The 144,179-nt window shown below is 40.0% G+C and overlaps 3 protein-coding genes across 8 annotated transcripts in view; 1 reads left to right on the forward strand and 2 right to left on the reverse strand.

Moving 5' to 3' along the window:
- Positions 1-33,478: 33,478 nt before the first annotated feature.
- On the reverse strand, positions 33,479-100,877 carry LOC122713788 (serine-rich adhesin for platelets). 5 transcript variants are annotated; one of them, XM_043934560.1, is made up of 14 exons: positions 100,491-100,877; positions 77,824-77,870; positions 47,960-48,170; positions 44,755-45,264; positions 43,631-44,585; positions 42,323-43,366; positions 41,497-41,793; positions 37,638-37,798; positions 36,626-36,874; positions 35,686-35,847; positions 35,108-35,393; positions 34,618-34,855; positions 34,387-34,537; positions 33,479-34,126 (listed from the first exon to the last, which is right to left on the reverse strand). In XM_043934560.1, exons 3-14 carry the CDS (start codon positions 48,122-48,124, stop codon positions 33,863-33,865), a joined length of 4,482 nt encoding a protein of 1,493 aa, XP_043790495.1. In that variant the 5' UTR covers positions 48,125-48,170; positions 77,824-77,870; positions 100,491-100,877; the 3' UTR covers positions 33,479-33,862. The 5 variants fall into 5 exon arrangements, with proteins under 5 accessions (XP_043790495.1, XP_043790494.1, XP_043790491.1 ...); XM_043934559.1 differs by having other exon boundaries at positions 37,638-37,813; XM_043934556.1 differs by having other exon boundaries at positions 37,638-37,816.
- Positions 100,878-102,863: 1,986 nt separating this feature from the next.
- Positions 102,864-105,227, reverse strand: LOC122713846. Its single transcript, XM_043934641.1, has 6 exons — positions 105,077-105,227; positions 104,704-104,998; positions 103,970-104,619; positions 103,449-103,669; positions 103,235-103,389; positions 102,864-103,163 (listed from the first exon to the last, which is right to left on the reverse strand). The coding sequence occupies exons 1-6, from the start codon at positions 105,151-105,153 to the stop codon at positions 102,981-102,983; spliced, it is 1,581 nt and encodes a 526-aa protein (XP_043790576.1). The 5' UTR covers positions 105,154-105,227; the 3' UTR covers positions 102,864-102,980.
- Positions 105,228-111,693: 6,466 nt separating this feature from the next.
- The window catches only part of LOC122713984 (serine proteinase stubble-like), a 71,046-nt gene continuing 38,560 nt past the window's right edge, over positions 111,694-144,179 (forward strand). Inside the window, exon 1 of one of the 2 annotated variants that reach the window (XM_043934900.1) lies at positions 111,694-111,763. The gene's annotated coding sequence lies outside the window, so the exon portion shown is untranslated. Of the gene's footprint in view, positions 111,764-128,726; positions 129,470-144,179 lie in introns of those variants that run through there. The other variant, XM_043934899.1, reaches the window with a different exon arrangement.

The raw sequence follows: 144,179 nt of genomic DNA on the forward strand, positions 1-144,179 counted from the left end.
AACGTAGTTCCACCTGGCCAAACTGTCCATTCATCAACTTTCTCTTTGCGATTCCACGTATGAACGCATGGTGAACCAAATATTATTTTTAAACGATAAAATGATGGAAAATTATCACAGTATCAAAAGTTCTGGTTAATTTCTCTTTTTTTCTTTTTTTTTTTTCAAATTTCCAAAGGATTTAGCGAGGAACAAGATTCATGGAATATTCTATTATTAGCGATTCTTCTTCCAAAAGATTTCTTCTTTTAAATAATTTCTTCTTATCGTGCGTATATAGAACACCGTCCATAGAGAGTTTCCAAATTTTAGAGGTCTCGTTAAATTTTAAATTTAATTTCGCGTACGGTATCACGGATTGGAAACAACTTTAGTTTTATTATTCTAGATAGAAAATTTGATTCTAACTCGATCTCGAAACGTAAAATCTTTCAGAGATTCTTCTCGATATTCTTAAAACCGGTAAGATATTCCAATTTTAAATCTCTTTCCGAGAGACGAAAATTCGTTTAATGAAATATTCCACCTTTAAATCGATTATCGCGGCCACCAAGTTGATCGCGTTAAATTGAAGGAAAATGCACGCGCTTCACCCCCTCCCTCCGTATTTTCGTAACGTTCTCCAGCACGTCGTTAAGGGTGGAGCGATGCATCAATATGCCTGGCTTGTCGCTCCTACAAATGAACTGAAATATGCTTGTACCTTAGAAGCAGCACAATGATAAACGTTATTACTCGAGTACTTGAAAACATAATTTATATGCGAGGACGGAGGTGCACGCAGTTAAGTTAAATGCATGCATTTCCTGAACGGGCCAAACAAAGCAGGTATATATCTTGCCAAGCTTGCCACAATTTTCCCCTCCAACTTTGTTCCCACGCATGTAGATTCCCTAGTAAGAAGAGATGATGGCAGAGCGGCAGAGATCCGTTTCCACCAACCTTTTCAATTATTCCCGCCCTCCCCTCCGCTCTTCCCCCATTCTTCTTTCGAAATTTCACTCTTTCTCTCCGATTATTACGATTTTATTAGGAGAAAGTCTGTTAATGTACGCGACAATGAAGTAATGGATCGAAATGTTTGAGTAAAATATTTTTCTGTTTTATAATTATAAAAAGAAAGGAGCAAGTTCTACTTCAGATTTCTTATTTAGAAAGATATATACTTTATGCAAATGCTTTGTACATTCAAATATTTGTATTGCGAAAGTATTCGCAATCTATTTATTAGATCGTATATGAGAATAACAAACGAAATAGAGAATTTCTAATATATATCTTCTGTAGAAAGCACTCCAATTATCGCTTTTTTCTTTCCAAAATACTTTTTGGAATCTTTAACATTCCAATCGCTACACAGTTCTACAAATTCCTCCCCCTGAAAGAATCTTTTTAAACTTAGTTCGACCAAGTGTTTCGTCGTGTCCAATTAGGATAAAGAAAAAGAGATTGAAACAAGAGGAAGGCGAGCGAGGCCGATCAATAATCGAGATAATCCCTGGAACCGAGTCCAGAGTGTAGATGGAAAAGTGTTTTTATCGAGTTTTCACGAGGGAGGCAATGGCCGAACGAACGAACGAACGAACGAACACATCCTGATATCTCCTTCTAAATCCAATTGGAAATCGCTTGCGCATAATGGCACCCTCTGGCGAAGCCAATGTCGCGGTCTATCGATTAGCATCGGTTTACAGTCCACCATTAGATTCGATTACGCAGTTCTAGGGACGAGTCACCAGCCGTTGGCAACACCACCACCCGTTGCTCCCTAAAACGTTGCCGTCTCCGTCCATGCCCTCCTTCTAATTAGCCGACCACCGCAACCATTCGATATATGCTAATGTCTCCACCGTAGACCCTTCCGCCGAATTCCACCTTCGCCAAATGCGAATTTCCACGATATCCGATTCGCGCCTGGCCTAACCAGTGACTCCATTACAAGGGGATGGAATGTTTGAAGCGAGGGTTATTTTTAATTCGATAAGAAAAGTTGTGGAAGATTGGATGAAATTTTTTTTTTTTTTTTTTATATATTATTACTAGACTTCGCTTCGTTTTATTTTGATTACATAAACGCTGTGTTTTAAGTCGAGAATCTTGGAAAAACGGAGGTTTTGTTTCGAATCCTTGTGAATACGAAAAATCCTTCTCGATCCGAATGAATCAGTCGCGAACGAAGGTAGAATCGTTTCGAGGGAACTGTCGAACCTCTAAAATCTAACACGTCGTTTCGAGGCGTGAAAAATATTTAATTTCCATTACTCTTCTAATTACGTTTATCTGATGATTGTCTGTGAGAATGGAGGGAACGGATCTTCGCGAAACAGAAACGAGAATAATCAAAGGGAAGATTTTTCAGAAACGTGTTCGAGTTTCGGTCGCGTAAATGGAGGCCGCGAAAAGAAGGGTATATATTTAGGGGAGAGGGAATATGAACAAATTCGCAAACAACGAGGATGTGTGTTGCATCAAATAGAAAGCGGAAGAGGCATACGCCGCGTTTATTTGCAGAACGTGAGAGACGAGCTTTTGATTTATTCCGTCGCCGGTTAAAAATGACGCACGCCGCGTGACCCATTTTTTATTCACTCCCTATATCGACTTCCGTCGATTTCGTCGTATCATCGCGAAATGCCCCTTCTAGAGGCGCTCGCACTTAGATTCTTCTTCTTTCCTCAACCCTCCCGCAATTAAAATTATTCATTCGAAAATTGTGAAACGTTCCCTTATACAGGGTGTATTTCAGATCGAAATATCAAAATTCTTCATCGAATAAATCTTTTTTTTTTTCGAAATTATTTTTTCAATTGTTCGAACTTTTGTGATCTATTTATACTTTGAGAGGGTGAATCTTGAAATTTTTGAGATCGATTTACGATATCAAAGGTCGGAAGACTTTGGATTTTTCTCTCCATTTTAATCGTTTCTCTTCGATTATTATCGGAAAGAATAATTGGGGCGCTTTCGTTGTTCCAATTAATCTAAGATCGAGATCGAAATGTAGCGAGATATAATATTTTACGAAGGTGCTTTAAATGTTGATTAAACACAACTGGTATTTGGATTAAACTCAAGAGTGATAAAGTTGATTCGATGTACCGGAAAGCAGAATATACTCGCATTAATATTCAAAGATCGTATTGTGCCGAAGAGAGATTATATCGTTCCATGTGTACGTGTGTGTGTCTATAATAGTGTCGTCGAATTGATCGCTGCGGTTAGTAGAAATGCAAATTTTATTTAATCGATGCACATAGTCTTCTGCAGAATAAGGGATAAAAATATCGAAACAAGCATACCCCTCGTACTCGCTTATAAATACACCTAGAAAGGAAAAATTATAAATTAAATACAAAATTTCCCTATTATTTCCCGTCCTGCTTCGTAAAAAGATTTAAATATGGAATTTCCGTTTCCATTCCAGAAGACACGAGTTAATTTAACGAACGAGTGTAAGCGGCAATAATCTTTGTTTCTTCATCATTCTCGTCCGTGCATCTAGATCTTTTTATATTTAATAATAACGGTCGTAAAGGATGATTTATTTTAACAACTTCGTTAAAATTTTCCCTAATTATCTTGAGACTGATCGAGAATGAAGGAAGAAGTGGAAGTGAAAGGAGAAAGATCGCAAGATCCCCTTGCTCTAAATTTACATCGGCGTACAATTAAGGGTCACTGCATATATTAGGAGAGGACGAAGGGGTTATAATGGACGAAGTCGCGGGAGGAGTTGATGGCGGAGTGGCGGCCGTAAATCTGGCAGCAAACAAGCGATGTGTAAAGTATGCAAATCTTTAATAGGAAGTGGTCGTGGCAGGGTTAAATAACATTCCTACGGGGAGGGGGATGGAAAAACATTCTACTTTGTGCCGACAATTTGAATACACGGGATATATCATTTTATTTCGAATCCCTTAGAATTCTGTTTTTACTTTCGAACTTGGGAACCAATAATGCGGAGAACAGAAGAGTTCTCTGATTCCGAGAAGTTTCGTGAAATCATTCGCTTAATTTCTTTTAACTCGTTCCTTCTTTATTTGTCTTTAATAGAGCGAAAAAGCGGTGTTTTAGAGATTCGAATTTTAGAAATTCGAAAGTTGGAGCTGTTTTTTTTTTTTTTTCGAATTATAATAGCGTTTTTCGAAAAGGGAAGATTGTTTCTTCGTTTCATTTTTAAATATTCAAAGTGGAAATTAATCAAAAAAATAATTATACACGACACTGTTTCTGTTTTTAATCCCGAGAGAACTTTTTAGAAGATGGTTTAAGATAAAATATAAAAGTTGGAATTACTTTTCTGATTAGCATCATTCGAAGGATTAAAAACAGAAGGAGAAAAATTTGTTCGCGAGGATAAGAAGAAAATTAAATTAATCGAAAACGCGAAAGGAAAGAAATTACAGTATTATCTTATTACATAACTGCAAAACTTGGACACGGTGTAACTGCAAATGATCGACTTTACGAAAGTTGAACAACTTTAACGATTTCTTCTTTTTTTTTTTTATAAATAAAATAAACATTCCCGCTCAACTTCTTCATTTCCAAGAGGATAAAATTCCTCTCTATTTATTTATATAAGAAATATAACGGAATAGAAGTTTCGCGTAATTTCACGATATCCGTTCCCTCCTCTCAACGGGACAATGATCCATAAATTTGGAAAAACTTCACGAATAAATTTTATGCTCTCTTATTATAAATTCGGAAATGTATATATATATATATATATTTCGAAGGATTCGTCTCTTTGTCGTCTCTATTAAAATCGATCTCGTCCAGAGGAGGGGATAAACAAGTATCGATATCGAACCAGGCAGACTCGCTGCGGGCAAGAAGATAACCCTTCCCGTTCGCCCATTCGCCGATGAAAGGTAAATGTTTAAATGTCCGCGAGAGCGGGCATCGCCGATTGAAGTCGATCATTAATTAATGCAGGTGCACCGTGTTTATCGTGACTCGAATTATTTCCGCGCGAATTGAACGTCCATAATTGAGAGAGCGATAAATGCCGCGAAATACCGATTTCCAACCATCGGAAACACGGCCAATGCGGGAAAACTCGGGAGCACTTGTTAAATTTTTCGAGTATTATCGTTTCCTTTCCCTCGTTCGAGCGAGATCGAATCGAACGAAACATCGCTAATTAATTTCCATTTATCGTATTTGTATATGAATGTATATACACGTATAGTAACTCGTGTGATCGAAATTTCTACATTTTTCTTTTTTTTTTTTTTTTTTTTTTTATTTCTCTTCTTTTGGTATAGCGATTTCACGAAGATCGTTATCGATACGCGATTTTCTATCACGATGCACGGCGAGAAGGGGAAGGAAACCGAATCATTAATTTGTCGGGGCTCGATTAGCCCCCGCAGATTAACGAGACGTCGTTGCCAATGGTGGGAGCCCTAACTTGGGCGGCTCTCTCCTCCATCACTGGATTCCTCCCCCTAATTTGTAACGTTAAAACTTATGGCTCCGGGACAATCGTTGCTCCCCGAATAATTCGAGGAATTTAAGGATCATTAGATTTGGCCAGATTCATTGGATTCTTGATTTCAATTTTTTTCCCTTTTTTTTTTTTTATCGAAATAAAATAAAATAAAAAATAAAGTGAAAGTGGTAATTGGATTCGTTCTCAGAACGGCGAGACAATAGGAACGATAGCTTTGGATTTCATTAAAATTCTTCGAGAGAATGCGCTTTCATATCTCCTTTTTATTCTTGCTAGATAGATTCCTAGTCCTCTATAAATAAATATAAATTCAAGGGGAAAAGGAAACTGGCTTTTATGAGGATGTATAGGGTGAACAGGAGATATTCTTTTTATTTTTTTTAGGGGAAGGGGAGAGAAGAAAAATTTGACTTTCGGGTTAAATTATATATCAGAGGGATCAAGTGAACGGGTGTATGTATATGTATAGGTTGGAGCAAAGCGCAGAAGTAGGTAGAAGTTCACGTGATAACGTACACCACGTACAAAAGGCCGGTACAAAAGGTCCGCCCGAAAAAATGTTTCCGTCGCGTGACTTCCGGTTGCATACCCTCTACGGGACATTTATATTCACCGTCGAAAAATTCCAAGCCAGCCTCGAAAAATACTCGGCACATTCCATAACTTGTCCATTTTTTCAACTCCCTGCCACACTTTTCTCCGGTAAATTATTATGAGAAACGCATATGGCCGGCTCGTAGTGTTGGGACAAAGTACGTCGTAAATTGGCCCTAACAATAACAAACAGATTGATGAAAGATTTTTAAAAGTAGAAAGAGAGAGAGAGAGAGAAAAATTGGTTGCAAATAGAATCGAAACTTGATGAATTTCTCTTATGAGAAATTCTTCGTGTTGTTTTCAAAATTAATTTTGTTTTTGACCACTTTTAAAAGTGGCCATTGTTATTCTTACGTAAATTTTGAAAATAGTATTTCTTTGGAAATTGTAAATATTGACAATTCTCTTTATTATATAATTTTTCTAAATTTTATCTTTCGATTACTGTCACGTTTGGATTACCATTCATAAATAAAATTCAAACTCAATTTCAACTTTGATATAAATTTTTAGATTCGCAAATACTCATACCTCGTTATATTTTAACACTTCATCGTCCAAATTCTAGAAAACAAATCTTTCTCGTCTGACTCGACTGAAATCCATAACTATAGATCGAATTTGATCCCATCGCTATCTTCTCTTTCGCGGCTCGTAATAATTCACGGGGCTAAGAAGTACAAGTTGAAACATTTTATGGAGGGATGCGCTCGTTATTTTTCGTGGTTTCAATTACACTAGTGCTTTTTTTTTTACACTCGAAGGATCTCGTTGTTGTCACGTTAAAAAATAGAAAAAAAAAAAAAAAAAAAAAAAAGAAGAAGAAGGAAAAATGTAAAAAATTTTACCGCGAAAATGATATGTTCAAGTTCATGATGCATTTTACGAGCGTGATGTATCCCCCCCCCCCCCTCTTATTTTTCCCTCCTCCATTATTGTCATCGTTGTCAATGCAGTTGCATTTTTCTATCCCCCTTTTTTTTCTTCATTTCTTTTTTTTTTTTTTTTCCCCCCCATCAATTGAAAAAAGGTTGGTTTAACCTTCGACGAATTGCCATTCTTCGTGCGGTCAGTCGATAGATGTCACGGTTAATCGGTTTGATTATTAATTCCAATTCGATCGATCGCATTAATCCCTCCTTGTCAAAGGAATTGTCGCCCGAACGTTAATATATGTGCCGTGCATCCGGCTTTTTAATCAGTCGGCGGCCATTTTTGCGCCGATATTTTCGACACGGTCAAGGAAATACAATATTAATCCGATATTCACGGTTAGGAAAAATATTCCTGCGTTGTATTGTGGCGCGGCATTGTAGCATAAAAGCGGCCCATATACGGGATTAACGTTTTGGAAATTAACTGCCCGTTTACAGGCATTGTGCATTAGTCAACGATGTATTGAAACTTTGCTTACATTTCGGTTTCTCTCGACTCCGCGCGGATTTCGCATTTGTTATTGCGCGATATATATATATATATATATATATATGTATACCTCGGTTTAACTCATTATTACTTTAAAAGCGCGCGCAACGAAATAAAAGCGGAAGCTTTTGCAAGTTGGAAAACCGTAGGATTCGCGGGGAGGAAGAAAAATATTTTTTAATCGTATTTTTTCCTTTTTCCTCTTTTTTCCTTGATCCCATGCTCGAGCCACGCATTTGGGAATATTTAACCGTTTTAAGAGGAAACTCGTTTTGTTGCAATAAATAATAACCATTTCGTTTTCATGTAATATTATACGGTGTTTTAATTGTTAAAAATGATCGTTAAAAAGGGAGAAAGAAAAAAAAAAGGAAATTAATCGGAGAATAATTACGAGAAGATGGAATATTAATAATCTCGATTATGCAACTCGGTTGAAAAATATTTCATTATTATTCATTTCGGAATGAGATTAAAAAGAACATTGGAAAATTTCCCGATCCATTTTGTATCTCTAAAAAGTTGAACGATCGGATTCTCTTTTTCCATTCAAGAATTGGAGAAAATATTTAGCCAAGTTTTTATTACAATTTTACCTTGCAAAACTCCTGCACGGGACACACGAGAAAAGAGAGTAGAAAAATATATATAACCGCGTTTCTTCTTCCTCTTTCTTTCTTTCTTTCTTTCTTTCTTTTTAAACCGCATATATTCAAGGCTAAAGTAAAATAATTATCCCCCCTTCTAACAAAGTTGGACAAAGTTCAATTCGAACGGAGTAACAGTTTGCGAACGGTAAGAGCATTAATTAATTGCTCGATCGCGACGCAAAAACTGGGTTCTGGGGTTCCAAAAGGAGGGTACGAAAGATCCGCAAATAACTCTTCGCATCTCTCTCTCTCTCTCTTCCACAAAGCCTTCGACGGACAAGCGACGAGAAAAGAGAATGCAGGCTGGGAAGGGGAAAAAGGGGAGGAAAAAGGGGAAGGAAACAAGTGGAATAAGGGAGGAAACGGGCTGGATGGAATCGCGCGAAAAAGCGGATGGAGGAGGCGTTCTGCGCTCGTTAAGGGACTACGGGCCGAAATGGATCCGGTAAAGCAACAAGCGAGGCACGTATCCCGGTCTCATCGTCGTGCACGGAAGAAATACCGATAAAATAATGAGAGAATGGGTAAATTCAATTCCACGAAAAACTCACTCGTTTCCAATCTACTTCGCAACCCTGATAACATTTGCAACGACCATCTTTATTGTATGTATATATATATACATTTTTCTCTCGATGGAAACGTGGAGTGCATACTACACCTTCTCCATACATCTCGAAGAATTTCTTCGATTCGAGAATAAAGGAGGAGGAGGAGGTGGAGGGAGAAGGAAGAAGGGTTCTTTCTTATTTCTTGGGACGAACGTTTTGGAGAGAAATGAAATGCGGTTATTCCTTTATTTTCTTTTTTTTTTCCCTCCCCTGACTGGAAAGATATACGCGGGTCCTTCCTTGGAATAATGAAACGGGGAGAGAAAGAATGACGCCCGTGACGTTAATAAACTATGAAACTAACCTCGTGTACCACGCCATCCTGTAACCCGGTTCTGAATTCTCTTCTCTCTCTCTCTTTCTCTCTTGGAGATTATTTAGCCATGAATAAGATGCGGGGGTGGAATTGCATAGAGTTAGGCCGGTCTAAGCGGAAGAGAAAGCGTGGCGAGGTGGAAACGAGCAGACGGTGCATAAATAAAAATCCTTTTCGCCCGTATAACAAGGGTGGAAGTGCAACAGGGGTGAATAAGAAAGGGCCAAGGGCGGAGGCGCGGAATTAGTCGAGTGAAAGATGGCATGGATGCCCTTTTGATTATGCCACGATCAATGATGGTTTCGGTATTTCCTTGTGCTTGCTATTTCTCGATCATTCGATCGAGGCGTTTAATTATATTTAGTGAACGTGAACTTTCTCTAGAGAGAAATGTGAAAGAGGAAAAAAAGAACTTTTAGGTTTTGAACAGTTATTTTAAACTTTATTTCTTTTTTTTCTCTCTCTCTCTCTCTCTTGAGATAATTAATTCAGATTCGTTGGATAATTCGAGATTATACGTCTCTTTAAAAAATAATTATTCTCATAATCGTGGAGCGTTTATATTTGAAGTTTCGAGGAATTTAATTTTTCCTCTTTTCGAAGAAAAAGAAGAAGAAAGAAAAAAATAAAATAAAATCGCGAGAGAACAAGGGTTGGAAATTTCAAATAAGTTTAAAATAATTTCACGTTCAATATTCATTGTTGTTCAATTCTGACTTATCTCTCGATCAATTTTATCATGTCACTCGCTGTCTCTCCAACAACCCGTTTACTACAACAAACGATTTTATTTTATTTTACGCGAAAATGTTTCTCATACCGTTATAATTAATCGTGACATCGATACGAAATCGATGCATATATCGGATGCGAGGTGCTTTTCGGCGATTAGTCAATTATAAATTCCTCGAATCAATTATAAATGGAGCGGCATAAATTTTCTAACATCATACGCATCCTCGTAATTAGTACACCGATCGAATTTCGCGATATCCCCGCACACGAGCCAGAATCACGTTGCACCATCGATAGATATTCCATTTTGTGTCGCTCGAATATTGGCGGAAATTCAAAGATTCGCAAATTTTTTCTTATATCGATAATAAAAATTGTAATAATTTTTCAAGCTTTGTCACGAAATTAATAAGCGGATAAAAAGATATTTCATACGAATGAAAATAATATAACAAACTGAATTAAATTTCTTCAACAAATTAATATATACCCGAAATTATCCAAAGGCGAAAAACCCATCGTCTCTACCCTTTTTCACATTTCTTTAACCTTTAAATAGCATAACAACAACAAGATAAAACAACAATATCCTATTGTTTCGCTCGTTTCGTTTTACCCCAACGTAACGCGTTGCTCGCTACGTAGAAACCGAATGGGGCGAGCTTAATTTCGCCGATTAACCAGAGATTCAATTTGTTCTAACGGCGCATTCGATTCTGTATCGCCTGTATCTATCGCCCGTATTCACAGCGGGGCAAAATTTCGAAGCTTCGCTGCAAACCCTTCGTCGACTCCCGCAGTTGATAACCCGGTGTCCCGTTAAAGCGGGGATGAACGAGGAGTCTCCGCTCCGGATTACCGTTGGGGGCGGGGGAGGTGTGTGTCTCGATTCGTCGGATGGCGCGGGTTATGAATCCCTAATCCTGCGTACGTTCGGTTTACCGTTCGCAAGCAACTGCATGCAATTGCACGGGGCAACGGAGCACAGGGGGGCAACGGGGGACAGGTGGGCCTGTCGAGCCGCGCTGCGAAATTATTGTCTGGCCTGGATCTGGGCGATACAGCCGCGGCCGGAATCGACGTCGGGCTAACGGCGTCAGACCAGGATGACTGTATTCGTCACGGTCTGATTGCCGGATTACGAGGCTTTCGCTTCCAAGGATTCCCCGTTCTTTCGTTTCCTTCGCGGGGTGGTGAACCAGTTTGAGAAGCGTTTACTTATTCACCGATTACTTTTGAGAAGAACAATTGGAGAATATTTTTGAAGAAGAGGATTGGAAGAAGAATGGACTGATATTCGATTTGACCACGTTTTAATCGAATACTCTCGTGCGATCATCGTCCAAAGTACGAAGAGAGAGAATACACAAAGTATATACGAACGTGGTCCGGCTTAATTTCTCGTTTCACCCTGCAATGGATACAGAAGAAATCACGAATTATATTTCCCAGTGGAAATTACTCGTCCGCTTTCTCGCTTCTCAATTCGTGTGAAAAAAGAGAGATACACGAATTATCGCGGAATTAAACGGATTTTCCGATTCTTGGCATTGTTCAACGTATTCCTCCCGAACGTTTTTCGTCTACGTTTCATATTAACACTCTAATCATTCGATCTAATCCGAGAGAAAAGAAAAACAAAAGCGGAGGAGAATGGAAGAAACGAGAGAGTGTGAAAGGCAAAGGAAGAAAAGGAATTGGAGGAATCGAAAAGGGATTCGTTCGACGACCAGTCGAAGAAAAATCGGCGAGGAACGGTAATTTTACGCGATTCCGTAAGCGTTACTCCCCTCTCTTTTTTACTCTCCACGTTCCATTTTTCTTTCAGGGGGGGGGGAGGAGGGGGTGTTACTCTTTCCACCGACGGAAATTGCATCGGCTAACAGTTGAATCGAGCGTCCCCGCCGCACGTCGCCCTTGCCGCGATAAAGCTCACCCTCGAGAAACAGGACGGGGTAAAAAAGAGAGAGAGGAAAGCTGAGGAATCACGCTGACCTCTTCCCCCTCTTCTTCTCCTTCTTCCTCCTCCTCCTCCTCCTTTTCTTCTTCAATTTTATTCCCTCGTCGCTTCATTTTCGCTCGTCGTTGTCTCGATTTATTTTCACGGAAACACGATTCATCTGTGTTCTCGTGGAGAAACAGTTCCAAGCTAGATCTTTATCGATGTATTCTATAGAGATATGGGATACAGGACGTATCGTCGGGTTAGGCAAAGTTAACGCGATCGAAAGAGGTTTTAACGATTCCTGTCAGAGTGTTGTGAAATGATGGATTATACCTGGAGGGAGGGAAATTTTCTATACGGTGGAATTACTTCCGTCGATTAATATCGATATCCAATATTTTTTCTGTTTGCCACTATCAATACACCGCTATCGATCAATTATTAATCATCAACGATATTGGGATAAGATTGGTAAAAATCCACCACGTCGTATCATAAAATTTGCAAATTGTTGGATCCTTCGTTGAAGAGTACCGATATTTACGATTACCTTCAAAGGTATCGTCCAAAGATATCCATCTTTGGAAATGGTTGCACAAAAATACCTTTCGAAATTGCTATAATCCTATTGTCAAGAATGAAGAAATTTGTTACACAACTCCTCGCTTAACTTAACCTTATATTATTCTTCCTCGACAACGATTTATCCTTCTTCCAAGTAAAACACGAGCGACACACACACAAATTCATCCTTCTGAACGCGAGGAATCTAAACTTACACATTTTTTCCCTTCGAAATTCGTCCATTCTGAAATCAAGAATCATTGACGTTCCTCTTTCGTTCGGTTTCGAATCGAGTTCATCCTTCCTTCTGGCGTCATTTTCCATTCCACGTTGAACACGTTTCTCTCTCTCTCTCTCTCTCTCTGTGATCTCTCTCTTCGACGCAAGCTCGCGTGAAGCGCGTTGATTCGAGCAGCAACCTCGTGAAAATTAATTGGCCGAGGACTTTGAACTCGCCTCGAGCTTTCCAGGATCCGATCTCGCGAAAAGTACGCGGCGTATCGTTTCGATCGAAAATAACGGCGAGCAGTCACGTATTCTCGTCACGTGTTAAACTTTCACCTAGCGCGCGTGTGCGCGCGTCATAGACGATTCGAAAATTAATTCGCCGGTAAACTGCACCGATTTAACCTTTAAGAGAATTGGCAAAGTTTGGAGAAAGTTGTTGGAGAACGATAATTTGATTACCGCGCGCTGTCGACTCTCGCGGTGATAGTTCCTTCCCCCCCTCTGTTTATTATTATTTCAAATTAAATTAGAAATTGTGCCAACGATTTTGACTGACAATTTGCCGTGTTTTATATATATATATATGAATCCTCTCCTATATATACGAATTCTTAACTGTCTCGAGGAATTTTCTTTGATCTTTATTGAAAATTTTTGGAAGAGGAAATCGAGACGAACGACTTTCCTCTCTTAATAATAAAAATAGAGTAATTCGAGAAATGGAGAATTTCAGATCCAGACAACATGTATATACATATACATACATTCTCGAATATTTTCTCTGGAACACTGGTATTCTATTCTATTAACGCGAGCCAGAGAGAGAGAACAAGGTTGGAGAATAACGTTCGATTAGCTCCAGAATCGCGATCGAGCTCACCGATTCAACTCTGACGCGAAACAGAGGGAGAAAGATGGATGGATGCATGGATGGATTGGCAGACGAGAGAGAGAGAGAGAGAGAGAGAGAGAGAAAAGGCCATTTTCCTGGCTTACACGGGGGAGGAGAATTTTCATCGGTTTATCGCGGGGTGCAGAGCAGGGTTGGAACATTATATACGATCATTCATACGAGATGAACTGCAATTGCCGGTACTATTTACAAGGAACGAGATAGAATTTTATCCTCCCTCCTCCCCCGAGGGAGAATATTTCACTATGATTAATGATCTCTGTCGACAACACGCGCCTTTTTTTTCTCTCATCCCCCTCCCCTCTTCGTCCATTTTTCTTCATTACGTACGCGAAACTTGAGAACAAGGAAATGGATACACGGAGACAACCAGAGTTTTCCCTTTTTTCTTTTCTCTTTCGCCAATTCCTCCCACCAACCATCATGCTAATGAAACCGAATCCACGACCGCCTCCCCGTATACATTGTTCCTCGGTTAATCGATCCCTGGGCAACAACATCGTCCCTCGTTTAATCGATCCCGGCTGAGATCCGAGATGACGCGTGTTTTAAATATGCATTATGACGCGCTTGTCCGGAAAATTTAATCTCCCTTGTTTCCCTTTCTTTGGAGGGAGGGGAGGAGCTCTTTGATCGGTGGAAAATTTCTCGAGGAGGACGGTAAAGAAAGTAAATTTTCCTTTCGAGACGCTTGCAAGGAAAAAAATAAAAAAATTGCACTCGAATCTTTTTCTCGATTCTAATTTCTCGTTCTTAGAATTGAAAGAGGTAGATTACAAAATTCAAGAAATTCTTTGGAAATTATTTACTCCCGTAGAAAGAAAAAAAGAAAAAGAATTGGATGAATTGGATAGTTGAACACGTAGCGGTGCATAATAGTAGGAAAGTAGGATAGAATGTTATCCTAAAAATAGATGGTAGATCGGCGAGGCTTGATAATAAACACGGAATCGTTGATCAAGGATCCCGAACTCCGTGCAATCGCGCCACGTAATATGAGTATTTCACCGTGGTATCGCGGAAGGGTGTGCGGCGAGTCGCTTGATAAAAGGAAGGAAGGATGGAGGAAGGTGGAGATTAAAAGGTAGAGATAAACCGCGGTAAAACGAGAGATGGATGGATGAGGTAAGGAAAAGGAGTCGGCAAAGGAAACAAAAAAGAAAAAGAGAAAGGAAAAAGAAAGAAAAAGAAAAGAAAAATAGAGAGAACGGGGGGGGATTAAAGAGGAAAGGAGGAGGATTGTGGCGGCCGACCGAGAGGGTGGATCGGGGAAAGAGGGGAAAAGAGGTACAGAGAAGAGAGGAAGGAGAAGAAATGGAGGGGAAAAAAGTAGGCAAAAGAGTTGAGGATTGAGCTGGTTGGCAATGGCGAGCTTTTATCGGCAATCGCTGCCAGCAATTTCCGCCTTTATCGCCTATCAAACCGAAGGTATCCGACTGTGTGCACCACGCCTCGAGGGCAAAACACCCTCGAATTGCGACGGCCTAATGGAGCGGCCAGCTTTACACGTATATACGTGTAACCAAAAAAAAAAAAGAAAAAAAAGAAATTTTTCCTTAACGAACTAATTTCAACTAATTTCAGACTCGCTCGCTTATCGTGTGATAATATTAATTCTCGTTCGACGCTTGATTACCTGATTAGCGAGATAAATGAATATCAGGAGAGTAAAGTCAGACTTGGTAGAAAGCAAGAAGAGCAGTGAGAAAGGATCGTTCGCGTATCGATTCCTCGCCGTATTATATATTGTTTAGGGCGGAGGGTATAAATTAGTTTAAGCTTGATCGATCGCGGTGTAATTGTCCTATCGATTACGCAGCGTCGACGAATAATAAATTCTCGCACAGTGTTAACCGAGCGACATAACTTTCCATCCCGTTCTTCTTTTCCGTTCGAGCCTTGGCGCGGCACGTTTTCCAATAATTCAATTTTTCCGGAAAAGCTACGCGTACGTCGTGCGTACGTTGCATGTCGAAGAAGAAACGGGGCAAAGACTATAAATAATTCCTTCATTTACCGATACAAATACCGAAATTTTTGAATTAAATTCTTTGTTATTAAAATAGTTACAACATAACCTCACTTTTTGACGAAGCTATTAAGATATTATAAACTGGATAAAATATTATAATACTCGATTTAATCACAGGTACAGCGTTCGAAAAATTAGAAATCGAAATGATTGGTTTACGCACGGTATCCAAATAATGGATAAAATAGTACTCTAACCGATGAAATCTTCGATAACTCTTTTCTCGAACTCGTTTTTTCGAAAATATTTCTACCAGATAGAACGGTTAAGCAGGTGGAAATACCTTGGTAAGAGGCGTCGCGAGGCGTTTCCTTCTTTAGAAATTGGTCTCGAACGATGAACGATGATCGAGAGATCGGCGATATAAGCCACTCCCGTCAATGACGAAGTTCGCCATTTGCGAGATTGCAGGCGAGAATTCCTCTCCCTACGTTCCGGAACGAACGGTCGCGGATAACTCTCCTTGGGCGAGTTTTCTCTTGTGTACTTAGGCAAAAGGTTAGAGATGTGGCGCGCGAACAATGGATTTTTCCAGCTGCATTATTCATTCCTCCCTCCTCCCTTCCATCCTACGCGCCGCTCCAATGTATCCTGAATTCGTAGTAATTTAGAGTGAGCTTCGCCGTCGATTACGCTCCCTTTGTGTGTCATCCAAGAGTCTCGTTCGCCCGTCACGTCCCTATTTCGCGACTGAATACATCCGACGTTCCCTTTCCAGTTAGAAATTTTCTTCGATTTAATTCCTCTCCTCTCTCTCTCTCTCTATTTTTACGATCTAATTGTGTTCCTCTTGGATTATTTTCTCGAATCGATTATTCAATCTTCGTCCATTTATCCGTCGTAATGGAGGATCTCTTTTAATTAGAAATTTTTCTTTTTTCGTTACGCTTTGATCATTCGTCTCGAACGATCCGAGTAATCATTCGATTTTTCGAATTCGGTTATTCGATCTCGGGCCGTTTATCACGATGCTCTCTCGCTTTTAATCTCTCATTTCGCACGTTTTCCCTCGAAAACCGCGATGGAAGTGAATATCGAATATCTTTGGAAAACTTTGGAAAACTTTCTCCGATCGAAAAACGTTTCGTTTTTTTCCTTTCTTTCTTCTTTTTTTTTTTTCGAAACGAAAAAATTATTGCAGTTGTGCGCACAAGCAATAACCATCCACTGTGTGATTAAATCTACATTTTCCCCGATGGTTATTCCGTGTTTACAACGGTGCATGCACATTTCGACGCGTTTCGCCATCGTATCACGAAATATTCCTAACTCGTCCGATTTAATAAAAAAAAAAAAAAAAAAACACGTGCATATATAAAATTCAAGACGAGATAATAAAAAAAACTCGGATGAAAATTCTATGAGAAAAAAAAGTATTTCTCTGTACGTGCACTTTATTCAGATCCTTATAGATCCTTCTTTCGCGAATTTTTTGAGAAAATTCCCCCTCTCCCCCTTGCTCGACGAGAAATAATTGGAAAAAGGATCGAGACGATCGATTCGTTCGTACAATGATAAATTACCAACCACGAGCGATACAACATAAACGAGAAAACGCGATTCTCAAGATCCTTCGAGATAAAACCGAACGAACGAAGGAAAAAGTAGAAAGGAATTACATTGAGAGAAGGATCTCCGTGATTTCATTAAACCGTCCTAATGATCCCGCCTTAAAGTTTTCTCCCTCTCTTCGATGGTGGTTATAAGTTATACAAGACGATAATAACTGCTCAACTGTCGTGTCGTCATCGTCGGCGAAAGCTCGTGATGAGAAACAAGACGGCTCTTCCCCTTTCTTTCCTCGAAGGAAAAGTGCAAAACGTCTGGATCAAATTATACATCGCTCTCGGCCTCGTTTAATCCGATCCGAAGAAACTTTATTATCGCGTATACCGGAAACGAATTGCAGAACCGCCACTTGGAAAAAACGATATTCGAAATGTGAGAAAAATATACTCTCGACGTGGATTCGTTTTTTCTTTTTTCCATTGCTCGCTTACACCAATGTTTCACGATAACACCAATGTAGATTAAACGTGAATTAATAGGTAGTCGACAAAGGAAACGAGTTTTTCAATGTTTTCAAATGCTTCGATATTTATGCGAAAAGTGTGAATTCAATTCAAATTTAATATTCCCGCGGATCGAGAAGCGAGGCAATTGATTCGATCAATTTTATTTAATAATAATTTTTTTACGATCACATTTCATCGTAATTTTTTCAATGAATGAAAAATTGTTCGCTTTCCTTCAAACGCGTTTCGATTTCTTATCATTTCAAATGTCCAATCATTTCTGTCAAAACAGTCAAAAAATCGATCGATTCCTCTTAATACTTCTCGATCCAGGATTATTAAAATAAAAACACGCCACGGCATAGATCACGAGCGCACGATGTTCGAACATGTAAGCAAGCATAAAAAAGCATTCGAGCATAAAAAAGAAGAAAGAAGAAGAAGAAGAAGTGTTTCCAAAGACGCGTAGGCGCGAACTTTTGCCTCGGCAGGAAATTCATAGGGAAAGTTGGCGAGCGAAAGCCTCCTCCGCATACATCGGATTATCGATCGAGGGGGGTGGGCAGAGATGCACGCGATGCTTCCGCGGCGTCATTAGCGGTATCGACGCGGCCAGTCATCCCAATGATGATGACGCGCAATGGATTCGGTTCGCACCGAAGATTGGGATTATTTTCGCGTCGCGATTAAACTCGTTAGAAACCTTTCCCCCTTTGATCGGCGATATCGATTTAAAGTTAAATTACGAATTCTGAGAAAACGGAAATCGAGCGAAATATCGATAGGTTTCGAGCTTTCCGAAAAAATAGTATTAAAAAGTTCGTTTGCTTCGCCGTTTCGACGACCATTTCGTTTATGACACGTTCAATTTTATCCTTCCACGGAGATGGAGATGTTTCTGTTTCGCAATGTTTCTTGGGATTTTTGCGTTAGAAATTCTTCCATATAGGAATATTTGGAATATCACGTGAGATATTAATGTTTGGAGTATACCGTGCGCGACAGTCAGGAATGATATTTTTATTTTCGAAAGGAATATTCGAAATAATGTATAATATTCAGAGGTGGATCCATGGTTTCCAATTTCCACGAGATATTCCTTTATTCCTCTTGTTATTTAAAACTGTCTGAATCATTTCCAATAGTCCCAAGTTTCCTTCCATCCTTTTCACTTCTTCTGAAAAAAAAAAATCTAAAAAAATAAATCGTTCCACTTGCGCGAAACATCGGGTATAATAATGATCATGATCGATCCACGTGGATAAAAGATAGAAGGTGTCCGCTCGAAATCGAAACTTATCGCTTTGAGGTCCGCGTGACCGTCGATACTTTCAACGATCGTTGGAGGAAAAAGTCAAGTTTTCGGGGAAAAACGTTTCCGCCGCGGTTCATGAATCCCGCGCCAGTTGGAGGAGCCAGTTAGAAACCTCGAAGGGGGATGATGATACGGCCATTCGATGCACTCTCGACGCGAGAATCGGGTTGACCTCGACGAAACCGGGACAAGGGAAACGAACCACCACCTCTCCCTACCTCTCCCCCACTTCGATTCCCTAAATCTTGTCAAGTTGTACGCGAGCGCATCTGCCAGATGCTAAACTTTCTTTAAGCTCGGGGAGAGAGATCTTGCAAAGTTTCTCCATAAAGAGACGACCGATGCTCGGCTTCCGTTTTCGCTCGCTTTGCTTTAAAGAGGTGACGGGCAAATCGAAGGGCGCAACGATGGAATTGCAACGATAAAAACAGGTGAAGCACACAGGTTTCATCTTTGAAAAATGGAATAAGGATGAAGTACGATATTGTTCGATCGATGAGTGAAAACAGTTGCTCCCTTCTTTTGCACAAGAGATTATACTTGCACTTGCACATAGCATATCGAAATTTATAAAATTTATACATCGATCAATTGTTATCCACGTGGATATATTAAATTTCGGAGTAGAGGAACGTTTCGTTAAAATATAAATCGTATATTTTTTTTTTTTTTGTAATAAATATATAGTGTAAAGAAATCGAATTGGAATTCTATTTCTGTCAACGTTCAAATCTACGTGCCGTACGCGACTTAATCCCATCGCTGGGGAGGAGGGAGGGGAGAGAGAGAGAGAAGGGCACGCTTTACCGTGTCACATTTTATCCATTTATTTTCTCCAACAAACACCAATCTTCGCACAGAATAACCCAATCATCCATTCCTCTTTTTCTCTTTCTTCCATCCTCTTTTTCGATCCCTCTATGCGCATTCGTGTATTCTGTACACATATACGTATATATATTCCTTTCTCCTCCCCCCCCTCCCCCTTTTTTTCCATTCGCAATTTTTAACCCCCCCTTTTCAACCGCCCTATACTACTAGCACCACGTCCAAATGTAAATTATTACCGAATCGTCGCGTCGGATCGACTGGAAATCCGCTGGAAAACGAAATTGTTATCTCTATTAAATGCACGTCGACGCTCTGCGTTAATCGAGTCGCTCATCGTCGTTTACACAACGGGCCAATATTCGCTTTTAATTATTATTTACCGCGCCAGACGATGCTGACGCCATCTTTTTTTCATCAAACCATGTCCTTTATATGTAGCGATGAATTTGCCTATCATACCCTCCTTCTTCTGAAAACGGTTCACGATCGAGGAGAAATAAATATTTCCCGTTAACTTTTTCTATCTCTGATAATTCGTTTAAGAAAAATGGAGGAGGAGGATGTGGAGGAAGAGAGAGGAAGAAAAGATGATCGAGATGATAAGGATTACCAGGGGAGGGGGTAGCGTAATCTCGCGAAAGAGATAAACGCATTATTTATAACATTGGTCCATTATTTATAACAAACTGGATGATTTCACATAATAATAAAAATGGTCGCACGCTCGTCCGTGATCACAATTGCAAACAACGAGTTTAATTCAACGCAAACGTGTTCTCGAACCCTTCGTATCCTCCGCGATAGGACTTCGTTTCCTGCGCGAAATATTCCTGATGCAATTCGAGATTCGAGATCGTATCTTGGATTTTGTATTTTATATAATGCGAGACGATATAGATGGATCTTAAATTCGTATAAAAATTGACACAAAGATTGTTAAAAAGTTTAAAAATACGAGCAACGTGCGTTGATTTGGGGATACGAGATAGAATGCGTGGAATCTTTGGAAATTGGACGATACCCCGAACTTTTAAAAATTCTGTATCCAATCTATTATATCGATTTCTTCTATTTTTTTCGTTTTCCTTTCGTCGACCAGCCATATCACGCGGCTCGTTCAACCTATTTTTTTCCACGCTGATGAGGAATTTCTCCCTTCGTGGTAAATAAATAAAACGGCCCGTGACGGAGAAACATCCCGCGAGACGGGATGGAATACCCTACGAATGATTACTTGTCCATATTTAACGAACCGTTAAATCGAATCCACCATACGATACGTGTATTTTTAATAATAAGCGCTAATGAGCTGCCCGATGATGAAGAACCACGTGTACCTGTTAAACGAATAACAGCGGCCGGGCTGCGTGCATTAAATGATGCACGAATTACGAGACCGCCAGCGCGCCCCCTCCCCTCCCACGTTTACACGTAATTGTCCCGAATTTAATTAGTGTTCCCGGCGTGGAAGAATCGAGGTTTCGCGGGTTGGATTTCAAGGAATATCGAAACCTAGTGGAATTTGATTGAAAGGAATGGAGGCACGGGGAGGAGATGGAAAGAGGGTAGCATTTTTCAAGTTTGGAGTTGGAATTGGATTGATTATAGTAATTGGGGAAAAATTTGATAAAAATTCTTTTTTTAAATGGATTTCAAGGAATTGCAAAACCTATTGGGATTTGATTGAACATGGTATGGAGAAGAAAAGAAGTGAAAAAAAAAACATCATTTTTCAAGTTTGGAGTTAGATTGATTACAATAATTGGGGAAGAATTTAATAAATAGTTGTTAAGCAAATATTTTTAATGATATTCTTCTGGAAAAATTATCTTGGATCGTAAAATCGAAGGGTGCAACGAAAATATCGTTGGAGCATAGAAATAAAAATACGACGGGATATCGCGGTATAAAATTGCGGTATTATTGTATTATTCTTTCATGACTCTGGACGGTGGTCAGCCCACGAGGAATGCAATAATCGAAGTTCGATAAGGAGGATGCCGTGTACTATGTGAACCATGTGTGTACACGAAAATTCGGTCGCAAATCAGGTCAACGTGTTTCAATCCGATAACTTACTATCTATTATCCAACGGGACCTATTATCCAATCGAGCTAGGAATTTGGCGTGTCTACGTGTATTTAACAAATTGGAAATTCTCCCGCAATATCGATATCCTTTTCGATTCGTAATTTCGTTGATACTTTTAATCCCTAACTTCGGTTCGGGTTGAATTTTAACTTTCCCATTTTATATATATATATATATCTCTTTATACAGTCATTCCCACAGAGATTTTAATCGTTGGGATAAATTTTCTTCTTGATTGCAACCTTTTAACCTCCTCCACTTTTAATTTTAATCAAGTCAAAGTAAAATTGAGTTACTTTATATTTTAACAATTCTCGTTAAGCTGCTTTCATTACTGAACAATAATTAGTTCTCGTAAATTAATCCCACCCCTCGAAACAGGGGAGGGGGGAGGAGGGGAGGGTTTGAAATTCGGTCGTTAAACGTTTAACGATCGTTGCATTTTAATATCCCCTTTATACCCTCCTGAAGAGATGACTTCGAATGAGGGAAAAAAAAAAAAAAAAAAAAAAAGGTTAACGCACAACTCGCTTTAACATTTCCTCTGTGGTGGCCGTTCGATGTTGTTGTTTGACCAGACACCGACCCATACTACTTATACTATGTCGACGCGACAACTTCGAAACTTTTCCATCAATTATTTATCGATCGTTCGTTTAATCGATTGAACAAAATTGTTAAAAGATGAAAATTCAAAGGGTAATTTAAAATTTATCTTGAAAATAAAATTTATCTTGAAATAATACCCCGTTTTTCTTCCATACTCGGTCGAAAGTTGACATAAGATCGTGGACAACTTTGATAGTCTCAACTTGCGCTGGGAACCGACAGTAATCCTTTCCTTTCCTAACGAAGTAACGAAGCGCGTAACAAGTGGAACGATTAATTTAAAGACAGAACAAATTTCACTATTCTCTTCTTAATTTATCCGTTTAATTTTATCGTATCGGGTAAGATTAAACGCAAAAAAAGGAATTGTTTATCGAATTTCTAAATTTCTCTATTTCCAATCACTTTGAACAAAATCTATGATCCGTATGATGATCACAGAATTAATATCGATACAATTTTCAAATTCCAAGATCCAAAGGATCGCCTGTATTTGCCTGTATTCGATACATTTAATCCAACGTATATAGACTTTTATAATCGGACTCTCGCCAACCAATGTCCGTTCTTGTCCACCCCGAAAATGTTTGATATCATGATACGGCCAGCCTGACCGCTTAATTAACCTTTCTTTGCCGTCCGCCATTAAACGTCCTCGCGGTAATTGAAATCTCTCGCCCACACAGCCGATATGTTCGGCTTCGAATTTGAAAATTTCTCTCCCCTGCTCCCATTATACGCGCACGAGAGACAGAGAGAGAGAGAGAGAGAGAGAGAGAGAGAGAGAGGAAGAGAGTATACAATGTGTCGCATGTATTATATCAACGGGGAGACCGTTTAATTGTGTGATACATTTTGCTTGGGGATCGCTTAATTAACCTTTCGCAAACGCCACAAATTTTGCAAATGCGCCCGTAAATCACCCGATTTTTCTCAAACGCTCTCTGATGCTCGTCCAATAGCTATCTCCTCCTCGTTGATTTCGACGATGTTGAAATATTAATCGTCAAAGGATCGTCGAAACTATTGTTTCAACTTCCAAAAATATTTTTCTTTTCTTATATTTTTCTTATATATCTTTCTTTTTCTTATATTTTTATTTAATATTATTATGAAACGTGTCCATATTCGCACGTCCACCTGTTAAATAAAGACTTCTCAAGATATTCCCTGTAATCCTCGAACGACAACGAGAGCCGCGAAATTATCCGAACCATCGGCCCCGGGTCAATTAATTTTAACGAAGGCGCAGCCTCTCGGAGGCGGAGGGCATGTTTTATCGGGGGAAGACGAAGCGTCATCCGGCTACAAAGTGATCCGACTCGCGGCGAGACGGATTGTTATCGCTTTCGAAGCTTTTCACCCCCGATCTTATCGATGGACGACTTATCGATGCGGCATGTCGAGGTATCGAAAAGTTGGAAAAGTTGTGATGGTGAGCAATGTCGGTTCTCGCCTCAGGAGGACGAGAAAGGAATGTTTGTGAATTGTAACTTTCATCAATCGAGCTGATTTCGAGCATCTCTTTTCGCGGATGAATGATTTATTAAGCAGTGCGTGGTCAGAGGAGTTTGGCACTCTTTAAATGAATTTTAATAGATAAAATTTTCGTAGCTTGACTTGATTAATTTGGAAATATTCGATTTATTTGGTGGAAGATCAATAAATCGTATATAGATAATTTCGAGGAAAAACTCGATCCGGCAAATTTTCTTTCTCTTTCATCGTTGGAATGTAAAATATTTTCACGAATAAGAGCGGATCGGATCCGTGGAACTGAGGATGGGCCGTGAACGACAGGATAAGAATCGACGAAGCATACGATGCTCCTCCACGTGCAATATCAAAAACTCGGTGGAACGCGATCTTATACCGATACAATCGAGAGTTGAACGCTATAAGGATAGTTATCGGCTGCAGCTGCTCGTTTTCTTCTCGCCTACATCTCTGAATAGCGTTGCCATTCTCGAAACGGGTTCCGTTCAGACCGAAACAGAAATGCTAGAAATCCACGACGAATCGTAAAAATGGATAGTTCTTGTAAAAAAATCAGAAATGGTTATTTTCATCGTAGGAGAAACGCGCGAAAGATTTATCTTATCTATTAACTTCTTCGTTCGATTCAAACGATTTACTTTTTTCTAAAGTATTTCTATTATTGCGCATAAATAATCTATTCTCTGATATCTTTTCAATCTATAATTATTCAATATACCCAACAAATTACAATACAATACGATGAAAAAGATTTGGTGAAATAAGATCTACGTTCAGAAACAATGGATCAGCTTTGCAAGAAAGAATAAGATACTCTAAAAATAAGATTGAAAAACTTATTTATAATAATTCGAAATAATTCTTACGACCACCCTCCCTTAAACGTCCCCTTAAACACATCCAATGATCCGAATCTATCTCGAGTATATATATATATAAATATATACGTATTTTTCCACCAATTAAATTCCTGGGACAAGTTCATGGGACGGATATGATTAAGGGAACCCTGGGAACATTTTGAATTACGAGCGCGACAAATTACGGCGAACGATATCGCGGTTCGAACGTATGAATAACGACACGGTAATTATAATGGCGCGTAATTTCCACCCTTGCAATATCTTTTCGCCTATTTCGAGCTCCTGCCTTGGATCATTTGATAATTTATTCAAATTATTTATTCCATTCATATTATTATTCCGTGCCATTTTCCAACAACGACCGCGCAAAATTCGAATACAAAGCCGTCCAAAGGCCAAAGTTTGGCTTTGGGGTTAAAGGGGTTAAAGGGGTCGAAGAAACGCTTGATCGTTAAACTCCCACGCGTTGGTTATTTATCACGACTTTTCGAAGGTGCACAATTCGCGGAAATAAACGGGGGTGGTAAATCTGGAATAACGCTTTTAGGTAAATAGCAGTGGCGCGGCAGTTCGACGCAGCTGTGCTCGCCGCGCTTTGAGCCCGAACGGCGTTAAAGCCGTTTGTCCTTGGAATTTCTCGTTTCGAAAACGAGAAACCGATTGCCGAGAGGCAGTTGTTGTGTTGTGCGTGTGTTATGTAAGGGTGGGTGGAGGGTGGGGAGGAGGAGATGAACGATCTTCTTTCGTTCGCGAAAGGTATAAACGGATGTTTATGAGGCGGATTGGGATTATTTGCTTGGCAAATTGGTAGTTTGTGAGCGTTAATTTAGAGATACGTTAGCTCGCGATGTTTGATCAATTCCTGGTAACGAGACAAAGGCAAATTTCTGGTAGAAATGCAGCTGCATTGTGTTTTGTTTTTCGAAATATTCGAAAATATGCAACGCTTGCTTTCGTCAGAAAATTTATTTTCTTTGTGCGTTGCTGTGTACGTTATCGTGACATATTATTATCACATCCTTGGAATTTATTTTAGGAAATCTGTATTAAATACTAATTGATTCGAATATAAAATTTAATAAAATTTAATAAATTCGAGATTATAGAAATTGTTCTTGAAACAACGCGACGTTTCTTGAATATCTTTTTTTTTTTTTTGAAAGGTGCTTTCTTGTCTACATTTTCACATTTTGTCGCAAAATTGTTTCAAAACATTGGGACACCTCGTACGATGATCCATCGTACAAAAATAACATTATGTCGTTACGCTTGCAGTTTACGATGTACACGAAGCTTTTCGTGTATTATTTAATTTTTATTCCAAAACGTCGATCCTGTCGTTCACTCTTGTTTCTTGAATGCTGTAAAAGAAATTTATGAAAATATCAGTCTTGTGAATCTTCACCACAATATTTTCAAATATTTCGAGACATATTTTAAAATTACATTCTCGAAATAACTTTTCTTGTTCCTTTCTTGAAAACACGGCATCATTTTAATATCTCTCTTTCTATATATATATATATATATATATAATTCAATAATTCAAATAATAATTCAATAAAAGAGATCTTAAAGATCCCAACGAAGAATATTCGTACATTCATCATTTCTATAATTAAAATATAAATATTGCAAATAATATATCGATTCGAATCGTGGAAAAAACCTCTCTAAAATTCTCGAAGATTATATCCTACTAATTCAATAAAAGAAATCTTAAAGATCCCAACGAAGAATACTCATCATTTCTATAAAATATAAACATTGCAAATAATATATCGATTCGAATCGTGGAAAAAACCTCTCTAAAATTCTCGAAAATTGAATTATCAGAAATCCAGTTCCAATTATTATTATAAACACGCAACGAAGATCCATCAACTATCGAACCGTTGCCAAGTATATACGAAGCTTCCATCTCGAAAATTGAACGATCTTATACTATGTGTTTCACGCGCGCGCTACATTACTCTGCATTACTCTCCGTTGTGCATCAAGAGGCGCGACGGCTCTGTGTCTAACTGTTGCAGCTGTTGAGAGCAGCAGTCGCGATCTCAATGTATCGGCTCTGAGGATCTGCCTCTTCCATCCAAACGCGCTTTTAACCGCTTTCCAACCCGTGTACGCATCCCGCACACGCTCGGCTTCGAACTTCTCTGAGAAACGCCGATCCGAGACTCGACTATCTGCTGCTTCTCTTCAACGTGATTCGTGGGATTAAGCGTTGGATGTAAATAGGTCGTTTCTCGTTTACTGGCTCTGCAGTAACCGGTCAATCATTGCTTGTAATCAGTGATTAGATTAGGGAAGAACAGGATTATTTTATTTAATTGGAGAGGATTAATATTTTTTTGGTTAGTAGTTTTTCAAAATGTATATAGGTTAGGTGGGTGCACGAAAGAGAAGGGAAAAGTGTAAGAGAAGGGAAAGCTTGGGGAAAGGTGTTTATCTAGTCGGAAACAGTGGTTGTAGCGTTTTTCGTTCGAGTGTTGAATAATCAAAAAATTAGCTATTAATTCGTGAACACTTATTACAGCGAACAGAATATATTTAAGTATTGTAATCCGGTCTTTGAAGTTTACTGTAATAATCGGGGAAATGCTAAGCAATTGTATGGGTTTGCTCGTTTAATTGGCGCCATGAAGATCCAGCTCGATTTAATGGCGGAGAACGGAATGGTAATTGGGTGATAATGCATTCGTGGCTTCGGTGAATCCTCGTTCGCAGACTTTCGCCAGTTTCCTATTATGGGAATAGGATCTTGGCAAAATTGTTTGTTGCGAGTGATGGGTTCGAGTGTTGCGCGAACAGATCAAGTATCCTTTTTCTTTCTTCTCTTTGAGATTTCTAATTTTTAATGCATCGTACTCGCCTATCTCCATTCCAATTAACGAACGAAAAATTTCTAATAAACATCCAAACGATACTTGATCATCTTCCAACTATCATAAGTTTAGAACACGAGCTAGCAAACTGTCGAGATGCAGAGCTTGCCAGAACACTAGTTGCAGTTTCCAGAGAAACGGAGATAGTTGTTAATACGCCGTGCCTGTATTACCCTGTAACTCGAGACAGTTAAGTTACGTTTAAGCACAGAAGTTAGAGTTGACAACTATTTTTAACGAAACTATCGATTCGAAACACTGCACAAGTTCAGTTTGTGGATCAATCTCCACGCCATTGTATTCCGTCACGGCGAGCGATCATTCGCCTCCTGTTCCCTTCAACGTCAACTTCAACTCGCCGCTTTTATTAAACCCGATTCGTCGATGGAGGAACGATGATTTCGGGCCGATACACGACGGCTGATGGGACGTGTGTGTTTTCGATTGGCAACGAAAACTCTCTAATAGCATAGATACCGTTCGTGTCAGTCCAATAATGTTAGACGTTGGTCGGAGAGTTTTCGACAGCTTTCAACCGGGAGTTCCGCGGAGTTTAATATAAATAACGCAACTGAGAGGCATGAAGAAGGCGCAATATGTCGGACGCATGCCGAGAGTTTACCGCCACTTATTTGTCAATGGTATCGAGTTCTTCCCTTCGAATGATACGATATGAAACTCTGAACAGTTCCCGCTCGTAAAGTTGAACGGTTGTTTCGTGGTTGTGCACCATGAATTGAAAACTTACTACGCGGCTCTGAATTCTAGTTTCCACGACCTATAAACGTTTGTTATTGCTTTGCTACGTGTTGTTCGCATTTGTCGATACGCGTGTGTCGATGGAAAATAATAAAATGATCGTTTTCTGTCTGATTTTCTCTCTCTCTCTCTCTCTCTCTCTTTCTCTTTCTCTCTTTCTCCTTGTCTTGTTTCTCGTTGTTTGCACAACGAATAAGGGAATGCGCAAACTGTACAAAGTCAGAGAGAGAGAGAGAGAGAGAGAATTTTTTTCGTTTCAAGATTCTGTTTTCAAGCGTAATAGAAATTGTGCCGTAATTTTCCCTTTAATGTAGCGAGTGAATTATAAATTATTTTGCTCGTGAAAATGAGCGGAAAATGTGGGATAAAATTGTTTCATTCGAAAGGTTAATTTTCGAGGAAATCGAATTTAAAAATTCATCGATTACATCGTTTGTAATTACTTTTTACCTGTACAAATGCACACTGTTTCAATTTTTCATTTCGAAAATTGATCGATCCCACTTTTAAATTCGGTTCATTCAAAAAAAAAAGAAAATCTCAAACGAATAAATTTTTTTTTAATTTCAATTCATTTTTACACTCGTTCAAAAAAAAACTCCTCCTCGTTCGATACCCGTTATCGTCGCATTATACGCAATATTTGTGCACAATCGGACAAATGTAAAATTAACAAACGAAAAATAACGTTTCGATAGAAAAAAGAAACTAAAAGTCAATTTATTTTTATTTTCCCGTTTCGTTCGACGATTCTTCGATCAATTAACGATTCGTCCATTTATAAGATCGTTCGATCCCATTATCCATTTCACAGCGAAGCAAATTAACGAGGACGCGATTCGATGTACGGAATAATCAAACTGACGACGTTAAACAGTTTAACGTTGCTCCTTTGCACGAACGTTCCGATCGTTGCAGCTTGCAACAACCTCCCTCCCTCCCTCCCACCGTCTTCCAACCCCAATTTTATACCAGAGGCGTCTCTCTCGTTCCAATTTTCCTCGACTTTTTTCCTCCCCCCTCGGTTTATGTATTCAGGTTTCGCGTGGCGAATTTTTTTCCTCTCCCACCCCCTCTTCTTCTCCCTCTCCTCCTCTTGAAATTTATCCATAATTCATAATCCGGAGGGAGGGAAATCGGTCTTAAAATGTTTAATGAGTTTAACGCGCGTTATGCACGGGGGCGAAAAACGCCACCCTTTTCGCTTTCCGCGGCCGTGCTTTTGGGCGAGCGCCAAAAGCGCGGTTAAGAGACACAGTTGGCAGCGCGAGGGAAAATTAACGCGGCCGGTAGACCAGCGAAATTGACCCCACACGCTCGAAATCCGCTCTGTTGGGATAATCTAGATTCTCCGGTCTGGGGCAAATTAAGCGCTGTCTTCGAAATAACTGTCGTCGTCGTGTTCGAGTATAACCTGTAAAAGATTAGCAGTGGAAATAAACGTGATTGGTAAAAATTTAATGGATTGGAGAAATTAGGGAATGGATGGATGGAATAAGGTAGTAGGAGGTATTTTTTCTTCTTGTTCACGTTTGGTAATTCAATTAATTGGAATTAAAAAAAGAAAGAAAGAAAGAAAGAAAAAAAGAAAGAAAACGTCGAACGCAACGTTCGTTCATTCGTAAAATGTCACGCGTGACGGAGAAAATCCAGATGATTACCATCGGTAGATAAACTGGTCGATAAAAAATAAAAATTTCTTTTCGACGTTTGATCCGTTTGAGGATAAAATGGAAAAAAAAAAAAAGAAACGATGAGGATCGGCATCGAGAATAATAATAATAAAAAAGAAAGAAAACCATTACCATTTTTTTTTTTTTTTCATAATTTAGAAACTCGTTATTCCGCGTAAACGTTGCATCTCGAAAAAGCTGTGGAAGAGATCTAATGGCTCGAAGATCGAGGGTAATTATTCGTTTTCACCACCTAACGTGACCACTTCTGCCTGCGTAATACCACCTTTTGTTATTCTTTTTTCCGGCCTCCCTGGCTAAGACTAGCTCCGTCGTCAACGTACTAAAACTTTGTTTCAACTACCTCTCGAGCCACGAGTACCCGGTCTGGTAAAGTGGGTCGGCTAATTAGTTGGGATACTCGAGCCGTTCGCGTGTTACATTTTGCGCGGATGAACATCCTTGCTTCTTTATTCTCGAATCGATGGCCGCCATTACATCCTTTGGAATTTAAACTTGGGGACGATAAAAATTTAGGGACGGATCAAAATCGACTGGCGAATCGAAGATAATTCAATTTCATCGAGTCTCTCCGCGAATTCGCGGAAGCAATTCTTTATTTTCTGTGTACAGGAATGTGTTTCACGGAATTGGTGTGTAATCGAAACTTCATATAATCTCGTCGCTGTTTCTTTAAACGAAATTAAATTTAAACGTCTGAATCTATTTAGAAACGAAGAAATATGTATATTTAGAATATTAAATTGGAAATTTATTGTTTCGAAAGGTATTTCAATTTAAATATACGTGATTTTATCTTCCTGATTTAATTTTCCACCCAGTTTAAGTGCCCAGTTTCGTGAAACAAGCGTGTACACATAACCATCGCCTTAACAATTTACATTCGGTACGCTGCGTATCCACGTTTGCTCAAACAGTTTACAAGACAAACGTTTCTAGGTTCTAGGAGCTGCGAAGCTGCGAATAAACATTTAACAGAAGGCTATCAACTCGATGCTCCCGAATCGCGTGATTTCTCAATTCCGCCGCCTCCGCGGCGTTGTTGCCACGATGAATCAAAATCCATCCAACGTCTTGCACGCACGTGTTAATGGAGTGCACGTGTTAACACGAGGCATCCAACGTTGAAATACGATTTCGACATTTTAAGCGGTATACGGCTCTTTCCTCGACTTTCTGTCTATCGTTGTTGAAAGCACGCGCCATTGTTTTCCGGTATCTGCCGATGGTGTATCCGCTTAACAACCGCGACGCGTTATTTCGTTGCGTTGTCGAGAGCTGTTGTACTACAACGTGCATGGAAAACACGTTCCACGTGAGAGCGAAACCGCAACCGCTGCTTTTTACCTCTTCCTCCAGCTATCGAGCTGGATGCAAGAGTTTCTTGCATCCAGAGGACCAAGCTTGCTTTTCTAATGGAAAGAGATAAATTTGGCTAATATTTCCGATTAACGCGGATCTCGAGTGAAAGGGATGATAAGAGGCTCCGATAAGTAGCCATCGATCTCTCTTCCTTTTCGTTTACCAAAATTGTTCGGCAAACCGTATCGAAAATCTGGATTAATTTAACGATATTTTGTTCCAACAAATTTGAGAAAATCTCCCTTCGCGAGCATTAAACGTCACCCCAATATCATCGGGTAAACAGATTTCGATAATACAGGGTTTAAATTTAATTTCTACCTAGAGCGCCCTTAAATCCTTAAGACTATCATCGACCAACGCGTTGGTTCATCAATTTTTCACCCCTCTCGCTCTTCCATTGTTCCCAAAAAAAAAAAAAACAAGATCGTTCGGAAGAAATGTTAATATTTATCGCAATACTTCCAATTCTTGACAGACAATTATGCCTGAAATAAGACGTCGTAGTGTTAACATGAAGAACAAAGTCCCTCGATGTGAACAGAACACCAAGATCGATAATTGATATATATATATATATATATATATATATATATATATTATTAGGCGGGAAAAATTACCTAGATGAGAGAGGGATTCGAGTGTCCCAACAAATAAGCAACCCCTTATCTCGTAGGAAGAGACGTAGAAGACCACTCGAATCAACTTGTCCCGATTCAAAACGTTCAATGGAACGTCTCTTGCTTGTATTCAGATCTTTCCCTCGCCTTTTTCTTCCTCGCTCGTCTCGAGAAGGTTTATAATATTCGAAACAAATTCGCCTCCGTTTTTTTTCCTCCCCCATTTATTTGTATCCATTTTGATCGATATATCTAAAAATTCGGTGCCCAACACCGAAAAAAAAAGAATAATAATCGGTTTATACATTTTTTTCTCTTCATTCTCGTTCTTTCGTTCCGTTCTCCAAAGAGAGAAATTTTCAAACTCGTCTAAATTGCTTCTCCCCATATTTCCTTCCTTCGTTAATTCATAATTTTCAAATTTCGTATTTTTATCATCGAAATATATATATATACCGGAATCAAAAATTTAATAACATCGAAAATTTTATATCGAAATAAGTTTTAAGGAGCACCCTCGAATATCTCGGATGGATATCGGTTGAGCGCGCGGGGAGCGAGCCAGCTTCGCTTAAAAATCGCCTCCTCCCTCCCTCTCCCTCCCTCCCTCCCTCCCTCATCGGCCGTGTTATTAAAAAAGGGCCGGGTTTACGAGATTCCGCGAGCGTCTCGGCGTCCATCGTCGCTTTTGTGCGTTGTGTTCCATTAAATTCATAAGGTTTAATTAAAAACTCGTTTATGCTCGGTGCACAGGTGAAACGCTCCGCGTTCCTAAAGCCGCGTGGTCCAATTCCCACGAGTGGCCGCTCGAAAAATGGAAGAAAAAAGGAAGAAAAAAGAATGCGAAAGGAGAGAGAGAGAGAGAGAGAGAGAATCGTTCNTTTTTTTTTTTTTTTTTTCACCAGTCGTGTCAAACTTTTAATCTCCACGATCGAGATCTCACATCCACGGCGTGTCGGCGCGTGTCGCGAATTTCGCCGAGTCGAAAAATGCGCCGCCATCGCGATTATTGATTTATCGAAGCCTGCACCGCCATGCGTCGTTATTGCATTAGCTGTATAATACGCGCTCGATCTCGTGCCCGTGCTGTTACACCGGAATTTGTTGTATCGGATATTTGGCGTGGATTCCGCGCCGCGACATTGATAGATCGACCCGCGGAGCGATCCGCGAACTAGTGTTCCCCAACTTGGCCAACTATATATATATATATATATATATATATGTATACATATAAGCCATGGTGATTGGTGCATTTTTTCACCGAGTTCAAGTTTTATTGTCGTCGCTGGGAAAATTGAAAGTCTAGAATTGTCTTTGCGAGATGCAAGGTAATTTAATTCAATTCAAGAGGGAGGATTGGAGAAGAGGCTTAGATTTTTTTTTTTTTCTTTTCTCAGAAGATCGATTCTCTTCCATTGATGTCCTCGATATCATCAAAGAGAACGTGAGAAAATTTTTATTGTCCAGCCAGCATACTTTATTTATACAAATAATTAATAAGATTACACTGGATCGGCGGGATGACGATAATAATCATTATTCTTAAGCGAATAGGCGAACTTGGAGACATCCCACGCGATCTCGCCTCGATTGAGCATTGTCTCGAATACTCGCGCGCGCTTAATTCGAGATAACACGTTGTTCGCGAGTATCGATCGCTTTGTCCGACAATAAATTCCGAAAAATAGATCTGTACAATCGTTCCTATACCAAAGCTGCTCTTTTCTTTCTTTCGTCGCGTGAAACCTTGAATCGGTATACGAATGTGGAAAACGTTCGATTCGATTTTTCGCACGACAGTTTTTGGACGAAATGAAACGAAAAATGCAGCAGTCGATTAACGAGCGCAGCGAAGCAATCGAGATCGTTGCTCGTCCAATAACAGCGAAGCTTCGCCCATGATCTTGGCACTGGTTCGAACCAAGAACAGCAATTGGTATTCGTCCGTGACTGTGAGAGGTGCCCTTGTCCTCACCAACGCGTGAAGCACGTTCGCCCTTTCCAGATCCAACCACCTTTGGAGGGTGACCTCCCTCTCTCGCGGCCCGCCGAATGTCACGTCCGCGGGACCCCACAGAGAAAATTCCAGGACTGATTTCACCTACGCGTGATAGCTCGATTAATTGGTGCATATTTATTTCTTAAATATTTAGAAATTTAGAGTTGGAATCGAGAAACTTACGAATTTTGGAAATATATTTAATTAGCGTTCTTCAACGCGGGTAAATAGAAATATTTTTCGCGCTAAAAAATTGAGGGAAAGAATCGATCTTCAAATTAAAAATGAAATAATAGATGGATGGTAGCTTCTATTTATTTGCAAAGGGGATAAATAAATAAATGTCATTCTGAGAGTTGTACCTGGGACAGGGTAACAGCTTTCTCCCTCATCAGCAACTCCTGAATCACGGGCAGCTTGCTAGCCAAGTTGAGCTGTTGAAGAGCGACGAGGGCGCATTGGCACAACGAAACCCTCTCCTCCTCCCTATCCTCGTTCGTCTCCACGTTCAATCTGTCAAACGTTATCGAGCAATGAGCGAACCAATTTCGAGCTGGCGTCGAGCAAGCTCCTTCGTTCTCGCGTTTACAGACCCTTGAAGAAGATAGAGCCTGTAATAGGCGTCCTTGTCTTCCCTGCAGAGGACCACGTTGTTCAAGCTCCTCGCCGATTCTTCGATTCCTCGCGCCTGAAGGCTCTTCAACGCGGTGACGAATTGAAGAAGAACGAACGACGCTTCCCTGATTGCTCCTTCCTCGTGGGGATCCCTGCTCGTGGCGCCGAATAATTGTATCGTGCTCACTTGGAGCCGCGGCAGAACTGAAATGGTCGCTGAAACAATCGAGAATCGACTTGAAGAAAAATTTTTTAAAAGAAAGAAAATGAAGTTTACTCAAAGGGGAACAATTTGCTCTTCGAATTATTTGCAATTACTTTCGACGACTTTGTTCCATTTCTTGGGTATAATTGAGAGAAAGATATGCAAACTGAAGAGAATAATTCGCATTCTTGAAGGAAATCAATTAATGTAATAATTTGCATGAAGAATTGAATTCTAGACGTGACGTGATAAGAATGAAATACCTTCGAGTTGCTTGTTCGTAGGTAAACACCCGTTGTCGATAATTTCCTTGGGTGGGCTGTCTATAAACTCGATTATAGGTGCCAAATAAAATTCCTTCCGCGACACGTGCGTGGCCAGATCGAAGGCGATGCACAGGGTGACGTTCAGCTCGTTCCACGTCGCCGAGCAAAATATTCTCCTGCCGACCGTGATCGACGTATTGGCGTCGATGCCGAAGTGGCTTACACGTGGGTTCGTATTTTTCAACGCTCGCAAACCTGCCGGCACTTGGGGCGTTTGGTTCAGCTGTGTAACGTAAAATGTACGATGGCTCGTGAAAATATTCGAATTGTTCGCAATAAATTGTCTACGATAAAAATAAACGGCGTGAAGATTACATACGAGAATGTTCTCCTTAACAATGAATAACGCAATCGAATGTAACATAAATAAGAGCAATCGATTTATTTTAAAATGAAAAAGTCTCGAATAAAAATCTCGGATCTTGTATATAAAGATTTGGAGAGAGTCTGAAGTGAGAAATTGAAGATAAGTTGAAAGAAACAGGGTGGGGAAAAAAAAAAGGAGGAGAAAATACCTGGTCAAGGAATTGCGCGAGAGCTTCGTGATTCGCGACCACGACGGCACCGTAATTATCCTCGAGGCTTCGATGAACTATACTGCGACCTCTGCGTTGCCTCAATCGGCTTATCCTTAATTCGTCGTCCTTATTCTTCCAGTCCTGATCCTCCTCGGGACCCTGCATTTTAAAAATTCCATTATAAATTCCGCGGCGGTTGTGCGGCCGATAAAACTATCTCGAAGTAAAATTGTTTCCCCGGGATCTTTATTAAATAAGAAAAGTCCAGGCCGCGAAACTTTTTACGCCGAGTAATAAAGTTTCGCAAATGCCGTGAAATCGAGTTGTGCGGTAATAAAATCGCTGGGCCCGCGCTAAGCAGCTGTGAAACCGATCCACCATGTGAAAAAGTCAGCAAAAATGAAATAGTTTTTGCTCGAAGGATAAAGAAAAGTGTCATAAGGGACACTAGTCAGATTTATAAAGATTTTCTCTCGTTTCTTTCTAATACGGATAATAATACAAGAAACAACGCGATATTAAATCTCCTATTAGCGACTTCTCTCTCGGATTCTATTCGACTTCGATCGGAACGGATCGGCAATGTTCGGCACATATCGTCGGCTCTAGTCGGCATTGCTCGGCAATGCTCGTTATAGCGGTCGGCGTCGTTCGATAATATTCGGCTCGTATTGACGGAACCGATCTTTTGTGGCGGTTTTTTAAAAAGAAGAAAAAGAATAAGAATTTGTAACGAAAGAGCGATTTATCATTCTGTAATTCTAGCAACAAAATACCATAATTTTTAGCCGAAAATTTTGCAATCGCAAAATGCTGTTGCAGCAGCAAATATCTTGGATACTGGCCACAATTTTGAAACTAATATAGAGGTTTCCGAACAAGTCGATATCTCGCGTGACCGCCCACGTCCAGTTCGAGAAATACCAAGAGATCGTACCTCATCGCCGGTGTAAAAGCTATACGGAGCGTAGAGCTCGCTCTCGGTCTCGCTGCCGCAATATGGGAGCGAGGTCGATCTGACGAACGTCTGATGATGAAATTTGAATTCCGCACCGTGTTCCATCGCGTTGCTGTCGGATTTCCTCTTGCAGGTGAGATGAGATCCGCCACCGTGTCTGAGCTCGAGATTCGAGTCGCATTCCGGCGAGCTGGAAAGGCACTCGTAAACATGACTGTCGTTAGACGTCTGGAAAAAAATGTGAAGAGCCAAGGAAAATTAGTCACCCATTAAGAATAAGCGCAATTTTTCGTAAAATATACAAATTATACGAAGAAAAATATTATTCAGAGGCAAATTATCCAACCTGTCGTTCATAATCCAAATGGATTGTGGCTCGCAAACAGATCATTGCTATTTTCAAATAATGAATTATTAACAGTTATATTACTTATTTACCGTATCATAGCAATATCTTTCATCGTTTCATCGATGGAAGATATTATTATTTTCTTACCTTATGGAGAAAATAGAATTTCAATTCTAAAAGAGAAGTAGTAAAATGCTGTGCCAGAAATTCATAGTACTCTGATGCTAGTAAGAAACGCTCGTTGCACAGGTATTCCCATATCTCGTATGAATTGCATCTCAAGAAAAGTTAGAAAACATTGTGCCACAATTTCATAATCCTCCAACAACTAAAGAAAGAAGTTTCGTTGCTCTCTCTTCCACGCTTTGCTCTGGCATAAATAAGATTCGAGACAATTTATTTCAATATCAATCGACAAAACGGACAAAAGATCCAAAAGAGAAAAAAGAAAAAGAAAAAAAAAAAAAGAAAAACCCCCGCCTCGTAATTTAAGAACACTTCGATTAATAAAAAAAAAAAAAGTTGAACGTCTCGTTTCTGCCCCTTGAAATTCTTCTGAACGTGTCTCCTCGTGCTCCCTCGTGCACATCGCGGGAATGCCCGTTAAAAAATCGTTAAAAAACCCATTGATAATAGCATTACCAGTGAATCGGACGTGGGTGGCGCAGTAGCGGGCTCGTAATCCTGATTAAGGGCCGGTGTCGAGGATCCGTGTTTCTTGAGGATCGGCTGCGAGGTGGCTTGGTCCCTCATGCTGGCTGTTCTTTGCGGTTTCGAGGGTGCCAACGAGCTGCGCACCTCACCTGTAACATCCTCCGCTGCTGCAGGCACGTCCGCCATCGTCAAGCGCCACAAGGTTAGTACCACAAGACACAAGGCATTGTCACAAAACAGGCTAGCTACCGTACTAGCGTGCTAAGGAGTTTTCGTTTTTTTTTTTTCGGCTAGAAAAAAAGAACGCTAGACACGCGCTAGCGTTTTATGAGGTATGCGGAACGGTTTTGCACTTGCGATGGAACGGGGAGGGGGTTGAAGCGAGAATCGAATATTCTCGCTCGATATCTGTCACAAGATCGGACAATCTTGGATGATTCTTCAATCGTTCAACGAGAATTATTGTCTCGTTGAATTACTTGTCCGCGCATGATTACTCGATGATTTATCGATGATTCGGACCAGAGCTGTTCAAATTCTTATTTTAAGAAGTTTTTTTTTTTTCAAGTTTCATTGGAATTGGAAACGAGACGAGGAAAAATATTTCTTCCAGATCTTTGATCGCGATGAAGAATAAATTCTTAATAATTTTCCGTTGGAAAATTTTGCTAACGAAATAAAGGATAAAAAATTCGAAGAGGACGATTTTATATATCGATATCTCGTATTAAAGCAACAATTGCTGAACAGCACTGGTACTATAGATAATTTATCATCAAACGACGAGAGTCGTTCATAATCCATTCAACCCTTTACCTTCTGTTTCTCCTTTCGAAGTTTTCCATCGATCATGGCCGGTTTCTATTTAGAATCTGTTTCAAATGTAATTGCAAAATGTTTGCCGAGCGTTTAGATACCGTCCGTAATACGTTGCGTGTATTTTCCACCGGCAAAGTTTCGATAGAGGCAAAGGGTTAAATAGAGTTGCAGAAATTCCAGATTGGAAACACGGTGAATTAAGTGGGTTTTCGAAGTTCCTGCGCGGATCATCGGGAATGCTGGAATTGGCATTCGTAACCACGGGCATTGACTAAAGGTAGTACACGATGCTAATATGCAATCAATACATGCGGCGTTAGTTGCACCCAGGGGCGGTTAAGGATACACCTTGCGCAACAATCCTACCCACCGGTTTCACACGTCACCGCCGATGTGTTTACTATTTACAGCGGATTTTGAGGGGATGAGATGAGCACCTCTCTACCCTATATAGCCGTTCGATTCTCGCAGCCAAAGCAATCTCGATTCCGTTTCACGCGTGGACGAAGAGTCCAGTTACCCTTCGAATCGGCGCAGAAAATCTTTCCTTTTCAACGATTATTTACGTAGAAAATTTATCTAGACTCCTCGAAGAATATTCAGTTCGAGAAATGATATCAAAAAAAAAAAAAAAAGATTAACTTTCAAAAAGTTTTCCTTTTCAATTTAGATAGAAAATTTAGATTAGATCGATATGTTTTTTGAACTCTAAAATCGACTCTTGGAAGAATATTCCATCGATTTAAAAAATTTATATCAAAAAATAAATTATCGACGATTCAAAGTTAACTCAGTGGAAGGGTGTCGAAAACCCGTTTAAGTTTAACTTTTAATCCACGTCCCGCTGTGAATGAAATTACGAATCGATACGATGGATAGTAATATTAAAGGAAAAAAAAAAAAAAAAGAGCGAGGCGGAGAAGAATGGGCGGAGGAGCGAAATGGGCGGATGAAAAAGGGGATGCGTATGCAAATTCTGGTGGTCTTTGAACGCAGTCTCATCGGTGCATGCGGTTAACGATGAAGCAGCCCCCAAAATCGAATCGCGCGAATAGCCGCAATCCAATAACAATCGTTATCCAAGGTTTTTATCGAGGTTTTCTTTTTCTATCTTTCTTTTTTTTTTTTTTCTCTAATTTTCTTTCGCTTCGTCGTTTCGCATCGTCGAGGCCTCCGTTCGTTCGTCATGAAGAATGAGGGGAATATCACACGCGTTGGATAGAGAGATACTAGTTTCTAATCGGACGGGTGCAACGAACGAAAAATAATAATAAAAAAAAAAAAAGAAAAAAGAAAAGAAAAAAAATCAGAGACTATCACGTGAACAAGAAAATAAGATGTTTCTTTCTTTTTATTTTTCAGACAACAAACATTTATTTCAGACACAGAAATTCGAGATTACAGAATCTTCCAATTCTATTATTTTCTTTCTATTTATTTTACAAAACTTTGTTGTTCGTCGATTCATACAAAAAAATGATTTAACGCTTGTTTCTTCGAAATTCGTTATTTTTTTTTTTTTTTTTTTTTTTTTTTCTTTTAAATCAGCCATTCTCAAACTTTCTGATCGCACCTCTCGCCCGTGGAGGCAGACAACATTCGCTCGGTGAAAATAGAATTATTTTCCGTATCAAAATGGCGACGAGTCGCGCGACAATTATTACGCGTGGATATTCGCGGTTATCGTCGAGAAAGAGAAAGAAAGTAGTTGTAAAAAAAAAAAAAAAAAAAAGGAAAGGAAAGGCGCGAAGACATCACTCGCGATTCAATTCAGCGCTAACAAAGTAATAAGTAATAATGGTAATAAAGTATATCACAGAGAATCGTGAATCCTTCGTACAATATCTCTAATAGATCGGTTAGTCGAGAAAGGTAGTACACTGGTAGAGTACAATAAAAAGTATAATATAATAGTCTTTCGTGGGGGATTAGTAGTAGTAAGAGGATAAAATACAAAAAAAAGGAAAAAAAAACAATAATAATAATAATAATAATAATAATAATAATAATAATAATAATAATAATAATAATAATAGAGATAAAACGCGTATGGCATATATATATATAGCGAAGTTTCAAAAAAAGAAGGGCGCATCGAAGAAGAACATTATACGATATGACTAATTCGCAGCTGTTCATCGATCGTGTGTAAAACGTTCGTTGAAGCGAGCGGCACCGTCGAAATCGAGAAACGGAAAAATAAGAGAGAAAGAGAGAGAGAGAGAGAGAGAGAGAGAGAGAGAGAGAGAGAGAGAACGAGAAATGAAAGAAACGGCAATTTCACGACGACCGTACGTCGACCCGGCGAAACGAGGAACGAAGAAAAAAAAAAGAAATGATAAATCGTGAGGGGAGGTTAACCACCGTTATCCAGCGTTACAAGGATTATTCCCGGATCGGACGTACTCGCAAAGAAAAATATGTGTGTACAGGGTGTTAGCATATTTGTTGAACGATTTTTGGAAAATGTCATATCATCCAAACACGGGGGAAAAAATATTGGTAAGCGATAATGTTGAGAATGAAACTTTGATACAACGCAGAAATAAAATATCTAAATTAAGCGATTTTATTCATTCAATGCGGCGCGAAAAGTCGGAAGGAGAGTGCAAAAACAATCGTAATACAATTGATAACAAACGTATATGCAAAGTGAAAGCCAGATATATGAAAAACTCCTTTTTCTTAGATAAATTTATAACACGTTCGCAATCACGTCACGATTACCCGCGCTTGTATCCATCGCAAGATTAAATTACTCGAATAAAACTATTCAACCTTCGTTCGAATTTATCGTTATGTCTCTTTTCCATAATCGACTCTTCGAACATCATATCATCCGCGAAATACATTAACACCCAGTATATTATTTATCAAAAAAAAAAAAAAAAAAAAAAAAAAAAAAAAAAAAAAAAGGAAGCAGCTGGCGCGCGAGGATTCGTGTGAGTATGGCTGTTACAACATCGAGAGAGAGAGAGAAAGAGACTTGTGGATAATCATTAGTTACATTGTATGGGCCTGAACTTACCCAGATTCGCGTAAATCGAGTCTGAGGTGGTCGAGGCTGCCGGCTGCCAGGACGACGTCGACGACGAAGACGACGAAGACGACGACGACGACGACGATGACGACGAGGAGGATGTTGACGAGGAGGAGGGGGGGGAGGAGGACGGCGATTTCGAGGATGACTTGTCGCTCCTCGACGGTAGTTGTTTGGTCTCGACGCGTGGCGGTGGTGGTCTGACCGGTTTGCTCGTTGGATCCAGTCTTGACCAATCCTCCAGGGACTGGTTCCTCGGCGGTGGTGGTGGTTTCCCCGGCCTCACTGTAACATCGGGACGAATATCGTTAGCCGGTTTACGACGGTTGTAAATTTGGCGTCGCCGTTCGGAGAATTCAAGCGCCGGCCGGCCGAGGAAGCCATCATCCCAGGAAGCCCGCGCCTCGTATATTAGCGCGTCCTCTTTGAAGAGGACGTCACGTGGGCGTGACGTTGAGCCTTAATAATGCCCGTGGTACTTAACACGCGTTAATTAAACGACGAGATCTTAAGGAATAATTATTCGAAATTGATTCGTATTTTTATATAATAATCGTTAAAAATTATCCCCAATTACCCCATACATCATTATTTTCAACTACTATTAATATTTTCTTTTTTTTCTTTCAAAAGCTAAAGTTTGAATCCTGCAATGTTATAAGTTTATTATTTTTTTATATCGTTCCATGTCACCTCTATCTATCGAGTATCACGAAATAAACAGAATTATCGTCAAACCCTTTAGGACGCTTCCACCTATTAATAATAAAGCGTCTTTCGAAAGAGAAAGAGAAAGAAAGAGAGAGAGACTCACCGGCGTGGGATCCGTTGGACAAGGGGGATCGAGTCGCCCTTCCCGCATCGTTCCTGGGACCGCAGGAATCCGGTTGATCCTCGGTTATCCTGGCGATCCGATCGTTGCCCACCACCTCGACAGCAGCGCCATCCAACTCGAGGGGGTGTATGATCTCCAATCGGGGTTTCGGTTGCGGGGTGGAGGGTATCTCGTCGATCCTGGAACTCGACGCGTGCCCACCCCCGACCATGTCCACGTCCTTCCTCGAGCCCATTCTCAAAAATCGTTTCAACGAGAAACGGGGCCTGCCCCTCTTCTTCTCCTCCCTCACCTCTGATTGCCCGCTCGTCAGATTGTCCTGCGACAACGAGATGCTCCTCCTCGACGTCGGATCGTTTGCGGCCGTTTGGGCCGCGGCCGCGGTCGGATCAGGCAGCTCGGACACGGCCTTTCGAAATTTCGGGCTGCACGAGGAGGCCCTCTCCCTTTTCTCCTTCTCCCTGACAACCGGCGAGTCCGATTTGAAATTGGCGCCGGGATTCCTCGCGAACAGGCTCGAGGTGGAGGGGGGCAATAATAACTCCTCGGCGAGATCGGCCGGCGGCGGTTTCGGCGCCATTCTTCTCTTGTTGTTGTTGGACGATCGTATCAGCTCGACCGCAGCCGAGGATTGGGCTTCCGTCGCTTCTTCCTCGATCTCACCGCCCTCCTGCCTCGGATCCACGCAACAGTCCGTTGCCTGATTTCTGCCGACGCTCGAACTCGTAGTCGTCGACTTGTTGCCGGCCGAAATTTTCGAAGGCGCGGTCTCCACGATCGTATTTTTGGTTTCGACGACACCTTGGCGACACGACGAAAGAGACTTGGAGACGTTGTTGTCCCGCGATCGAGAATGGATCTCGTTCGTCGAGGAGATTTGTTCCGCTGGTTTTTCCGTATTCTCGACGAGAGAATTCCCTCGATTTTGATCCGAAACTCGCTCCTCGGACTTGTCTTCGGTTCCCGTTAATCGGCAGGCAGTCGTTGTTGGTTGTTCCGCGTTGGTCGGGACACCGTTCGCACCTGTGTGAATCAGAGCCGCGGAGAGCAAACGCTCTCGTTAATTAGAGCGGAGTGGTTACGACCGATCGCTTGCGCGGATCGTTGCGACTAATTAGAGGGGTGGATTTACGCGGTCGTGCCATCTCCTTATCGGTAGCAACGATAATCTAACTATTACGGAATTATCATCCGATCCGATGACGATGACACGATTTTGATCGGTGACGGATGGATCGGTTTCGAATAGTTGGAAAATTAAAAATTAATTGCGAGAAAAGTGCTTACCCTCGTTCCGACCGGACCTTGCCGTCCCAGAGCCTCGTTGAACCGGAGAAGAAGGAGGCGGCGCGCAATTCTTCTTCCCGTCCACGGAATTACTCTTGGCCGGGAAATTGGTCGGCTTCTGCGGGACTAGAGGCTTCACCTTCGCCTCGGAATTGATCGCCCCGTGCAGGAAGGACGGCCTCGGCTCCGTGACAATCGGTTGCTTGTTGAACGTTTCGGCTTGAAGAAGGGTCGGTGGAGGGGGCCTGGCCTCGACAGGAGGCGGTGGACTCTTAGGAAGCGCGGGCGGCTCAATCGCCTCCTTCTCGTCCTCCCTCCCATCCGGCTCACCCGCCGACTCTCGACTCTCCCGGAAACCGAACGTTTTGTTCTTCTTCTTCTTCTCCACCTCCGCCATCTTGCGCCCCCCTGGGGGGTTCGCGCGCTCCTCCTTGCCTGCCACCGCCTTTCCACCCTCGTCCGCGCCAATTTTACTCGCCTCCTTCCCTCCCCCGATCATCATGGATCTGTCGCTCTCAGCCGCCTCTTCGGCCTCGTTCTTCGCCAGAGGCGTCAGAGTCAACTCGATACCCTTGTCCGACGTTCCGTCGTCCATCCTCGATATCGCCTCGCTCGCACCTCTCTTCATCCCCGTTTTCGTGAAATCGTATTCGATCCTCGCGCTCTTTTGCGACGTCTTTTGTTCTTCCGCTCTCTCGTTGCTCTTGGTCGCCTGGCCGCGGCAAATATTCTTTCTCTCCGATTTACCGGAGGACGCGGCGTCCAAATTCGTCGTCCCTTCGACCCTCGCCTCGTCAATTTCGTTCGCCGACTCGTTCCGTTGAACCACGGAGATCAAATTGGCGGACGCGATCAGCGGCATGTCCACGATCTTCTCCATGCTCGATGGATATTTTCGATCCTTCTTCGCTTCCTTCTTCGACTCGATCTCGACTTTCTTCGCGCTCTTTTGCACCTGGAAGGGTATCGGAGAAGCATTTCTTTAATTATTCCTCCCCTGGTAAATAAGTTATACCGATTTTGATAACATCTCGAGTTTAAAGAGAAACAAGTTGTTATCGGATCGAAGGATTCGATCTTGAAATGAATTTCTGAAAAAGAGAAAGAAAAATTTGACGACCAACCTCCGCCTTCTCGTTGTCCACCGTCGTGGTTTTACACTTGGAAAAATTGGTGAACCCGTTGACGAACCCGTTCACCCTCTTGTCGCCGGGCCTCTTCGCCGTTGGCAACGATTCGTCGCCGCCGAAGGGCGTCACCGAGACCAGCAACGTAGTCTTCTTCCCCTCCGAGTCCTTCTGTATCCTTCCAAGCATCAGAGACGCGAACGATTTGCTCGACGATTTACTCGACTCGTTCGCTGCCACGATCTCTGTCAGATTGGCGGTGATGGTGTTGAAATTGGTATTGGCGCGCGTCAGGTTGCCCAAAGCCCTTTCCTCCTCGCTGTCTGGCGGTATCTCGTCGTCCCCGTTCAGGGACTCGGCCGTGTCCTGCTCGTCCTCCTCCTCCTCCTCGTCGTCCGAGAAGAAGTCATCGCCACCGTAACCGATTATCTCCGTCAAATCCTCCGTGAACGTTACGTTCTTCTTCCTTTGACTCCTCTGGGAGATCCCCTTCCCCCGCAGGATACTCTGAAACGTTTTGTCGCAGATTTTTAAACCTCGAGACGTTATTACGCGAAGATCGATTCTGGAAAATTTCCTTCGAAATTTTAATGGCCAGCAACTTTTAATTATTAGAAAGTTTTCTAAGAAAATGCAAATGATAGGAGAATAAATTACCACGATTCTCCAGTTGACAGGCATGTTGAGTTTTTGCTACTGATCTCGAGGAGAATCGATCGAACCTTTCTCTCTCTCTCGAGAGAGAGAGAGAGAGATAAAATTTCCAGGCTCGATCCCTCAAACCTCGGAATTAAATACTATCGTTGGACGGAGTTTAAGCAACCGATCGAAACTCGTCTTAACCAACTTATAATCGTTCTGTCCTCTGGTATTTGGTAATCCTGGCTGATAATTCGAGGGGATAATTGCCGATTTTGAAGGAAATGTCTCGTTATCACCTGGTGTCAGGAAATGAAAGTTTCACTCCCCTCGCTCCCGAAAGTTTTAGGAGGAGCAGCCGGCGCGAAAACGTTATTTTTCTCGTCGTCGGGGGTTGAAGAAAGTTTTTCGTATGGCCTTTTAATGAAAACCTTCGCCTAATGAATTATTCAACGGAAAGAAAGAAAGAACAGAGGTCTCTGTCCGCCTATTTTCAAAGTCCGCGCGTCCAAAGAAGAGCGTGCACGGTCGAGTAGCCCACTAGTTTTCTTCCACAACGTACGTACGCCTCGAACGACAACTCGTGTTTCATAACACGAGTGAGCGGATGGAAAGGGACAGCGGGACGATCGAAGTGACGCTGCGAATTCTTTCGAAAGCGACGAGTCGACAAAAGCTTCCGTCTTCGCGCGATTCTTCCTCGCCTCGAGTTTCAAAAAAATCTCCTCCTTTTCGAATGTTTCCAACTCGTTCGTATTTTTTTTTTTTTTTTCGTTGGACGATATTTCTCTGATTTTATCTATCTTTCGGAGCTTTGGAAGTTTTCGGATCAATCGCAACGATGTACGATCTTTTATATGGTATAAATATCGAACGATCGGGATGATCTTGAAATAAATACGAAGTAAATAGAAGAAGAAAGGAATAATTTTGATTTTATCAGAGAAGAGAAAAGGTACATGGAAATAAATATTTCAAAACAAAACATTGGCTCGAAACGAGAGAAGAAAGAAAGAAGGAAGGAAGGAAAAAAGGAGAAACATTGTCGGATGTGTCATTTTCCATGCCGCCGGATGTCGAACTCTAAATTAACGATCGGAGAAAGTGATTGGAGGAAACTAGGTTTTCACCGGATCGTTTTCTCTCCGAGCTTGCGAGTTTTTATTGCTCTTTTTCTCAATAATTTCCCACGAGGCGCGATTTTAAAAACGCGTGGGCATCCGAACGACGGAGTTTTCTTTTTCGGACGGAATGCGCCCACACACGCGCGCGTAAATTCTGCTAGAATAACGCCTACCCTCACGATTAAGCGTTTCGCGCGAACGTTGCATACGTCAGGTAAATTTAGTACTTCACGACAATTTGACACGTTGCAATATTAGCTGTGTAAGATGGAGCTGATTTTTTTCCCCTGTTGATTCCTTTCTTTCTAACAACTCTTCGAGGAATGATCATTTAGGACATCGAAATATTAGTAAAACATTTTTGGAAAGTTACTTCTTTGGAGATTCTCGTCCCACCTCGTTTAATAAGAATTTAAAATTTCGCGCATAATTTATATTTTTGACAAAGATGGAAGAAGAATGATAAAGAAGAATGCGAGTTAATTAGTTATTCATTGTTCCTCGAATAAAATATAATTCGACAAGAAGATATTCGGATCAGATCGTTTTCCGTTTCCAACGATACAATTTTTGCAATGTTAATAAAAGTTGCAATTACCTTTAGTAATAGGAATCTCCATTTAATTACTTTTTTAGGTCACCCAGTGATACGATGATAAAAAGAGAATTACAACGCGAGTTTATCGTATAAACTTGATCTTCGCGTAAACGGAGGAGGAATTGAGTTCTCGCGATTTCCACGAATAGTGGAAAAATTCGTTTAATAGGAATAGAGTGCTGTGTTCCTAGAGATTTTTCCTCCATTACCGTTGTTTCAACATCTTGCAATCGAATCCCCCCGCCCCCGCCGGTTCCGTGCGTTCAACCGGAATTCCAGCGCACGCAAGTGGCCTCGCACAAGAAAACGCGACTCGAAACGAAGGGGGAGAGATATAAGATTCGTAGGTAAGAAGCGGCAGGTTGAACAACAACAATTGGCGCGTATTACGGTCCGCGTGGTTACACGGGAATCCCATCTTCTTGCCACGGAAGGCGGCCAGGAAATTGTTGACGTAGGAGCGGAGGTTCCTTTGCTCGAACGACCCAGTTTCGTCGAAAGGCGTTGATGGCGCGCCCCGTAATTGCCCGCAAAGTGCAATTTTCCATCGAGAAAAAACAATCGACTTCGAATGATCGATCATCGATGTTAACCATAACTTTTTTATTCAGAGTGAACGAGAATATCGAAGGATACGAGAAATATCATATTTTCATCCGAATTGGAAAATTTTTGGGACAAAAATTGTGATTATTAAATTTTCTTTCTTTTACACGTACACTTGCTACACGTAATTATAAACGAATTTTTCTCTCTCAAAAATTATTCAAGCTCGTTCAAAGGTCGTATCACGTTTCGTTCGTTTCAACGTTTCTGAATATTTTTTTGATCTGTAAAATACCTGTAGCTTAAAATTATCAGTCTTGACATGGTTCAGAGCCCTGCCTATGTTCACCCTGAACGTCTCTTCCGGCGAGGTGTGCTCCTCCCGCGGCTTGAAGCAGTTCGAACAGAGTTCCTTCTTCCAAGCGTTCTGCACGAAGCGGTTGCATTGTGCCGTGGACATCGTTGCTTCACTGCAGCGACAGCGAAAGTCCCGTTACATCATCACCCTGAAAGGAAAACGGGCGAAATAAGTGGTAATCGTCCAATTCTTTAACCGTCGTGGCGTTCGACGTGTTCCGCTCCTCCTCCTACACGATTACGTATTTATGTATACACTCTTCGTGATCCTCGAAGGGATACGTTACGATATCTGGTTGATTAATCGACCAGATATTTTTCGTGATCGAAACATTGCGGTAAATTGGCCGCGTTTTCATAATTGACGAATAATCTTGTGGCGAGGCGAAAAGGTGGTAATCGTGGCTACGATGAAATGAGATTCTTGGGAATTTCTAATTTCGAATTTTCTAATTTCTGTATTTCAGAGATGGATTATTAGCGTTCCGTTATCTTTTGAAGACATTCTACGCTTCTGAAGATGGAAGAGTCGAATATTGTTCTTCAAAGAGTGGAAAGATCGCTATTCCTTTTTTTTTTTTTTTGTTGAGGATAAAAAGGGTGGATTAGTATAGTAGTCTTCTGAAGAATGGAAATGTACTACTTTGGAAAATGGGAAGGTCGATCGTTATTCTATTTTATTCTTTTTTTCAAGGAAACCAGAAAGGTCAGTTCCGTCTTTCGAATGAAAATTCAACAGAATCACTATTTCCTTGCTCAAAGAACGAAAGGATCGATCAATTTTTTTTTTTTTTTTGGATAAGAGTCAATTATAATTTTGTCTATTGAGAAATGACAAAGAATCGATCTTTCAAATAATTTCAATAGAAATGAGTAAGATTCCAACAAATTTTGAACATTTTATTAGATAGATTAGAGTCCATTTATCGATAATTTCCCCCTGTTTGGATTGATTCAATTATTCGTACGACACCCTATAAACAGTGATGCATCGAGCTAGTAAATTTTCGAGAGCACAGTCGAAAACGCAATCTCGCGATACTCAGCTCTTGGATAAAAAGATAATTAAGCGTCTCGTTCTTTTTGCACGGCATATCTACGGTAGAAAATTGTTTGCAGCAAAGTTTAACGAAGTACTTTACCGTTCAACATCGGCAACAAAGTTTGAACGAGTCGAATAAATTATCCTAATTAATCCAGAGCTTCTTACGTACGATTTTTTTCGTTTCAAATCGAAAGAAATGTTTTCTATTATCGTGACTTCCGTCGAAAATGTAGTTTGTTTGAAATATACAATTTACGAAGAAGCTTTACGACTCGACCCGTGCATCATCCTTCTTTTTATTAAAACTAGAAACCATTAAATTTTCTAATGGAACGGGCAACGAATAACGCCCGTGAGATGTAATTTATATCGTTTCAACGAGGAAACGTTGAGAGAACCAGAATTACCGTACGTGTTCTCGAAAATTTCCCTCACGAATGGCCACGTCGCGCTCGAATTTCCTCGTTTGAAATTCAAGATACGCGACCAAGTCCTTTCACACGTGGATTTTTATCCTTTCGCGCAAACTTCTTCTCTTCCAACTTTCCCTCCTACAAATGGAAATCTATTCCCCCGCGAGTTTTGTTCTTCTTTTCGTTTGTAAAAAAAATCCTAACTGGAAAACTGACGAAAAAGAAAAAAAGAAAATAGATTCGCATCGAAATTACTCTTCCAATCTTTTCGACATCTTTTCAAACCATATCTCGTGATCGAAAAACAATTATACATCCGCAAAGAGGCGAAAGAAGCGAAGGTATACCAATATTCTTTCTGAGTAAATTAATTTTTCAAACCTCCCCCCTCCTTCCTATATCTATCAATCCGGGGTTCTCGAACAGCTGGGGTTGGAAATCTCGGCGGTGGTGGACGATCCCACCGACCGAAATGTCCCAGTCACATTAATTATGAACGACATAGTGTGTAGCATCGACAAGGTTAATCCAAGCGAGAGTATGCTTTCCTGTCGACAGCGGCCACCGTGGAACGCAATCAGGACAATTGACCCGAGCTGGCCGCTCGACTGAATAATTGCCCCGCTTCCGGCCCCCGCTTTTATCCTCTTCGCCTCTTCGCCCGACCCCCGACATTTAGCCAACGATACCAACGCCCGGCTGATCGTGACGCCTCATCGCCTGGCAAGATATCCCTCTCTGGGATAGAGGAGAGAGAGAGAGAGAGAGAGGGAGAGGGAGAGAGGGAGAGGATCCAAGATGGAAACCCTTCCGTGAGTGAGGATCGTTCGAACGAGACGAGGAGGAAGAAATAAAAAAAAAAAGAAAAGGGAACAACTTTGGTTTCGTCGAGTGCATCGATTTCGAAGGGAAGGTGATAAGATAAACGACGAAATAGGGTTTTGGTAATCCAGGGATTGGGATTTAGAAAATTTTGGTCGAATTTGGATGGATTTATTCGTTGGTCGGATGAAAATTTTGGCGGGAAAAGGACGATTTTGATGCAAAATTCCATCGAGTTTCTTTTTTCTCTTCTCCAAACGAGCTTGGAACAATTCGATTCGATCTTGATCGCTTCGTTTCCCGCCTCTCGTTGTTCCGCGCAAGAGATCTCGTTCAAAGGTAAATGTGTTTAAAAATTGATCCCAATTTATTTTGCAACGCTGTCACAAGCAAACAGTGTTATTAAAAACGACATTTCCAAGAACTCTTCTCTTCGAACGAGTTTTCAAGATCAAGGCCGTCGATATCGAAATCCAATATATAATATCTTGGAGACGCTGCTGAAACTCCTATCCCAACAAATATCGTTTATTCACACCCGTGCAATTAAAAGAGAATAGAAAATCCATTGTACAATTAGATAACAATCGTGACGAAATTGTTGATATCAAACGTATTCCTATATATATATACATTTAATACACGCCCTAGGAAATTAATTCCTATTCCGATTCTCGATCAGTTCTCGGATCAATTCAGGTCCAATTAATTAAAACTGGGTGACTCGAGCAGCTCGAATCGTTACCCAGCGGGGGAGGGGGAGGACGTTGATCGGCGGAAAAAGAGAAATCAAGGTCGACCGACCTGCTATGACCGACCGGCCGGCTCCCATTACGTCACGCGCGCTCGATGGAATCGCGTGTTACGCGGCGGACGAGTTGTTGCGGGGAGGGGCGAGGGAGTAGAGACGAGAGGGAATTTCGTCGAGGATTCCGCAAACAGGTTCCCACGACCAGTCTAATCCCGATGGAACGATCCACGTCCACGATCTTTGTCAAGGACAAAGAACCGTAGTGACACGGGCGCGCATTAACATGCGCGAGAGCCAGGCGAAGCCAGGCCAGGAATAAAGTACCGTTTCCAATCTCGATGATCCGTTACATCTTCTGCGTTCCGTCCTCGACCGTTGGAATCCCGTCCTCGAGGGGGAGAGGAGGAGGGGATCAGGACGCGGTGGAACGAACGTTTTCTTCGTTTAAAAGCTCGTTTCGTTTCCGGTCCCATCTCTCCGATGGGGGTGAGAATTATTGGATCGGATTCCGTCTCTATAAATGCAATAAAGTTTCTCACCTTCCCGTTGTTGGTCTCGAAATATCGCGCTGGGAGAAAGTGATTGGGGATGAATTTGAAAAGAGAGGTGATTGTGCGCGCCTGTCGCGTTTGCTACGCTTCTGATGAATGGATTTTGCGTGGAGAGTTGTTCGTTGAATAATATAACGCGCGACAACGGTCATCTTTCTTTCGCAAAAGACTTCGTAAAAGCGAAGCTCTTCTTCTCTCTGTGAATATATATACACTTCGCGTGTATACATTAATGCAAATAGAACGACGCAAATTTAGATTTAGATTTATCGGGGATATCGTGAAATTTAATTTTTCCTCGAAATGAAAATAATAATAATTTACGATATCGATCTTCAAAATTCCTCCCTTCAAAAATCCCTTCCACTCAAACATATTATTAAATATAAAAATAGAAATAATATAATAATAAAATTAATATAAAATAATATAATAATGTAATAATAATATTATTAAGTATAAAAATAGAAATAATATAAAAAAAGAAAATTAATTGAATAATATTATTAATATTATTAATATTATTATAATTAATATTATTAAATATAATTTAAATTATATATAAATATATAAATAATAATATTATTAAGTATAAAAATAGAAATAATATAAAAAAAGAAAATTAATTGAATCAAGGATAGAAGGAATAAAACGGGATAATTCGCAAGGGGCGAATTTCGAATCCTTTGGAGAAAATGTTTATAAAGGGGGGCGAAAAAATATGGCCGGTCAAACGACGGTAAGACGATAATTTATCCACGACACGATGGTGTACATACCACCCGTGCCCAGAAAGTCGTAACAACCTCGTTCGATCAATTTCAAGGAAATTTTTGCTCCATTTCTCGCGGACCGGTCGGTGACTGGCTCGCGAGGGCATCTCGCCGGCATCTCTCGAGGCACGAAAAGAAAAATTGAAGGTGACGGGGACAGGTTACGCGTTCCTGACCGCCACCAGGATAATCTTCCCCCCCTCTCTGGACGATCGCCTGGAACGGTAAATTCCATGGGCGCAAACCTTGTCAATTGCAGCGGATTAATGACGAAGAGACTGCGTGTTCCTCTCGAGGATCGGGATCGAGATCGAGACGCGTCCCATCGAGATGGATTCCGCGTACAGATGGAGGCGGTCTTCTCGAACGGGTGGTTGAACGTGTGGTCACGCAATCAACCTTTTTCTGGTTGAAATAACCGGAGGATTCTGGATGGTGTCTTGGCCGTTTGTGGTCTTGAATGTATATATGTATGTATAGATCTAATTTAGTATTTTTTTGCAGTGAATCATTACTAATCGTGATACCAATATCACGAGAATTATGAATTTGGAATAGAGAAAGTTCCTTGATTGAAAACTGTTGATCATTTTTTAAAATACGAAATATATTCAAAAATCGAAACTCGTCAACAGGATTGAAAAATTATCGTTTAAACAAACGACACACTTTTTCTTCTAAAATTCTAGAGCTAATAATAATCTGTTTGGATGCGAGATCACGAATATTCAACACGCTTGCAAATTCTTGCAAAATCTTTTTCATCCTTTCTCGTCCAAAGTCATTTATCAACATGAATTTATTATTATCAACTCTAGCCTCTCCGGGAATCGAAGGAAAGTCGGCGTTGTTGGCGTGTTTGAATTATTGCGTTGTAAATAATCCGGGATGAATTTGAGCGGGGGAAGGAGGAACGATGGAAAGGATAGAATGGAAAGCCGGGTGGAAGGAACAAGAGAAAGTAGGGAACGAGAGACGGGTAAAGGGTTTCCGAAGCAAGTTTTTTACGAGATCTGTGCCGTAACGAGGCCTCCGCCGAGCGGCCTGTAAACAGGTTCGCGAACAGATCGATCCTCTTATCGTTTGCCAGGCCCGAGAACCGGTCGTCGACCTTCCCGGGCCAAAATCATTTCAAATTCTTGGCGCGCCGGTCGCGATGAAACGGGCGGCCTCTCGTTCATTGCCACGGTGCCAACTATAGAACGAAGAAACGGGCGTAGCTTTGCAATTTGCAAACACAAAAAAGGAACCACGCGCCGTCATCCGCGCGTCTGTCTATCTATTATGCATGAAGAACGCGAGGGCGAATTCCTTCGATCGATTCGCGCGATCTTTGTCTCTCCTCGATAGTCCATTCTTTTTTTGATTGAATTTGATTTTCGAGCGAAATCTCGTCCACGAATATTTATTTTTAAACGCGGAATAGCTGCGATAATGTAACGTGGCGTGTAATTTTATTTTAAAATAACTCTTGCCTAATTGATCATCGCAATGCCTATTTTATTCCAACGAATCTTCATTTCAAATTTTTATATATACAAAATCGATTAATGAATAATATGTTAGTTAATAAAGGGTTAATCGATCTGCTCGAAAATTTCTAAATAACAATCTATTTATTATTTAAATCTAGAATCGAAAAAGTGAAAAATCGATATCTGTTGTTCAGATTCAGGGTGGAAAAAAAATGTAAACACGCGTCGGTTATCTCCCGTTTGTAAAACTTCCGGTACTTTGACCGGGACCATTGATTTACGCTCTCTTCGTCGATGTTCCAGGGACGTATGTCCGTTCTCGCCTCCCCTTTTCCTGTTTTCGTCTTTGCGCTCTCTCCCTCCCTCTCCGTTTCTGGCGCAAAGCGCGGGAAAGGCGGACCTTGGCGAGTATGCATTCCACAAAGGTGACGCGGCCCCTCGAGAGAAAGAAACGAACTCGATCAACGTCGTCGCCGCGCATTGTTTTCGAACCTGTCGCCTCTGCTTTGTACCCGCGAGAAAGCTCCACGGCCGTGAAACACCCCGGCTCGGACGGTTTCTCTTCGCCAATCTTTCGTCACCTCCTCCAAGGCGATCTTTTGTTCACCGACAGTGCATTGCGTTTGCGACAACGATCATCTCGAATTTTTACGAGTGGAATTTAACCGGCCGGTTTCGATGACGTCTTGTACCCCTACGAAATGTAAATTCTACAGCTTTTTGCGCAGGTTTTGAAAGGAAATTAATTTTACGATAAAAGAGAATCGATGAAAATTTTTTGACTAAAACTAAGGTAAAATAAGGTTTCGTTTTGAAATCTGGGATCAACTTTTTCTCGCCTCTCTTTCCTTTCTTCCTTGCCTGAATTTCGAAATTTGCATTGCTCAATAAAGAGTGCACTGAATCATAGTTGTGACTATTCTTCAGAAAACTCTTTCCACTGCTGTTTCCATAACAATGGAGTTATATTCAAAACCTCCGCTTTGTAAAAATCTGGCGAAAAATCATTGTGAATTGTTCTCCCCTCATCCAATAATTTTTTTAAATCGAATGGCTGATTTTGTTGTCGAGTTATGATAATTATTAATTGTTACAGAAGCAGTTTTGCTGGCTTCGTCTCTCTCTCTCTCTCTACTTCTCTCTCGATCATTTAAACACTCGCGAAAATCGGGAATTTTTATTATCGAATTAACTTGCTCGGGGCGAATATTCGTGGAAACGTGGCGGTAAGGCTGATTTACATCGCGCAAACATTCGTGAAATTCGAGTAAAGGAAAAAGTGTCGGGAGAGCAGCTAGGCAATCAATTTCACGGAACGACGAAACAGAGGCGTGGAGTATCGTGGAGCTCGTGGGAGTCGCACCCAAACAGTGCTTCTCACGACAATGAGGGGACGCAATGGCGGCCGAGTCGAGACAAAACAAATTATCGTTCGCCCCATAGGGGCGTGACGAGATTCGTGTGTGTGTGAATACCGTTGGACAGTTTAAGGTTATGATTTCTTTTTTTCCTCCTCTTCTTCTCGAGAAAGATAAATTTTCGTAGATAGAAACTTTCCAATAATTATCTTTGCGACAATAAAGAAGTTTTGTTGGATGTGATGACACTTCCGATTGATTTTAACGACGAGGAAAAATTTTGTTGTTTGAAAGAATCGTTGTGAGAGGCACAAAGAGTCGCTAATTGAAAGATGTTAATTTTGAGGCGAGATTGTTAATGGGTTTGAACGCGTCTCGTTGTTCGAGTTGACCTGGATGCAATGAAATTGGAGACGTTTCGGTGAATGATGGGAAGAGAATGATTCGTTAAATTGTTTAAACGTAGAGGAAAACCCGCGATGGAGTGGGCTTACGGGTACAGTTACCTACCTACCTACGAACGGTCATTAGCAGGAAAGGGATCAAGTGTTAATGTTCCAATTATGAGGCCCGTTAGAGAGAAACTTTCGAGTTAATGCGAGTACAGAAAATCTTTGCTGTTATTATCGTGCTTGTCTCCCGCCGGTTATGATCATTAACTTCACTTGTCCGCGATTAATTTATAACCCTCTTAATCCGTATTCCGTTATCCGGTCGAAAAAGAATCGTATCGTTGGAAATTTTTCAACAACCGATTTCGATCGAGGATTAAAAATCCGATCTTGAAAAAAATGTCGTTAAGTTTGAGACGTCGAATTGTAAGAATTAAAAAAAAAGAAACTCGAAGACCTCCAATAATATAATTACAATAGTTGTTTGGTAATATTCCACAGGATAGGAAACAGTAACCTCGTATTACTTCGATCGATGATTCATCGATGCACGACGAATGCAAGAAACCAAATCCAATTTCCAACGCGATGCAAACCGTTATCACCTAACTTTGTCGACAATGTCTCGGATCCAGGATGAAAATCGAGTAAACGAATACGTTACTGCGATTATTACTAATTCATTAAAATAATAACCGGAGCATAATTTGGGAACAGTCTTTGCGCCACATCCACGAATCGAGTGCAATCGCGCACTCGTGGAACTTTATAATTTAAACTCTTTCTTCTGACCTTTATGGAACACTTACGGTTTACAATCCTCCGTGGATTTACGCGCATCTCGTATGCAGATTGCGTGTAATCTTGCGTAGAATCGAAAAAGAAAAGAAAGAAAATGAAGTTCAAATTAAGTTTAATTTGACAATTTCAAATATCGTGATTTTACGATATTTCGTATTCTATATATTCTTTTTCTCGTGTTGTTAATTATAATCTCATTTTTTGCATCTCTGATATTCGAAAAATTATCGATTCTCCTCTCTGTTTCACAAGATAAAAAGGAAGGAAGGACAAGAATTGAAACTTCGAAAGTCAACTCTCGTCCAGAATCATTCGAAATGATTAGAAAAAAGGAAACTAAATTAAATCGTGCTCGCTCGAATATAACGTTTGCATATCGGCTAAAGTCTCTCGTTGTCCAGCTGGGGAGAAGAAATGATGCAAAGAACGAGATAGCACAATTCCCGCGAACGAGTCCCAGCTGGAAACTTATTAGCCATTTTGGATTCGCGGCTCGGGCTCCGCCGAGATCGACCGATCTTCAACCACGGACGGATTTATCGCGGTGTGGCGCCGCTCCTGCGGGAATAAGAAGCGACGAAGATTTATTCGACTGGGTTCCTCTTCGAGAAGAGAAAAAAGAAGACGCCCTCTCTCGGACGGCGTTTCCTCGAATTCGATCCCGAATCGAAAGGAATTCTCTCTTTGGCGGGGCCCAAACTTGCTATTTCTTCGAGGTAGCACCCTTTTGTTGAACGACCTTCACTCGTCGAACGCTCGATTATGGACGAAAAGAATAATCTCGAGTTTTTCGATCGAAAATTTTCGAGATTCGCGCGGTGATTGGAATGAAAGAGGGAAGATTATGCGAACGATACGATTCCTCCTCCCTCTCGGATTCGTTCTAAAATTCTTCCTAAATGAACATTTTCAAGCGGGAAGAAGTTTCACTCGCGCCAACTCCTCGATTCGTTTCTATTAATTATCTCGATACGATAATGGCGATGTTGAGTTTTCTAGTTTAGAAATGGAAAAAAGAAAGAAAAGGAAAGAAATAGGAAAAAGCGCGCCTCGGACGGAATTATCTTCTATTCGTTTCGCCAATTAAAGAGGCCGCTTCCCCCTTATCGCGCTGTCAAACGGTGACTGCTCTTCGAACAAAGAGAATGTTCGTTATATGTACACGCGATATCGTGCCTCTGTGCTTAGAATTTGATATTTCGGATTGGATATTCCGCGCGGCGCGTGTGTATAGTTTAGAGATGGATGGCCGGTTTGGGAAATTGATTGATCGATTCGACGCCCGACTCACCTCTGAAACGGATACCCGTATGACGTGGGGATCTAGCTTTGCTCTCGTATTTGTAGATTCCAAGTTTCGAATAGCGAAGTTGAAAATTCGGGAAATCTCGATGGAACGAGTTTTCACCATAATTTTTCGACGATTAATCATTTTATAAGGGGCGATTCTTAATTCTTTCCGGCAAATGATGATTTTCTGTTTTTGCATTAATGAATCAATTCGTTATGCATTATGATGCATTCGTATCGAAACGAAAGATAATTCTCAAAGAATTATATACAAATTTATTATGTATACAAACAGATTCGTAATTTAGATTCTTTCAAATTGCTTGGTCAAGAGATGACAAGTGGACCCCGTGTCGAAAATGTCCAACAACGTAATTTACAATAAAACTTTGGCAACTTTTACTTTTCAAATTTCATTCTCGCTCCTTCGAGACGAGATAAATTTTCAAAATTGAAAGTTTCTCGAGTCGATCGAAAATTTCCGCTTCCTCTTCAATGACAAAGCGTAAAAGTAATCCTCTTACATCCCACATTTCTTCTTCGCGTGTAATATCCCCAATATCGCGTACAACATCTAACCTATGTTGATCCTATGTATCACAGAGCTGTTAATAGTTCAACCATTTAAATTTTATCATTGACGATTAAGCAATATGCGGAGATGGGATCACGATTCGCAATTCGTAGCGTTGGCAATTTATTCCTATAGCCTCGAGCCTTGGTTGTTCCTTGAGCGTTCCTCGTCGACCGAAAACGACTTTTGCGCGCCATCTTTCCAACCATGTATATACAAAGCGATATACAAAGCTAACCGCGTTAGCTTTCTAATTGCTAGTTTTCGGGGATAAAGAACGCTCCGAGATGGCGGCTTGTTGCACAATAAGCCGTAACACTTGGCACACTTTTAGCGGCGTTTAAAACCGGGGTTAGGATGTAAAACTTTTCTTAAAACCGTAAGGGAAATGTAGGGAAACAATGAGAGGCAACAGGTGAGCAGGTAATTGGTTGTTTGGGAATAATAATTATCCTGATGACTATGATCGATCGAAATTCGTGAAAAGTATAAATTTAACGTTGAGTAACGTAACGGTTTTAGGTGTACAATTAAAGATAATAAAAGAGATAGAAGAGTTTGTGGAGAATTTAAATATTATAAAAATCCACGGAACGAACGCATGATTTATTTTTTTTCTTTTTTTTTTTTTTTTTACGAGGTTAAAATATAATTTACCATATTCCAAGAGCGAAGCATGATTTTTTATTTCTGTAATTAAGCCTCGTTAAAAATGTTAATTTGAATTTTACACGAGTAAATATAAAGATTGAATGAACAACGGATAATAAATTTTCGATGAAAATTAGAATTAAAATACGCGCATCGTGCAAAGAAGAATAATCGGCACTTCTTTTTATTAATTTAAAAGGATTTGGTATCTCTCTTTTTTCTTCAATCTTTCGACAACTTTCCAAAACGTAAACGCAAAGTGAAATTGTTATTTATACCTATACAAAAACTGTCAAAGTTGAATAAGGACGAATATCGTTTAAAAATCACGTCGCAATCGTCGACAAACTTTTCTCGAGCCGATGGTAACCGCGCAATCATCCGCAACGACGTCGAACCGCGTCCGCGCGCCTCGAAGAGAAGAGAAGAGGGGCGCTGTGGTAAACGGCGTGCCTCGATCGGCTAAATTCCTCCGTGACGCTTCAAGGTGACGCCACGTTTAGTATGCCGCCACGGTTACCGATGCCTTTATTTAAAAAATCATTTAGCGCTCGAACGACGCCTCGAAACGTCGAACGAGCTCTTCTCGAGTCGAGAGAAATCTTGAAGAAGGATCGAGGATTATAATGGGTTATTCTCGGATTTTGCACACAATGAACGCGATTACGTCGAAATTGAACGTGTCCTTAACTCGTTGCTCGCACTGGAATTCTTCGGGTAATAATCGAGCCACGGTTGAAGTAATTAAGATTCTGAATATTTTTTTTTTTTTTTTTTTTGAGGAAATATACAGGATGTTCAGAAAAGAAAAAAAAATCGAGATTATTAAAAAGAGTTTAAAAATTTTATTACAACTCGTCTAGAAATATTGTTCGGTTGAACTTTGTTTTCAATTATTTAATTAAATTAGATTTTGCAATCGATTTTATGAATATTCGATGCCGCGAGCGAGATTTCCGAGCGAGATTCGAATGTAAATAGAGGAATTGATTCAATACAATCAAGGCTCAAGGCTAATACCTTAGGCTAATACAGGGAAAGATTCAGATAGATAGATATATGGAATACGAATTTTCGATATTACGTTTCATTCTCATTTCTTTTTTTCAACGCTCTCCCTTTGTTGTATAAATATTTATCTTTTCGACAAACTAAATGATCAATAATTTCGATGGAGGCTACAACCATTGATAAATACGTTTGCGCAAGACGCGCGGAGAGATAGAAAGGATGGAAAGAATGAAGTTGGATTGCATAAATATTTATCCGTTTCCGCACGTGATTTTTACCCGTGCTAACGCATTTATGCGCGGATCGTAAACGGATATTTATCGAGATACGAGATGCTCATACCAGTTATCGGAACTCTTAGCTTCGCGGCATAGGAATCGGATGAAAGGTGCGCGCATTCGTCATAAATATTAAAAAAAATCCTTCCGTTAGAATCACCTTAGGAACTTCAATATTTTTCCATATTTTAATGAAATTGGAGGATATGGGAAGGGAGAACGTATCGTTTAAACTAATATCGAAAAAAAAAAATTTTTTTATTTCGGCGTACAACTTGAACAAATAGCGTTACGAGTTTAATTAAATTCTCTGTTCTTGGGCGAAATTTTTATTAAGGGAGAATTATTTTCTATTTACTCTTTGTATCGGGCAAAAATTAATTAAGGTCAAGGATGGTTTGATCTTGGAATTTATCAAAAAAAGAAACCAAGAGAAAGGATAATTATTTAATTATGATAATCCTTGAATATCGAAAAAAAAAAGAATTAATTAAGATCGTTATTTAATTTCTTTTTTCGTCGGACGAATTTCGCTAAGGCCAAGAGAGAATAAATTATTTCCAATTTAAATATTTTATCCGATAACTTTTATCCATTTATCCTCGCGTCCAAATTTATTAACGCCAACTAAGTATAATTATACGGAATGATATTATTAATTTTTCTTATCGAGTAAATTTTTATCTTCCATTTCAAAAGCAAATACGCGCGTGCGGAATACAATATAAAATACGAATACAATCCAATTAAACGTTCATTTTTCAATTTTACTTTTGAAATTATCACGATTGAAAACTTGCTTCGAAATTTCTTTCGTTTTTTAACTCTCGATCGTGAACGTCACGCGGTCTCGCGATGCCTAACAGTAATCCACGCGTTAGAAACCGTTGTTAAACCGTTGTTAATACCGTGTACAGTTTCCCGTCCCCGCTATCTTCGCTCGCGTGCTCTTTCTCTACGTTTCAAATCGTTTCAACGAGGCAAGGCAAGAGAAATGCCAATCGCTTTTCTTCTCCCCTCGTCTCCTCATCAACGCGAATCGAAAGTTGTATTCTCTCTCTCTCTCTCTCTCTCTTCGATAATTGCACAAGGGAGAAAAAAAAATATTCGAACATCGAATATTTTCAATTATTGCAAAGGGATCGAAACGGAATTTCCTGTTATGCAAATGAATCCTTGTAAATCCGTTCGAAATGTCAGTTTCAGATCGTTAGTCGAAGGTCGAAGAAGGTGGTGGTGATGTGCGAATCGAAAGTGTTTTTTCAATTTTCCATTCGTTTCTCATTCCATCCATCATCTTTCCAGTTCCCCACCTAAGAATGTGTACGTGTGACGTACGGTTATGAGGGATTACGTGTGCTCACTTTTTATGGATTTATGAAAAATTTTAATGAAAATAGAAAAATAATGAGTAAACGTAAACACGTGACGCGCGAGAAGACTGTAAAATATCCGAGGCAATATATATATACGAATGAGAAAGTGGAAAGAAGAGAGCGTTTAACAGAGCAATTTAGAATAGCTTCTACGATATTTAATTCTCACTTAATACGCGTGATATCGAAACGAATTTTCATTTGCTCTCACTAGATCGAGTCTCGCTCTCCACGCTGAGTCTCTACGTGCGATGAAACAAATTTTTATTCCAAAATTTCCGTCCCTCCGTGTTTTTTAAAAAATTTGTAAAAAACGAACATCCATACGACAACTAACAAATAACGAACACCACAATCGACGATGTCTTTCGATGTTTCAATGGGAGTCGCTTCGAAGGGTTGTTGGCCGTGTTTCTCGTCCATATACCGAGCGCGCGGAGAAACGTTTTCGTGTTTTCTAATCCTGGAACGGATCCCGGCGAGAGAGCTGGCAGAGAGTCGTAGTCGGCTCGCGTACGTGTTACGCCTTTACCGGTCCTAAACGAGGTCGACCGGCTCCAGCTCCGCATAACCACCACACCTCCTTTTACCGGACGACTCCTCCGTGCCCGTGTGTTTCGACGCATCGATACGACAAAAGCCATCCATGGAAGACCGTCCCGAGCCTCTTCTCGCGTTCGACCCTCCCCCTCCCTCATTTGCATAACACGACTGCGGCCGTTTCGAAGAAATGGACGGAATTCACGGATGGATTGGTCGGCGGCTCGTGGGCTCGATTCAATCGAATATGAAAACTGGGGTGAACAGGTAGGAGGAATGGCGGTCGACACTGATCCGCACGATCTAAAATGCCGCGCGGCAATGAGATCATCGTGGGAGAAAGCGAGCTATATCCGGCAGATAGCTTGTTTGTTGTTTGTTCATTAATTCCGCTACTAACGTGTTAGCCGGTAAATTAATTAATTCGTTGTTTATCCTTTGGTTTGGTTTCTTGAATATCTGTTTTCTTTAATTTTAAGTTAAACGTTAGGTGTTTGCAATTACGCGATGAATCTTATCTTATTTATTTATCGACAGGATGCTGGAAAGGATGTTATTTTTACCTCTTAATAAAGCTAGCTGCGATGAAAATAAAATTCCTGCTCCTGGACATATGTGTCCAACTATTACCAAGCAATATTATCTCAACGGTCTTAAACTTTCTTTTAATTTTTATTATCATGCCTTATTGAGAATTGAAGAACACGCTTTAACGTTGTAAATTCTCTTTTTTTTTTTTTTTTAAAGAAAATTTACAAATTCGTTTCCATTCATTGGAGAAATTCGGTCTCGCGCGAAGGTCGACGAGAAAATCTTGGAATCGATCGCGATTTTTATACGTTCGTTAAATGCAAAATCGTGAAAGGATTCGGTTTTCTCTATTTCTTTTGCCGTCCGGTCGGTATCGAAATGAAAACGGCGTTCCGTGGCTTAGATCCGCGATACTACTACGCTCCATTGCCCCCGCCTCGGCCAGGAAGAGTTACATAATTTCGTGGCGAGGTTGTGACCGTTCCACCGGCCGTGCCTCGTAATCGAACGGCTGCAAAAAAAAAAAAAGAAAAAAATCCAGCCTCCAGCCTCGCTCAAGTTTCTCTCCGCTCGCTGTCGCGAGCTTTGAAAACGTGGAATAAAATTTAGCCGATATTCCGCCTTGTTTTAGTGTTGTTCTAGCGATGGATCGGACGATATAATAGAAAGGGAGAGTAGTGAAATGGTGGATGATGGAACAGGAAAAGTAAAAGTGTGGAACGACTTATTTTTTAGGATTGATTGATTTTTGATTGAAACATTGAGACTTGTATGAGGTATTAGATGGATGCGAGTTTCGAATGAATTCTTTAGAAATTTTTAGAAGATGGAGAAGGTGTGTAGCTTGTAGTTCTTTGATATTAGTGACTTTTAACTTTAGTAATTTTAACGGAAGAATCTGTTTGTTAAACTTTCAATTGATAAATCAGTCGCTATTGGATTATAGAAGTAGTTACTTAATTAACTTATCAACGAAACGAGTTTCGAATGCGAGAAAATTAATCGAAAATGATGCTCGTGTCGACTATTTCATAGCGAAATTTCTAATAAATATCTCCCATTTAAAATCGTAAAACGCACATATTCCTTTCCACAAATTACGTATTATGATAAGGAAATTCTTCTCCTTCTTCTCCAACTTATTCACTCTTCCTCTTCTCGATCAAATTACAACAGTGCGGTGGCATAATTCCGCCACGTGACAGTTAAAATCTTCCTCTCGGAATACCTTTATCGATTCGAGATAAGTTTCCCCCATATATCAATCACGTTAAAGATTTATCGTTCCGCGATATTGAAACTGAAAAAGGAGGCGGTCGATGGAAAGATATTCGAGGTGTGCGTATTTAAAAGGGAGGAGTCGTGCGTCGATGGGATAGTCGTCGCGCTATATTCCTGAAATTTCTTCCCCTCTTATTACGAATTTTTTCTTGCTAACCCGGGGACGGGGAGGAGAGAGCGTTTCCCTTCAACTCTTTGCCCCGAAATTAATGCGATAACTTGAGGGAGGAAGTTTTTCAGAAGAACGAGAACTGCTCTCCCTCTGGAAACTTCCCTCTTCGAATAAACTTAAAGCCCCGAGTACATTTCTCTTCTCAGAGGGCTGTTCGCATCTCGCGTCGTATATCTCGCGTTGGTGGCACGGAAGAATAGTCTGTTGCTCCTTGCGAGAAATGCTCGAACGATATGATCACGAATAGAATTTCTCTACTCGCTGATTGCTCGCTTGATACCGTGGAAAATTCAAATATTTTCGAGTGGGGAGGACAATTGTATCTTTAATATATATATATTCAGATTTGAATTTCGAGTTTAGATTGTTGGATCTGTAAAGAAAGATATTCTTGTATAAATGGCCAAAGTATCGTTCTCTTTATTCCGAATACATCGAGTGAGAGTCAAATACCACGTTAGAAACGCTTTTATTTTTCATTGGTAATTTGTATTCGTACGTGGTTCCCGCTTTCTCAATTAATCTCCAATGCGTACAACATAAATGTAAGATTTACTTAATAAATTCTTTGCTTTCAACACGCGTCATTTATTTTCTATTATGATTCTCGCCGATGTGTCTTGTTTAAATCTATTTAAAAAAAAAAAAAAAAAGAAAAGAAAAGAAAAAAAGCTATTCTCGAAAAAAACATTGCGCGATATGAGAAACTAATCGTCTTCGAAATAACGTAACCTAACCTCAAAATCGGAAGAAGGATATAATTTCGAATTCGAATCGTAATATCTGTATAAATATCGATTATTTTTCTATTCGCGCAACGATTCGCACGTCGTTTGCTCGTCCGCGTTTCCAACGCCAACTTCTTTCACTTTGAGAGTCAGAATGCGCGAAGCCAACACGTAAGTGATGCGTGCCACGGACTTTCCCTCGTAACCCCGCGATCTTACGTGTCTGGTCCCGTTCCACGCCTTGAGCGCCATTACGAGGCGACTGATGCCACAGAATACAAGCGAATTAACTTTTTTTTTTCTTCTTCTTCTTCTTCTTCTCAGAATGCCAGGAGAAACGTGGCAATAATTCGCGTGCGCAATTGGAGAAGATGCGAATGGAGAAGATAGAATGAAAAAAAAGGAAAAAAGAATCCTTGAAATGAAATGAATTATTGAAATACACCTCTGCCTATAAATCGTTGAATAATTACACATGTAGGCAATTTCGAGGTGTGTCATTTGCTCGTTCGATTATTATTCCAATTGATTCTCTCCTTTTTTTTTTTTTTTTTTTTAAATGCACTTCGCTCACGGTAAGCTTCTCTATTTTCCACGTATTAATCGATATCGTCTAGGATAATTAATCCTTCGTTCATTATTTTTTTTTTTTTTTTTTATTTGTTCTCGAGCAACGTGAACGAATTATAGAATATTTAAAAAGTTTTTATTTTATTATACGATCATTGATATTAAATATATGTACAGTTAATAAGAATGAATAGTAGTATTATTGATATAATTATTATATTATTTAATATTAAAAACACCTTTACATTTTCAACAATTGGAAAACTAAAAAATAGTTTTGAAACTAATCAATTTGACTAGTTTGATAGTTCCAATTTCTTAAGAAAAAGAAAAGTTGATCGGAAAAGATGAAAGGGAATTCAAAAGAAAAAAATGAAATTTTGATCTCAAAAGGTTGAGATTATTCTTCGTGGACGTGGAGTTTCTCAGAATCTTCTCGACCATGGCAAAATCGAGTTGTCCGTACATTTGGAAAGCAGTTGTTTCACGCGTACGAGCTTTTCGCGTGTATCACCTCGAGGAATATGAGCCGTTGCAAATAAAGAAACTCTGGTGGCGGGAGTCGTAAAAAATGTGAAACGCGCCTCCATCCAGGCTTTTATTCCTATGCACGCGCGCGCCATCTCTCTCCCGACGGGGGAAAAGGAGAGGAGCGCGCGCGCCTGGGTGTATACTTTTAGCACGGCTCGCCATCGCTCCACGGCGAAATTCGCCGCTTTGGGCCGTTAAACATTCCGCGCGCGGATAAAAATGATCAACGCCGCCTTATCTAGAAAGCTTCATAGGCAACGGTAGGAATTTTCAGACGTGGATTCGTTCGCCTCGTTAACGGGTGAACGTTGCCGCGAAAGCGCGATTTGTCCAAGTGGAATAAAGAGAAGAGAAGACGCGTGGCCGCGAAACAAAGCGGTCGAACAAAGCGTTGGGAGAGACAATAGAGAGGTGCACAATCGGTTTTTATCTCCTTTCTCGTCGTGACATCGGATAAAAAAAATTTCTTAGATAGAGTGTCGAATTATTTAATAATCCTCTTTGGATTTTTCGATTAAAACGATCGATCGATCGATAGCGTAATTGGCTTTGTTTAAAAAAAGATAAATACGAAATATAAATAATCGAGGTAAGATAATAATTATAAGAATAGAAATGTAGAGGTGTATGACGAAAAATTGTTGAAATTAGAAATTGAAGAATGGATGAAGAAATAAAAATGAAGTATCGAAAGTCAAGTAAATTAGTCCTCGTAATATTATAATTCGTAATATTACGAAAATTGATAAATGTTCGTGATAGTGATTTGTTCAAAGACAGCGAGATGCTTATGGTATTATACGATTCATTGTCAGTCACAATGCCGGCAACAAATTACCTTATTTCTCAAAGTTCTAGAATCTAGAGAAACTTTAGTTTGGTATAATTTAGAATGGACAGCTTTACCGGAGTGGTTGGAATATATACAGCTTGAATCTTCTAACGCGAGGATTTCAAATAACTCGTAAATTATTTCAACCGCGCGTTCTCCAAAATGGCCGAATCGTTTCCCCGGGATAAACCGAGCGGAGAGATTTCGCTTTCCTTCCTTACTTTTACGAAACTTTGCCGCTCTGATTTTCGTTTCTTCCTCCGACTTCTTCCCTCCAAGTTCTTCCCTGCAATTTATCCGAGATACGGAGTCAACGTTTAATAAAGCGATTGGTTGGAACTCGGCGTTCATTTAACCAGAATAAACTTTCTTCCGTCCGTTTTTTACGCGTTAGAAAATTAGTGATTTTTCCTTTAAATTGATCATGACTCTCGTGAATAGATTGTACGATTTCTTCTCAAATAAATAATTGATTAAAATAATTTCATCAAAACACCGAATCAATTTCTGATATTACCGATGTTAGCCATGATTCTTTGTGTCGTTAAGAAAACGCTTGATGATATTTAAATATAATACAGTTCTCGTGACGATATTTTTAATTATCAGTAATCAACGTGAAAAATATATGGAAAGATACGAAATTTATTTTAACACGAACATAATCTCAGAAATTATCAAAGAAGATCGTGTAAATAATAGTTTTCACAAAAAAAAAATCAATATATTAAAAAGCAACATACTTTTGTCGATTTCTTCCAGAAACCAAGAAACGAGAGTCAATACGTTTTCTCGTATCCATCATGGTCCATAAAGAAAATACGATGTGTACGAGGAAAAGTCGATCGATCGCACGGAATTAATTATCGTTCATTCGACTTCGTCCGGCCGTTTTTATCTAGTACAAACGTCGGCCCCGCGTGACTCGATAGCAAATGCGTTGTTTCTCAAACAAAACACGCGAGATACACGTATTCCCATTTATCTGGCGATTGGTCATACCGTTCTTCATTCCTCTTGCATTATCTCGTAGACTCATGCCGCCCGCCCATCCGGATGACAAGCGAAACTTACTTTCGTTCCTCTTTTTATTTCGTTCTTTTATTTCGTCTAACGAACCGTCTTCTTGTTTCTTTACAGAAACATCTCGGGCAAACATCTCGAGCACCTCTCGAATCGAACGAGGATAATTCGGGGAATTCGTATGGTAAGAGAATCGGTTGTGCGATTCCACGGAGCTTGGGTATTTTGATAAATAGTAGAGGACAGTAGTAACAGTAGAGGATGGGATTCTCTTTCTCTCTCTCTCTGTGGAGTTTAGTTGCGACTGAGCTTTGATACCAAGGCAACCAACGTGAGTGACGTCAAAGTTTTCCACACAGAGAAAGGACAGGAAGAGATCGATGACCGCGATAGATCTCGCGAGCATTGTGACGATGGAACGTCGCGAGAGTGGGTTTCGAGGGGAAGTCGAACGAGAGGAGACCGATTTCTGCACGATGTTTCGACTTTTCTAATGATAGCTCAGCCTATAATTGTTATATATACATATATAATTTATCGATCCTTAATATTTCTTTTTTTCGATAAATCTTCGTTGAAATGTTTTCTAAATTTTTACGAATAAATTATAATTGTGATCTTTGTGCGATAAATTTTTTTAAAATCCACAGAGATTTAACAATTGCCAATTTTTAATAATAACAAAAATTTGAAACTAATCAATTTGATTGCTTTTTTGGTTAGATTGGATTAATTTTTGATGTTAATTATCCGTGTTTGAACATGAATCGGTTAGATTTGAATCTATATGGAAAGTTGAAAAAGAGACTCGACAGACTAATTTCTGAAATAGATTTCGAAAACAATCGCGATTTTCTCTTTATTATTATAAATCAACGATACGTTTACGTTTCGCTTAATGAACAGAAAAAGAAGAAAAAAAAAAAAAAAAGAAGAAGAAGAAGAAATCCAAACCACGACCACCCACATTCTCGCTACGTTGATTCGTAAACAGAGTCCTTAATAATTCATGAGCAACGCGATTAAACTATGACTAAGGGGATCTGTTGAATTTTTCAAACGGTTCAGAAATTTCACCGTCATTAACACGCGGTGCAACACACGCGAGTCGAAGAAACTCCTTAACGAAAAGCCAATTCACCGCGATTTCTCTATTATTTCCTAAGAAATTTCGCGAAATTTCGTTCGTACGCCGAAAGAAAGAAAGCGCGCCGATGTGCTGAACGCATAGAAATCCCGAAAATCCGCTTTCGTGGAGGCATCGATCGATTTCTAATTGCCTCAAGACGTTCGGCCTCGTTGTCGGTCTCGATTGTCGGCCTAATGGACCTCGTGGATCAATATTTACTTTATAAATTCAAATCAGATCCAATGCAAAAGAATCGTTTTAAAAGGATCATTAATATCTAATTATTCAAATATCAGAATCACTTAAGCAAGTTTCGAAAATCTACTTATAAACGCTTATGAATAACAATTGTGGAAAAATAAATTCCATTGAATTCTGAATACACCAAACTTAAATTAAAATTATACTTCGATTTTCCCATTTCTCGTTGCTTAAAAATAATATTTGATTCTACAATATCTAAAAACATGTATTTTGCAAAATGGGAAAGGATCGTTAACTAGATCGTGCAAGAGAATTAATTATAAAGAAATGGAAGATTTTTAATATGATCAAATTTTAAATCCACTCCTCAGAAATAATTTTTTTCTTCTTACAAATAATCTAGAATAACATATTTCTTTTTCCATTTTTCCAATCCGATCCTGTTAATATTCAATCTTCAAACCTACTCGATCTGATCGCAAACCGGAACACTCGCCTAGATCGACCGATTCCGGAAACTGCGCGGTTCCAGGAGAGGTTCACCACGCCATTACCACGATCAGGTTTCGTGAGAGTAGCGAAAAAACTGGACCTGGTTACTGTGTCATCCGCTTCTGTAATCATTTCTCGATCCGCTTTCCGATATTCCTTCCCTATCTTTTTCGTTTCGGACACGTAGACACCAATCTTTTCGCGACACGTGTACGCCATATTTGAAGAGACGGTTTTTCGCCGATGAATCATGAAAAGAGAGAGAGAGAGAGAGAGAGACTTGAAAAAGAAGTATTTTAGGATTTATTGGATATCTCTTTGGAGAAGATTTCTAATTTTTTACAGCGTGACACGTAACACGATCTCTGTAAGAGATTTTTCAAACCGTTCTCTTTGTACTTCCTCGCGAGACATTTGTCTTGCTGGATGAGATGAGAGAGTTATCGTTGCTAATTAATTCTGCAATTCTGCCCACGTATCAAGCGTATTCATGCGTAGGATGCTCGTTGTTTTTCAGCGAAAGGTAAAGAGATCGATAATATTGTTAAAAATATTCGTAATAACATTTCATCATAATATTTTTAATCCGTTTCGTGCCCGCAAGAACGCACGTACGATCGATAATATCAATAGTGAATGCGAACTCTTTTCAATTTATGTATTTTCAATTATGTATTTTCAATTTATTCTCCTTCGTTTGAATGGAAGAGAAACTTGTATAAGGAAAAAATTGATAATAATCGATCGACATTTCTCTAGACATCTAATCGTCAAACCAGTCAGATTACTCCGTCTCTCATTCATTCGCGATAATTCATAATTACGTTCTAATTCCGTTTTTATACTCCCCTGATATAATCTGATATAACAATTTGTATCTTGTCCATATACAAAAGTCCATACAATAGACAATAGACAATTAGACCACACAGAATCATTTGGCAATAGAAGTCTTCTAGATCCCCCCCTCACCACCAATCATTTAACCACCACCTAAACGACTGTTCTTTCGCGGAAGGATCGAGCGAAAGAAGGGAAAAAAGAAAGAAAGGAAGGCGGAGCAGGAGGCCGATCCGTGAAAAAAGAAAAAGAAAAAAAGAAAAACTAGGCCTGACCTGGCTAGTGTCAGGGTTTCTAGGATCGTCGAAACTCTCTCTCGAGTGCTGTACCAGCACGTGATGCCCGTGTTCCGTAGTCGATCCGGCGTGGCAATGAGCACAAGGTCTCCGGACCCGGTTTCCTCCTTTTCTTCTTTTTTTCCCCCCCCCCCTCCTTTCTTTCTTTCCTTCTTTCCTCTCCTCCGTCATCTCTCTTTCTCTCCTCTCCTCGTTCCTCCGGGCTACGAGGCTCACGGCGTTCCCTAGCCTGAAACACCTCGACCCGTTCTGGGACGACCTAACGAGGCGCGATACAATTAATGCGAAGCCCTACTTCGCGACCGATGCCATGAGTTTTTCCTTTCCTTCGCGCGTTTAATTACCCGCCTAAAGAAGAAACGGCCCCTCTAATGAGGTCGTTCTCGATCCCGCGTTATACCCGCAAACTAATTCCGATATCCGCGAAATATCCAACTTCTCCTCCCCCACCCGTTTCCGTCTGGTCGCAATCGTTAATTAACAGCAAAGGGGGAGGCCGGGGATCCTTCGATCCCCTGTTTTCGGAACACGGTTCCGTGCGATTATTATTATTAGCAGGGAGCGATCGATCGGCGGGGATCGCCGATTTCGAGGAGGAAACGTTTCGAGGAGAGGAAATTTCTCCTCCTCTTCTTCCGCCCGTTCCCATTATTCCGATGGATTATCGGCGAGGCTCGAAGCGCGGGCCCGCGGGGTCGTGGAACGTGGGAAGGTATTCGGGACGAGTGAAAGTGTCTGGTAATCGCCTCGGTTTAATATAACTGGAAACTTGGCGATACGGGCCGAAAACTTGTGGAAACTTTGGAGTTTCGTTGGTTAATGGGATACGGCGGATCGCGGGATAATTGGCGAGTAATAGAGTTTAGAATGTTGTTGTTCGCGGTATGAAGAAATCGATCTGAAAGGTTACGGTATCCCTGACCAACGTTAACTAAGCTATACCTTCTGTGTGTAACCTTTCCCGCTCGAGCTCTCAAGGCGATTCAGACGTCCGCCTTGCGCGGAACAGCTTTCGATCACCGTTGTGACGTGGAACGAGAGAGAGAGAGAGAGAGAGAGAGAGAGAGAGAGAGAGAGAGAGAGAGAGAGAGCAAAAGCGAAGAATAAAAATAGATATTCGGAAATATTTATCTTCGGAGAATTAATTAATTTTTTCCCTCTGTGTGGAATTTAATCTTTTTCCATGGTTTTGATATTGATTGGAATTAAATTAATAATAGATTTAATGATTTATTGTATAAAATTTGATTAGATATAAAGAAAGAAAAAGAAAGTTTTCGATCGGTTGATCAATCGGTCTGCGGAGCGTGCAATTCGCACGCGTGCCATGTCACTGGCGTGTGCGAGTCGCCAAAGAGGTCAATGCCTCCGCTGGTTCTCGTCCATTCGCGTACACACGGTCAACCAGGTCGATGGCAGCGTTTCCTCTTCGCATTCAGAGGTTTCCGCACTTCCCCGCCTCTCCTCGCCTCGAAAATCAAACGAATCCCTCGATTTATATTCTTATCCGAAACATCCTTCATCATTCCGCTGGTTAAAGACTCATCTACATCGATATTGTCAGCAAACAGTGTGCAAATGCAACAATAATCAGCAATATCATTCGAATAATGTCAAATGGATTATGTAGAGATTATGTTGTGCGTCTATATCAAGCCTTAAGATCCATCTGCACTAACAAACATTGTCTGCAGATAATAGCGTATGCACATATTGTACGTCAATAATTAAACAATGTTAGGATCATGTACACGGATTATAAACGGCTAAGATCGTGCGTTCACCTAGGCTTACGCAATCCAAAATATTGGCCAATAATTAGTGAACGATTTAGAAACGAAAATGAATATTTCGAAATCAAATGATTTATCTTAATAAAGTCGTTTGACTTTTGTATGTAGATCACTTATACATGGACTATTTGCAAATTTAGTCCAAAGATTGTGTGCATTATCTGCATTGTCGGTGTAAATTAAAGTAAATAAAATTAAGTGCAAGGTGGATCGTTTGGAATCGCGACCTAGGTTAATGAGAAATCGTTCTTAGAATTTTTCCCACTCTATAGAATATTGTTTCACGCGAAGAATGGAGTAGGGATGTGCGAGCGTACGTCTAAAAGGATCAGGTGATCGTGAACTCCTTTTCGACGAAACTAGGTCAAGTACCAACGAGTCAAGATTCAAAATACAGACGAAGAGGTAATAGTAACGTTATCGGTAAATACGAATGATTTGCATTAAGCAATCCTCGAAAGGAAGACCACTTAAGACATAGCTTCTAATTCGTAATTCAAACGCGTGCCTTCGATTCTACACGCGTGTATTTTTAACACATGAGTGAGAGTCTTGCAAAAAGATATAGACCCAACTATGAAGACAGTAAAACGCGTGAAAATTGACCTGGGAAGGTGCGGTCGTGGGAATCGGAGAAACTCTTAACTTCTTTCACAATAATACTTGCTCCATTCTCCCGCCACAAATCCTATTTATTAGTCATTCTCCGCATTCCTCGAGCTACCCCCGCATACTTGCATCGAAAGAGAAACATTTAGAAACGCATATAGAATATCGAGGTTACGTGTTCGGAACGAATTGGAAAAATTCGGGCGAAATCGAACGTGATCTCGAATAAATACGCTATGGGACAAGAGCATCCAGAGACTTGACCCGATCTCGCCCGAAATTTTCCGATCCATACCGAAGTTCGGTCCCTCGAGTCACGTGACGATGCTACACATTCCTAAGCGCATCAAACACCATCTATCACCTCGATAGAAACAAAACATCCTAGAAAACGTTCGCTAAGTGCTTCTATCAATTTCCATAAGAAGTTTTCCTTTAATTTCGTAGAAGTTTCGCGAAGATCAGTCTATATAGAAGATGGGCGCGAGCCGTAAATACTCGAGTCGAGGATTGGTTGTGTTCGAGGATGGCATACGGGGCAAAGTTCCGCTACGTGCCAGCACGTTTTACCATCGGTTGCCGAAGAAACGCATAACTTCGGAAGGAACGTGCATAAACCACGTGAAACGCTCCATTCGTTTCGATAAAACGCCTCTGGGCTGAAAGCGCGCCAGTGTCCGCCCGGAGAACACTTTTCAGATCGTCGTCACGGGATTTTAGCGCGAGCAAAGACCGGGATATATCCATCCCGTCGACCGGGTTGGAACGTGATACGTCTTCCATCGACGTGACTCGCGCTCCACCGTTCACCCGATACTTGGCCAGTTTCAATATGGGGATCTGAATTTTATGGCTAATGAGACACGTTTTTATCGCTTTGCATTGAACCGAAATCGATATACCGATTCTAATTACGATACCGATTTTAATTACGATACAAATTGGCGTATTATTTCACCTAGTTTCCCTTGAATAGAAATATAATGATCGATGGCGACACAAATATTATGTATCAACCCGTTAATGTTTTAAAAACAAATAGATTTAAAATAGATATAAATGTAATTTTTTTACAAAGGGAAAAAAGCATACGTAAAATATATAATAATAATAAAAAATCGAATTTCACAGAAATTAAATATGCGTTAGTATAGTATAGTAATTTGATGTATATTAAATAATTCCTTTTTTTTTTCATTTTATTAATTTTATTTTGATCTAATTAAAATTGAAATTATAGGGGAGGACATTGAAAATATTTGAAAACAAAGTCCATTTATGTAAAGAAAAGGAATGAAAGGAATTATTTGTCGCGAGATACGATATCCGTCGACCAAAATTTCACGCCTGGGGACAAAAGACTACGAACAGTAGTCGCGTGCCTGTTGTCGAGCATGGCTGGGACAAGAAACGGAGGCAGAAGAAGCAATTTCAGTCCTCGACGGTCGAGGTTGAACGATCCAGAATGGAACAGAGGTGGAAGTGGACGTAACAGGTTGTTACTCGTTAATAAATCCCTCCGCTTTACAACTCTATAAACCCGCGTATCGCGGCCACCGCTGCGCCTCGGTGTAGGAACAATGCTGGAAATTAAAGCGATCCGCTCCTACTTAACCGCGATCGTGGAATCTGGCTGTTGGGTTGTTGCAACGGAATAAATATTAATGCCACGACCGGCTCAGCTCGCCGCTAGATTCGCCAATAGAAGTTAACGAACACGAAGCCGAGTACCGTTTGCCGGACGGCTGGCTAGGGGAATCTGTGCCGAACACTCCACGCTCTCCTAACTTCCGTTTCGTCGAACTTTCCTTGGAAACTTGTGTATCCTCGAACGGGCGATCGTTTCTTGAGCGTTAACCGGGATTAATTAATTGGGATCGTGCAATAATAATTTTTCGATGGGAGAGGATCGTTGGAAGAAGATTGGACGAAGTGAAAAGAGATTTGGATATAGAAATTATATTATATTTAACGATAGAGAAAATTACGAAATTTTGGGGATAATTGAGATTAATTAGAGATCGAGTAATAAATTTTTCGATGAGGATTCGATGAAAAAAGGAATTGAGAAAAATGAAGATAAAGTTTGGAAGTAGAAGTATGAGAGATTAAAATTAATCCTTGAAGATTTGAATTACGCGTAACTATTTGGATTATAGTAGAGACAAAAATAACAATGACTTTTTTCTAAATGCGTGTACAATGCGTTTTAACGGTTCGCCTGTCAAAACAATAAAAAAAGAAACGATATGAGAAATGGCGATTACGTGACCATGGAATGATTCACCTAATTATTCATAGATGTCACGATTAGTGTGGTTAAAGAAACTTCGTTAAAAAAAAAAAGAAATAGATCGAAACGAAGAAAGAACGTCTGATATCTAAATAGATTTTAAATACCTATTTTTAAATTTTGCCAAAATTCTCGCAATAAGTGATATTAAGGATCTATTAAAATTTTCGCAAGAGCGCATAATAATAGAATCTAGACACGAGAGAAGAAAAATCTTCAAAGCAATCCAACGATATGCCTGTAAAGTTTCGCAAAATCTGTTTCAGCAATTCGCGCCAAAACTAGGTCCCGTCGTCAATGTTATCATTAAGAGAGAGAGAGAGCGCGTACACGCTAATCACCGGCGATAATTCGTGCCTCTCACTCCTTAATTACCTTAAGAGAAGAAAGAGAGGGGGAAAAAAGCGGGCAAAGCAGCGTGAACTCGTTCGTAATAAGTGAAAGTCTCGGTCTTTTGTGATAGTGGCAAGGTCTGTTTCACGTGTAGAGCGCGCTCGGCATTGGCAATGGCGGCCGACCAATCGCGTATCCGCCCGCGAAACGGATTATTTGCTCGCGTGCCGATTCCTTATCTTGAGGAGGGAATCACAGTGCTTATCGAAGGCCAGTGGGAAAAAAAAAAACCTGCTTTCACCGGTCTCCCCACGGGAATGGATCTTCTCTCCTCAACTGGTTTCGAGCGATCGGATGTGCACGATGTTTGTACGATTTCAAACTCGTTACTCCACTTAAGGTTAGTTAGAATATCTCGCGGAATCAATTTTGCTTCTCCTTGAGAAACGGCGCCGATGAGAAAATGAGTTTTATGCATGGCTTCATCGCTTGATTGGAAATGGTTTATATTGGTCGTGGTCCAATTTCGAAGAAGGATGAAGCTGTATTAATATTATGGAGACAAATGACGCGATACTAGCGCCACGTAACTATTAACCATTCATCACCGAATTAACGATGATCTAATTCGAAAAATCTTGAGATATTTATTAGCAAATGTTAAATAATAAAATGGAATTGGTGGTATCCAATGATGGTTGATCGTGTTAAATAGACAATTCAATTATTGGAAATTCGTTATTTCCTATTCTCTGCATCTTCAAATTCACCTCTATTTCGAATTTATACCGCGAACTCAATAGTAAAAATTTAATTTCGCAATATTTTATTCTTTACTCATACGCGTGTTTTAAAAATTAAACCGCAACAAGATAATCAACAATTATCTACAAATACACGCGTTTAAACAGTCGGACGAATCAAATCGAAATTCGATACTCCCGATACTCAGAGAAATATTTCTCTCCTTCGTTCTAGCACCCATTTTATCGATACTATTATCGTTAACGACAACGACGCGGCAAAATAGTTAACAAACTCTTACCTATACGAGGCTCTCGGCGAAAAATAATTCCTTCTCTCGACCCGGGTATCCATTTGCCGATTCCATCTCGTCAAAACACCGTCAAACAATACACCAGAATCCTCTCCTAATCCCACGATCCGTTAACAAGCACGCATTGAACGCAAACTGAACGGAGCAACCAACGCAACAACCACCACGAACTGTGCAATCAGGTCTCGGCTAGGAGAGGACCCCTTCCACCTTCAGCAGAATTGAACGACTAACCACGGTTTAATATCACGGTGAAAACGCGTTAATTCAGGACGGGTTCATCGAGCGATATCGCGCCGCTCCTCCTCCATTTTCTTACGCTCTACCACGCGTATTTCCTTTTTCGTGTTTCCGCCCCACGTAATATTTTTTTTCTTTTTCTTCTTCTTCTTCTCGAGGCTTTCCACCCTACGCGTTTCATGCTAATTCAAAGACGCGCACCAATTTTCCACGCATGTTGACGCATGTATATCAAGATACGCAGAATCATGGAACAAATGAGAGAAGTTCTCTCGTCGATTTCGTGATCCTTTCACGCGACAAAACTCGTCGTCCCCCTCCCCCTGAACGTTTTAACACTTTCTAGTCGTCTATTCGTTCCAAATTACGTGGTGATCGTTTATTGACGCGTTTCCCAAGTTTTGAATCGTGAGTGGCAAATTCTTTCGCCGATACTTTCTTTCTTGATTATATTTACAAGTCGTGAGCAGCGAGAAATTGTGTCGCATAGAATTAACACGAGGATTGGTAAGCAAATCAAATTGATTACATTTCCCTTGCAATTACCAAGCAGACGCTTTCGATGCTAATGATATATTACGGTATGGTTAATGGTAAATTAAGAAATTAACGGTGCCAAGAATTATTATTGATCTTTGTTCGAGAGAGAAACGTCATAATTGAGCGTATATGCAGTATATACTTAATTATTACCATAATTTCATAATTTTAACGTTAATGTAAATTTACATCGAATAATAATCTTACCTATTCTTCCAGTCAAAGCGGATCTGTAGGGCCTCGTAGTCAACAATCTGAAAAATGATTTTTCGAAATTAAAATTTCAACTCGACTAAGCTCGAGCTAATATTTCTTTACAATATCAAGCAAATACGTATTATACATTCTCCAAGTTGCTGCTCTGCACTGCTACACATCCAAGACCAATATATTCGCGGCACAATTTACGAGACAGTTCTACTCAAAGGTCTGAGACTTCGCGTAAATACTGTTTGCCTGTGCAACCTTGCAGATTCGACCGACCAACGTTTCGACATCTCTTACCGTTCTTTCTTTCAGGAACATCGAAGACGATCCGTTCGCTGAGCTGAGCAATCGTACGAGGAACGATATTGGCTCGAGAAGCGATCGAATCCGAAAGTCCGTGAAAGCAGTTTCACGGAATCGTGAATAATAGGTCGCGAGAAAAATGTGTTCCTCCCAACTACTGTTTCCCAGTGATGCATCGGTCAACTTCTTAACGACCCTATACGGTGAATACGGAGATCCCTGGATATCTATTTCACGACACGTATCAGCCATCGAAAAATCACTTTTACAGAACTTTCAAACTTTTCTCTTTTCATCTCGCACGAGAAATAATCGACATCTCGTCCGATAATTCGGTTATAGTCGAGGAAATATAATGCCGAAACTTCTCTCTCTCTCTCTCTCTCTTCTTTGCTCTTAAGATACGTGGATAAAGTGTGACATATCTTAGGATACAGTGTTTCTCAACTTATATATAAGATATGTCTTTTTTAATAATATGGAAGAAGATTAAGTTCGATTAATTCTTTTTTATAAATTTGTTATAAAAATGTGAGAAAGAAAGCGTGCTGAATTCGAATTTTGGCAATGAAAAATTGTATCTATCGTATCGATCTTCTTTCTCGAGTTACTGCAGAAGCATTGAAAATCACGAGCTTGTAGAGAGACCCAAGCAAAGAAAATTTTCCTCCGTCCACGAATTCGCGAGAAATTCAAACGTAACTTTCCTTGATTCCTATGGCATCCTTCGTGTCAAGAAATACCGCACGGTATTCAAGATTTCTTCGCGTAAACTTCGTTAAGCACTTGCAACGAACGAACGAACGAACGAAAGCATTATCTTCGCCCGAAAGTACACCAAGTTGCAGAGGATTCTCGTCAAAGTTTGCGCGTTAAGGAAGTTGGACGAAGCTTCGTCTATTGTCTATCGCGTGTCGATGAGGTCGCTACGCTCGCAATTAAACTTTGTGCGTGAAGGGACGAAGAATTGCTCGAGCGGATTACCTGTGTTGGGATTCCGTGGCTTCTGGCTCCTTCAATTAAACCGATCCTCTTGGTAACTTTAACGGAGTTACAGAAAGTAAGTTGTGTTTATGCGTTGCTACTGATATGAAAAGCGTTCGTGGAATATTCGTAAATGTTCCGTCGAGAGCTTTGATCGAGAAAATGGTAGAACCGGTAAACGATCGATCTTGGAGATATAAAATAAATCGTTGCCTGTTTACGTTTGCAATTTTGAGAGAGAGAAATGTTCAAAGAGGCGGGTAATTAAATTTCCCACGAAAGGGAAAACTCGTGAAAATAAGCAAGTCTCTTTTTGCAAGGTTTCCATTCGAGTCGAGAAGTTTGATCAGCGAAGAAACAATTAACAGCGAGTGTTGTTGTTGACTTACGCAACGGTGAAAATCGAAAGAAAATGGTTTTTACACATTTTTTTAAAAATTCATGAAACAAGGCTTCCGCGGAGAGTTTAGATCGAAGCTTTACCAATGGTAATCGAATTCGTGGGATCGAAAAATCGAGAAAAGGAATTTTCCCTCTCTCGACGCTTTCGTGGAATCTGAAACTGTGATTATCGAAGAGACAATGGCCGCGCGCTGGTGAATGTCGGTCGATCGACGTGACCTTTGAGTCGGCTGACATTTGAACCCTGAGAAGAAGGGAGCCGCGACTAACTGTTGTGGACGGGTGGTGACGTACGATCTGGTGAAATCGAATCGGAGTACACGTCCACGGTACTCTGTTAGATTGATCGATCTCTCTCCACCGAAACTCGAAGCCGCTGCGAACAGTTCTTGCCCTTCGTCCTTCCATCGAAAATCAATGTCTTTCACGGGCTGGCCGAGATCTACGAGCCTGTAAATGCCGTTCTCTTGCAAATTTACAAGGTGACGGTAGAAATTCATTGGAAATTCGTTGTCTCGATATGAATGGTCTGATTGTGAAAAAACAATTCGATTCTGAAGTTTCGAAGTTTGGTGGTTTGGCCTTTTGGATCTTGGATTTCTTTAAATTTAGATCGTTTAAATTCCTACGCCCGTCATTGGAGCGATGTAGATAATACGATTCTTTTGAAGGTAAGTCAGTAATGCATTGCTCTGACCTGGCCTCAATTGGTCTGGCATCTAACAATAAGGAACGAGGACTGTCTTTCTACGGACGATCAAGATATTCTTTAATGCGAATAATCTTTTTTCCTTCTGAAGATAGTGTATTAATTGGATGGTGTACGTTATTTGATTAGAACTTTCTCTTTTTAAGTTCTCTTTGAAATTCGTTTTATTTTTGCATTCATTTGATTCAAATATCTTCAAATTTGATCCAACATTCAGTTTCATCTTCTTCGTTTAATCCATGGGATTATCGTTTACCACTACACGATTAAATTAATAATTGTTTGGGAATAATAACGAACAATTGATAAATAATTAATTATTATTTCAATTAATAATTGTTCAGTATCCCACAAGTTGGCAAAGATTGTATTAAACGATTATTAATTTAAATTTGCATTAATATGAATAATTGAAGATCAAATTTTGCGAATTTTTATCATAATTATCCATAAATAAATATTCATAGATCAAAATAACATTTTCCAATTTTACTAAAAATTCGAATCGCTTGAAATATAATTCAAACTCTTGCAATACTTTGATAACTCTTAAAAATTTCAACGCTCTTATATTTCTTCTATCCAGTAAAATCTAATCTGATAACAAGGAAAATTCATCGATCCATTTCTTTAATTTTCTTCTCAAAATTCTCACTCTATCCAAATCTCGCGAAACTTCAAATTATTCTCATCGCTTCTCTTTCCCCCTTAAAAGAATTTCGAGTCGAAGAATCAACCAATCGCCAAACGCTCGACCAACCTCGCCATCTTAACGCCATCATATCTAACCTCGCAACACCAACCACCACCCGCAGCAACAACAACCCCTGTACAATCCGCTTAAACGTTTAAACAATCTCGAAATCACGGAAACGAGGCGCATCTGGCCGGCTCGATCCCCGCGTGCGATCGCGTTGATCCAACCGCGCCGCGCGAGGAACAAGATACACTTGCGCGGAGAGGAGCAGAGGCCGTCGATCACGCCATTTCCCCTGGAGCCGGCAACCTAATACAAAGTTATCGCAGCCGGCCAACCTCGCTCGTTAATCTCGTTCGTTGTGGATTCACGTCCGGAAGGTTATTTCGAGCGGAAGTGCATCGCTGCGCTAAGCTCCCTTCCTGTCCAACCCCACCCCCTCCCTTACAGAATCTCTCGTCTCGAGGAGAAGGGGGAAGACGCGCGAGCCTCTAAATTTAGATCTACTCGCTCTATGCTGCTTCTTCTGTGAGGAAGGGAAGAGGAGGAGGAGGAGGCGACAACGTTTTGTTAAGCAAAACAAAACGGCGAAAGCGCTCGAAAGAGGAGACGCTTTAATGGAGATCGCGTCGAAGAAGGACGCGATCGGCACGCGACGCCGCGTAAATTTAGATCCCTAGGATCGAAACTATTGGATCATCACGTGCCTTATCCTCTAGAGAGAGGTTATTTATGGATTTCTACTCACGTTGTGACGGTTAAGTCGTTTTGGGAGAATCTTGAAACGAGGAAACGATTGGGTACTGGTTGGTCAGAATCGCTTCTTCTCTTACGAAGATTGTGTGTCCATGAATTGTGTGAAAAAAGTGAATGAGATGAGAGGTGAAGAATTTGAAATTGGGGAGATGGTGGTGGTTGTTTCACTTAGTTCTTTGCCCCGCGGATCCTTTCTGTTTGGAAGGAAAGTTTTCAATTATTGTCCATGATTGTAGAAAAATTGAATATCTCGGGGGAGATTGAGGAGGTGGAGATGTTGGGAGAATTTGAAATTGGGGGATGATGATACTTGTTTCGTTTTTTATGAGATAAAGGATCTTCATGGATCCTTTTCTTTTTTTTTTTTTTTTTTAAGAAAATTGTATTCGTGATTATGAAGAAATCGAAGAAGTTGAGATCGAGGTTGGAAAAATTTGAAATTTGGTTGGTATTTGGAAAAGTTTTTATTGATTGTACGATTTGACTAAAGTGAATTTGAAAGAGAGAATTACAGAAGCCGTTAATATTAGTTATATTTGAGAATTGGAAATGAGATGCACATATTTCTGAATAATAATTCAACTCCTCTTCTACTTAAAGGATTAGAATTAAGAATTTCAATTCAATTGGAATGTATTTTTCCAATTACATCGTATATAATTATAACATATATTTCTCGATTTATCTCGTAAATCGTCACAAGTAGCAGATACAATATTCATTTCACCGATGGCATGGAATTACCGATTCCATAATATTTTGAAACAACACAAGAGGATTACGGAATTTGTATAATAGATGTAATATTTTGATTAATTACTAATCACTGTTTCATTAACGGGACAATCCGAAACGATCCGTTCCAATTTTATATCGAGCTGTGGATATATACACACGTTCTTGCAAAACGTTTCTCCACATACCTCACCGATTAATCCTTGTTGCAATATTTAACAATAGAGTGAGCCAGCCTTCAATTACACTGGGTGAAAATAATTTTCTCGGCGCACCGACATGTTACGCCCTCGATGCTCCCTCAACTATTAAATTCCGAAGGAAATAAAAGTCGAACTCGTTCTAAATCATCGGCATATTGGATCATACGATGAGTAACGCGATTCTTCCTATCGAATCCTATCATCGTGCAATAAACTAGTCGTCGTATCGACGAAACAGACGATACAGGGAAATGCTGATTTATCTCGGTTCTTACATAAAATCCGTGACGAATGATACTCGATACCCACTTTCGAGTAGTCTCTAATAATATAGATTCAGGAGGTGCCATCATAGTGTAGTTTTTTTTTTTTTTTTTGAACAGCTTTCTACACTAATTATAAGCTTAATAGTTTAATATACATAATCTTGATCTTTTTTTTTTTTTTGTAATTAATTTGTTCTTTCAGAAATGTTATTTCAAATTCGTGTAAAATTTTTTATCAAATATGTTTATCTCTTAATCATTCGATTTAAGATCTTTCTTCTTTTTTTTTTTTTTTTTTAGTATCTCTTCTTCCATTCTTTTCCATTATTCCAAAGTTTTTCTAATATACGTCTAGCAAACTGAACCTGTTATTTACATAAATCTAACTCAATCTAACTTCCAATATTTCAAGATATCTCTTGCGGCTATTATTACTCTTGTCTAGACATAACCTAAAACCTTTCAAATATTGACATAATTTACAGTCACTATCTAAAACCAATAGACGTTTCCAACTTTGGCTTTGAGAAAAACGCAAATTGCCTTCACTTTGAACTTCGTCTATGTGTACATACACCGTATCTTCTGTCCAATAATCCACAATCGAAAAAAAAAAAAAAAAAAAAAAAAAAAAAAAANAAAAAAAAAAAAAAAAAGAAACCTTAAGAAAAGCCATCCAAGATAATTTTCCAACTCTGCCATATGGCATTCCCCAACGTTTCCACTCCCTACACATTCACAAGATCCACGTTGCACAGATTTAAATCAAGTTTCAAACGTCTAATAGATAGGGGGAAAGCATGCTTTTAATCCATCCCTACAAATTAGCTGCGCGAAACTGCGACGAGGCACGGAATTAAACGTTGCACGCTATCTCGTTGTTGCCTCGCTGTAAATCATACGCCGAGTACGCCGAGGGACAATAACAGACGCGTTGGCTCTGGATTACGAAAGATCGGATGCTCCACGCTTCGTTGGCTAAGGCACGATCGCGAAGACGATCCAAGATTTCGACATTAATACCGCCAATATGGCGGCGGGCTAGAAAGAGGCCGCGATTTCAATGTTGTTTCGAGGTGGCGCCAGTTACGTGGCGCTCTCGCTTGGCCACCTCGTTCGCGATTAATTCCGTGAAATCGTGAAAGCTTATGGCTTATGGCTTTCCATCCTCCGCGATGAGCGGGTTCGCAAAAGTAAATCGTAAATAAGTAATCGTAAGGCGATTATTATTTCATCGTTATTCCAGCTTGGTATAATATCCAAAGCGTTAATAAATGTGTGCCTTGCACGGGATACTCGATCGACGTTCCGATTGTTTATGCTCCGTTTCGCCTAATTGCGCCTTAGGAAACCGGAATACCGTTACTTGCATATACGTAAGCGCGACAGGATCGAAATGGAGAAGGAAAAATGAAACGGTTTCACCGCACGCGAAGGACGTCTACTATTGCCATTTTCTCTGAAGCTGCTATTTACTTTGTCGAAGACATTCGATGTTTCTAGAGGAATTGGTTTTTAATATTGCAATTTCTGTTTCAGTGTTTGGAATGGAAATCGTATTTTTTACATTGGACGGTATTGAAGAGTAGATTCATTAGGGATGAGCGGATAAATTTCGTATAAGAAACGTACATACAATTTCAATGTTAAAGCTTGGAATTAGCTCGAGTTCTTTTCAAGAATCTTTTACTCGAATGACGTCCAACCTGCGAATCCTTTTTTAAAAGAATTACCTTTCGTCTCGATCAAAAATCACTTAATATCACTTAATATCACTTAAATATTAAGTCACTTAAATATTCGTTAAATAATCTATCTATCCGCAGAATATCGAAGCGAAGATCAAGAAGCGAATTATCAAGTATTTCGAATCTCGCCAAGCATCGTCGTGCACTCTCATCCATCCTCGTCTCGAAGAGGTGGTCAAGAAAAGAATGCACGCACTGTTCGCAACGGGAAGGTCAGTTCGTCGCGCACGTATGGGCGATCACGCGAGGCGATCGCCACGCGCGTGCATCTGTATGCGTGACGCGTGACGAGTCGCAGGCTCGTGCATAAGGGGGAAGGAACGGTTCATTCGTACAATACGAATGAATGGGCAGTGTACGACACGACATCCGGTCGGAAGGACGGCCCGCGGGAGGGAAGGAAGCGGGCGCAAGAACGTCCCGTCTGGCGCGTTCGTTTTCCACGATCGGCTATTTCAAGAGTGGCTGATGCACACGGTACCAAAGGCGGCGCCGGCGACGGGGGTAGAGAGAGGGAACGCGTCGTAAAACTTTACGAGCGGCTCTAAAAGAAAGATCGCCGGCCGCGGGACGAGCAGGCATCCCATCTCGTTCCAGAGGCCCGGGCTTCGAGAACAGATAAGCGGTGTTTTCCGCGTTTCGATCGCGCCGATACACCTGATTTGCGATAGCGGAAGGGATGCTGCCCAAGGTCCAGTTTACTCGCAACCAATATGCTCTTTTTATCGCGGTATCGATTTTATTTCTTATCTTCTGGCCACGGTTCGGATGTGCGAATTATCCTATCCGAGTTGTGAATTATTGCGATTGTGATTCGAAAGTTTTCGAATCTGAAAGTAAAGACACTTTTTTTTTTTTTCTTGAATTAAATGATCAGAGAATTTAGTTTCTTATGGAGGTGTTGCTGCTTAGTAGGGTTTTCGATAGATAATGAATAATAATTTGAAGGTGTTTTTTTTATTTTTATTTGAATTAGTGATTTTGTCAGAAGATTTAATTATTTAGTATTTTGGGATCAACATTTTTTTTATAACTAAATTTTATTTGACAATTGTAAAGAATTATACAGTTTTTCAAATTCCAAGGGAATTGAATTTGATAGATTTATTATGAAAGCATTATAGAAAGTGAAGAATTGTTAATTGTATTTTAACAAGTTGAAAAACATATTTTTTTTTTCTATTTCGCTTATCTTAATCTTATTTAATATCGTGTTTCGTAACATAGAAAGTTAATAATAATTTTAGCATTCGTAACTTTTTATACGCTGGCGCAATGAAATTCAATTTTTATTAATCTCTAATCTAATTATCATCTCTTAATACTTTCCATAAAGAAAATTTTTTTAAAAAAATTAAAACCAAGTATCTCGGGAATAAATTTTCACATTTTTTTTTTTTCCTCTTCTTTCTTTTAATTTCTAGTAAAATAAAAAATCAATCGATCAATTGTCCGCCAAGGCTAACTGGCCCCCATTTTACCCTAAATACCACGATTATAAATTGAAATCGTTTCTAGGTCTTGATTTCCTCCCTTCTTTTAACAATAACACCCCCCTCTCACCCCTGTTTCACCGTTTTGTCGACCTACTTTTCCACGCGCGCACAACCCTTTTGAATTTGACGATCGTTCCAAGTCGAAGTGTATTTAGTTTCTAGGAATAGCAACAGAAACAGGGGAGGGAGGAGGGCGCAGTTTTTCCAGTAAGAAGCTTGAGAAACCTAGTGGACGGGGGAAAAGAGTGGGAAAAAAAATTTCAAGAGGGCCTCTCTCGTTCTAACTTATTACAACGCACGAAGGAGTTTCGGTTTCGAGGGTTCTTCCGACGAGAACTCTGTGTGTAAGTTTCACGAGGATAATAGTACTAGTAATAATAATAATAGTAGTAATAATAATAATAATAATAATAATAATAACAATGATAATAATAATAATAATAATAATAATAGCTCGATAATAGCTTGACAACACGTTGATAAAAAGAGAGGGGAAGGAAGAACGAACGGGCGACTTTTACGGCTCCTCCCTCGCGAAATTCATCTCCGCGCAATTTTTTCGATCGAGTTTCGGGACGTCGTTAGCGGGAAATTTTATTTCCATCGTGCTCCCCGACCGAGACCGGGGGACACGCGAGAAATAAAGTAAGGGGGTGGAAACTTTTTCGCGATTCTCGAGTTAAAAGGGGTGACTAAGGGGAGGAGGGGAGGGGAGTGCGATTTTCTTCTGAATCTCGAGCTGTCCCTCCTCCTTCGCGTGGCGAGCAGCACCCCGATAAAAAGTAATTAAGAGCGAGCATTATTATATTTCATACGAGGTCGCTATTTGTAGAAATGAAACGAAAAAACGTCATCCGCGGTTTTTTCGCGGCCGAATTTCGACGATGAATTTCAGCATGGCTCTCTGTTGGGGGAGGGAGCGAATAAACGAGGGGGAATAAAAAAAAGAGAGAGATGGGGAGGAAGAACAAAAAATATTGCCATGGAATGATAAAAAGGTATCCAAACGGTTTCGGGTTTCGCCTCTATAACCGAAAACTTTGTTGAAAATTCTACTTGTTCGATGACGAAGTAGCGATGGAATCGAACCTATCGCGAATAGACTCGAACATTAACAGATTTTTTTATAAGTATCCTGAATTACTTTCAAGCGAAAATGATATTTCAAAAGTATCTTCTAAAAATTCTGTTTAAATAATAATAATACGTGTGATATTCGTAAGAAAATTCGATTAATATCTGAATATTATTTTCCAATAAATAATATATAAAACTTTTCCAGGATTGAACTTGATGATCCCCTCGATACAACGGGACAGAAATGGAGAGGCTCGTCCTCGTAAGAGTATCGAACATCGAACGATTATTCATTTCCAGTTAACGATCCGCTCATGCCATCGAATACCTTCCTCGAACGATTTTCACTTCTTAATTGGTAGATCCTGCAGATTAAATAATATTCGAGTGGGGATAGTGGAGGAGTTCGAGAGGAATTGCGGGTTGTTCCCGATGGAGGAGGCGAAACGCTTCGATCGTTTTGTTTACGGGTGCATACCGTAAGTAAATCGCGTTTCTCTGCTCGAGTGACACGGGATCTTCCGCTTTCGAGCGAGCTTCTTCGACCGATTGTTCTTATCTGCCATCGTAAATCTCTCCCTCCCCCCCTGCCGCGGCGTCACGTATTTATCGTCGAGAAAGTAGCAAGGCAAACGGCCTTGATTCCGTCACGGTATACATCCACCACCGTATCGAGATTATTTAAATTTCGATCCACGGAACACCGCGCCACCGCTGGATTCCGCCATTTCGAATCGCACGAAGAAGGGAAGAAGCATTTGCATCCCGTCACGAGTAGTGGTAAGGCAGTATATTTTCTTCCTTCTGGGTGAAATATCGCGATTCCGGTAAATCTGTAATAGCCACGGTGACAAGCTGGAATTCAACAAGATGGAGGAATTTTTTTCTTTTCTTTTCTTTTCTTTTCTTTTCTTTTTTTAACCACGTGGAACACGACGGCCACGATTCGCTTGATTTAATCAAGGGATGTCGTGCCCTCGAATTACCATTTTCGACGTTATCTGTTATGCTGTTAAGTAGGTGACGTCGCAAAACGAGCATCTAGACGAGTAATCTCGCGGTTTTGTAAGTGATGCACCCGTAACGTGATCCAACTTTGGTCGGGGATCGAAGGCTTGCGACTTTCTCTGATGCGTTCTCTTTTATCCGATCCGAGAGAGGATCTCTCTCGAAATTAAACAAACTGAGAGAATTGTTAAGGTAAAATAATAAGTATGGTTGTTCTCGAGGGGAAAACGATAGTTCAAGATATAGCGCGCGTGGATATATTAACGCGTGAACACGTGAAACACCTCTCGTTTTCACTTTTTCTCGTTTTCACGTGTGTACGTAACTAGTCCATTTACCATTTATATTCCGTTGTGAATTTTTATGAAAATTTGAAATTTTTAAATCTTTCAATCTTTTTGCTTTCTTCTAAAATTTCACTTTTTTTCTTTTTAGATACGTTAAAACGAAGATATCAAAAATATACATATGAAATAGTATTAATTGAAAGTGAAATTTCATTTACCAAATATAAATATAACAATTTTAACGATCTCTGTTGGAACAGAGAATATTTATCAGATTGTTCTCCAATACGATTTAATTAGAAATGAATCTTTGATAAAAAAAGAAAAAAAAAAAAGTGAATAAAGAACTCGACCCGTGCTTAGAAAATTATTTTCAAATCCTTTCTCTAATGGGGAAAATTGATAGAAATGGACTTCTATCAATTTAACGCAAAAATGTGAAGATTCAACAAAATTCAGAAAAAAAATATCAACGATTCGCCTGACAGTCAACGATTCCATTTACAATGATAATCAAGCAATTTCTAATTAACAAAGATATCGAAACTCTTATCTCGATCACGAATACAAGTCGTTTCCGCCGATTATGAATTATAATCTCTCAGGCAACAAAGACACGAATCGCGGAAAAGCATCGTGGAAATCTCGATTTAGAAATTCCTCTTCCTGTCGGTAGCCAGATGAATCGGCGAGATATCCAGCGAACAGCTTAAGGTTTAAACACGAAGCGAGCACGCGCGCGCGTATTATCTTGATGCGCGTTAACGCCGTCATTGTTGAGGCTTTCATCGTCGAGGTTTGATTGCTATATTCCTACACATTAAGGAACGAAATTCACCGAACTTCGTCGCCATTCAATTTGTTACTTTCCATCCGACTTTCACGTAGGAAATCGCTCGAATACGCACAACTGCGTAATACAGGGAACATTTCGTTCTTTCTCTTTTTTTCACCCCAATACAACTGATTCCTGTGAACGATTCGCTCACGCTGATGGGCGTGACACTTATTTTTCTAACGATTTTCAAACAATTTTGTACTTATATACTCGTTTAAAGATGCGCAAGAAAAAAAGTGAAGACTTTGAAATCGGTGGAAAGTCGATCGATTGTTTGATTTGTACGTCAAATAATAATTTTCTGAAATTATGTATCGAATCAGTTATGTTGCATTAAATCGGACGAATTTCTCCGCGAATTAATTCGGATAATCGGACGGTTTACTTTATACGCGTTAAAACATAAGCCAAGCCATAATATCAAGTTGTGTAATCGATTGCCGCTGAAATATCGAAATTATTCGAGTTGAAGCTTGCCTAAAAATACCTTTGTCCCTAAAAGCTAGCGACAGACACGAACTGCACACGAATCAATCGAACGAGTATTAATTTGCGCTCGATTCTACGCCGCTTCATCGACAATCGTTTTTAGGAAGGAGAAGAAGGGAGAAATTAATAGGTAAGGTCCGTCTCGAGAACATTATCGATTCTTTACCACGGTTTTCACGCCTCGTGCATAAGGAACGAGAGTTTGCATCGAAAATTTCCATGGAAATTCGCCACGTCGAAGCGGACGTTGGATTAATCGGTGAACCAACAGCGGAAAATTCAGCTGACGTTCACCGAACAGGAAACGCCCTCGAGTACCTCGAGCGCAAGCCGGAAGTCTCGATGGAAAGTACCAGCTTTTTCTGACGATTGATCAGGCTAGCAGGTTGTATTGTCGAGGCTAAACAACGAATCGCGCGCGGAAACGCGCGTCTTAATTTAATTAGACCCGCGGCTCCAATTACAATGAGCATTCCGCGAAGGATCGCGGAAAATGGCGTCGTGGAACTGGAACAGGAAAAACGTCCTCCGTTTTTGGACAAACGAATTTCCAGCAAATGAATTACACGCGTATTTTCTTTTTTTTCTTTTTGCATTGTGGTAATAATGATGCCATCCTCGTCGAAAAATATTTCTCGTTCGTCCTTGCCATTCGTCTCGTGTATTGCTGTGAGATCGGTAAAAAAGAAAAGTTGCATCGGATCGGATTTGATTTTAACGAGGATATAATTTGATGTTGATCTTTTTTTTTTTTTTTTTCTTAAAGAAAGTGCAGATATTAGAGATATTAAGGCCATCTTTACTTTTTGCCTGGTTTCTTTTTTTTACATCTTGAGTTGATGACGAACGATCCCGAATGATTTTTTTTTTTTATCAATAGAAGTTACTGTGTACTACTCGTGTACTTGAAGTGCTCTTATTATTAGAGCACAATACAACGTGTAATTCCACTTGAAAAAGTGCCTTTGACGTGTTCGTGTACATATTCATCTATAAAAGGGTCGTTGAAATTAGTTTATATCTCCTTTGGAAATTAAGCAAGGTTTTAAGCGATTTTCTTTACTTTCTTACGAACGATTTATAATTTTTAAAAATTTCGATTTCGACGAATCGGTAGTTGATATGTTACGTCAATTTGATTTATCCATTCGATCAAATCTCGGGGATGGAGACTTTTTTGGAGGTCGCAAAATTTAATATTTGAAAATGTTTGCCGTGTCTTTGGCAGCCTTGTGTAATATTCATATCGATCAGAAAAAAATCTTTGCCAAGGATATACGATTTTTCCTCTCTTTGAACGAGCAGATTTACTTTACGAGGATTAAACAGCATCGAATACGCGGTATTTTCGATATTAATCAGTGCAAACTTCCCGAGAAGGCAATCGAGATATTTTTCCTTTCGTACGATTAGATAATTTTAAATGTGATAAATGAAAAATACGGAATGATATAATCTTGTTTGAAATTTTCGAGAAAAATATTTCTTCCAACGAACTTAATACAATATACAACGTTTATGTAACCTATTTTCATTTTATACTTGCGTGGGTCGGTCAATAAATTAAATTACTTACTATCTAGTAATTTTTCTTCTAAAAGAAATCACTAGATTGTTAGAAAAACGTAACATTATCGTTGAACATTATCGCAATAAGTCAACTTGCATATTGCATATTTTAAACACATGTATGCAATGTAATAAATGTTGTACAAGATCCTCGAGGACAAAAGAATATTCCCAATATAGCTTTATCCTACAATTTTCATACGCTCTCTCGAGTGAAGGAGGATATTATCTGGAATCATTTTAATACAAATGAGGGTGCACGCGTCGTAGAATGGAACGTTGAAATTCTGTCGAGAATCAGACCATGCAAATTTATCGAAAATGTAATATAACGTAAATTCTTAATACACGCTTACGGCTACAAAATTCCCTACGTTTATTTTCCTACAAACATACGTGTTATTCATATTACATCTCGTTCCCATTTGAACAACATTTGAAAACTAATAATTAATTTTATCGTGTATTATATCTTTATTAATACAATTTGGAAGATCAGAAAACCAGTCAGATCGTTTCAACTTATACGATTTGTGATAGTTCTAGCCGGTCAATTGATTAGAAAGTAAATTATATTTTCCTATTTTAAACAGTCCTCGTAACAACGAAGGGGAAAGTTGAAAAGTAATGGCATTCATCCCCGGGATGAATTTAATCAAGTTTTGCCGCCACGGATATCGGAGGAGACTTATAACCTTTGATAATTGAATGCAGGAGAGGGAGAAAGTCACCGTCCCTGGCTGCATTAACTATGCATAAAACGTTTGCCGGATCGTTGCTCTCCGAACGGTGAATAACTACGTAAATAATACACTTTAACTCGTACGTACGTTACGTTCGTTTCCTTTTACGGGGCATGCCTTCTCGGCCTGGATCGTGACTCCACGTTATCGTTCGAGTTCGCGGATCGTGTCCTTTCATTTTTATTACTTCACTTACAAAGAAACTTTACAATGCCAGGAACAAAACCTTGCTTGTCCCTTCTCCGTTTCCACGGTCATTTGAAAATGAAAAGAAAAAAGGGAATGACCGGTTGGATGGTACTGACTTTAGTACTTTCGTATAAAGATTTGGTGTTGCCATTTTTACCGACTTTTTAACCTTCGTTTGCGGTAAAATGAATCTTTTTTTTCTTACAATAATTCGATTAAATGTATCAATTATATATCGTGACAATTTTTGTTTAAAAAAAATATATAAAAATTCTAATTAAATAGCAAAGAGTTCATTAGTATTCATTAGTATGAATAATTTCAAGTTTTTCTGCTCTGGTGACGTGAGTGAAGAAAAAAAAAATAAATAAAGTAATCGGATTATTCTAGCTCCAAGATGCAAAATTTATTAATAACGTTATTAACAAGTTACAAGTGATAGATTATATATAGTTTCCTCTTTCAAAATTTTCACCACGCGAAATAGAATAATCAAATTATAATTTATAAAATTTCTTTCTAGAACTTTCGTCCCTATGAAGTTCGTTCATTTCATTATCAAGTTCACGAACTTTATAGAGCAAAAGAATTTTTCAACGCCAGCCTAAACTCGTAACTCGTGGCTCGTAAAATTTCGTTAATAATATTACTCGATAATTACGCAAGAGGGCACTGTCATCGACTTTGTCCTCTCACCATGGCCCCATTTACGACTGTGCAAACGTTGTTAGTTTACTACCAATAATGCTCGTATTATATCAAGTTTATAGCGAAATGCCGGTTACCAGGGGGTCCATGTTCATTCCACTATCGATTACGGGCTTCAAGTTCAAACATTGTTCACTAATTATTCGATAACGTTATGCTTACTCCACAACGTGTTACAATTCTCTCTATCGCATTACGCCGAGTTCACAGTTTGGGCATAAACGTAATTCCCTTTCCTTTTCCTTTCTTTTCTTTTTTACTTCCAAGTATTACATATATTATTCATTTCAATGAATAAGAGAGAAAATCATCTACAGGATGTTACGTAATATATTCGTGAAATACTTTTGGAGTATCGATCTTGGAGAAACGAAGAAATTATAAATTCATCAACTTTTTTTGTCTTCGTTTCAACCTCTTAAGGATCGAAAGTGTCTCTATGTATGAAATATTAAGATCACGAGTCAAGGCTTCGCACGTCAATTTTCCAGACGTATTGCCGCTCAAGGTGAATCTTATTAATCACCTGCATCGGCGTACATATACAAAGAAGACCTGGTTGGTCGAGGCATCGGATTTCGTGCACAGAAATTCAAGATTCTTTACGTGGTGCGGCCACGTACGTAACAAGAGATTTCACATCCTGCTTTCGTGTGTCGACGTCGTCCACGTTCCTCGACTCGACGCTCGAAGATCGTCGAGAGAGAGGAGAGGTGGAGGAAGAAAAAAAGAGAGAGAAAAAAAAAATACGCGGAATTATTTCCAGTCCATCGTCCACGGGTCGTAAAATTCCTTGGGTAATGTCTCTCTAAACTGTGTCAGCCAGCTAATCGCTTCCTCGAACACTCGAGGAATCTCTCTCATTCACCGATCGTTCCTCGCGTTAACCGTTTCGACAAATGAGTAATATTTCCGACGATAAAATTCCATTCCAATTTGACGGATTTCCTATCATGGATGTGATATCTTATGGAAAGCGTACGTGTCAAAAATGTACGAACATTTTCTAGGAAATAAATTATAAATAATTTATCGACGATTGTTAATTCTAAATTTCTCTCAATTTTGTTCAAATATTAAGATGATTTGTGTAATGTAATGTGACGTACCATGGATTGAAGTGACCTGAATTTTCATGTTTTTTTTCATTCTCGATGAAGAAAATGACAAACTAGTTTTATAACTTACTAAAAAATAGGACGCTTTAATTAAAAAATAATATATAACTTATGGAAAGAAAACGCATTTGCAACAGCAATCCAACCATATCAATTAAGAATTTATACAAGAAAATAAAATACTCGATGTAAAATTAAATTTTTCGTTAATCCTACATTAAGTCCTACTTCGTATCTAATAAATCTAAATTTTATTTTATCCAGAAGATAAACAATTAACAGGATATTAAATTTTATTTTAATCCAATACTCTCTTCTAAACAGACTCATGGCTCTTACTTTCCTCGCTAACAACTTGGAAAAAAAAAATATATATATATATATATATAACGATAAATTCGATGAAAATCGCAAAAGCCAATGACATTTATTAGCGTGAAGAATCGTCATCGAAAACGAGAGATTTCACACGTGGCCGATTGATACGCCTATGCGGCAGCTCGATTACGAATCCTCTCGTTGCAAAGCGGAATCCTAATTGGCGGTGTAAACAGGGACATCGGGTTGGAAACTGGAACGAAAAGCGAGCGAGGCGAAAGAAATAACATCCACGGCCTTTTTTCACGCGTTCGTGCCCGTGTAAGAAACGGACAACGCGCATTTATACAGAGAGTCATCGAGCCGCGTGTAAAACGCAGATTGAAACCGTGTCTGTTGCGTTCCAATTGAGCCCTGGCAATTGGTCACGCGCGAATTACGTTATCATGGGCTGCTAGGTGATGCTCGAGCGCCGCCATTTTTTTTTCCACGCGCCTGCGAGCTGCAACTGATCAAGCGAGACAATTGAAGATTTTCCTGTCGCAAAGCGTAACTAGGATCAGGAAGTCCAGGTTTTTTGTTTTGTTTTTTTTTGGAGATGATAGCACAGAGATGATAGCGTCGTGATTGTGGATTATTTTAGACAGTTTTTGTTTTATTTATTTTTATTTCAGAGTTGTGCAATGTTTATGAATAAACTTGCTTGCTACTCGTTACATGTCGAAAAAGATGAGTATTGGAATTGGTGTCAAATTTTCAAAATGACGAGTTTCGATAAAAATTCTGTTCATGGATTGCATTGTAGCTTAGAGATTCTTGGAGATTTGCGAAGAAGATAAACATGATCGGAAGACTATATATAAATATTTAGAGATATAACATATTAATATTAATTAAATCGTTTGTTTAATTTTTACTATATTTATTTTTCTACGTCGCAGAATTCTATTCATTGTTTTCTTCCTTTCACACGATAAAAATTAAAATTTTATTACTGTTTCAGATTTGTGTTCATTCTACGTAAATTGTGCGGAAACGCGCATTGAAAATTCAGATAGCAAGCAAGAGATAATCGTTCCATTAGGTCATCGCGCAAATAAATAATATCGTTTGATTGAAGTCTCTCTTTTCCTGTTTTTATATATCCTGTTTTTATTTTCAAATACACTCGAAAATATTTTTGCCGCTGACAAAGTACTAAATAGATCAAGAAAAAAAAAAAATATATAATAAATTCAAATTCCTCCTTGTTTTTGTCACACGCGATCCCACACTCGTTTTTGTTATCAATCCCACGCGTTATCTGTTCAAATTCCTCTCTATCAATTTTATCTATCCAAACATAATTTCCCCTCAATAAAATTCTCAATAAAATATTCCCCCATCGCTAAACACTCTCTTCAACACTCTCCTCGATACCCGAATTAAAAAGGAACAATACTACTCGATAAAATCCAAAAAATACAGGGAAAATACACTCCCTCCTCCCCATTTACCCTCGATACGATAAACATTCGTCGAACGCGGAGGTGAACCGAATTCAAATATCCGATCCGATCGCGTGAAAACGAGCAAGCGTATTGACGGATTTTTAATTCAGACGGGAATTTCTACCGCGAATTTCTAGCACGGATGGCCCATATCGCGAAAACGGATCGCCGTTAACGAACTCATCGAATAATTAGCGGCAATTAACGCGCGTTCGGTTTGTTTTGGCAACGGGCCACAGAAACGGTATCCACGTTACCGTTAGAATTAGATTACATATAGCATATACTACACGTATATATATATATATCCTCTTCGCGATTTCGCAAGCGTACTTTCACGTGTCAGGTCTTTTTCTTTCTCTCTCTCTCTTTCTTTCTCTCCTCTCCTTTGAATCGCGCGCCTGTTCACCCGCGTCGAAACACACTTCCCCACACCCACGGTCGGTGAAACGTTGCCTATTACGCTCGTTCTACGACAAAGGCCACCACCGCTCCAAATCGAGTTTCCACGCGGCGAACGTGGCGGGAAAATTAAAAGTGACTTTCCTTTCGCGCGATGTTAATTCGCTCGGCGGACGATCTTCAACGATACGACTGTACGGATTCGTTCGTGCAACGATGCATTCGGTTACGAGTTTCTTGGAATTGATTAATTGGAAGATTAACGAATCAATTAACGAGAATTATCGTCAGAGGAGCATTTGCGTCAGAGGAGGGAAGGTTTTTTTTTTTATCTTAGCCGCGAGAAATATCACGAGGAAATTATTATACGTTAGCGCTAATGGAGATCAAGGCATTATCGATAGCAGACGATTTTTGATGATTGAGACGATATTGCGAAGGAACGATTAATGCATTCGACGAACGAGAATCGTGCGCAAGAGAATTCGAATTCGAATTAATAATGGATCGAAGGTTTTTGTAATTGAGTAAAATATTCAAATACATAGATCAAATTGAAATATGGATGTGAAAAAGAGATATGTATCACGATCTTGTATAATTGTTATGAAAATATTGCAAAGAAATGAAGAAGAAGAAGAAGTATAATGAATATGATATTCGAACGATATTGCATTGGAGTCTATCAAGAGTCGATCAATCAAAATTTAATTGGAACAAGTATTACGAAGAAGTGATCAGTGATTGTTCAATACGATATTTGCGCAATTACACACGAAAGATTAACTCGAATCATTAGTAAGAATCGATGGGTTGGACATGAATGCGACGTCATGACGCCGTTCCAGAGCTAAAAATAGCTCGGAACCGAGCAGTCACCAATGATCACGAGTTTCGTCGCTTCTAAGGCACGCCCTCGCCTCTTCTTTAAAATCAGTAGTTAATGTGCTTATATATTATCGATAATGTACACAGGTTGTCTCAAAAGTGATCTGGTTTAATCTAATATAGTGTTATAGGAAAGTCGCAAATTTTTATTCTATTTTTCGAAACAGAACAAAATTTTATCTCAAATTTTACTTCTCTACTCGCTTTTGCGTACAGAATTACATTCAGAAAACGAACTTCCCGATCTTTTCTATCCACATTTGCATACAAAATCACTTTCTAGTAAGACACTTTGTATATCAATAAGATACACGAAAAAAAGAAAGTGTATTTCGACCGATAATTTCAAGAAACTAACTTCTATTCCATCTTCTTACCACATTTATATATAGAATCACATTGTAGTAAGACACCCTGTATACCAATAAGGCACACGAAAGAAAAAGAGGTAAAAATAAATTCAGAAAACTTCTATCTTCTCTCCTATCCACATTTGTATACAAAATCACTTTGTAGTAAGACACCCTGTATACCAATAAAGCACACGAAGGAAAAAAAAATGCGTTTCGACCAATAAATAATTCAAAAAACGAACTTTCACCTTCACTACTCACATTTCCACAGAGAATCACTTTCCAGCAAGACACCCTGTATACCAATAATAACAATACCCACGAAAAAAAAATAGGTAAAGTATGATTTCGATCGATAATCTAAGGGAAAAAAAAACTTCTGTTCCATCTTCTTACCTCAAATTTGCATACAGAATCGCTTTGTAGTAGGACACCCTGTACATCGAGAAGGCGGGCGAAGGAAAAACGGTGTGTTTCGAGCGATAACGCAGCTGACTCGAGAACGGTGCTCCCTTTGTCCCGTTAATTGCATCGATTCTGACACACGGGGCCACGCAAGCCGATCGTATCTCGTACAACGAATACACAAAGGAGCGGGGCCCGCCACTTCTTCGAGGCCGTGGATCGTCGCGATAATCGGCAGAGCGCAGGTATCCTCCGCACTCTTCGCGGAACGGACACTTGGAAATCGAAACGAACGCTCTCTCTCTCTCTCTCTCTCTCTCTCTCTCTCTCTCTCTCTCTCTCTCTCTCTCTCTCTCTGTCTCGTGTTCGCGACGTTCCTACGGGCTCGTTAGCGGCACAGGAAAAGGAAATGACACACGCCGAGAATTTCAACGCCGGAGATGCGTAGTAATAGAGCTCGGGTTAATCGCGTGTTTGCTTCTGGACCGTGGAATTCGCGGTCGAAGGTGATTCGAATCCTTGGAGAGGAATCTTGATACGGAATCTTGGAAAAGGGGCAATTAAAGCGGAACGAAATGGGAACGAAACTCTTTGCGAAACTCCGATCACGATTAAATTATATTACGTATCGAAAGGTGATAAACTTTTGAGCGAGACTTTTTTCCTTATCCGTTTAGACGGTCCACGTTTTTACTTTTTTAGATTAAATTAAAATTTCGTTATTTTAAAAAAATTCTTAAAACCAGTTGGATTATTGATATATATATATATATATGTACAGATGTATACGTACGCGATTATAAGATCTGGATCTTATCGTTGGAAAATTACAGAAATCTTCAATCCGTACGAGAGATTTCCCGTACAAGTTCAAGTAATTATTTGAAAGAATTCCAAGAGTACTTCTCGAAAGATTTTTCAAATCCTCGAAATCTCGAATCTCGTCTCGTTATGTTATTATTATTATTATTATTATTATATTTATATTCCTATACGAGATACGGAAAATTATCGAGACACAATAAAACGAACTGCGTCGAAAACATCTAACTATTGACGCAAAGATTAAAGAAGAAACGATACCGGTTGGCTTCGCTTTCGGTTTCGCAACGCGTCGCCAATGCTCGTGTGCAAATTGCACGTGTCGCCCGAAAAAAAGAGTGCGACTCGATGCGACGACTCTCAGAAACGAGATGCCTATAAAATGGATCGGCAAAATGGTTCCTCGATACGAGGAACCCTCTGCGCGGGCAAATTCGTCGGTTTTTCCCCAACCCGGATTGCGGTTTCGCGCGTTATCGCGCTCCAAACGAAAACCGAGCCGTCCGATTTTCCCGCGGTTGTTGCGATCGCGACGCAATCCGCCCCCACGGATTCGCGCGCGCGCCAAAAAAAAAAAAAAAAAAAAGAAAATTCAGGGGGGAAGAGGGATCGACCGATCCCCCGACGGAATTGATGGCCAACCGGCGCTTTATCGTCGATCCCTCGATCGTTGACGCGTAACGGGACGTGAAAATAATTCAGCCTGTCTCCGTGTAGGTACTCCGGGCACGCGTGAACAACAGTACAACGAAGAGTCATCGAGACCGTTCCTCTTCCAAGGAATTCAACTCGGCTCCCTCTTCCCAACATCTGCCTCTAAGCTGCGCGTAGAATGAGATACAATCAGTGGAAATACTCGGTAGTATCTTGGCGGTAAGTCGAGAGCCGTTTGTGTACGATGCACGATGACGGATGACAGTTAATGCGAATGTTAACTAAGGTGAATCACGACGAATATTCGAGTCGAGGAGGGGGATACGTTTCTTTCTTTCTTTTTTTTTTTCTTTTTCTTTTTTTTTTTTCTTTTTTTTGGAAAAATTGAACGATCTATTTTTGCTCTATTCGAGTCGAGTTTCGAGATATCGCGTTCTAGGAATTTTTGGACGGAATTTGATTGTTCGTGTAATATAATTCTGGAAAAGATTTTATTAATTTCGATGAATATATATTTTAATTACGATCTAAGTAATTCGATTCTATTTATAAAAGTCGTACGATTATATTTCTGGTAGAGTCATTCGAGATATAACGTGTATTTGCGTTATATCATATCACGAGAAAGAGAGGGAAATATTTATGTAATTAATTCTCCCATAATAATTATAAAATTCTTGTTCGATGGTATATCGAATGGCGAACAATAATAATTTAATTGCAGTTTATCGATTCAATTTTTCTATAATCATACGCGATTGCCATACGCATTGGCAATATTTCCAATCCAATTCTGACGCTTTGTACTATCATCCCCGCAACCTCAAAACGAGTAAACACTTTCCAATTCTAATTCTGCAATTTTTCCACCCATTCCATTCGCGCCATTTCCATCCATTAAAAAATAAAAAAAAAAGAAATCGTCTCGATAAAGATCGAGACATCTCGAAAATTTCTAAATTAAATTTCTATAATCCAATCCAAAAAAACTTTCTTCCTTCTAAACTCACCTGATCGATTCGGTTGGCTGGCTGGCTTTTGAATTTCGGGGAAATTTCGGCGGTAATCCGACGAGGCACACTGACACACAGGCCCCCTGACTGCTTTCGAGGCAGGCTCTCGCGACAGGAAGGAAAAATCGAGGCGGAAAAACTGGGCCGAACAAGAGATCGGGCTCGCGCGCGCGAGCGGAGAAACAGAGGCAAAGTTGCGTGCGATCGTGCGTTCTCTCTCTCTCTCTCTCTCGCTCTCCCTCTCTCTCTCCAAGTATGTGCGCGTGTATATACGCGATATACGCGCGATGCGTCCACCGAGGAGAGGCAAGAAAAATGGACGCCGATCGTGCGTCGCGGCCGGTGCCGAGCCGACTGACTGACTGACTGACTGACTCCGCCAGTCAGCACGTACAGTCACCGCACTTGCATCAACACACACCGGCTGCCATCCACTTCTTCCCCCGCAGCCTCTCGTTTCCAGCTCCATTCCAGCTTCTCCCGCCTTCTCGCGGGGGCCCCTTCTCGCTTCTGCCTCCTTCTGCCTCCGCATCTTTTGCGGTCCGCACTCCAGCTGCGTGTTCCTCCCCTCCTCCCCCCCTCTCGCCGCAGGCCTCCTTTGCCTTCTCCTTGCCTGCCTTCCCTCCCTTCCCCACCTTTCGTAGGACTGTTTCGAACCTGGGTGGAATTCGATCAAGAATTCCGGATATTTCGTCTCCTCTTGTTTTTTCCCTATGATCTTTTGCGCTGTCCAATGATGATTTCTCGATGGAAACGGAAGTATAATTGATTTGATTATAATTAATCGGTGTATCGTTGCGCGAAGGATGTACAAGTGGGTGGAGATAATGTTCGATAATGGTAATAGAATTGTGGAGAGATGTTGTTTTTTTTTCTTNTTTTTTTTTGGTTGATTGATAACAGCGGCGTATTCAAAAGGGGATAGGAAACGTGGGAGAGATGTTAAAGTATAGTTATTACGACGTTCGTAATATTCGTAGGAAGGAGAGATTAATCGGTAAAGGGTTTTTTGCCCGCGCGAATGAAATTAATTATTCGGGGCCTCGGTTCGCTGTAATGAACTATGACTCGGAAACAAGGCCGCCTAAGGATATATCGCGGTACAGGGGCGCATGCAAGAAGCTGAATACCAAAGATTCCTGGAATCACTGCCGTTGGGCGATAAAGCGTTTACACCTGAATCGATTAGCATCTTTCATTAAAATTAATGGAGAATCGATACTAATCCTCCTACGATCGCGTATCCACGTTCAACGCATACGGGGGCACTAATTAACCGAAATATCTGCGTCTGACCGAGATGTATCGGTGCGTTGGCTTTGGTTTTAGAGATGGCCGTGTATTGCGGCGCCTGATGCGAATTATGCATGATACATCGACCAATATCGCGTTAAAAAAGTATTAAATTTCGTATTTGCGATAGAAATCTTACATCTGTAAAAATCCATTTTATCTTTCGAGTGTTACCTTTACTGAGCGAGTAAACGGGTTGTAAGTAATATGCGATGTAGAAAATGATTCAGTGTATCTTGAACAAATCGTAATATGATTCTTACGATGTATAAAAATGTAAATATCAATGAAATATAGATATAGATAAAATATACTTATTACGTATAAAAATAGGATTAGAATAGATTTTGGTAAGATTTTTAATCGATAGATTAAGCGAAGAAAAGAATAAAATTAATCAAATAATCGAAGATATCTCTTGAACGCATGAATTTTGTGGAGCGGGTGATAGACAAGGAGAGTAAGTAATGAGAGAAGGACAGAGATAGGGTAAAAATATTGAAATCAGCGCCATCTTCAGAGTGCCGCAAATGAAACTCAAAAAATAAGGATAGAGAATAGTAGAAAAAGGACAGAGATAGGTCGGAATTAACCGCCAGCGCCATCTTTCGGGTACAAAAAGTACTTCTTTAAAGATGATAAGGTAGAGTTACAGGAATTAAGGAGCAGCGCCATCTCTCGAGTACAAAGAGTACTTCAAAGATGATAATGTAGAATCAGGAGAATTAAGCTGCAGCTCTCGGGTACAAGAAATACTTCTTCAAAGATGATAAGATAGAATTGGAAGAATTAAGAAGCGCCATCTCTTGAGTTTTCTTTTGACGAGGTATCTTTATTCATTAAGAGATGGCACTAATGATCAATTCTTATTGTATCTCTATCCTTTTTCTACTATATTCTATCCTTATTTTCTGAGTTTCGTTTGCGGCACTCTGAAGATGGCGCTGATTTCAACATTTTTATCCTATCTCTATCCTTCTTCCATTATTTGCTCTCCTTGTCTATACTTTTTCTTAGTACATGGTAAGTATAAATAAAATTCGATATAAAATAAAATTTTAACGTTACGAATAATTGAAATTTAAACTATATTTTAATGAAATTATAAATAAGATACAAACGTAAATAACAATTAGAGATATTAATTATTTAACATTTATAACTAAACAAATGTAAACAAAACCTTAAATATTTTTATGCACATTCAATTAATGTATCTTGAGATAAAACTTTCATTAGAGCATTAATATTTTCTGAAAGCAAGAAATCGTCCGAGATCACTTTCGATATATCGATAGTCGTTTCTATGGCGCCATTTAATTTTTTGAACGCGTTCCTCGCAACCACAAGCTCTGTCAAAACGTTCTTGAAAAGTAGCTAAAAACAAGTGTGTGTTAAGTGTTTACCGATTCTGTGTATTGTGATTTGAAAGATTGTGAGCTACTCACTTCGATTCCACCATAATTTGCGATGCCAACACATCCTACGAATCCATTTCCGTGAGTATAATATCCTAACTTCCTTCTTCGCAATCCGAAACAGAAAACTACATTTTGCTTCTTACACGTATCCATCAATTTATCGATTTGATCGTCTAATCCGTCTAAAATCGTGATTTTTATAAAAAAATTTTCCATTTCGTTATAAATTTTATATATTTACCTTCTAATTCAACTTTTTCGACATCAGGAGCGATAATCACGAGTTTAAGCTTTTTCAATTCAACATGTTTACGAACTTCTTTCAAACCAGAATAATAGCGCCGTTTATATTTAGATTTATTTGGATTTTTTTCGTGAAATCTTCTTTGAAGTCTTGTGATTTCTCGTAAGAATTCTTCGAGGGCATCGTTCAAGCCTTTCGTTAACGTATTAGTACAATATCTGCAAGATGTTTGAATTTATAAAATTATTAAATAGTTTTCATTCGATATAATATCAAATGAATTCTAAAAGAAAAGATAAATTTCATCTTCTAGATGAAAATTAGGATAGGATAAAAAGGTTATAATTTTGACAAACATTTTGATAATGTAATATATATTATTTATTGCGTGTATAATGCAAGTATTAATGAATCAAGAATACAAACATATATTACAATGTCACACAGTAGCATTCAAGTGTCATACAAAATATAAAATACTTTAGTGTTTATCGTTATAGGTAAATTAAAATACTTACTCTCTAAAGTTACGAGAAAATTTTAGAAAATTTTTATCATCTATTTCTGTATTAGTTTGAACTTCTGGCTTAATATCATCATTAATTTGAAGAGAAAGGGTTTGTTTAACGATGTCATTTTCAATAATATCAGTAATAAAATGAGAAAAATTTGTTCTATTATTTCCTTTCACTAGCCTATTTGTCAATTGCATTCCTTGAATTCCAAGATCATTTATCCTTTCAATTACATCAGGTCTGTGACATAAAGTGTTGTCAGAAATATTTATATCATTTATATTTCTATAATTTTTATCATACAGTGCCATTGTCCACATATTTCTAACATAGTCTATCTCTGGTTCTGCACTAATTTTCAAAGCATTAAAATCAATAGTATCAACATCTCTACAGATAGCTTCTACTTTCTTACGTTCAAATTCTTCTCTTTTCTCATTATTAATCTGTGCTTTCATATTACGATTTAAAAGAATTATTCTCTTTAATTTTGAGGGTTTTTTGTCTTTAGAAATACAAATTCTAACTTTTCTAAGATCAGAACATTTGTTTTTATCCAATCTACTTGGAACATTAAAACCAAGATTGCCCATGTAGAGATTAATCCTTAATTTTGGAACTTGTTTGTTCATTTTATTAGCACATAATGTATTCTATAAATAAAATTATAGATATAATTCATTGTATCATACCATTGTAAATAATTATTCAATTTTATAAATGCAATAATAATGCACCTGTAAAGCTTCTTGAAGATTGATACAAATTTTATTTGATTTCTTGTATCTTCTTAAAAATTTTGATCTTTTTGGTTCCATGCTTGTCTCTTCCATAGGTAACAAAATCTGTATATTGTTAGATGTTGACAAACAAACTTCTCGTGGTATAATTGACTTTTTATTCTTGATATATCTATCACCAAGTTCAGGATATTCAAAATTATTTAAATTTAATATTCTGTCATTTTCAGTAAAAGCATATCTTTGGCCAAGTTCTGTCCATGGATCGTGAGAATTGATATTTTCATTTGTACTGAAAAGCATATAAAAATATTATTCAACTTTTTTTTTAATATTTTGCAAAATTGCAAAAGTTATATACAATACTTACTCAAACGACCATGTCAAATTATCAATCTGTGATTTCTGCATTCTAATATAATTATGTCTAACCATCGTAACTTTCATTTATATAGAAACTAATATTCATAATTGTTATTGCTACCATTTATTAATCGTGAACTACGCAAAACATACGTCACCTACTAAGAATATGTAAACAAAATTATATATTTCGTCATATACTGATAAATAAAAGATCCTAGATCTGAATTTCTAAATTTAAAAATTCAATTCCAACAATGAATCTGATAACATTGTGTTTTAAAAATAATTTATTTTTCATTTATTTTTATAGAAATCAATTATATGCAGCTAAATAAATTTTATATGAATAATTTTTGGAAATTAGATTTAATAAAAAATTAAATATAGCAAATATTGGTAAGCCTGATGACCCAGTTTCTTAATGAAATAACTTTTATAATTCTCCGTCAGAGGGTACTAATGTCGTATATAACTGCTTCATTAAATTTCCATAGAATTTATAAACAGAAATTTCTTACAGAGAATTTATAATCATAAATACTTTTATCGAGAATTTCATTCTCTTTATTATTCATAAAACATTACGTATATATTCGTGTGAAGTTAATTTTACGAACATGAAACTTCTTAGAAAGTTTTAATTAAACCAGATAAGCATAATCTAAATTTTATTAAAAGAATTCGAGAAATTATTTCATAAATTGCCAAACCTAAAACACCGTAACATTAGAAATTTTATGCATCTACGAGTAGAAATATCGAACGAATAAGACAAATCATACGCGTTCAATAAATTTCTTTATAAATTCTATTCAAATTTGGTATAGTAAGAATAATTCATCGACGATTTTATTTTTCATTCTCCATTTTATTTAATTCTCATTCGTTCAGCCACCCCTTGTGCGATATATTTTTTACGCGCTATTTACATCATCCAAGTAACCACAAATAATATCCCAATATTATCTTCCCATAAAATTTCACGAGCCTAAACCTCGAAAACGAAAGACCAGTCCGTCAGACGAAGAAATCGTTGCATTATCTAAATAGTAATAACAACCCTCTCACGATTACTCTGTACGAATTGCGCTATTTCTTCGGCCTTAGGTTTATCGTCCTTCATAAAATCAGTCGTCGTAACGTCGTTGGCACGTGAAAACGATCCCATCGGGGACGAACGACTTTCTCGAAAAAGTATCCCTTATTTTTCTCTTTTCCCTCCTCCCTTTATTTTTCGCGTGTGGCAGTGGTGCTCGTGCGCCGTTCGTCAAGGACCTGCGCACGTGCCACCGGCCTGGCGGACCGAATGAAAATCAATAATTTCCAGGGTATAAAAGATCCTGTTTCCGTAACGTGGCCACCTCTTTGAGTTCCGGTGATCGGTGTGTCGCGCACCTCGGCCTCGAACGTGTTAGTGGCTCTTCTTCTCCGTTTTTTCCGATCTTTCTCTCTGTTCCATCGAAGAGGTATACAAGCAGGTAGTCGATTAAGTGGATTAGCGTATAAGGTACCCACGCACCGGCATAGTGCGTATGCCGGTGTTTAGCGATAAGTTTCACACCCATCCCGTGGTCACGACGGACGATTTCGGTGTTTCACCCCTTTTCGAAAAAGCTCTATCGAGGCGTCGTTTACGATTAATATCGATTTTAAAACGAGATTGTAAATTTTTCTTTCTTATTTTTTCTCTCTCTTCCTCTCTTTTTCATTCATTCAATGAATTTTCTCATTCATGCGTTTAGAAAATCCATTCTTCGCTTCGATCAGGAGATGAACGTTGATATTCCCGACGCCTCGAAGAGCGTATCGTCATCGCGTGGCCTCTTCGAATACCGATAATCGATTCGAGGGACAAAAGTAAATCGGTGGAACGATTAAACGACTCGTTCGATCGGTCCATTCCCCGATTAGGACGTCGTACGCCGTAGAAAGTGCAGTTGCACGTGGGCACGTAATCGAACGCGAGCAGGAAAAATACGCGACGACGGATCATTAGCGGTTCGAAACACTTTCGCCTCGTAAATGGAATTTGCAATCGATCGGTATTCGTGGGTCATTGCGATAACGTTTAAACGCCCCTCGCTCCGGAAATCGTCCGCACGACTACAATTAATTTATTTAAGAACTTCGAAATCAGAAAGATGAACTTCTTACGAGATTTGATATACATCCACGAGACTGATGGCTTAAGGATTATACACTTCTCTTCTCGATCTCTTTATTATTTTTCAAATACCACGATATATATATCTTATCTTTATTTTTTATTTTCTTTCCCTGTTTCTTTGATTTGTTCCACACGGAATATCGTGTGGCATGGTGTAGGCCTCCTGGGGATCCCCGCCATGTAAAAAAACGGGAACGCGTTCCGGCACAGTACCCCTTGGGTGACGAGGAAAGCTGTGCCATTTTATGTTCGTTTTTTAACGATAAGTTCAACCGAAACCCAGCTTTCCTTGTTTTCCACCCTTGTTTGTCTTTCTTTCTTTCTTTTCTTTTTATTTTTCTTTTCATTCACAAAACAGTTTATTATTAATTTACGAGGACACACGCATACACGTGTTCTTCCGAGTTGCTTTCATTCTCGATTCGTAAATTGGTCGAGCGAGACGAGGAGCAACCTGCTCGAAGAGTAGTAAGTACACAAAGTGGTTAAAGTATTGTTTCAAGAACTTTGAGTTGCTCTCGTCTCGAGCGAAGTAAACTGCTTTCATACTGTGCCACCTCGCTTCAAGTTCCCTTCATCTTTTCCCTATTCTCTACTTAACCGACCCTTCGTTAAGGGAACCATCGTTTCTCTTTTCAAATAATACTTTGGCTCGGTTTACACGGTCGTAGAACTTCCTAACTTTACGTGTATAGATACTTTTTCTTCGTCTACGAGGTATGAAATAATTCATACTATACTTTCTCGTAGACAAGACGGACAACTACTAGAGTTAATTCGTAATTGATAATCAATATAATATTTTAATATAACAATCGATACTCGTTTCTTTCTTTCATTTCTTTTTCATCTTTTTTTCGTTCACAACACGATCGAACACTCGATCCACACGAAAATATCGTCAACGTTTGTAGATTCGCAATTTTTTTTCATCTATATAATATACAATTTCCCTTCGATGATTAAAAGCGATTTAAATGCGTATCGATTGCTCGTGGAGTTTTATTTTAATAGGGGAAATTTGTATCTGTTCTCGCCGCATTTCTTCTATCCGGACATTCCGACTCGTGTTTCCTGGCGCGATAACGATCGGATCCGCTGGAAAGTTTGATTAAAAGCGTGGTCGTAAGGCCACGGGAATGATTCATTGTTCGTGGAACGGGTGCATCGCGTTACTTGAAAATGTAGTACTGGGAAAAACCAAGTACTGGAGAATCATGTGAAACGTTTTCATTGTTCGATCGTTTCATTCTTCGATTCTTAATTCTCCTTCTGATGATGGTATAAAAGTATATACACGAACTTTTTCCGCTTTTTGTTCCAACTAAATATGTAAAAAAAAAAAGAAAAAAAAGAATCATTTCAAACCGCGTTATTGTATTAGATTAAATTTTATAAAATACCTGTATTAAAATATATTCATAATAGATTTGTACATTAAATAACATTTTTTCTTAACTATATATAATCGATTTGAAATTTAGGTTACGTGGAATCGATTCGGTTAATGGAGCAAGAATTGATTGATGTAAACGGAGCTTAAAATCATTGGCACGAGCGCAATGTGTAATCAAGTTGAAATCGTGCACAAGTTTTGATAATTTATGGTCGATCGATTCTAAAAAGGAACGAAAAATTGTCTGAAACACGGTCTAAAGTCGACGATCAACTAATCTAACTCGATCGATCAATTTCAATCGTTCGAATTTACGCAGAATAAATTTCGATCAATTGAACTTTAAAAACTTTGAACTAACAAATCTACGAAATTAAAATTCATCTCTAGCGAAATTCTTCCCTACTTTTCCAAGTTCACACTCGGCCGAAGAGTGGATCGATCGAGTTGCCTGTTTCCTCCTCGAATCCCTTAGCTTGCACTTTGGATATTGGATTCTCGATTGTTTGCCAACCGAATCGATGCTGTTTACGAGTACTCCCCGTAAAGTGGATTCCCCCCCTCCTCATCCTCGTTCAGTCAGACTATAAATTCATATATCCATGAAACAAGAACGGAATCTCTCATTGATTTTTATCGATAACGCGTCTCTCTTCGAACGTGAATCGTTCATCGATTTATGGATCGTTCGCTTATAATCCAGAATCGTGGAGGATTAAGGAAGACATTGGGTCACGGACATGAATCGGATCGCCGTGATTCAATCCACCAGGCATAAAATTCCGCCGGCCAATTTGTAAGATTCGCTTAGGCGTGAGAAGGCGAAACCGCAGCGCATTAGCCCGAGCTAAAAGGAAGAAAAAAAAAAAAAAAAAAAAAAAGAAANAAAAAAAAAAAGCAATTGATTATTATAAAACGACCGGGCAATATCTCCGGCTGCCTACTTACCTACTTATGGATCGCAACTACTGTGGCCGTTTGTGTTTCGAGAAGAGCAGTTTTGCGAGACAGAGAAAGAGAGAGAGAGAGAAAAAACGACGCGAAACACCCTTCGGTAATTTAGAGATCAACGAGTCTCGCGTGATACACCGTTGTTGCACCGTCATCGTCCCATTTCGTTTAACCGGCTTCACCGGTTAATCATCGTTGCCACGATTATGAGCATGCATTAAGCCTCGTTTTAATCGCGAGATTTTCGTGGAAAGTGGAAATGCAATGCGCGCAGAAACGTGATATTCGGCATTGATGAGGTGTCCAAGGGGAAAGCAGAGGAAAAGGATATAAGGATATATGGATATAATTTTCATTGGGAATGATATTAGGTGGGAAATTCGAAATGATACCTGATAAGAATTTATTTGTGTTTGAAATTGTTTGTTTTTTTCATCAATGATTCGTAAGTAATAATAAAAGTTTTTGAAAGGGGATAAATTTTCGTTCGGGAAAAACAAAGGAATAATAATTATTGATACGAAGTTTCGTTCTCGAGAAAATCGATTATGAAATTTTACGCGCATGCACTTGAGAAATAAAGTCAATTGAAACGTGCTCCTTTACATTCAGCGAATTTTTGTGATATCACGACTCGTCTTTCGTCATACCTATTACGTTCAATCAAATTTTAAAATATTGATATACGCACGATATACTTACGTGCACAAAACTTCACATTTCGATTTTCTCTGAAACATCGTGTTAAAAATGATAATTTTCGATTTTTACACGAGGTATCAGGCCCCAAAAAAAAAAAAAAAATTCCTTATAACTTTGAAGTCTTACTTTCCCTCTCGACATCTGTTAATTTTCTTCGTAAGAAAATTTCTAGTTTGATAATTCTACGAAAATTTCAAGTAGTAACACAAAGTTAATTAATTAAGCAACTACACGTGGATCGTGAGGTATACTTACTTAAGAGTAGTTGTTCGAAACTCTTCCTCCTCCTCCTCGTGTACACGGTACATCTCGACGAAGCTCGAGCTCTTCGACATTGCGAGACGGGGAACACACGCTTGCCCTTTAATCTAATACGTCGATCGCCTATTATTAGCGAAATGCATTGTGTCGCGCGTGGTTTAATCGGGACGTTCGCCGCTAATGGAAGCGGAGAACGCCCACCCAAATCAAATCCATCGAGAGGACGGGGTGTCGAGGCGTAAACGATCGTGGCGTTCAGCCGAGGAGAAGTCTTCGCTTTGCCTTTGAGCGGATGCATCGCGATAATAGATTGTTTGTTCGAGGGAAACAACCACGTCACGCGATGCTTGAAACAGAATTGGAACGTTGCTCGCGATTAATATTGCCGTGGAACGAATCTCCTCTTGGATATGGCCATAATAACCTGTTGGAACTCCATTCTTTATTGTTTAATATTTATTGGTGTTACGCTCTCGAATAACTATTTCATCTGAGAAATTGGACATTTCATAGATGAATGAAGCACGGATTGGACGATTAATAATTACGAAATTAAGACGTCACACGTAAGTTATAGATTCGTGTCGTATATTATAATAATCTAATATTTTCTTTTAGATAAGACCAAGTGGTGGTAATCCAATTGGAAAACCATTCGCGATTAGTATTGTCGTGGAATAAAAAATTTCATTGGACGATTTCATGCCGAATTCGAATGCCAATTCGTCGATCGAATATTGTCGTGGAACGAGTCTCGTTGGATACGATCGATCGAATCGGAGCAATTATTCGTGGAATGGTATTGTCGTGGAATAAAATTCGTTGGAACGAAGCAGAATTGGAGCGTTATTCGGGGTTAGTATTGTCGTGGAGCATAGAATTTCGTTTGAATACGTCCATGATAGGGCGCATCACACCGTTGGAAAGAGCATCGAGCGCATTGTACATGCTAATGTAATCTTGTAGGAGGGAAACTTGGCATCGAGAGCCTTTCGATACCATTGTGAGGAGATATACAGATGCAACGAGATCCAACTTCGAACGACAGAGAGAGCCCCCTCGAGTGGGGCTTTAGCAGTTTCGAGACATCGAGGGTCTTTTTTTCAGGGACCAGATAATTGAATCGCGTTGAATGTAGGCGATGCCTTGTAGGATACAATGCGTCTGTAGAGGTATTAGATCGAGGAGAGGAATTTGTTCGACCTCAATTGTAAGTACGTATGATTCTTCGTGAGATTATTTTTTTTGCACAGTGGATACTTTAGTCACCTTTCTTTTTTTCACGCGAATCTTCTTGGGAATACGTTTTTCCTCTTCTTTTTCAAAAATTTTTTTCTACATTATCATCATCGATAAGTATAAAAACTAATAATTTTTTGTTACATTTTTTTTTTTGCGTGAGAACGGTAACCAGAATCTACTAATGATCGTTAGCGATGAGATATAGAATATAATAAGAAATTTTTATTAGGGTCATCCATATTTCTCGCGGCAAACTCAACGACAAAAAAGATTACGTGGAGGAAAGAAGTTAAAGTCCAAACGTAACCGAGCCAAGTAATAAATATTTCGAGGAAATAATCGATCGATGCTCTCCCTGCTCCCTCCCATCCGCACAGTTGTAACACAGGGAAAAACAGTTAGAAGATTCCAAGATTCTATGAAATAATACCTGCACCGAAGTTTCGCAAGTTTTATTCTTTTTTTCTTCTTTTATATCCAAAGATTTCGAGATTCGAGCAATTATTGTAAATAACCGTAGCCGTGATCGTAAAGTGGATGCATACAATCCAGCCACCGAAATTTATCCACATATCCACATAGAGAAATTTTTACCATGGTAAACGCAACGTTTCGCGGAATATACGAGGCGGCTCTCCGGAGGCATGTGCGGTGTGGCAAGTCGCGCGGAACGCATTATTTTCCTTTGGCAGGCTTAAAATATGTTGTTATGCCGGGGAACGAATGGGTTGAAGGGAGAAGGAGAGAGGAAGCTTAACATTTCGTACGTTGCGTATATACCGCGGAAACGAGGACGCTCGATGAAGCGGGGGGAACGACGAGACTTCACTCGTCGAACACGCCTTCGAATTAGCGAACGCGCGCGTTAAGATGATATCGTTCTAACTAAAGAGAACTTCTTAAGAAACTTCTTGGCGTGGCACACATTCTCTCATCCCCTCGTTATTACATATACGCGGGAAAATTTTAATGGCAAAAAATTTTTTTTTCTCGGTTTCGCAAAAACTTGCGAAAGTTTAATAAGTTTGTTACACGTTGTTCGAAAGTATATCTCTTAGTTCTCAGAGGGAATCTCGGAAGGATTTTCAGAAAGATTTAAGGAAAACGAATGCTGCGAAGAATTACTCTTTGTTTTCACTTTTCGTTCCTCCGCCGACTTTCCTCGAATCTCGAATCGAGTTTCTAATATAATGTTTAAATGTTGAAAAAGAAGAGATTTCGATCCACGGAAGAGACGCGAATCTTGCAATTACCTCGTGGCGGCACGCGATTCCGTACGTATCGTTTATTCCGAGTAATTGCTTCTTTAATGGAGACCGATTTCGAGGCCGTGCAAACTTTCTCGACCCGTCTAAAGTCAATTTGACGACAGTTAAGTAAATTTAGGTTTCTTGGACAACCTTGAGCCGAAGATGTAATTCGTGTCAAGCAATCTGGCCGTGCATCCTCGTGATCCTCTTGTCATGTCTTGCGGTTTCGGGCTGAAACTTTAGACTATTCGCAGGTGTTTATTTATCTAGGTATCGTCGTATCATTTAAGATACGGATCTCGAAATAGGATGGAAGAATTTGATGAATTTTCTTGAAATTTGTATATGCATCGATCATTGTGAAAAGATCGTATACGTATGTAAATTAAATGTCCAAGTTTCAAGATCATCTTCGTGTCATCCAAATTGCAAAAGAAAGGAAAAAAAGGATATAGAAAATTATCGAAATTACCAATATCAATTAAAAATCCCAGAGATTTTCGTACTCCTTCCGTATAAATTTATACAAGAATAAAACAAGATTTATACCAATCGTATATAATCGTCACACATCGTATACAATAATCGTATATCATTCCAATTACGCAAGGGGATTGAAGAAATCAAAGAAAAAAAAAAATGTCCAAAATAATATAATGAAATTAACAATCATCCGTATATCGTGCAATAATCGTATATCTCTCAGAAAATTACCAGAAATTAATTGACTCGGGGGAGGAGATTGAAAAAAAAATCCGAAACTTCTTCGTACCGTCTTCGTTTCGATCGGTTCACTTTACGACCACGGCGTTCAATAAAATTCGGAAAAAAAATACAGGCTAATTAAAACGAAAGCGGGAGCCTCGAAAGCGCCTGGGAGAGGCGACTGTAACGAGCGGCAGGGTGGCCGAACACAATGTCCATTGCGCAGCCTGTACCGTTATTTTTTTATGTTTACAACGTGGCCACGTTCGAGGCCCTGTTACGCAACTTTCGTAACTGTATATCGCGTATACCGTGTCACGGGATCAACCGAAGAGATATATCTGGCTTCGAGGGGCGAGCTTCCATCGAGAACTTACGATCCTCCTCCCGTGTGCGCGCGCTCCACACAGGATACAGCGCAGCCATCGTTCAAGCCCCGATAAATCGCCGTTTCGATACGCGCGACCTCGTGAAATACGCGATGACAACGTTCACCCCGCTTTGCTTCCTTGTTACCTCTCAAGAAGGAGTGGAATAAGAATTACACGAGTTGGTTTCAAGTAGAGTAGAATAATTAACTTTCTTCCTGCTGGTTGCTCTCCCGTTCGTCAGATTCCATAATTTGGTCGTCGAACGATTCTTCACTCGTGAAATGAGTTATCTGTCTTGGAAATTTTTTGCAAATTTTCGTGAATCTTCCATTGCGGATAAATAAAGTGGGGTAAATAAGTTTAAAGGAAATATTTTTCCAGGATCTCGTATTTTAACGAGTCGATTTTTCACTCGATTTATTAACAGCCGTTTATTAAATTTACACTCTCGGTTTTTATTATATTCTCGTTTATTCGTTTACATCTCCTGTATTTGCATATTATAGACGGCAAATTGGATTTCAACTGTTCGAGCTAATTTTGACCGGAAATATAATCTCGAAAGTGGTGGACGCGCACGTACGCAGGGCGTAGCGACGATCCACCTCCGCGTTCTTAGATTAGACGTGGCTGTTCGAGAATTCGCTTTTGCCCGCCGATACTTTGCATAGAAATTGCCTCGACCCAATTCACAAAGCGGGGAGAAGCTCGAAGATTCCCGAGGTGCTCGCCAACCCTAATTCATTCGCTCCATGCAAATGCGGTCGTTATTGGTGTGGCCGTACTTTCCTTTACTTCTCAAGTGTTCCACATTGATTGAATTTTAGGGGCCTGTTTTACAACCCTGCTGGATTTTTAAACCAATTTTCCTCCGAAATCCTTCAACAAATTTAATTAATTAAACTCCAATTAAATAAGGATGATTGATTTATAGAATTCGATCTCGCCACTTCTCAATAACAAAACAATGAAAATTCTATACGACATCTCAAACGACTCGGGAGAAACGTCTCGATCGTAAATCTGCATAAATGTCTTCTTCGTGCAATCAAATCTCATCTCTGAGAGAGACGTAGAAACTAGAAAGATGTAATCAAGTAATTTTCAATCAAACGTTTGCCTCGAACTTTTCCTTCTTACGATAAAGCCCATTAAGAGTAATTCGCCTCGTAAATTCTATTATTAGCCGGTATTCTAAATTAACTCGAGGAACGTAGAACGCATAAAGAATGAAGAGAAGGGAGAGAGAGAGAGAGAAAAAAAAGAAAAAAGTAAGAACGTTTCGAGGAAATTTCCCTGTTCTCGAGATTCAACGTCTGGCAACGTTCCCTCCGTGGAATCGAGACGAAAGATTTTTGTTCCCAGCGCGCATCACCGAGACGAATGCCTCTGCATCTCGTCTGCGTGCAAACTTTCACCGGTGTCCATTGTCCCCATCGTTATGCCAACTCACACGCGCCGTTTGCGAACGCTCCAAGGCTTTCATTTCGCGAGTGACAGTCTTCTCTTCCATTCAGCGATCCTCGTGGACGATTTCTTTTGCCGGGCCACCACCTGGAACCGCGCCTCGAACTGACGCGTGACCATAATTTTCGAAATCCATCGAGATCTTCGAGAGATCTCGTTCCCCAAACCGGCTTCGTCCGTATTTTCGTCCAATATCATTATCTATACTTCGTCAGAGCATCGTGACGCTCGCGTTTAACGAGATTCCCATTTAGAGTTGCCATTTAGAGTGTGTAACACAAGTTAAGGATAGGTAATTTTACATTTCTAAGTTTCTAAAGAAATCCTAAGATCCTAAGAGGAAAGGATGATCCGTGGAGAGAGAGTCGTTCACTTGACTCCAACCTCGTTTCTCACGCGTAAATGGGGAGAACGATTTGCTAAGAGAATGGCTAACCGTTCACCTCGGGGGCCAGAAAGAATCTTTTTCTCCTGGCTCCTCGTGCAGCCACTTGTCCATGTCATCCCCGAAATTGCATTGTTGCACGCGAACAGAGACATCTCGTTTACGAAAAAGAAGAAAATCTTCCCTCCTTTCCCCCTATTATCTTCTATTTCTTACGATGTTTTCGACTAGTCAATCAGAAACAATTGAAAATTCACCCGAAGCGAAGTTCCAAGTAAGAGAAGTTACTTTCAAGTGAGATCATTCGATTCAATTCAAGTTTACATATTTTCTTCGATACTTTGAAATAAAAATTAAAAACGAGGTGATATTTGTCAGAAAATTTGAAAATTCAATGAAACGTCATCATCATTTTCCAAATCTATCTATTGCATCTAATCACTGCAAAATTTAAATTCAACCTGAAATTCAATTAACCAACACAACCAATCTCAAGATTCAACGAATATTTAACCAAGATTTCGCCACCCGAAATGGAAAAATTTCCCAGAAATTCGCACGAGGGGACTTTCTCGCCCGCTTGCTTTTAACGAATTACGAGCACGTATCACGTGAGGAGATATTGCAAAAGAGTTCGAAGCACGCCTCGATTATTCCGGGCCCATCTGGCGCAATAACGAAAAACCGGGGACGGCGGATCTATAGGCGATAAATCATGGAGTAAAAACAACGTACGAGGTTCGTATTTCGAACAATGCAACGGGGTGAAGGATCGCGGTTATTCGAGGCCATCGGGGCCCTATACGTGACATCGAATAAATGTGAAACTCCGATAAAGGGCAAAAATGGACAAGCGATAAAATTACGTTTCGAAGAAACGTGACGCCTTGCTCGATTGAAACATTTGTATCCGACCTCTCTTCGATGTAAAAGATCTGTGCGAAAAGAGGGGAAGAGAAGGGAGGGGGATGGATTTTTCCTCGGCGAAAGGGCGGCTTTAAGCCGCGATTACCGAAAGTTAAGTCGAGGGTGGGATGGAGAGATCCAGAGATGGAGCCGTTTTGTAGGGGAATAAAGCGGAACTCCGCCCAATCGGGCGACAAACTTTCTCCGCTATTCTCCTCCGAGAGACGAGGAGACCACGCTTCGATGCGCTTTCCAGCCTTCTCGAATCTGATATTACGATTGATCTTCTAACTTTGAAGGTATTGGAAGAATCTGATGAAACGTTAGTATCAGATTCTTTATTGTGATTATTGTATCATACTGCGTTTAATTGGAAAGTTGGAGAGGTATCTTCTCTAAAACTTAATGTTTTACGTTTCCAAGCACGAAGAGGGGAAAAAAAATGAAAGGAAGAATAGAAGAATTAAATATTATATAATACACCGCGATTAATCTTTTAACTTAACGAAGCCTTTACACGTACGATATATACTTTTCTTTCACTTTATGTATCGCAACGGTGACGTTTTTCACTGTTAATTACAGAGGCGAGAAGAATAGAGAGAATGTAAATTAAAAAAGGAACCAGAAGAGGAGGGGGAGGGAAGGAATCATTGTCAACCTTCCCTTCAAGGTTTCGTCGTCCAAGCTTTCAGAACAAGGCCAAACGCGGATTGTTTTCGACGTTTCGCGAAACGGGAACACGCGTCGTACAATTGTACAACGAAGATCGTTGCCCGTGGCAAAACAATAGGCCGACACGCTTCCACCCGCGACTTCCATCTGCTTTCTTTTTTTTTTTTTTTTTTTTNTTTTTTTTTTTTTTTTTTTTATTGCTTCCTCTTTTTCATTCAGCGTTATTACGAAACCGCGTGTCCCCCTCCGACCGACACTTTCATCCTTCTCCTTTGTTATCTCCCATTTATCACTTCCTACGAAATCACAATTGGTGTTGCGCAATCTTCTTTTTTTGGTCGCAGATAAGAATCATCCGTGTCGAGGTCGAGAAATTTTATTTCAATATTTGCTAATTTTTATCACTCGCTTACCTTGAGAAGAGAACAAATTCGTAATATATTTAAAATTCTCAATTTTCTTTCATTTTGATTACTTAATTATCGAATAACTAAAAAGAATCCTTCTCGCATCAACAGAAGATTTAATATCATAAAAAAACGTTCAGAAGAAGCGAATCAGGGTTCGGATGATAAAATTTCGATTGCTAATGAGTTATACCAATTTTTACATTCAAATCGAAATTATTCGAAGCAAAAGATTCGAAACGTGTCTGTCAAAATATTATACGGTATACACCTATTCAAAGTCGTGCATTCGTGGTGCAGTGTACAAAGCGGAATGATCAGAGGAATGTTGGATCACGGCCAGAATCGTCGGGCCGAAGATACGGCGAGGCTTGCAAACTTACGAACACGTGGAAATACCAACCAAGATTCTGCGAAGATTGGGGCGAGGATGAAGCGAGAGATTTCGTGAGATTTTTCTGAGAAATTGGAATCAAATTGGAAATGTGTGTAATGTGTTAAGATTTTACAGCCGAATGTAGGGGGATCCTTACTGGGCCAATGCAGTTTTACAGAACGGAACGGGCGTTCTCTCCGTTTCCCGCTTTTTAATTGGCCTCGGGATGATAAATCTTGGCGAGCTCGCTTTAATTGCGCATCGCGGCTCATGATATATTTATCTCGATGAAAGATTCGATGTTGGTAAATTTCGTCAATTATGCAAATTGCGAATTTCTTCGGTCGGAATTAAGGCGTGAGATAGTGGCGTAATTACACGGATCCATCCCATATTTTTTCCTTAACGAATTAATGCCTCGTACGTGAAAAAGAATCTATTATATCGTATCTCTTCTTAGTACGGCCTGTAGTATATACCTGACAATCGTTACTTTGGATCGTTAAAATTGATCGTTTAAATTACTACTAATATGAGAATCGTAAATCCTAATTGATCTGTCGAAAAGAGGCACGAGCATGATCGAGCATGATCGAATCAACGGCAATAACAACTAATGAAAATTGGACAAGGAAAATTTCTAAAGATTCCAGGAAAAAATATTGGAATAAAAATGATGAGGATACGTTTCTTAGAAATTTTTTTTTTTTAAAAAAAATTGCAACTCGTAGTTGGGATACGCTGAAAAATGACAGGACACTTAACCTGTGTAACGAGTTATTAATATCGTGCCGTCGTTTTCCCTACGCCTTGCTCGACGCGACCGAACAAATTAATATCTCCCTTAGGAAATGTTTCTCCTTGTATTTATCATCATTCCGGTGTTCCCCGCGTGTGGTGAACGGATGCGGCGGGAAGCGGGGTCAGAAAATGCCGCTAGAAAATGTGTATTGCGACCCAGTGACACAACGAAGATCCCGGCAACCGTTATCGCGTGTTGCCTCCGCTTTTTCTCCGCGTTTCTGCGACACGTTTCAGGAATGCGTCGACTGTTATCGATGCTGTACAGTGGTTCTTGATCCTAGCTTCCCAACGCTATATAGCCTCCGTGGCATGCTAACCTTGGCAAGCAAAACGAAATACGTGAAACTATCGGGATCTTTGTCTTCCTCCTCGAATCGAACAATTCTTTTTAAGAAATTTAAATTTAGCGGAAATTGAATAATGCAAATAATTTTTATTCCCCTGTCTCTAGAAAATGTCTCGAAAATAAAATTTTCAACGAATGTTTTATTACGAGGTTAAATTTTTTTAAGAAACGAAATCTTCTCATTTTTTCCTCGTTGTCAATCATTGAAAAGAATCCGTAAATGTAAATCTTATCACGATATTATATTAAAATTAACAAGAGACGAAAATTAAAAGACAAATATGGAGAAAGGTATAAATCGCCATTAACACTTGACAAGTGTTCCCTCGACACCTTTCGATTTCTTATAAATCTTTTAAATTCAAAGACGACGAATCGGTCGAGGCGACGTAAAAAAAAACCGATCGTCACGTTCGCGGTTAACTGTATTTTAATTATATCGAAAGACGATCCTCGGTCATCGTTCGAGTTAATTAAAATTTATTGCCGCATCTGGCACGCGTGTGTTTGTTAAGTTTAATGGAAATTCTGGAGGGCGGCTCTGGAACAGGCGCTGATATCGAGCGCTCAATTACAAGGGAATATACGGTGGCTTTAATTTAATCATTAACCGGCCATATATCGAACTTCGCGAAAATAAAAAAGAAAAAACAAAAACAAAAAAAAAGAGGCAGAAACAAATATACATATGTATATCGAGAAAGTCGAGTGAGGAGAAAGAGACGAAGAAAAAATGAAAAGAAAAAAAAAAAAGAAGCAAGGAGGAGAAAGAAAAAAAATGGATCGACTGGTTCGTTCCTCGGCATCGATCGGCCCGTTCGTTCCTCCACTTCCGTCGTTTCTCTGTCCTTGAAAAGCAATTAAACGCAAGTGCGTTCTCGTGAAGGGGCCACGACGAGAACGGGAATACTGTTGGCGACGGCGGTCGATAATTAAGAAGAGAGAGTCGACTCTGCCTTGACTATCTCCTCGACACGTTATGCCAGATCCACACCGAGACCGATCCTCTTAACACGTTCAACTACGCGCTATCAAAAATCGAGGCAGGTCTCTGATATTGAATATTTTCTCTGATTTTAATATAAAAGATTGTGATAGTGAATATCTAAAATGGATAACATTTGTATGAAGGAAGGAATGCGCGTAAGAGGAAAGCTGGAAAGCTTCTTTTCATTTTTCACGTTTCAGGTGAAACAATCAATATGACGCGAGCTTACGCCTTTGAATAGAAAATCTCCTTGACGCATACGTTGCGTCACGAATATTGAATGTGTTAACAAACATTACGGATGCTTCTTAGTGTGAAGTAACGCTACTGTTGTATAATATAATTCTATCATACGGTCCAGAGAGGATTAGAACGACCGAGAAGGAGAATGGAACGATTCAAAGCCAATGACACCGTTCCACGAACGTTATTGTGTAGTTTACGGAAGTGTTACAACCGACGTGTAAATCTTGAGAGAGAGAGATTCGTGAGTTTTTCTACGATTTTAAATAATTGTGGGCAGATAAGTGAGAAAAATGTTTGAACGTTATTTTACAGAGGAATTTGTGTAATTCGAAAATTTTAATCAAACGAATTACACGTACAGAGCAATTTTGAGGGGAATTGGGATGAAATCGACGTTCAAAATTTCAGCATTTTGTCAAATTTTAAATATAATTTTTTCTTGAGAATTGTTTTCGTCATAAGGTTATTAAGAAATAAAAAATATATCGGAATATTGATCGAATCTCTTGCAATGATATTTGGATAAAACAAATTGCTCCATATTCATTGTACAATCATAAAGTTTCATTAAAAATAAAAAATTCATTAACATTTCATTAAAAAATAAAAAGTTGTTCGAATATTTTCGTGAGCCACTAGCGTGTTTCGTGGCTCGTTGCATCCGCGCCGCTTGTCATACATAACATTTAGGTGTTCTTAATTTTGTTAAAAACATAAAATGCGCGTTATAATCTTCTTCCTATTACAAATATATTCAATTCATTATCGAAATGATCCATTGCTTACTCCCAACGACACAACCAACCATCGAAAAGTGCCTTGGCCAGATCCAGATTCCGAATCTTCTTTCTTTCGTTAAAAAAAACCGGACACCAAACTGAGATGATTCAAAGAAGATTCTTTCGAACGAAACTTTATCAAGAGAAAGGGGATCGATTTTCAATCCTTTCAAACGATCCTTCCCTCTACGGAACGAAAACGACTAATCCAAAAAAAAAAAAAAATCGATAACCAAGCTCAATTACCCGCGATGCATCGAGTAAATAAATTCAATTCGCGTTGTCCCCGCGACCACGGCCACGGTCCAAGTGACCCACTTCCGCCGAGGTTGAACAGGACGAAGAGGAGAGGGACGCGCAGGTTAAACGAAACGGGCGATTCTCGAAGGGAAAGGGAAGAATCGTGCGTGGCCAGTTCCGTAAAGGGGACCTTTTAACCGCTCCTCCACGTCCAATAAAACGAGCCCGGCCTCGCCGTGGAAATTCCTCCTCGACACGGTCGTAAAGCTGCCATCGCGCCCGTGTCAATTAGGGGCGCACACACGCCACGAAAATTCGACACGAGGCGATGGAATCGAATTTCTGCCTCGTGCCAGTTTCCGCCATCGACGATCAAGGTCGTGGCTCCTGGAAACGTTTCCCCGCAATATTCGGCGAGAAAGCTCTGCCAGCGGGTTTATCTAGTTCGAGCCGAGTTTCTCGTCGGGAACGGATATCGATTCCATTAAGCACGATGTTGTTGGTAAATTCTGTTATATCGTAGTCCAATGCGTTATCGTATTGGGTATCGGTGAAATGTTTCTCTCCAAGTTCTCTAATACCCTTGTCGTTACGTAGTTCTTAGCATATATAGAGTTGAAGGATCGTAGCAGGATCTTAATATTGTCGTTAAAGATTCTAAATATACGTTCTTTGGATGTTATATTATAGTTTATTTTTTGCTTTATTTAACGTTGCATCAATTATCTCTATGGTTTATTGGAGGATAAGGTTACAATTTTGTATTCTACGATGAATAATGTACTTTATTATCGCAGTCAGATACACCTGGCATTTAAATTGGATTTTAATAATTAATAAGGTTACGTTATAAAATAAATAATAAATAATTCTTATCATTTCTTTGACTTATGTCTTGGTGGTAACGTTTAATAAACAACTAAATCGATTTTTAATATAAAATCTTCAATTTGAACTTCAATATATACAACATATATAGAAAAATAAATAAGAAAATCTGGTTTTTTTAAGAACAGGAAACAGCCCCATAATTAAAATCTCAATATCCGGTTTTTAAAACGCCGTATTTCCCATGTTCCTGGATTCTTAAACCACTCTGTCAGTCTTCCACTCGGCGCTAAAACTCTCAACCCTCTCGTGAATCTCGTATATACGTAGCCGAAGAAGCCCCACACGCGCAATTAGCAGAGCCCTTATACGGGGAGGAGGAGGGGTGGAAAGAGGGCCGGTGCCTAATTAAAATTTCACTTAACACGCAACGTTGCAACCTAACAAGCTTGCGGAACGGCTACATTGCTACATTTTTTTCTCCACGAAATAATTCTTCTGGACCACCCTATCCGCGACAGAATCCATCGAACTCGAACACGGTTGTGCGTCGTCGAAGCGCGACAACCCGAGTGCATTCTCGCTCTTTTCCCTCCTTCTTTTTCTTCCTTCTCTCTTATTTTCTACCGCACTGCTACTCTTATAACGAGACCGCAATTAACGAGGCCAGGCCGGGCACCAGCAATTTCGAGCATTCGTGTAACGCCGATGGATGAGAGGCGAGGAGGGGGAGAGGAAGAGGATCGTTTCTAAGTCATGCCATCCGGTCCTGTGGTAAATTCCGTCCGGCTCGGCTAATCGGCTGCGTGCATCCCAAATGAGCCTGATCCCCCGCAGAGGGTTGCACCATGTATTTTAAACGTATGCAAAGCTGAAGATTGGCCGCACGATTTATGCCGTAATGTTGAAACCGGATTTCGCGCGATACAATTACGCGAGAATGGGTGCAGCACCCTGCCTGAAAATTAAATTGAATGGAGAGATTGGATTTGGTGCGTAATAAAAGGTTGAATGGAGGATTGTTGATTTTGGTGGATGGATAAGAGAGGGCAGTGAGACAGTTTCTGGGAATTGTCTTGCAGAGACTGTCTAAAATAATATTTTTGGAAAATAAAATAAAGCAATAAATCAAGATGCTGTGAGTTAATATATTTATAAATATTTTTTAAACAGTTATTGTTCTTACTTTGGATAGCATAGAGCTCTGATTAAATAACAATAATAACAAAAGAAATAGAAAGGCGCGTGTGAGTGTCGAAAGAATATTTCAAGATTTTAGTAAGTGAATTATAGAGAATTGTTATTTTTTGGCACCGGTCCTGGAACTCATCCTTCTCCAAAACTAGCTACGTGATTAAATATATACAGATATATTCTTTTTCGAAACACGAATGCTGGATAAATCTTAAACGAATCCCGTGGCAACCTCTTTACATAGAAAATCTTGTTACTACAAATTTTAAACAACTCCATTTTGCATCGATTAATCTTATTGTAATCCTGGTTGTCAAGGAGGAGGAGAAAATATGGATCGATCAATTCGATCGGGATGTGTAATTCTTCTCTCGATCCTTGAGAACGACTTCTCTAATCCGATAAATATATTATCTCGAAGATAACTCGAAGAGGAAACATCTTGTTGCTCTTGTTACTACATGATGCGTCTTGGGCATCGATCGCATGAACCACCGCGTTGAACGAGCCATGGTGAAAAAAAAAAAAAAAAGAAAAGGAAGAAAGAAGGAAAGAAAGAAAGCGATTGTCGAGGAGAAATTCCTTTTTCAAGTCCTGTCGGACCTCCGCTGCTGTCGGACTGGGAACAATGGAATCAACGGCGGCCGCGATATACGCGACGCAAGTGTACCGTGAAAAGAAAATGCATCTCGGCCGCGTGTTTCAAAAGATCTCCTCGAACTTTGTTGAGAAAAAAAAAAAAAAAAAAACAGCAAAATTATTCTATAAATTCTATAAATTCGTCTCGAAGAATGTAGAATTCAAATTTGCCATACATACTTGCTTCGATTGAATCCTTTCCTTCTAAATCTAAATCATTATTATCGTATTATCGTGCTACTTATATATAATAATTTTATAATAATTAAACACGTGTTAACTCCATAAAAAAAATTTTAGGTTAGGTTTGCGTCACACCGCGTGGAAAGCGGGGAACGGTTCACCGGTAGAGCTGGTCGAGTTTGAGGGATATCGATGGTTCGAGTCAAGTTTCTATTACGGTCAGATAATAATAGGAGATTACAAGTGAAACTTGCTCGAAAGGTTAAGAGTCGAGGCGGCGGAACAGAGAGCGCAACCACGGAAAATGGGTTAATTAATCGTGTCAATTGTCTATTTACCACCTGGACGAAAAAAAAAAAAAAAAATCTCGGTTTCATTAGACGTTTACCCGACATTTCCACTCTGAATCACCGAACGCTGCAAGGACTTCTCGTGCAAGGAATCCTCTATATAATAACATTTCCATTCGCCTCTCTTTTCCTCGTTCTCTCTCGCTTCGGTATCTAGCTCATCGCAATATATCTCGGCTCACGCATGCGCAATTAGTGGACGCGTTTAACACAAAGCAGGCGGTTTAATTAACGCGCCAATTTTCAACGGGTCGTCGAGTTATCATCCGGTGAAAAACGTCGCGATATTTTCACCGGATAAGATCGAATCTACAAACTCTCCGTTTGTTAATCAACGTGATGAAATCGAAACGATAACGATGCAATCTCGTTAACGAATACACTCTCTGCGACAAAACGCATACAGCACACTCTATAATTTTCTCACTATTAATTTGATTTTAAAAAAGAAAGATCAATAACGTAAAAACGATACATTTGACGAAAATATTGGAATGAAATTATAATTATAATTATAATTGTCTTTGCAATATTCTCTCTAGTAAAAAAGGAAAATTTTAATCTTTTTCCATATTATTAAGAAAGGTATATTTTATACGGTTTTATAAAGCGTAAAATTCAGATATATTGCATTGTCTCGAGACGATCATAAGGTATACACGATCATTTTGTCGCCGAGCGTAAGTCCATTACATTACTAGTAGCGTGACTGTTCACAATATGAATATTTTACCTTGTTAACCTCGCGACAATGTAATTATCTTCTGGTAAATACGATCAAACGATAGCCTTTAAATATCCGCAGCCGTGAAACGCGTGTTAATTCCTCTCGTGCTAATTGGTCTGTCGGCAATTATCCGCGCGGCGTTAATCCCCGTGCGGGATATCGAAACTAAAAAGTTTCTCCTGTGCCAGATAATCTGCACGAGGAACTTCAGGTTCACAACAATATGGTGAACGCGTGTGCGCGGAATCGGTTGTTATTTCCCCGGCACCACTTACGCACCAGTTACGAGCCGAGAAAGGAAATGCATTTCGCGTATGGAGAGCGTCCGGCTGAACCCGATATCGCACGATGCACTATCCTCTATGGAGAGTTCTTAAAACTTAACCGCTTATCCGTTCTTTATCATCGCGAAGGCGATGCTCGATTATCAACACGATTGTCAACGCCGTAAACTGTAAACTTCTCGCCATCTTTTCTCTTTCCACCATATCTAATTATTCCAGCAATGGAAATGAACGAAGGTAATTTATTAATCGTGTCGATTAACGAATGGTATACGCGTCTACTTGAAGAAATTTTGATCAGAAGTTTCGATCGAACAGTGGTGATTCGGGATGCAAATATAAACGATAGGAAGGAAGGAAGTTGTTCGGAAAGGGAACTCGAACGTTTGTACTCTCCATAATGGTATTCATAAATAAGTGGCGATATTGCGGCCGTTCCGTAGCGAGGTAATTAAGTTGCTCGAGTTGAACGAGCAATTTCGGGGAAAGTAAATATTCAAATGCTATTATCTCGAAGAGACGCTTCTACAATTTCGTATTCGCGGGAAGGAATAAGGGAATAAAAAGTAAGTCTACTTTGCATACCGAGACACCATTCGTCTCTCGTAATAAGTAAATTCTTCTCCTAGATTGTTAGAAATTTCTTTCCTACGAAAGGAAATGAATTTGAAACACGTGAAGAGAATTATAACAATTTTTTCGATTCCACGGATTTTTCGATTCACTTTTTAAACGAAGAAAAAGTTCCTTTTGGTTTTCATTCGCAATTTTCGGGATTATCACATTGTACGATACCATAAGAATGTGAATCGAAATGCACGTTCGAAATGGAATGAAAGAACGAATTAGCCAGTCAATGGAGAAACAATTAAACGAGGATGTGGAGGAGCGCGGCAAATTTTTCTTACCGGTTCGCGGAAGACGGTACTCGTTAGGCCAGCGAACTAGAGCGAAAACTTCAAAAACTGGTGAGAGTGGCCGTCGAGAGGCATAGATCGCGTTTCGGTTTGTCTACAATGTAGAATCCAACCGATATTTCGATTCGAAATATTCTCTTCCCGATGGAAATCGACCCGGTCATATTCGAATATTAATGATCCTCGAGCCGCACGGTTTCAGATTTCGTTTCCCTATCCATCTTCGTCTTCTTCTCCGCCTAGAACCGATTTCACGAGATGAGAGCAGCTGTACGATACGATACCTTTTTTTTTTTTTTTAAAACGAATAATATAAAACTCCGGTACAATGATTAATATATACTAAATTGTGTCGTTGTAATAATGTGTGTCATCTTCGTAGAAATACGTATCCAATATTTCATAGATTAAAATCCGGAAGAGAGTTTAATTAATAAGAAGAAATTAATTTTTACGTTAACTTGAAATCAAATTTCGACGAGAAATTTTAACATCACAGATAAGACGCGTGGATTGTTAAAGTTCTTAAAAAAAAAAACCGAATAATAATACGGATTACGTGATAAATTTATTATTTCGTTGGAGGGGAAACAACATAGGCATATCCTTTACGAGATATCCATCTTGGATTCCATTCTCATTCCACTCCGATCGGGCGCAATCTTGTGAGATAACTCGTGCAAGCACGGAGGCGATCCCTGAAACGATCGCTCGAAGCGATGTCCACAGAGGGAGGAGGCGCAGGACTAGACTCCGGACGAGACAGGTAGCGCGAGAGGAGGCCGTCGGCCTCGACTGCGTTCTCCAAGAGGTCGACCCACTTCGCCCAAAGGCGAGAGGGACCGTACTGGTAGGCAGTTACGCGCGTATACGTGCACCTTATACACGATAAATATATCTACGATCTTCTTTTTGCGTTCTATAACGGCCTCACCCTTTCTCCGATTTTCCATCTCTCTCTTTCTCTCTCTTTCACCATCTTCGTTCTCTCCCCCTCGATGCAACTTGGAAACGTATTTTTCGATCGATAGACAAGATCGATTTTTTTCTTTTTTTTTTTTTTTGAAACGATTGTCGAATGCGAGTTGTGTTTCGTTGCAATTGTTAGAAAAATTATTTAACATCTGTGGATAGATATACAAGTCAGATATACATCTTCGATGAACAAAGCGTAGGAAAGATTACAGCAACGAATAAATAAAGAAATTAACAATAGATAATGATAAGAATAAATTTACGATATCAAAAATACAATTATATATTCTCATTGAAAAAAATAATATTATTATTAAATATTTAATTAATAAATTAAATTATACATGCATAATATAATTAGTGTTAATCTTAAGTTTTAATAAATTAAGGAAAAAATTAAAAAAAAAAATTTACGCTCGCGACAAAACGTCAATCTTTTGCTTGATTTCTTTATCGCCACCCCCATTTTGGGGCGGTGAATTCGACAAAAAAAATAAATTAGAGTCGCGTCATCGTTTCCGGAAGCGAGGAATTAACCGCGAGGAATTTTCCTTTCGATCGGGTCGCGGTCTCGCTATCGGGTGTTTACGTCTCGTTTCGTTTGTCCTCGATGTCGATATTAGTCGTCGAAACCCGTAGTGCTCGACCGCGTGTCGTGTCGATCGCACGTGTGTGTCTCTCCCGTGACGATTTTCATAATTCCATCCCGCCTCTCCACCACCTTTTGTCCATCATCCTCGCTTCCATCGCGTACGAATTCTGTCGCATCTCTCCAAAAACAGAAAAGAAAAAAAAACGATCGTCAAGCCGCGGCGGAAATTTTTACTCGAGGAAGAAAGGGAAGGAGGGGAGGGGAGGACAGCGATAGAAGTCGATAGAAGCAGTGTATCGCGATACGATACGGAATCGAAGAGAAAAGAGAGAAAGAAAGAGAAAGAAGGTGGACCTTCAGAAGAGGCGCGTGAAATCACCGGTATTCTTCCTGGCGGGAGACGACACGTGGTTTCTGCAGGCACGCGGCTCCCTACTCTCCACCACGAGTTCCTCGTCCACGCTGGACGCAATCAGCCGATCCTCAAAGCGCGACCGGTAGTCGTACCGCGTGCACGTGGAGCTCTCCCATCAACCGATTATCGCCCATCGATCTCCGTCTCGTCCGCGCAGCAGGATCTAACGTCCAGTTGGCGCGTGATCGTACCTACGATGATCGTACGCCCGGCCTTGCTCGATCTCGATGATCCATGACCCCGATCGTAAACCCCGTCGCGTAAATTTTGAAACAGTCGGGAAATAGTCGCGGAAATTTTCTCGATATCGATATCGTGAGCGTATTTGTGAATCGACTTCCGTGGAAAAGCCGTGGGTCGGTGGTTCGTGGTGAATCACTGTTTTGGGGCCGGCCTACCATCCAGCCATCCGGCCAGACTGGATCCGACCGGATTTCACCTTTCGACCAGAAGAACAGAAGGGATACAGGGTGGTTCCTCGGAGTTCAGTGGCACATGTGATCGTGATCGAGAGAGCTGCTCCAGTGTTCTCGCGCGGGGGCCAGCAGCGGTTTTTGTCCTCCAGTTTTGGATCTTGAGGAATGGACGGCCAAGAATGAAGAAAGGGTGAACGTTCGGCTGCGTAGAACGTGAGCGAGAGAGAGAGAGAGAGAGAGAGAGAGAGAGAGAGAGAGAGAGCTGTTTCAAATCGGGTGAGTCAACGTTTTGTTTTTATTTTTTCGAATATTTGTCTCGAGATGTCGTGTACCGACAACTACGCCGTTTCGCGTTTTCTATTTACCGGTATTTAGCTGCGAGGCTTGTTTATCTCGTTCGACTAGAGCGTACGGATCGCTCGTCGATTGTTGTGTTGCGTTTGTGGTTTACGTCGGATACTACTTTCTTGCGAAAAAAAAAAAAAGAGAAAAAATTGTTCCCGTGTAATAACTTGGAGACATCGTAGAGTGTCGCGAACTAGGTTATATCTTTTACATGGAAAATTTGCCTCGAACAGCCGCCAGCTGTTTCTGGCTTTCGTGTTTATACTGCGAGTATACTTGGTGGGGAGAGGGGGGAGGGGGGAGGAGAAAAAACAAAAAGGCTCGTCAACGCGTTTATCAAACTAATCTTGACAGAATTTATGCGGTTTTTGTTAATACGCGTGTATATTAATATGATCTCGAGATAGAAATCGCGCGAAGAAATGATAAATTGCGGATCGTAAATCTTTTTTTTTTCTTTTCGTGGAATGGATCAATGAATGCATAATTGGTTTATTAACCGCGTTAATAAAGGATGCTTTCGAAAACGGATCAATTTCGACCTACTTGACTGGTCGAGTCGACCAATCTTTTCGTTTAGAAATAGGAATAAAATATGTTTTACATGATTTGCAAATGATGCGAAAACAATTTTTGATAATATCGTTCGATGTTTGAATAGATTTGCATCGAGTTTTTAAATTTTTAGAATATTTTTTTCTAACATCGGTCGATTCGAAGAGGTCTCTTCGATTGGAATTCTATCGCGAAGAAAAGAATTTATTTATAATTAATATTATAAGTAAATTGTGATAAAAAAAAGGGGAGGGAGGGAAATATTCGATCGAAACCAAATAAGATGGCTGATATAACGCGTATTAACACTGCATCATTGGTATTCCGCTCGGTCGGATCTAAACGAAAGTGATTTAATTTCTTTGAATCTGTCACGCCTGTTGAATAAAGAAAATTAAACCTCTAAAGTAGCAATAGCAAATTCTCAGTTTAGATTAAACTGATATATAATCTTGATATCGCGTGGAATTTAATTTCTAGGTTAAGAATTCGAATTATTTAGATAGATCGTGGTATCCGGATAATTGGAAGATTGTATTTTAATCTAACGCTTACTCGCTATGTTAATTAAAGTTGATTCATTCGTAGAATTTAATCGCCAACCCATTTATTATCACATTTCTTTTCCTCTCGATTATTACGTAAACACTGTTGGTTTTAATCACTTTATAATGAATTTTTAAAACAAAATTCTTACTACGCTTCGGTTTAATGAACAAAATTTTCAATATCTCCAGTTAAAGCGCGAAATTGAAATAAGATATATCCATATCGCGTTCGAAAGATGATTTAATAACAAAGAAACGCTCTTGACAGCAGCAGAACCAATTCGGAATTAGATTCGTAATTTATAGAAAGAAAAATAGACAGATTCCCTCCCACTCCCATTTATCCAAACGAAACAACAATTTTATAAATCCGTCCTTCGTCTTCTTGGTGGACAAATCGTTCGTTGCCACGCAGATCGGAAATACGAATAAATATATCACGATAAAATCGACGCGAGGCTCGTCGCTCGCGATCATTCGGAATGTATCACCGGAAGTAATCAGGAGTCCATAAAGCGGCGTGTCGCCCGGAGGACGTACGGTGCCAATAAACTACTTGGACGGTGGTTCGATAAAATTTCACATTAGCGTTGCTCGTCGACAAACACCTCGGCTAAAGTCTCGATGGAAAATCCATGGATGGAAAAGTGTCGAGAATACAAGGTAATAAATCCCGAGGAACCGCGTATGTAGCGATGGAATCGAGTCATGTCAGATGATTTTACGAAACCAACCACTCGAATTCGATGAAATTTCCTGCACTTCGCGTTCACGTAACGTGATATCTATTATATTCTTTAGTTTCTTCGATTCCCTTGGAAACATCTTTTATAAACGTTAAAGCAAATAAATTATGTAACAATTGGCAACTGTTTTAATAATATCAAAAATTTTTGAAAAATTATCAAAAATCTTGTCAAGAATCACACGGCAATTCAACAACGAAACGAATCATCTATTGACGATAAACTCTTCGTTACTCGCGCACTTGAACTCGATCCCATCGCTGTTCTAACGCGCACAATGAATATCTATTGTCCCTTTTACTTTCTCCCGCGGCGATGGTGCGCGCAACACCATCGTCGTGTGCCGTCTCGTGCAACAGAGGCCACGTGTATACGTGGACACCTGTTCCCGGTCGTTGGATTCGATTCGAAACTGCGTGACATCTTTAGAAAATCGAACGACCGAAGGGAAAACATACGCGTTCCATTCGAGTTTAAGTGGAGTTAGAAATCGGTTTGCCTGCACACATTCGTCTCGATTCACGACACGAGAGAGAGAGAGAGAGAGAGAGAGAGAGAGAGAGAGAGAGAGAGAGAGGATGCGCGTCGAAAATCGTTGCTCCTCTCGTCGTTAGAAAGCAATTTGTCGGAAATGGTGGTCGAAAGAAAGGAGCGATATCGAGAAAAGTTATCGCGCTCTGTCTTGGATGAGCGTCATCTCGGACGGACGCTTTGTTGCGAGATGGCTTTGCTGCAAAAAAAGAACGAAGGATGAAGGATGTTGATCCTCTTCCTATAGGAAACTTCGATCGAGCTTTCGAAGTTTAGAGTTGTCTGATAGATGGATGAAAGAATGCTGGATTTCCTTGATGCGATCCTTCCATTGTACTGAAATTTTTCCCAAGATGTTGTTCTTGGGGGGATTGATCGACGGGCGAGAGGAAGAAGGCCGTGGTCGCTTTTTAAAATATTTCTTTCTTTCTTTTTTCCCCTCTCTTTCACCTCTCGTTATTGATATCTCTATCACGCCGTGTCTAATTCCTTGGCATGAGAGGTTTCTTGAATTAACCGAGGCGGGAGAAGAACCCGTCTAGACTAGTTTTTTTCAACCGCGGTTCAGCCGTTTCAAACAGCCGGGACTACGTAATAAGCCACCTCGATCGCGAAACAAAGAAACACGCGTCAAATACGAGTCTGCCTATTATCTTCGAACTCGAGTTTCTGCTCTCTTATTCGTAATCGTGTTATTCGTAATCGAGGAGGATAATCTAGTGTTTCCTGTATCCTTTCCTTCCATTCCTTCCTTCGTTTAAACAAAATCGTTTAAACAAAAATATCCGTTTTCGGATAAGATACCCTAATAACAATACAACTCTCCTCATTTTTTACGTATTCTCGCTTCGATCCTCATCTCTCTGAGATGGTCGCGGAGAAAGTTTGTTTCTTCGAATTTCAAGAGAAAAATAAACGACAAATATATTTTAAATTTTTTAAGTCAAATTTGATTGTTTATAATCGATGAATCGGCGAGTTGATCGTTTCGTTCACTGGAAATACGAATATTCTTCTAAAACATTCCCGGAGAGAAAGTGTTGCCACGATTAATCATTAAGTGCCATCGACGACCATATGGCGAGTTGGCAAGAATGCGTTTGCACGGTAGCTAATCAGTGAAAGTGCCACACGATCGAGTAGCTGCACTCCTTTTGAAAATCGAATCGACCCACTTCTCCTACTTCATTCCCCACGTATCGCGCCCTCTTCCTTCAAAATCCATCTCCTTTTTTTTTCAATCCCATCCTGGAACACTGGTCTAACGTTTCAACGCCGTTTTACTTCTCCTTAAGCGTTCTACTTAACCACTTCGTAATCGCGAACGAGATATTCCGACGCAATATCTTTCTTACAACAGATATCTCGACGAGTTTCTTCTATTAACTTATTACCCAACCCTAATTCCACTATTGACACCGTGAGCAAATTCAAACTTGCAGGTTGATTATTCTCAACATTGAATCTTAACATTGATTCGAAGTTAGTTGCACGAGAATAAGTTTTAACGCCAAGATTTTTAAATTCCAACCAAGAGTTTTCTTTCTTTCTTTCAAGGCTTTGAATACACTTATCGCTCGAAGTCTCGATTTTTCACGGTGTATGTATAGATTGGAAGTGTTACAAATCGCCGGTACGATATGTGTCGCGTCCATATCTCGTCCACGTTTTGCGGTTAAGTGGGTTACGCATCTTTCGTCTCGTTCCAGTCCCCTACTTGTCGTTTCATTTCCTACGATGACTCTGCTCCTCTTAAACCGAGGATCGTTTCATCTCGAACGATTCCCATCCTATCTAAAGATTTATATCAATTCGTCACAAGTTTCTTCTATATCCCTCCCTCCCAATAATCCCTGTACGCCATTTTCTAATTGTCCCTCGACTCTCCCGATTCTGTCGACCGAGTTTTCACGAACGGAAACATCATCCACTTTCGCTCGGATGAAATTGGACGGTTGTTAGAAACGGTTGTTACGGATATGCAATCATCGTTTTTTTTTTTTACAGTCGTAGGTCGTAGAGGACAACCTATCAACGTGTATATATATATATATACACACACTATAATAGAGAACTCGCTTCCCTCTAGATCGATCGTTCTCGCTCGCGTTTCACCCGAGAAATCCTTTTGTTCCAGAACGAGAGCAAAGCACAGAGTGAAGTGAGAATGAAACGTTTCTCTTCGTTGGATTCGTTTTTTTTGAGAGTTTTCTCAAAAATTAGAATTGCAAAAGTATAACAAGTTTCGTTTAAGAGGTGGATAATCGATTATCCTTTTCTCATCTCCGATCGAAATCGGTTCCCGTTCGATATCGCGATCCGAGTTCGCTCTCGGTCGAAAGTCGGATCGGTGTTAATTTCATCCTTGTGAAGCGGGGTAGATCGACCACAATACGGCCGAGACACCGTTCTCGAATCGAGAGAGCTACCGGTCATCCGACCATTCCGTTCTAGTTTCGTGTATTCAGAGCGCAAATCGATGTAAAAAATTACTCGCTCGATCTTGGTTACAGCGGTGCATATTGTTTTGCGTTTGGAGAAACGTCGAGAGAATCGTTTTCGAGGTTTATATATTTATGAAACGTGTGTACGCGAACGGATTATCTCGAAATTCAAGGGGTGATTTCTTCGCTCGTTTCTTTCACAAGTTCGATACTTAAAGTGTAACACGAACGATCAACGTTGTTAGTTGATTTATTATTCGAAAAGATTCGGCCCCTTTCTCTCTTCTCTCGAAGGCCATTAGACCGTTTCATCGTCACGGTCCCCGAGATCAAAACAAAACAATTTGTCCCCTGTTACCATTTGATGACCCAAAATTCGAATTCGCGAAACACAGTGGCCTCTCAATCTTACCAATTCGCACGAGACGCTTTCTCGGACTTAGCGTCCGGCTGTTAACTGTGCTCCATCTAATTATTCTTCCATTAGAGAACGAGAGAAAAACGCCTAAAATCGTATCGACGGAGAGGGTAACGTGAAGGAAAATAAAGTTGATCGTTGTCCCAATCGTTGTGGAAATTGATCGAAAATTATTATAAATCTCTTATAAAATACCGATATTCTCTCCGCTAAACTTTTTCCAACTTTTCATATTGCTCGTCGGATAATTTTCGCTAAGTAGCTGGCTCCGTGACAGCGATTAATTAATTAACAACAGCCTCGAATCCGGCCATTGTTAGACCGGCAACCGGGCGATTAACTTATCACATTGGATGAACAGAAGGTTGAGACGCGTGACGAGGAAAAGGAGGAGGAGGGGGAGAAGAGATGGAGGAGGAGGCGGTTCGTGGAATGGAATGAATTCTCGTGGGACGCGTAGCGGCGCGAGCGGTCGTCAATTACGGAAAACGGTCCAAGGGGAATCGAGTGAAATTACGGGCGGTGACGATTCGATCGGAAATGACGGAGCGGATACCGCTTCTTGTGGAAACATCCGGCGAGAGATCGAGACGAGGGAGCTCGTGTTCCGCCGCTCTTCCGTGTTCCATTTAACGAATTCCTCTTCTTCTTCTTCTTCTTCTTCTTCTTCTCTCCTGCCGCGCGATCGATTTTTTATTCCTCTTGTAGAGAAGAAAGATCGATGAATTTATCGGCATACGACGGATGTATAATTTTAATTTGAAACAATCATTTCGCTTCGTTCGTTATTTCATTGATCGTTAATTTCAATTTTATACGATGTTTAATGTAAATGGAATAATAAGAAGGAAATGGTAAGTAAAAATAAAAATTTGAAGTTAATCGATTCGTTTAATGTAAATAAAAATTCGCAGACTCATATAAATTATCTGATATATATATATATATATACCGAACAAATTAAATCAAGTCGTTTAGAAAAATTTCATCTTCGATTCAGAATAATTTCGAACGATATATATCAAGAGAATATACCAACCGTAACAAAACAGGATTCAAGAAGTAACGTACACACCAATCTCGATCTTTTTATCCCCTCAAGAAGAAGAAGAAGAAGAAGAAGAAGAAGAAGAAGAAAAAGAAGAGGAAGGAGAAGAGGAGGAAGACGAAGGAAAAAAAGAATTATCACTTAAGCCTCTCCATCCTTTATCTTCTTAACTCGCGCCCCCTTCCCAAAGCGAGCGATATCCAAAGATTAATGAATCGAGGGATCGTTTAAACCGAATCCAATTAGCGTGTACGATCCACGAAAACGATCGCGTACGGTACACGGTCGAATGGGAGCTTTAAAAAGATACGAAGCGGCGCTTGCTCCGCCACCAGGCTTTCCATCCGCGCGGGCTTTGGTAACCCTGTTTTACGGTACACCGGGACTGGCTCTTATTTACAGTGCGACCAACCGGTGGCCTGGCAAGGGACCGCAAAGGGTCAATGGTTGCAGCCCGTTAAAACCTTGGCGCGGCGATAAATTCAAACCGCGGATTTCGTTCCTCGAAAAAGATCCCACGGTTCCGGTGACGATTCGGCCCATTGTGCGCGTATACGTTTGATGTCACGACTCCTCGTGGAAGAGGAGGAGGGGGAGGGGGAGGAGACTTCATTTAGTCGCGACGAGCTGGTTCCTGGCCAGTTCTCGAGACGTTAAAAGAGAATCCCGAAATTGAATTTTACGATCAAGTTTCTTTCTGGGAAAGTTTCTCTTGTTTATTTCAATAGGGAATTTTTTTTAATCTACTTTTATTATTGTTCGATTTCTTCTTTACGTTTTTATTATGGAATTTTTTTACGATTTTTTATAATTTGAACAAAAGCAAAATAACAAGTTTAAAAGTGGCGAGAGAGTAGCCACTTGTACAAAATGAAACAGGAAAAAAGAAAAATCTTTTCCAACGAAGACAATTTCAATACTATAAAACTTTATCGTAAAATCAAGATTACGAAGAGACAAACGAGTGGTTATCTCGAGAAAGGGGATCGAGAAAATGGGTTATTTCCAATGAAATGGATACTCGAGAGGCCCGAGGGCTCGTTCCGCCTCTGGTCTAATAACGCATGCATCATGGCGAATAATTAACATCCCGTCTAGTCCACGCGAAGACTCGCCGGTCGTGCCAAGTGAAACGGGAGACATCGCGCCCGTGAGAAGGCACGGCCGAACGAGGCTCGCATTTTCATCTGCTCTCTATACGCTCTCGATCCCTTCGCGATCGTGAATCGAACTCGAATCGGACGCGTGATCGTTGGATCGATCGTTGATTGGCGTTTCCGCGAAACTTGGCCCCAACTCTAGCGGAGGCGTGCCTCGTCCCAATGCTTGGGAGCAACGACTTTCGAATACCGTTTTCCCTACGCGCCACTCTAATCAAGGGAGAATCGTTCGCTCGTTCGAATTTAATCGTGCCGCCATTCCATTCCGCCGGATTCCTTAACACGCGTTAAGGATAAGTAGGTGAAAATCGAAACTTTGCGGAGTTATAGGAGAGCTCGAGGAGAATTTTTCGTTCGAATTTGTTGGGCCGATAGTAGAGGAAGAAAGAAGAAATAGCATCGAGAGAGACTAAATATGGTAAACGTTGGATTCGGATGGAGATTTTCCACCTTTCGAGAGTGGTGAAATTTAATCTCGATATCGGCTCGAACGGAATTCAGAATTCCGTTCGTATTCGTATTCGTATTTTGCTCGATGGGAGCGTGAAACGATAATGAGGAAAAGGAAAAAAGCATTGAGGGAAGATGGTAAATGAATTGGAAACGATAAGGGGTCGAGGATCAAGATTTTACGCTTTTGGGGAGTAGTGAAATTTAATCTCGATATGGCTCGAGCGGAATTCAGAATTCCTTTCGTATTATTTCGCTGAACGTGGAGTAAGTAACTGTAAGTGAAAGAAAAAGAGAGTTAAACGAATGTGATGTATGTGCATAAGCGATCGAAAATTAAGACTTTGCGAAGAGAGCAGCAGAGAGTTTAAAATTCCTTTCATGCTGTATCGAATACGGGAAAGAATAGGCGAAAAAGAAAGTCAAGAATGAATATTTTAATAATATATCATCATTCTTCTCTAATTAACGGTTACTGATGCATAAATCTCTTTATTGCAAACAGAAATTTTTGAAAATTAACAAAAGTGTATAGTAATAATAATTTTTGGCCAATCAATCGAAATTAATCACTCTCAACGACGCACGTGTGAGCTATACCCCAACCGGATAAAATGGTCGATACAGTTATCAGATTATTATCGAATTGCTCGATCGCTTGAGACCCGCTTGTTCCTCGAGTCATCCTCCATAATTCACCGACAACACTCGCCAATTTTAAATGAAATATTCATCAAGATAATTCCCCGAATAGATTTACTATACGACGATATAATTTACAATCGACGATTGTCAACTCTACTTTTCCAACTAAAAAATTAATCGTCATCCTAAACGACACACACGTACTTCGCATCACAATGCGTGCAAAAATACTCCTACAAACATCCTGATTCTCCAATTATCCACATTATTACATTCAATACAATTCAATATACTCGAAATCAAAAAAATTATTTCGCTTCCTGCGATTAATCAAAATTCGAATCCTCCTCTGAATCCTCTGGATCGAATGGTTCCAACAATCGAAACGGTTCCTTTGCGAGTGAAACGCAATCGTTGAATGGGAATCGTTAAAAATCGTCTCGTGTAAAATATCGCGCAATCGATCGATAACCTCTCTCGAGGAGAATTCCCTCCCCTCCCTCCCCTCCCCCCTCCCCCGAGAGAAACTCGAGGAGATGGTCCCCTCGTAATGTAATGTTCGCGAGCCGCGAAGGAATCGGCGATGGAATTGGCCCGTGGAAACACACGTGGCAAATATAAATTTGCGCGGTTGGCACAACAGTTGGCGGAAAACAATTAGCGGAGTGGACAGCGGAGAGGTTGTTGCGTTTGTTGGCAGCGGAAGGGAGCGTGTGGGGGAATGTGTGTCAATCGAAAGCCGGTTTCTAGGTGGCGTCGGGCATCACCGGCCCCGACGATTTTCAGCGTGGAATTAATGGGGATCATTAATATCGCGGTGTAATTACGTGTTTCACGCAGCCGTGTTGCGTCTTTTAATATTCGATTATTAATATAACCGCATAACGGTTAGAGGCCCGCCGCCATTGATCCATCCGATCTTATGGGTTGGCCGGTAAAAATCGCGATTACTCCGGGGTTAAATTAATATTTACATTGGGGCACAAGTCGCACAAGACGAATCACGGCGACATCCTCGTTAATGATTGAGCGAGTACAGGCGGTAATACGTGTATATATATATATATATACACGTTCTTCACTTTCCACTTGTACGGGGAATTGGATTTTTCGTATTCGTATATTTCGAGGAGGGATAAAACGTTTTAGAATATTGGCCATTAATCGAGTAAGTAAAAGTAAGTAAATTTATATCCATTGAATTTTATCGAGTCGTTGAACAGAAGAGTGCACGTACGCGAATGTCGATGTAAAAGTTTAAATGTAAATATAAATATATAAGAGTAGTACAAGTAGTAAAGTATACTTGTTACACTTTGGGAATAAACTCTCTGTTCAAACCTCGTTTCTTTAATTCAAATTATAAAATTATATAAAAAGAAAAAAAAGGAAGAAAGAAAGGATAAATCTATCTGTCCGCGTTTCTTCGACGATTCGAGGAATAGGAGGAAGATTTAGATTTTCTCGGATAAGAATGTCCTAGGTTAACACCGGTGGAATTTATTCTTTATCGAGGAAAAACGATTTATTCGTGCGTACGTAACAGCACGCGTGCAATTGCTCGAGACGGATTCGCTCAAGAATTTTCGCAAGCATGCTCGCCATGATCACCCTGTAAAAAATGAATGTTATGCGCGTTACACGTTATACACGCATACGTACGTAGATATACACGCTGGCACACACCTGGCATTCACGTACGAGGAAGAAGTGGGTCACTTTTACCCCCTTGGGTAGCAAGCCTTGGATCTGAAGATCGCGATCGGCCTGCCTGCACGATGCGAACGATCGCTATGTTGCGTTGCATCGATCGTGCGCATCGCCACGTGCGAATACAGGTCGGTTCAAAAATATTTCCTTTCCTTTTTTCCCTTTTTCGACTCCGCCCATTCCCAGTCAAAGGCATTCATTATTTCTTTATTAAGACGTGTACATCGTCCTTCTCTCACCTCGAAGAAAGAGAGAGAGAGAGAGAGAGAGATATTTCAATTTTGCGTAAATTGAATCGGTCCAATTCCCCTCCCCCCCCCCCCCCGCGAGTATTCATCATCTCGATCACGATTCGGACGTATTCGTTCGAGCCGTCCCGATTCGAGGGGCGTCGAAGATTTATATCCGCCGAGAGATAACACCAATTATTACCACGTTGCTTCATAAATTTACGATCTCACGATATACGCGTTATTTGCGCGCAATTCGTCGAATATATGGTGAATAAAACGGTAATTCCGTCGCGCCTATTCCTATCCGTTTCACGGGAGAGAAAGTAGCCGTGGTTTTTATAAAATAACACGAGCATGGTTGCATAATATATATTTTTTTTAATTTATTTAGTTCGTATCCGTAATATCCGAGCGCAGTGGCGCGCTCGAACGGGAAATGGGAAACGAGGAGGAAACGATCGCCGAGTTTCTCCATCCTCGGCCGTTTTAATACCCGGCAGTAATTTCTAGAGTCGAGAAACTCCACCGTAGAAACTCGTCGCATCTTGTATCTAAGCTATTGGCCGTGGATAGGCCGTGGAATAATCGAGAGAGATTAATTCGAAAAAGAATGGAAAATGGATTGGCTCTCCTCGAGCGCTCCTCGAGGATTGCTCCAGGTCGAGGAATCGGTCCAGCCTCTGTTTTCACGAGTTCGAGCGCGAGAAAACAGAAACTCGCGGATCGTGAGTCGGGCGATAGGCAACCGGCCTTGCTCGATCGTTAAAATGCATCGTGCGTCCGTGGAAACACCCTTTCTAACAGTTAGATAGAGCGCCATAAATTTTTACCGGTCGATCGAGCCAGCCTTCTCTAAATGGCGACGCGAGATTTCTATCGGGACAAAATGGTCGGTCACTCGGGTATCTAAGCTTGCCAATCATCGATTCGAATATCTTCTCATTCGAATCCACTTTTCCGTCGAAACCACGTACGATTCTGTGTCGATTTTTTAGGATATTCGTATATCGATCGCTTCTTTGACTTGTTTCGATAAAACATAACCTCGCTTTATGTACGAGGCAAAGTTGGAATATTGCGAATCATTGATTCGAATCTGAATATTTGCTTCGAAAGCAATGTCCACGAGACGATTTTATCGAATTTTTTTAGATATGTATTTATTGTGCTTTTGATTTGATTTTTTTCGTGATAATAAGTTTGTAGAGTCGTACGCTAAATAGTATACGACGAGGAATATCCAATTAATTTTTCGACTCGACTTTCTCGTTTCTTGCTTGATGATTATTATTCACAATACGAATTATTAAATATAAAATTGGAAAGTAATTTTAATTAATTTAGCAAAAAATTCCGCCAAGGGATACACGGTGGAAACCGGTACAAATACTTCATCTTAGTTTCACCCGTTTCCCTTCCCACTTCCTCGGCCCATTCTTCCTTCTCCAACTTCTCCAATGTTTTTCTGCTTCTCTTCAACCGCCAACGCCCATGACGTTCACCCGTCGACCTTCTTAAGAGAGATCCGTCGACTTTTCCATCGTCCTCGATCTCTAAACGGCGAGGGACCGAGGAGGATCAGAGATCGTCACGAAAGCATCGAGTGATAGATGACACGCTTACGATAACGAATGACACTCGATGCGAGGTCTCGAGCATCCTGTATGCTCGCCTCTCGATCCCTCTTCCCATCTTATCGCGCGTTTACTTTCGAACAACGAGCAAATAAATGCTAGGCTAAATATCAACATAGATCGTCAACTCCGTTTTCCATTTCGTTCAAAGTAAAGATCGATTCGAGCTAGCCAAATATCTCTCTCTCTCCCTCTCTCTCTCTGTATTTGTATCCATTTCCATGCATTCTCCAGCCTTGCTCGAGCCTCGAATCCCGATTACCAGCCATTCCTATGCGAGCTTCTCAAGTATTCTCCCATACGAGAACGATTTCTCTCGGCTAATCAGCGGTAATTATCTTGCCGGGCTACGAGAAGAGAGTGGGCGTGCGTGCAAAACTCGAAGAGAAACAAAAATCTTGTAGAGTTATCTGGATCTCGTCGAAACTTTTTTAATAATAATAAGCGTCAAGTTGAATCCTTTATCTTCTCACGTGTACGTAAAGTGTGCAATTTTACAAATGATAAAATAGTTCGAAGAGATCCGTCTTACACGTATAAAAAAGGAAAAACAACTCGCTATCTAATATCCTAACGAATAATAATTCGATACTCTCGGTTAGTTTGCGGAGGAAAAATGGACGAAATTACAGTTGGAGGTATTTTTCTAACGCACAAGACCGTCCATCGTCGTGGGTCATAGGCGATCCTATGATCTCTCGAACAGTTGAAAACTGCGGGAAACAGGGACGAGCACAGAGCAGGGATTTTCTTTTTCTCCCTTATACAGGGATCCGGATCGAGGCGATCCATAAAAAGAGGCGCGGTTTCACCCGCCGCGAGGACTTCCGGTTCGAAAAGGTTTCACGTGTTCGACTCGATGGAATTTTCATCGCTCGGCCCATTTTCTCCCGGACGGACGAATTCGCCTCCGTTCCGACGAAACACCGCTCCTCCCTTCCCTCTTCTAATCCACGCCTCGTCCTTACGGCGGCGTGACGGATTTAATACATTATTAATAAAACGCGGGGAAATATTATCGCGGTTTCTAATCGGGTATCCGCCGAAGCATCGTGCGGATAGAGGCGCGTGCAAGCGAAATATCATCGGGCAGAGCGGGAAAAAAATTCCGGAAGAGCAAACACGCGAGCTTTCACGTGTAATCGCGGAACAAAAATCATGCGGCTTCGTGCCGGTCGGCAATGCGGCGTCGTGGAAAAGGAGAAATCGCGAATATCTCGTTTTGCGTATACGTCGGTTGTATATACACAAGTATTTGCACACCATTTAAATATTAATTAATCGGCGGTCTGTTATATTTCCCGTACAGTTGCTTCCAAAAGTGTCTCTCTCTGGACTGTGTAGTATTTCATCGTACTCTCGTCGCAAAGTTTTTAATATATTTCTTGAATTATATACGTTGAATAAAGAAAAAAAGAAAAGAAAAGAATAGATGAATTTCAATAGGATCGTACAGTTTCGGATAATTGAATAAAATTTTAAACAAACGTAACGTAAAATTACATCATCGGGTAGAATGATAATAATAATTCGACAATAACAACGATTCTTCCGACAAATTAGACCAAAAACATGTACATTTCCATATTTGCATAATGATCGCTTTATCGGCACGAAGAAGGCGTTAAAACGGTGTCGTTAAAGGAATTAAACGAGCCGTCCCGTGTACGACGCTAAGATTAATCCAACGTAATCTCTCGAACCTATTAATTATCGTTATACAGGCATCCGTTCTCGCTTTAATTACACATTTCACAAAGAATTCACAAACACGGGTGGACACGTAACGATTACCCGCCAACCGTATAATCATGGAAAGTCTCTCCTCCGTTTCTCCTCCCGTAGAAATACGTACTTGTATCGACGACAGTCAGAGCCAAGGTTGGATCGAATTAGCATTACGCGAAATAAAGGAGAAGAGGGTGAAAAGAGAAGAGAAGAAAAGAAAAGAAAAGAAAAGAAAAATGGTCGAAACTGATGTAACCGCGGCCGGAAACGGCCGATACTTTCACTGAGGGAGGCCAAGAACACGCTGAGAGGCGTGAGCACGCTCGTACGCAAGCGCGAACACGGTTGTTCGAGGCGCGCGTGGGCGGAAGTTACACATTAAAGTTACGTCGAACCGGGACGGACAGGTGCACCGGTACACGCATTCCCTCCGCATTGTTCGCCACGACCCGGTGCATCTCTCGGAACGGAATCTTTCCACGATACTCCTGGAAACGGGTATGCCCACGCTTTATGCAAATCGAAGGATCGTGTACCATTGGATCGGTTAAATCGTATGTATGTTTGTGTGTGTGTGTGTGTATACCTTGTTACGCGAGAGGACGTGATGAAACAAGGATGGAAAAGGGATGGATACGGGATTGGATTGTCTCGAAATTGTTTCGTAGAAATAATCTGAGGGAAAGTGATGGAATTTAGGTAGAAAGAGATCGAGGATGAATAAGGAT

This window comes from Apis laboriosa, unplaced genomic scaffold (genome assembly GCF_014066325.1).
Source record: "Apis laboriosa isolate Shangri-la unplaced genomic scaffold, ASM1406632v1 scaffold26_cov146, whole genome shotgun sequence".
NCBI classification, from domain to species: Eukaryota; Metazoa; Arthropoda; class Insecta; order Hymenoptera; family Apidae; genus Apis; species Apis laboriosa.

What these genes read in the sequence shown, in the direction of transcription:
- LOC122713788 (XM_043934557.1), bottom strand. Translation starts at nt 48,124, where the DNA reads ATGTCCACGGCACAATGCAACCGCTTCGTGCAGAACGCTTGGAAGAAG. An exon ending in AGGCTCTATCTTCTTCAAGG is followed by an intron (nt 34,538 to 34,617) that starts GTCTGTAAACGC and finishes AACGTTTGACAG; the next exon opens with ATTGAACGTGGAGACGAACG. An exon ending in AAGCTGTTACCCTGTCCCAG is followed by an intron (nt 34,127 to 34,386) that starts GTACAACTCTCA and finishes TATCACGCGTAG; the next exon opens with GTGAAATCAGTCCTGGAATT.
- LOC122713846 (XM_043934641.1), bottom strand. Translation starts at nt 105,153, where the DNA reads ATGAAAGTTACGATGGTTAGACATAATTATATTAGAATGCAGAAATCA. An exon ending in CGAAAAAGTTGAATTAGAAG is followed by an intron (nt 103,390 to 103,448) that starts GTAAATATATAA and finishes TCACGATTTTAG; the next exon opens with ACGGATTAGACGATCAAATC. An exon ending in CAAATTATGGTGGAATCGAA is followed by an intron (nt 103,164 to 103,234) that starts GTGAGTAGCTCA and finishes ACTTGTTTTTAG; the next exon opens with CTACTTTTCAAGAACGTTTT.